Source organism: Dendrobates tinctorius, unplaced genomic scaffold (assembly GCF_039654945.1).
Source record: "Dendrobates tinctorius isolate UK_male_01 unplaced genomic scaffold, ASM3965494v1 ptg000129l, whole genome shotgun sequence".
Taxonomy (NCBI): Eukaryota; Metazoa; Chordata; class Amphibia; order Anura; family Dendrobatidae; genus Dendrobates; species Dendrobates tinctorius.
In genome coordinates, this window is record NW_027361797.1 from 31,567,514 (window position 1) to 31,711,692 (window position 144,179).

Genomic DNA, 144,179 nt, shown 5'->3' on the forward strand with positions numbered 1-144,179 from the left:
GGGGGCGTATAATCTTATTCACATTAAGCATGGGGATGAATGGAAGACAGCGTTTAATACTCCGGAGGGACATTTTGAGTACCTGGTGATGCCCTTTGGGCTCACTAATGCCCCTTCTGTCTTCCAGTGCTTCATGAATGATATTTTCCGAGACTTGGTGGATAAATTTTTGATCATCTATCTGGATGATATTTTGATCTTTTCCAAGGATTGGGATTCTCATGTGGAACATGTTCGGACTGTGTTCCGGATTTTGAGGGAGAATTCCCTGTATGTCAAGGGATCGAAATGCCTTTTTGGCGTACAGAGGATTTTATTTTTGGGATTTATTTTGTCTCCGTCAACTATTGAAATGGACCCGGTCAAGGTACAGGCCATTTATGATTGGGTTCAGCCCACTTCTTTGAAGGCCCTCCAGAAGTTTTTGGGTTTTGCTAATTTTTATCATAAATTTATAGCTAATTTTTCTGGTATTGCCAAACCATTGACTGATTTGACTAAGAAGGGTGCTGATGTGCTGAATTGGTCTCCGGAGGCTGTTTCTTCCTTTCAGGAGCTGAAGCGAAGGTTCACTTCTGCTCCGGTTTTGCGGCAACCTGATGTCTCACTCCCATTTCAGGTAGAGGTGGAAGCTTCTGAGATTGGTGCAGGAGCTGTTTTGTCCCAAAAGGACCCTGTAACATCTAAAATGAATCCCTGTGCTTTCTTTTCCCGAAAGTTCTCCCCATCCGAACGTAACTATGATGTGGGGAATCGGGAACTGTTAGCCATGAAATGGGCATTTGAGGAGTGGAGACATTGGTTGGAGGGAGCTAAACATCAAGTGACCACAAGAATTTGATTTACCTGGAGTCGGCCAAACGCTTGAATCCTAGACAGGCTAGGTGGGCCTTGTTTTTCACACGTTTTGATTTTGTGGTCTCTTTTCTTCCGGGCACTAAGAATGTCAAGGCAGACGCCCTCTCTAGGAGTTTCTTTGCTGATTCTCCTATTGTGACCAAGCCTGCTACCATCTTAGGTGAGGGGGTAGTTCTTTCTGCCATCTCGCCCGATTTGAGACGTGCTCTGGAAGAGTTTCAGGAGGACAAACCTGAGCGTTGTCCCATTGGAAAATTGTATGTTCCTGACCAGTGGAGGAAGAGAGTGATGTCTGAAGTTCATTGCTCTGCATTGGCTGGTCATCCAGGTATTTTTGGTACTAGAGATTTGGTGAGTCGGTCTTTTTGGTGTCCCGCCTTGTCTCGTGATGTCAGGAATTTTGTGCAGTCCTGTGGGACTTGCTCTCGATCTAAACCTTGTTCTCGCTCTAGTGGGTTGTTGATTCCTTTGCTGGTGCCCAGGAGGCCATGGACCCATATTTCAATGGATTTTATCTCTGATATGCCTGTCTCTCAGAGAATGACTGTTATTTGGGTGATTTGTCATAGATTCTCTAAGATGGTCCATCTTGTACCACTCCCTAAGTTGCCATCTTCCTCAGAGTTGGTGCCCTTGTTTTTGCAACAGGTGGTTCGCTTGCACGGGATTCCTGAGAATATTGTATCTGACAGAGGAGTTCAATTTGTGTCTAGATTTTGGAGGACTTTCTGTTCGAAGCTGGGAATTCAGTTGTCCTTCTCCTCTGCGTTTCACCCTCAGACCAATGGGCAGACGGAGAGAACAAACCAGACTTTGGAGTCGTATTTGAGATGTTTTATTTCTGCTGATCAGGATGATTGGGTTTCATTTTTGCCCTTGGCCGAATTTGCTTTAAATAATAGAGCTAGTTCTGCCACTTGGATGTCACCTTTTTTTTGTAACTTTGGGTTTCATCCTCGATTCTCTTCAGGGCAGGTGGAGCCTTCTGCCCCCAGGTGTTGACACTTTGGTGGAGAGAATGCACCAGATCTGGGACCAAGTGGTGGACAAGTTGTCTCTCTCCCAGGAAAAGGCCCAGCGGTTTTCCAACCGGCATAGGACCATTGGTCCCCAGTTTAAGGTGGGTGATATGGTTTGGTTGTCATCAAAGAATATCGCTATGAAGGTGGCTTCTCCAAAGTTTAAACCTAGATTTATTGGACCTTACAAGATTTTGGAGATTCTTAATCCAGTCTCTTTTCGATTGGCTCTTCCTGTTACATTTAAGATCCATAACGTGTTTCATAAGTCTCTGTTAAAGAGGTTTGTTGAGCCAGTAGTTCCTGTGGTGGCACCTCCTGACCCGGTATTGGTTGAAGGTAATGTGGAAAATGAGGTTGAGAAGATACTGGATTCTCGCCTGGCTAGACGGAGACTCCAGTGTTTGGTTAAATGGAAGGGTTAGGCCATGAGGATAATTCTTGGGTCCCTGCATCCGATATTCATGCCGAAAGATTGGTTCGTGCCTTTCATCGGGCCCATCCTGATCGCCCTGGTGGCGAGGATGAGGGTTCGGTGACCCCTCCTCAATGGGGAGGTACTGTTGTGAGTTCATTTTCCCCTTCACCGTCGATGTCTGATGAACTCCCTCTTCTGGTGAAGGAAGGTAGTGAGGCTGATTACCAAACACCTGATCTGGTAGATGATGACTGGGTTACAGGAACTGCTGACTGGATATAAGGCAGCCGACCCCCTTCTGAGTCGTTGGTGATTTCTCTGCTGGATTCTTGGAGACCAGTCTGATTCCTGCTTCCCAAAGATAAGTTTTTGCTCTGCTATTGAACACGCCCCCCGAGGAAGCAGGGCGAAACGTGCACGTCGGGGTGGAGGGAAGTATCTCCCAGGGACTTCGGGGAACGCTGCTAGGATCCAGGTAATGGCCTCAGTAGCTTCAGCGCTAATTGGACATTGTATATATTTAATTGTCTAGATTATAGTTAGTTGCAGTTCCCAACACAACTTGGATGCATTTTTGGCAGCTTAGGCTAGCTGATTTTGCAGTCTATGAGTACTAGCTATGTAGTGGTTGCATTTTGCAAGTTCCATACTTAATAGCAGATACTTTAGCATAGATCTTTACCAGAGTGAATAAATTGAATCCAAGATGTTATGGGTCTTATACTTGTGAAGCTATGAGGGCCAATTACAATGCAGCACAATATACTATAATGGGAGTTGTTTGTCCCTTTTTTCTTGCACTAATTTTGTGAACATGAAATGTCTTTTTAAAAATTTTTTTTTTGATGCTTGCATTAATAAAATAAATGAGGTTTTACCATTTAAATGCTCTGTTTTTGATTTGAACTTCCAAAGGGAGGTTGATTTTGGGTGTTTCTATTGAACTTATTAGTTTTGTTTTGTTTACCTTGTTTTTTGGAGTTCAGCCATCCCCGGTCAGGGGTGTGCTGAGTTCCATTTTTGTCTCTGATCAGTTTGTCTCTTTGCTCTGTCTTCAGAATTTGTCTGAGTGCTGATATAGTCATTTTTTAAGTCCTAGCGACTTCAGGGCCTGTTTTTCCTTTCAGACGGTTGGGACATTTTTTGGTAGGGTTTTTTGCGGATTGCAGACAGCAGCTTTTCTATCCTGTCCTTTTTAGTTAGCTTGGGCCCCATCGTTTGCTCAACCTATCTTTCTATCTGTGTTAGTGTTTTCATCTTGCTTCACCGTCATTATATGTTGGGGGCTGCCTGTTGCTTTGGAGTCTGCTCTGGGGCAGTTTAGATTTCCCCTTTCTTTCTTTAGGCCTATTTAGTTCTCCGGCTGTGATCGAGGGGTCTAGGGCATCGTAGGAACCCCCCACGGCTACTGTTAGTTGTTGTGGATAGGATCAGGGGTCTGCAATCCGATAGCTACCAACCTCTCCGGTTTTCTGGACTTAGCTTGTATTTTTGTTTTTTCCTCCTTCGGTGACTCATTCATAACAGTGATAGCTCTCACTGTAGATGCCCCAGTTACAGTGGAAAACAATGATCACTAAAGTAGAAAAATAAGTTCCCCAGAAATCTTTGATGACTTCTCAAGCAATAAATTATGTAAAACTAAATATACATGAAAAAGTGCCTCTTTCATGCCCTTCTCCAGTAGATGCCTACTGGAAAACGGCATCATCCCATCCGACTGCAGCGGGGGAGGTCGCGCATGCGCACAACCACTCCACTCCATCTCCATTACTGCAGCAGGGAGCCGAGCAACATCTGAGCATGCGCAGTAACTCCTCCGCGCCGACAGATGGCAGCACAACACTGCAACTATTCTCTATAGACTTGTGACTATAGTAACAGTCAACCAAAGCCGGATGGCAGAGAGCGAGTAGCGCATGCGCGGAGGAGCCCGGACGGCCCGCAGCTGACACCTCTCTACTGTGTCAGCAGAAAGCAGGCAGCTCGTACCAGGCCGGCAGCGTGCTGTGCGGGCCAGGGAGAGGGGAACCAACCGACGGGGGCATGGACGGGACCGTGCGGTGCTGTGCGCTGTGGGCGCTGCTGTGCGCTTTGTGCAGGCTGCGCTGCGGAGCGGAGGACATCGTGGTGGGCTGCGGGGGCTTCGTCAAATCGGACGTGGACATCAACTACTCTCTGATCGAGGTGGGTGTGAGGAGCAGAGCCGGCTGTGTGGGGTGGCAGCCCCCGGGGTGAGCTGTCTGGTGGCGAGGGGCAGGCCGCAGCCTCCATTCCCGGCCTCCTCCCTGGTGACCTCTGCTCCCCTAGAGGGGCTGTGTCGTCTCTCCCAGCCCCCTGCTGGCAGGGTCAGTGGGGTTCTGTGTCCACCAGCAAGGGGGGTTTGGGCCTATTAGCCGGGGGTTGTGTGCCGACCAGTAAGGGGTTCTGGGTTCTGTGCCCATTGGCAATGAGTTCTGTGCCCACCAGCAAGAGGTTCTGGGTTATGTGCCCACCAGCAAGAGGTTCTGGTTTCTGTGCCCATTAGCAAGAGGTTCTGGGTTCTGTGCCCACCAGCAAGAGGTTCTGGGTTCTGTGCCCATTAGCAAGAGGTTCTGGGTTCTGTGCCCATTAGCAAGAGGTTCTGGGTTCTGTGCCCACCAGCAAGAGGTTCTGGGTTCTGTGCCCACCAGCAAGAGGTTCTGGGTTCTGTGCCCACCAGCAAGAGGTTCTGGGTTCTGTGCCCACCAGCAAGAGGTTCTGGGTTCTGTGCCCACCAGCATGAGGTTCTGGGCTCTGTGCCCACCAGCAAGAGGTTCTGGGCTCTGTGCCCACCAGCAAGAGGTTCTGGGCTCTGTGCCCACCAGCAAGAGGTTCTGGGCTCTGTGCCCACCAGCAAGAGGTTCTGGGCTCTGTGCCCACCAGCAAGAGGTTCTGGGCTCTGTGCCCACCAGCAAGAGGTTCTGGGCTCTGTGCCCACCAGCAAGAGGTTCTGGGCTCTGTGCCCACCAGCAAGAGGTTCTGGGCTCTGTGCCCACCAGCAAGAGGTTCTGGGCTCTGTGCCCACGACATCTTTTTTTCTGGTGTTTTGTACACCTGAAGTGTTGTTATTTTTTTTTTACCGTTTTCTTGATCATTTCCCCAGCATTTTTCTATTTAATAAAATGTCTTTTTCCAGTGTTTTTGTGGCATCTTTTTTTTTTTCCTATAAGATGTTTTTGAAGCACGAAAACACTCAAAACAGTCAAACACTTTGGGGCTTCTTTCAATCCCCTCATTGACTTCTATAATAAAATGTAGACCTGAGACTGGGCAGGTCTTTTTTCACTTGCACGGTCGCTCAGCACTGGACTCCCAATCGCAAACAGAGATCACACTGTATCGTTTAGTGAAGAAAAGTAGCGTACCCATCCATATACGCGCTGTGTACTTTATTTGTAGCATATATATTATATATGTTTTATTTTTTTGTATTCATTCACCATTCCTTCTCTTTCAGATAAAATTATATACCAAGCAAGGCACCTTAAAATACCAAACAGACTGTGCTCCTAATAACGGCTACTTTATGATTCCGCTTTATGACAAGGTGAGTACCCAGCGCTCTGCATAGCCCTAAGTTACGAGCCCTGCACATGAGTCAACAGTGTGATGCAGCTGCAAAAAAAGCAAGCACAGTTCTAGGCTGTATTAAGAGAAGTATAGAGTCTAGATCATGTGAAGTAATTAACCCCCTCTACTCCTCCTTGGTCAGGCCTCATCTGCAATACTGTGTCCAGTTCTGGGCACCACATTTTAAAAAAGACATCATCAACTGGAGCAAGTTCAGAGAAGAGCGACCAGGATGGTGAGCGGACTGCAAAGTATGTCCTATGAGGAATGGTTAAAGGATCTAGGAATGTTTAGCTTGCAAAAAAGAAGACTAAAAGGAGACTTAATAGCTGTCTACAAATATCTGAAGGGCTGTCACAGCGTAGAGGGATCATCATTATTCAATTGCACATGGAAACACGAGAAGCAATGGAATGAAACTGAATGGGAAGAGATACAAATTAGATATTAGGAAAAAAGTATTTGACAGTGAGGCTGATAAATGAATGGAACAGGCTGCCACGAGATGTGGTGAGTTCTCCTTCAATGGAAGTCTTTAAACAGAGGCTGGGGAAAAAAAAACACCATGTGCACAACTGTGGTAGTGCTGAGGTAGGTTCCAATGAAAGAGTGCCAGTTTTTCTTTATATTGTAAACAGAGGCTGGACAGACATCTGTCTGAGATGGTTTAAGGTGTGTGCACACACTACGGATCCAAAGCGAATTTGGCCTCTGCGGATCCGCAGCAGTTTCTGCTGCGGTGTATAGTACCATAATAGCCTATGGATATCAAAAACCGCAGTGCAGATGGTGCAGATTTTTCAACGCGGATTTGCTGTGGTTTATAAAGCGCAGAAAGAATTGACATGTCAATTCTTTCTGCGGAATCCGCTGCGGGTTACCATCTCCTTCATTGTAGAGATGATAAACCGCAGGTCTTTTGACCTGCAGATTAACCTGCGGATTTTACAAAATCCGCGCGGCCAAATCCGCAGAGCATTCCGCAGCATGTGCACACACGCTAAGTGAGTCCTGCATTGAGCAGGGGGTTGGACACGATGACTCTGGAGGTCGCTTCCAACTCTAACATTCTGTAATTCTATGATAAGTTACACGGTCAGATACATCCTAGATCAGTCTTGCTGCTACAGTTACAAGCTCTGGAGTCATGCCAAACTGTCCGCCGACTGTTGGATTGTTGTCTCTTGCAGGTCACAAATGAACCCTATAAACTGCGATAGATTAAAGGATTTTTGTAGGACTTTTATTATTTTTGGATATGAGGCTAATAACTTACCGGCAGCTAGTGCCTGATCTGTATGGGAAAGATCTTTCCCTGCTCTCCTGGCAATTCTGTGGCTCCATTTCACCTCTCAACAGATCAGCTCTTTCTCTTCAGCTCCGCTCTGCTCCGCTGACGATGCGTCACTGCAGACATGATGCTGATTGGCTGCTGGATCCTTGCAGTTAGGGAGCAGGAAGCCAGCTGTCAATCAGCATGACCTCCACAGTGACACCCCGTCGACTGAGCAGATTGAAAGAAAAGACACTGCTCGATCAGAGGAAGCATTAAAGTTGGGGGGTGCTTCTTCTTTTAAATGTCTTCAGTCCGTAGACTTGTACTGGTTGAAAATGATAAAGCGAAGGTTACCCAAATTCCCCTTGTCCAGTGGCAATGCTCCACCAATGATCAGCAGATTGCAGCAGTGATGACAGGACTATAGCGAACATCATCTCTGCAGACAGGCACTGCTTGGGCCGCGAAGCCAAGTGATCGGCTTCAGCGGTCACGTACACTATAGTTGTGATGTCACCACTGCAGCTTGTAAATAATCACCAGGAGCGACTGCGGAGAGTCAGGACTGGAGCAGCGGAAAGCGAGTAATGCTGATCGTATTATTTTTAGCTAGTGCAAGCCTACGGGCTGGAGAAACACCCCTTAAGGGCAGATAGGCTTCAGATTTTGAGCAGAGTGGTTGAGATTTTACCAGATCTCTTCCATGGGCTTTAAAAAAAAAAAAAAAAATCTGAAGTGGCATTTGATCTGTGATGTGGGTTTTTGACCTGCGCCATCATCTTATCATGGCCACAGCTGGGTACTGCAGATCCAGTTCAATTCAATCAAATAGGGGTGGCTGTGTCGCGCTCCTACTGATCTGATACTGATGACCTAATCCTAAGAATAGGCCATCAATATAACATTAGTGGACAGCCCCTTTAAGTAGGGCATATAGCAATCCCCTTTAATTTTGAAGTAAGCAGATGACCCCTGAATTAAGATCTCCTTATGGCTCCCAGCTATACAGGGGCATAAGATCCCTTTATAGCAAGGTATCTACTATATATGTCAGTAGTGATAGCAATCATCTGCAATGTCTGACCGAGGGTGGGAATTCCTTTGATCAACCCATAATCCCCCTGTAACATGACATCAAGGGGCCAAGGCTCTTCTATATTATTAACGGTCGTCATATCTGCCTACTGTCTGTGCCACAGACGCGGGGTAGAATACGCGGACATCATATAATACGCCTGACAAATGGCCGCAGCTCCATTTTCATCAATTTTGAGCTCTTTCATTGCGTAATAAAACATCATGTGGATATTTAACACTTTTTTTTTCCAGCAGAATAGGTGTGGAGATTACAATAAAAGACAAATGCGTTGGCATCAATGTATAACCGGTGTTACTGGCTGTGCCGCCCTTATGTGATTTGTGCCCTGTGTGTATGTGATGCTATCATGTACTTGTTTCCTGCCCCTATAATCATCTGCCATACAATGACGCTAATCTCTGTCTTTTCCTGATCCTGTAGGGGGATTTTGTTCTGAAGATTGAGCCTCCCCTAGGGTGGAGTTTTGGTAAGTCGCTGTAATAACCATGTTCACGTCCCTACGGCCCTGTGCGTGTTTGTGGTTTACATTCCCCAGTTTCACCTATTTGCATTAGTTAGATGTAATCAGTAAATCCCCCGACGCCAGAAGCGCTCTACATGTAATCCTTCCTGAAATCGCTTCATACGGCGTTAACCCCAGACATGTTATTAATGCAGCGCGGCGAAGCTTTCTGGGCAGCATCTGGTTTATAAGATATATTCCATCATCTATGTAATGAATGGGAGAAAGTCTGTGTTCTTCTGTTATTCCTGGCTTCCTTAAAGGAGTTCTCCAGGCTTGTGGTTCACATCTGCTAACCGTACAGCGCTGTCAGAATTCACCGGCGCTTGGAGCGAGCACGCGCGTCTCCACAAGTATGCGATGTGCATGCGTGAGGTCATGCACCGACCAAATGTGCGTGGCCTCAATGCAAGTGAATTAAGTGAGGTCGGACAAGTCTACTGTGGCTCAGTGGTCCTGGGTTCAAATCCCACCAAGGACAACATCTGCAGGGAGTAGTTTGTATGTTCTCCCCCTGTTTGCGTGGGTTTCCTCCGGGTACTCCGGTTTCCTCCTACACTACAAAGACATACTGATAAGGAATTTAGATTGAGAGCCCCAATGGGGAGAGTGGTGATGATGTCGATAAGGTGCTGTAGATTAATGGCGCCTTATAAGTGAGTAAAATAAAGTGACCGCAGACTTGAGTCCCAAGCCCGGACAAGCCGTTTTAAGTTTCACCAGACAATCCTCCTTATCACCATTTCACAAGATAGGTGATAGCTTACTGATCTGTTGGGGTCCGACCAGTGGACACTACATTGATAGAATGGAGAATTTTCATCCCCGAGGGGGCGTTTTTATTCCCTTTACACTATAAAGCGCCACTTCATCCACTCCGTACTAGGAGGCTGGAAAAAGCCAGGCTCAGCACTCTGCAGCCCCATAGAGAATGGATAACATGGATAAAAGCGCCCTGTTCTGACGATCGGTGCGGGCCTCCACCGATCAATAAGTTATTTACTTATCCCTTGGATAGGTGATCACTTGTTTTCACTGAACACCCCCTTTAATTCCAGCGTTAAATGATATCAGAAATACACATAGAAAATATGCTGTCGGATCGGTGGGGTCCCAGAATTAAAGGGGTGATCCTATCCCAATATGTAGTAGGTGTATTAATAATAGCAAATATCTCTAATTATAAATGTAGCATAGTTCTTCTGATTCACTGTTGCTTACCTCATATAGTGCATTGCAATAACTTAGGTATTTGTGGTTACTACCACTAAGAGCGAGTTGTCATTATATGAGTGGTCATAACCATGGATACCTAAGCTACTGCAATGCCCTACATTGCAAATCTGAAGAACTATACTAAATTTCTAATTGGAGGTATTTACCATATTTCTCGTTCGCCTTATTGGGGGACACAGAGACCATGGGTGTATGCTGCTGCCACTAGGAGGCTGACACTATGCACAAAAAAAGGTTAGCTCCTCCTCCGCAGTGTACACCCCACCGACGGGCAGGAAGTTCCTCAGTTTAGCTTAGTGTCAGTAGGAGGTGGACACGGGTCTTTCATTAGACCCATATCTACCTCGATGTGCGTCGTTCCTTTTCAGGTTCCAGGAGGGATACAGTGTGAAGAGTCACAACTGTACTCCCACAAAGAGGCTATGAGTACGGCGTGTACTGCCACCCCGTATCCTCTTAGTTCTCCGGGCGGACCACAGGCTGAGCACAGGTGTCGTGCCAGCGAAAACAGATGGTCCTTGCCCCCCGCCTCCCACCCACTCGCCCACCAGAGCCTGTCGGTTGGACGAGGCGCGAATATGTAGAAGATGAGCAGACAGCGTGGGATACAGAAGGTACCTTTATTGGAGCACCGGAACATAAAGCCACAAGATGACCTGGGAGCGGCGCCAAAGTAGCGCCGCAGATTCTCGCACTGCTCGCGTCGTCCGACGGTCGTCGCATCCCTTTTTGGCCCCGGCTGCGGTGCGGTGCGGGCCGCCTTCACCCCACCGCCGGTATTCTTGTGAGGGTTGCGTCTGGGTGCAGGGCTATGGCGGCGTCTCCTTTAGGGGCGGACGCGGCTGCGTCGCAATTCTTCCGCGCCGCCCTGTGCTGACAGGCGGCCGCCGTTTCAAATTTAGTCCCCGGCTTCAGTTTGGGCCTTTGCACCCGTCGCGGCCACGCCCCCCGTTCATTATCATAGGCCGGCTGCGCTCCTGCCCGTTCCTAAGCCCTCCCACCGCCTCTCTAGTCTTGTGGCTGGGAAGGGGGAGGAGGCGGTTCTTCCCTCTGGTGCAGGCGGCTAGCTCCGCCTTTCTTCTTACACAGAGACCGCGCTTTTTGATTCCTCACATCAGGCTGCCGCCATCTTTGCAGCCTGACAGCCGGAGACTACAGCAGATGCCATCTTTCGGGGACACCGGACCGTGAGTAGTTCTGCAACTGCAGACTGACACCCTACCCTGCCTTGCTGTCCCCCAACCCTCCAGCACTTCCGCAGATTTTTTTTTTTTTCGCATGCTCCTCTTGCAATCGCAAATTCCCCTATGCCGGGACTGCAGCAATCCCGTTGAGCAGGATGCCGTCCAGGAGCCATCTACTGCGCCACGTGAAATCGAACCCCCCATTCCTGGCTGGGCCTCGTCCCTTTCACAATCTGTGGCAGACCTCACCAGGGTGTCTCCATCCCTAGTTGGCCGTTCTTGATAAGTTGCCCCTGGACACTTCTGCAGGGTCCAGCAGGTCGCAAGACGTTCCATCTGAGCCAGCTAGCAGATGCCGCGAAAGGCCCAGGCAGGATCCACGGCTGGAATCCTCTCCTGGTCTCTCATCGGCACCTAGTCCTTCCCAGCAGTCACCCTCCCGTGCCTCCTCACCCGAGTCAGGTGAAGCGTTCTCGGATATGTCCTCTGAAGGGATTTTAGAGCTGGATTCTGACCAGGACGCGGACATGAAGGTTACGGTACAGAACCTCATTGCTGCGATTAACCACACCTTCGAAATATCTGACTCCCCTGCGAAATCCTCAGATCAGGAGGTTTCGTTCAGACGGGCACAAACACCATCCAGGGTATTCGCCTTCCACTCTGAGTTTGGCAAGATCCTTGCCAGGGAAAGAGAAAATCCGTCCAGGCGATTTCAAAGAGGGAAGCGTCTCGGCGTGCTGTATCCGTTGGCTAAAGAGCTCTCTGACAACTGGTCTGCTTCCCTGTCGGTGGACGCACCCGTGTCCAGACTTTCTAATAACACGGTTCTCCCGCTTTCAGGTGTAGCGTCACTAAAGGATTCTAATGATAGAATTATAGAATCCTTGGCAAAGTCAGCATTCGCGGCGGCTGCAGCGGCGCTATGTCCAGTCTTTGCCTCATCTTGGGTGGCAAAGGCCATAGCCACTTGGGCAGAGGATCTCCGTAAGGGCATCCTAGATAAGGCCCAACCAGAGCAATTGACCGATCTGGCCAACCAGATTTCCCATGCAGGGGATTATCTGCTTTCTGCTTCCTTGGATGCCGCGTCTCGCGCTGTTCAGGCGTCAAGCAACGTTGTGGCAATCCGACATACAATTTTGCTCAAGGCTTGGCAGGCGGACTTGTTTTCTAAAAAGTCTCTTACCAATCTGCCTATTCATGGAGCGCGTCTCTTTGGGTCCCAGCTGGACCAGATTATTAAGGACGCCACTGGAGGCACGAGTTCTCTCCTCCCTCAGTCCAAACCTCGCAGACCCCCGCCAAGGCGTCAGTTTCGGCCCTTTCGGGCTTACCGCCGCTTCAATACGGCAGAGAACTTCTCTAACCAACAAAGACCACAGGTACGCCAGGATAGAAAGACGGTGTCCTTCAGACCCACTCCCTCCTGGCGATCTCACTCCTCCCAGGGCAGACCCTCCAGGTCCAGATCTGGACGGTCCACGTCAGCATGACTGTCAACGAACTCCCGAGGGTCCCTCCCAATTGGGAGGTTGACTCCGTTTCTTCAGGGATACCTGGCTGGCCTCAGTAGAGGACGCTTGGGTCAGGGAGCTTGTATCTTCAGGGTACAAGATAGAGTTCATTTCTCGTCCACGGGATCGCTTCTTCGAGTCCCGTCCTCCAAAAGATCCAGCCTTAGTTCCGGGGTTCTTGCATCCATCGCCTCTCTCCTCAGTTCCGGGGTGATTGTGCCCGTTCCCGAATCAGAACGTTTCACAGGGTTTTCTTCAAACCTGTTCGTGGTGCCGAACAAAGGCGGGACAGTTCGCCCCATCTTCGACCTCAAATTACTCAACAGGAGAGTCCGACTGCGTCATTTCCGAATGGAATTTCTTCGGTTAATCGCTTCCATGGAGACGCAGGAGTTCATGTGTTCAATAGACATTCAAGATGCCTATCTACATGTTCCCATATTCTCCGGGCATCAGAAATTCCTGCGATTCGCCAGGAACATTATCAATTTTGTGCACTGCCGTTCGGTCTTGCCACCGCACCCAGAGCACTTACAGAGATCATGGCGGCGTTGATGGCCTGGTGGAGAATCAGAGGTCTCGTTCTTTTTCCGTACCTCGACGACATTCTGATCAAAGCTCCATCCTTTCGTCAAGCTCGCCAAAGTCTTACCTGACCAATTTCGGGTGGCTCATCAACGAAAAGAAGTCTTGTCTTGTCCCGACACAACGTCTTGTGTTTCTGGGTCTATTGTTCGACACTCGTCGATCGAGGGTTTTTCTCCCTCAAGAGAAAATTGGCTCCCTGCAACGGGATGTACGATCGCGGCCGCTCATGAGACTTCCATCTCTCCGGACGACCATCAAAGTCCTGGGAAAGATGGTGGCGGCAACAGAGGCGGTCCCCTTTGCCCAATTTCACTCCAGACCTCTCCAACTCGCCATCCTATCCCGGTGGAAGAGGTCTGTCCTTTCCCTGGATCGCCCATTTCGTCTTTCAAACCATGTCAAGCAGTCCCTCAATTGGTGGCTTACGTCTCCTCTCATCTCCCTAGGACGGTCATTCCTCCCCTTTCACTGGCAGATTGTGACAACGGATGCCACCCTCCTCAGCTGGGGGGGGCAGTGTTCCGCAATCACACTGTTCAGGGTCGTTGGTCAACTCAGGAGTCAGCCCTGCCATTCAACGTCCTCGAGATACAAGCGATTTATCTGTCTCTCGTTCACTGGGAGAGACTTCTCAGGGGACTGCCTATCCGGATTCAGACAGACAATGCCATGGTGGTGGCATATGTCACACGCCAGGGAGGGACGCGGAGTGTCTCAGCCCTGGCAGAAATGTCCAAGATTCTTCATTGGGCGGAGGCTTCAGTCCCGGCAATATCCGCGGTACACATTCCCGGCGTGGACAATTGGGCCGCCGATTTCTCAGCCGCGAGGATCTCGCGGCGGGAGAGTGGTCCCTACATCCGGAAGTATTTCTTCAACTTGCCGTCGTGGGGAACCCCGGACGTAGATCTGCTAGCTTCTCGCCTCAACAGAAAAGTTCCACAGTTTGTATCCAGGGCTCGAGATCCTCTCGCGGTGGGCGCCAATGCTCTGGCCATTCCTTGGTCACAGTTCGAGCTCCCCTACCGGTTTCCTCCCCTGCCTCTTCTTCCCAGGCGGCTGAAGAAAATCAAGGCGGAAGGAATTTCAGTCCTCTTCGTCCCGAATTGGCCCAGTAGGGATTGGTTCGCGGACATCGCCAACCTTCTCGCGGACGCCCTCTGGAAGCTTCCAGACTGAGCAGATCTGCTGTCTCAAGGTCCGATTTGCCACCCCAATTCTCGGCCGCTCAATTTAATGGCGTGGCTGTTGAGGCCGAGGTTTTGCAACGATCAGGATTTTCCGATCGAGTTATTCATACCATGATCTGAGCCAGGAAGCCATCGTCTTCCAAGATTTATTGCCGTTCTTGGAAGAACTATTTCACTTGGTGCGAGATCAATGACATTCCGCCCATGTGTTTTTTCGCTCCCTTCTGTCCTGGCGTTCCTTCAAGCGGGGCTGGATGCGGGTCTTGCCCTCAGCTCTTTAAAGGGTCAAGTGTCGGCGCCGTCCATTTTATTTCGGAAGACGGCTCCCGTTCTCAGGTTAAAACCTTCCGTCAAGGTGTGGCTCACATGGTTCCTCCGTACCGAGCGCCCGTAGATCCATGGGATCTTAATCTGGTTCTCGAGGTTCTGCAAGGTCCTTCCTTTAAACCTCTCTGGGATGTTTCCCTTTCTCTCCTTTCGTGGAAAGTAGCCTTTCTGGCAGCCATCACCTCCATCCGGCGCGCGTCGGAATTGGCGGCCCTCTCTTGCTGCTCTCTTGGTATTCTACCAGGACAAGGTAGTTCTGCGGCCTCCGCCCTCTTTCCTTCCTAAGATTCTGTCCACTTTCCACCTGAATGAGGACATTGTTCTCCCGTCTTTTTGTCCGGGTCCAGCTCACCCTCGGGAGCGGTCCTTGAACAAGCTGGACTTGGTCAGGGCGATGAATGTCTACCTAACTAGGATGACTTCTTGCGGAAGACAGATTCTTTCTTCATCATTCCAGATGGGGCGTGGAAAGGTCACCCGGCCTCCAAAGCTACTATTGCTCGCTGGATCAGATCGGCAATTTTGGAGGCCTACCGGGTCAAACAACGAGTGGTCCCTCCGGGAATTAGAGCGCACTCTACCCGGGCAGTGGGTGCCTCCTAGGTGGTACGTCACAGAGCTTCCGCGCTGCAGCTTTAGGAAGCTGCAACCTGGTCATCGGTTCACACGTTTGTAAAATTCTACAAGGTCCATACCTACGCTTCGGCAGATGCCAGCCTAGGTAGAAGGATCCTGCAGGCTGCGGTAGTGAGTCTGCTGGCCTGATGGAAGTTTGTTTTTCCCACCCCAGGGACTGCTTTGGGACGTCCCATGGTCTCTGTGTCCCCCAATAAGGCGAACGAGAAAACAGGATTTTTGGGTTGCTTACCGTAAAATCTGTTTCTCGGAGCCTTCATTGGGGGACACAGCACCCTCCCATGTTCTACAACTCTTGTTATTTTGTTGGTTGGTTTGAGTTGTCTGTTCTGTTTTCAATCTATTCTGTTACTTCTCCTACTGCTTTCTCACTAACTGAGGAACTTCCTGCCGGTCGGTGGGGTGTACACTGCGGAGGAGGAGCTAACCTTTTTTTGTGCATAGTGTCAGCCTCCTAGTGGCAGCAGCATACACCCATGGTCTCTGTGTCCCCCAATGAAGGCTCCGAGAAACAGATTTTACGGTAAGCAACCCAAAAATCCTGTTTTTTTGGATTATAAGACGCACCCCAAATTTTGAAGAGAAAAAGGAAATTTTTTTTTTTAAATAAAATGGTGGTGCTTCGTATAATCCATGCGTCTTATTGCTTACCAGGGGTGGTGGCTGCGGTGAAGAGGGGTCCCATGGTCGCTGTTGGAGGAAGCAGGAGTGGGGTGATGCTGCAGGCTGGGATGGGGGGTGTCCGATGTGCTGTGCGCCGTTGAAGGTGTCCGGTGCTGCAGGTGTGCCCAGGGTTCCCGCCGCTGCGTGGGGGCTCTGCCGATATTGTGTGAAAGGCCATTGCCCCCCACGGCTCTGTGGTTTCCTGTTCGGTGGACTCCAGGATAATGGCCGCCGGGGGGCGGCGAATGCGCAGATGGAGATCTTGGCATCAAGATCTCGGGAGATGAGATTTCATTTAACCATTTGATTGAATGGTTGAACAAATCCGTCCCAGGCAGGTATGAAGGCTAGGCTATTAAATGGGTTGCCTACTACTGGACAGCCTCCGTTGTATCAATTCAAGACCCCATATAAAATAAAACCCAGAGCATACATGCCCTGCAGCGGCACTGATCCAACGATGTCGGCACCGCTATTTCCGGGGAGTGCCGCAATTTGTCGTCACATGCAGACTGCGGCCAATGTACGGCCGCTTGTCAGTATTCGCTCAGTAAGTCAATATGGCCACTACGGTTATTAAACGAACCGTGAAATACCGTAAGACTATTTGAACCTGGCCTAAGGGGTTAAAAGGCATCCAGATGCTTCTATTAGAATCACCCACCATGTATAGAGTCTAAAAAGGATTTAGAAGAGCGCTCCCTCTGCTCTGAGATTTCCTGTACCTTCTACTAGACATCAAACTTACATCTATGTATTTAGGGCTCAAAAAAATATTTTTGCAATTGAGTTTCGTGAAAAATTTAGTAGTTTGGCTTCCATGGACTTATTGTTTAAACTGGCTATTGCTGGCTGCAGAATGAGCTAACGGAGGATCCATCAGTGAGCTCATTCGGATGGTCTGACAGGAGGGCTTGTAACTCTTTCTCAGGGCTCCTTTCAGCTGATTTTCTGATCAGACCACAACAAAGCTGAAATACATGTAAATAAATGGCCTTTTTTTTTTATTTTTATGAAACCCAATTTTTAAAAACGATTTGTAGCTCAAAATACATGCATTTAAGTAAAAAATGAAAATTGTCCCCTAAGGTGGCCAACCCTTTTGTGTGGGTCTGAGATCACAAACTGAATTGCAAAATGTCTATAGATCCTGATACTGAAGATTTATTGTGGTTCGTGAAATGTCGTCGTCTTTATCTGCAGAGCCTACCATTGTTCCCCTGCACGTGGACGGGGTGACCGATATCTGTACCAAAGGGGAAGATGTCAATTTTGTCTTTACTGGATTTTCAGTCAATGGCAAGGTATGAAAAATGATTGTGGTATTATAATGATTGTGGTAAGTTTCACGGTAGCGCTGCCCCTGCCGCAGGAGGCGCTTGCACACATTCTTGTCCCGGTGTTCTCCACTAAAGTGGCCCCTTAGGCAGCGCATGCGCAGATTAACCTCCCGTGGTCTCCAGTGACATGGCACTGGTGGCTGCTCATACGCCGATTGGGATCTCGTCTCAATGAAAAGCTGAGATGTCGACCTGTGCATGTGCTGCCTCCGGGGCCGTTTTTGCTGGAGAACTTCGGGAATGTGCGCAAGCGCCGTTTGTCGCAATGGCGTCGCTACCGCAAAATTAAGAAAAAAAAAAAAAAGAGGAGTCTCATGCAAATGTGGAGCGGCCACGGCAGAGCCGAAGACCTATCCACAGTCCCACCCTGATTCAACGAGATCCAAGCTATGGATTTTTTCATTACAGGTATTCATTAAATCAGTATAACAGGGCCATTATGGCCATACCTTTACTTTAACAGGTCATATTGTGATGACAGGTTCTCTTTAAGCTGTTTTTGGCAATCCCATAGAGAATGTGTGGGCTGCTGCCGAGGGCGGCGGCGGCGGCTGCACGTTCGCTCAATTCAGACTGGGTTTTGTAGGGCGCTGGCGTTCCCATTAGTTGGTAATCTATCCAGTGCCTATGGATAGCGGACCTTTTTTTTTTTTATTGCACATTCAAATCTAGAATTGTTCTTGCAGGTTCTCAGCAGGAACCAGAATTTGGGTCCAGCTGGAGTTCAGGTGGCAATGAGAAGAGCGGGGAGTGGAGGGAACTTGCAGACGACGGTGACTCAGACCGGTGGGAAGTAAGTCGCATCAAGTAAATGATGTGATGACAGTCAGCTTACATGCCAGTCCAGCAGCGAGTTGAGCTGCCCCATGTTTTCTTACAGTTGTGTGGGTATATTGTGTTAGAAATAAACAGGGCAGAAATACTGCTAACATTTATGTCCATTTTTTTTCATTTAGGTTTTTCTTCAATAAAGTGCTTCCAGGTGACTACGAGATTATTGCATCTCACCCCACTTGGACCCTAAAGGAGGTATGTGGCTGGCATGATTATGGTTAGGTCCGGTTACTGTTTCATCCAGTATTGGGTTTTAGACAGAAAAGCCACTTTTTGGCATTGCTAAAGTAAAACGCACAAGCCTCAAACACACACACAAATCTAAGGTATTTTTCCAGACTTTCTATTTCTATATTTTTAGGCAGTGACCATGGTACAAGTGAAAAATTCAAATGCCCAGACAGCGAGCCCTCTTCTCGTGGCTGGCTACGATGTGTCCGGTTCTGTTCGTAGTGATGGCGAGCCAATGAAAGGCGTCATGTTTCTGTTGTTCTCGTCGTCCATCAGCCGAGAGGTAAAGTCAAAGTGATGGTTCTTTTGAATGGTTTTACCCCCCAAAAAGCAGTTTGCACATTGTCACATATGCACTTCTCAGTACATTACATGGGTGCAGCTTCAAGGGGTTAATCTATCCTCTTAGGTTGCAATTGGAGCATAGATCACACACCCCACATCTGACTGCTATCTCTCACCGAACGAATTGGGGGGGTGATTCCCCAAAATGCACACTGGTGACTGACAGTCAAAAAGGTCACACACTCCCTGAAAGGCTTTAATATATCCAAGGGGTAACGTTTCTCCTTGTGGAGAGTGACATGCCAGTGTGAGGAGGCTTTTAAGCTATGCATGCTTTTCTGGGAAATTTGATATGCGAATTGCCTCTTCAGAGAAGAGGAGGACTAGAACACTACTGCCACCTATTGGGAGTAGTACTCCTGCAAGTTAATATCGACCCTTTAATGAGCCTTGCCACATGACTTGGGATAAAAGCCAAATCCAGTTGGATCGTAGGGGTGTCTCAGACCACACAAGCGCAGTATACATCAGGTAGTCTAAGAAGCGCTGCCAACGTTTTGTGACACCACGTTAGGGTTGGGAAAAAACAACAGCTGACTAGAGAAAGAGGGGTTCAAACGTAGGGCTCCAGGCAATATTCCTCCACATTACCATTTTGTCCCCTGACCCTTGGGCTGCTATAGGGAAGGTGTCCCGGGGCTCGTCCTGCCGTCCCCTCTTTCTCGTGTGACTGTACATTGTTATCATGTGCTTCCAGGATATTTTGGGCTGCAATCTGTCTCCAGTTGATGGCTTCCAGGGAAAAGATGACTCTGTTTCCTACCTGTGTCACGCCACGTCTAAAGAAGACGGATCCTTTACTTTCTTATCACTGCCAAGTGGGGATTACAGTGTGGTAAGTGTGGAGGGGGTCGTCTGCTATAATGGACCATCTGCTTCTTGCTTGTAGGTTTAGACTGGACTTTTAATCTCTCAGTAGGGGGATCTGCGGGAGATTTATTACCTAAATCCACCAACAAACGCTCAGTGCATTAATCTGTTCTGCTAAGAACACTCGGCTCGGCCTCCTGATCGGTCATATGTGGGAGCGGTCATATGTGGGAGCGGTCATATGTGGGAGCGGTCATATGTGGGAGCGGTCATATGTGGGAGCGGTCATATGTGGGAGCGGTCATATGTGGGAGCGGTCATATTCTTGAACACGTCAGACACTTCTGTTGGCGGCTTATCTTACCTGAGAACAAAATAACTTTTCCTTTACATTTTTAAAAGGAACACGACAGCAGGAATATGTCATTGCATCTGTGTGGGTGTCTCGGATGACTAGTCCAAGAGGCTGGTGACATCTCTAGACTGACGGGTCTCTCCATATGTGTGTCTATAGGGAAAAACCGGTTGGTCTAGGGCAGTGGCGGCGAACCTATGGCACACGTGTCAGAGGGGGCACGCGCGCCATCTCCTCAGGACTAGTGTCGCCTCCACTCTTCTCAGCCCCCTTGCCATCTCCCTCATCATTTAAATGTGGCCACTCTCCTCTGCACGCACGCACTCCGTTCCATCAGGTCACGGGAGGCAGGAGCCGGCGGCTGCTGCTAAAGCCTGTGCCCGCTGCTAAAGAGAAATTAATATTCATTGTTCTGGTACTGAATATTCATTTCTCAGTAATAGTGCGCACAGTGTCAGCCACATTTATGTGAGGCCATTATACAGTGTGGAGCACCGCGCGGGGCCCATTATACAGTGTGGAGCACCGCGCGGGGCCCATTATACAGTGTGGAGCACCGCGCGGGGCCCATTATACAGTATGGAGCACCGTAGAAAACCGCAAAAACCACAAATATCCTGAACTAAAAAGTAAAAAATAAACTGCAAATAATGCATAAAGGTGGTAATAATAATAATAAGGGTATTTAGTAAACATAATTTTGATCAAAATAATGTACAAGCCATCCCGCCACGTCACGGCAACCCTTGTGGGACAGTCCTACTCTAGTATTTAAAACCTTTTCACTTGCCAAGTGACGTGAATGTGAACAAGGATCGAGCGGCTGAACCACTAGTAAAAGCTTAGGCCAGACAGGATGGTTTTCCCAGCTCAGAAAGGGCAGTCACACCCATATATGCACTGAATGCACAATGAAATGAGTTAAAAACTGGAGTCTGAACTGAAAAAGTAAGTTAATGTGTATGCACAATGTAAGTGCATATTAACACATGACCATTAACCAGAGAAAACAGAAAGCAAAAAACACAAATATCCTGAACTAAAAAGTAAAAAATAAACTGCAAATAATTATACAGTATGGAGCACCGTGCGGGGCCCATTATACAGTATGGAGCACCGTGCGGGGCCCATTATACAGTATGGAGCACCGTGCGGGGCCCATTATACAGTATGGAGCACCGTGCGGGGCCCATTATACAGTATGGAGCACCGTGCGGGGCCCATTATACAGTATGGAGCACCGTGCGGGGCCCATTATACAGTATGGAGCACCGTGCGGGGCCCATTATACAGTATGGAGCACCGTGCGGGGCCCATTATACAGTATGGAGCACCGTGCGGGGCCCATTATACAGTATGGAGCACCGTGCGGGGCCCTTACACTTTATGCAGGGCTATGTGGGGGCTAATACTGTACAGAGGGCTGTGTGGGGATCACAGTTGGAGAATCATACTGTGATGGGGTCACCATTCTTTGTTGGGGGAACTGGGGGGGAACCGTATGGTCATCATACAGTGTATATGTAGAGGAGTTCACTTTGGGGGTATCATACTGTGTTTGGGGGCACTTTTGTTTGCATCATACTTTATCTGTTTTATTCAAGGTTTTTATTCTTTGTTTCATGTTTATATTAGGCCACTGGGCCACCTTCTTTTTACTCCTGTTACGTAACATATATTCCACTGTAATTTCAAAAGCTAATAGTTTTATTTGATAAGGAAAAACTTCAATTGTAGACATTTTTTTAACAAATACCAAGGTTGGCCCGCAACTTTCTGAAAGCTTTTACCTTTGGCCCTCTGTGTATTTGAGTTCGATATCCCTGCCTTAAAAGGTTTGTTCTCATCATGATAAAGGGCTACAATTGGAAAGAGGTTGGAAAAACAAACAATTTTGCAATTTTACTTTGGATTAAACATCCTCTCCATACTCAAGAACAGACCTTCACTACAATCGGTGGCTAGTATGTTAGGCTTGGAGTGCAGCGCTTACAAGCTCTTTGTTATTGACTCTATAGCGCGCTAATGTACGAGTTGTCTTTCTAATCTAAAACCTCAGTATTCAGGGCACTTTGCAAAAAAAAAAAAAAAAGTGGGTTTTGGATTGCAGTTTGGGCACTCGGTCTCTAAAAGGTTCGCTATCACTGGTCTAGGGGAGCAGGACAGGGGGAAATTGATGGTGACTCCCTCTACTGACTAGTCCCCTTTTCCAGGACGTCCCCCTGACAGCACCATGGAGGACGTCCTCCTCCTCCTTACAGGGACAGGAAAAGCACACGAGAGGTTAAAAGGTTCCGTCCCACCCCGTCTCCCTCAGTGTTTTTCCTGTCCCTGCATGGAGGGACACACGAGAGGAAGCACAGCAGTGCTTACCAGGCCCAGGGGGATCGGGCGGCCAGTCCAATCCTTCCCCCTGTGAAGACGCCCAGGGCCGAAACTCCGGTGGGGAGCCCCTCTTCCCAAAGGCCAGGAGCAGGATGTCCCGGTGGGAGGCTCTCTGCTCCAAGCGTGGCCGCCTTGGTGGCGAGGGCCGGTCCCCCGCAGGCAGCTGGTCGGGCGGGCGCCGGCATCAGGAAGAGGCGGGGCTGGTGTCCGGGTAGGAGGAAGTGGCCGGAGCGATTCCCGGCCTATCGCGGGAGGACGCGCGTCACTTCCGGTGACGTCACGCGCCGGGTCTGAATCTCGGCGCGCGCTCCAGGAGCCCAGCGTCTCTCTGGAAGCGCGACAGGATGGATACCGAACAGACGAATGGAGGGGTAAGTGCCCTTGGCGCAAATCACCCTCCCCATACCATCCTCCGCAGCCCGGGGCAGGGGCCTGACTACCCTATCCTCTATCATAGGATAAGGGAACCCCAGCAGCCCCCCTGACAGTGGCCAAAGACCCGACCAAGGCCACATCTAAGTCTGTCAGATGCCCAGTATGCAGTGTAAAGCTGCCAGACACCTATGCCAAAACCCTCTGCGGGCCCTGCACGTCAAGGGTGATAGGAGATGAGCAGCCGTCCCTCCTTTCCGAGATGAGATCTCTGATACTGGAGGAAGTCCAGGCCTCCAGAGTCAGCCATGCACAGCGGCGGTCCCCCAGTCCAGGGCCAAGCCGAAAGCGTCCAAGGTGGGCGGCTGAGTTATCCGAACCAGACTCCGAGGAGGGGTCAGACTTCCGGGACTCGGATCCAGAGGGGGAAGGAGAGATCCCGGCAGACAAGCATGATCAGGGCAGGAAACACCTGTTCAGACTAGAGGACACGGATGAATTGGTCCAGGCGGTGAGGAACACCATGCAGATGGAGGAAGTTCCTAAACCATAATCTAGACAGGACCTGATGTTTGGAGGACTCGTGTCTCGAACACAGATAGTGTTCCACATAAGTGAGTACATCAAGACAATGATCCGCGAGGAGTGGAAGGAAGCAGAAAGACGACTGGTGCTATCCCGTGACTTTAAAGGTCGACTGCCGTTTGATCCCGAGGAAACACGATACTGGGAGGAAGTCCCGAAGATCGACGTTCCCGTAGCCAAGGTCACCAAAAAGACCGTCATCCCGTTCGAGGATTCATCAAGTCTCCGGGACCCGATGGACAGGAAGGCGGACATTCTATTAAAAAGAACTTGGGAGACCTCGGCTGCCCTTATCAGGGCTAACATAGCAGCCACCTCGGTGGCCAGATCTATGTTTTTATGGATTGGGCAGTTGGAGGAACACCTGACCAATAAGACTCCTAGGTCCAAGATCCTAGCTTCCCTTCCCCTCATGAAGTCGGCCACAGCGTTCCTATCAGATACGTCGGCTGAATCAGTAAGATTTGCAGCCAGAAACAGCTCCCTATCTAAACTGTGTTCCAAATTATTATGCAAAAAGAGTTTAGGAGTGATAAGGTTAGAATTTTTTTGTTTGTCATTTAAACTCATTGATGGTGATGTGTGTCAGGGCTCTTTATATCACTGAAAGCAATTGCAGATACCTGTGCAGATTAGTTTGGCAGGTGTGTCTAAATAAAGGCAAGATTACTTAAGAAGGCTGTTCCACATTATTAAGCAGCCTACATTTTTTGCCAAAATGGGAAAGAAAAAGAATGTGTCGGCTGCCGAGAAGCAACAAATTGTGGAGTATTTAGGTCAAGGCATGACAACAAACAACATTGCCAAGACACTTCATCGTGATCATCGCACAATCAAGAAGTATGTAGCTGATTCCCAGCACACACGTGTGCGTGCTGATAAGGAAAAATTGAGGACTCTTTCCAACAGGCAATTGCGTCAGTTTAAAAGAGCAGCTGCAAAAATGCCTTGTCATAGCAGCAGACAAGTTTTTGAAGCTGCTAGTGCCTCCAACGTCCCCCAAACAACAAGATGCAGGGTCCTTCAGAGGTTTGCAGCTGTGCGTAAGCCATCCTGTCGACCACCTCTATCCACTGCACACAAGCAGAAACGGCTCCAGCAGGCCAAACGATACATGAAGACTGACTTCCAAACTGTTTTGTTCACCGATGAGTGCCGTGCAATGCTCGATGGTCCAGATGGATGGAGTGGAGGATGGCTGGTTGATGGACACCCCATGAAAACATGGCTAAGGCGCCAACAAGGAGGAGGTGGAGTAATGTTTTGGGCTGGAATCATGGGGAGAGAGATTGTCGGCCCCTTTAGGATCCCTGAATGGGTAAAGATGAACTCCATAATCTATGTGGAGTTTCTAAAACAGCACTTCCTGCCATGGTTCAAGAGGAAGAACCGTGCTTTCCGCAGCAAGATCATTTTCATGCATGATAATGCACCGTCTCATGCTGCAAATAACACATCTGCATCTCTGGCTGCTATGGGCATAAAAGAGGACAAACTTATGGTGTGGCCACCATCTTCACCTGACCTCAACCCCATTGAAAACCTCTGGAGCATCATCAAAAGGAGTGTCTATGATGGCGGGAGGAAGTTCACATCTAAGCAATAGCTCTGGGAGGGGATTCTGTCCACATGCAAAACAATTGAAGCACAAACCATCCAAAAACTGACAAATTCAATGGACGAGAGAGTTCAGAAGCTTCTTTCGAACAAGGGGTCCTATGTGCAAATATAACATCACCTAGAATAAAGTTTTGACTTGAAAACTGTTTGATTTCACTTTGTAATAAGCTGATAATGCTTATAATTTCACAATTGACCATTTTTTTGTTCAAAATAAAAAGGTTGAAAACTCTGCTGTGCATAATAATTTGGAACATGCATTTTGAGTGTTTATTATTTTAAAAAATATACTGTTTTCATAGGCAGTGTGTTCAAAAACATTGCAATTATACTAGAATAGTAGATGACTGGAAAATAACAATGACTGCAATTCATATAGGTAATTTAGAGAAAATATGAGGTAATTTTTTTTGCATAATAATTTCGAACACAGTGTAATGTGGCACGAAGAGCAGTCTGGCTTAAATCTTGGTCAGGAGATAACGCTTCTAAAGCGAAGCTCTGCTCCCTTCCCTTCTCAGGTTTAAGAGTATTCGGACCAGCCCTGGATAATATCTTAGAGCTGGTGTACGACAAAAATAAGGGGTTCCGAGAAGAACCTAAGCGACCCCAGCCCTTTCGGAGAGGCCCCTTCTATAGGAGACAGACCGACTCTAGAGCCCAGGTCAGGTCCAATAGAGGCTCATACAGAAGCCCCCAGGGCCAAGGTGGGAGAAGCAAAGGCTCCCTCTTTCCGTCAGGCTCCAAGTCTAGGAGGCAATGACGCCATAGGTATTGGGGAAGACTTCGCAACAAATTGGTCCCGAGTTACCCAGAATCAGTGCGTCCTCAGAACCATCGCGGAGGGCTACAGTATAGAGCTCTATTCATCTCCCCCCCCGACAGATATTACCCCCACCGTAGTCCCGGTGGACTCAGCAATGTGGGCAGACATACAGGACATGATCAGGTCAGAGGTTATTGTACCAGTTCCCCTGACCGAAAAGGAAAGGGGACACTATTCCTCCCTGTTCTCCATTGCAAAGCCATCCGGCGAGGCCCGGACTATTATAAATTTAAAGCCTCTAAATACCTGGGTCAGGTACAAGAGGTTCCGGATGGAATCTATTCGATCCGCAATACAGTTAATAGACAGGGACGCTGTCATGTGCACCCTCGACCTGAAGAGTGCGTACTATCAGGTCCCTATCCATCCCTCATCCCAGAATCTATTAAGATTCGCAGTCAAATTGCCAACCCGGACCTGCCACTTCCAGTTCCAATGCCTTCCATTCGGGCTGGCTTCGGCCCCCCGAATCTTCACAAAGCTGGTAGCGGAGGTAGTTGCCTTCCTGAGAAGTCAAGGTATCGTCATCATCCTGTACTTAGACGACTTCCTCCTGGTGGCAGTATTCAAAGAAGCGCTCATCCGAGACATGGACCCAGCAACCACTCTAATGGAGTTCCTCGGCTGGGTGATCAACTGGCAAAAATCAGACCTCATACCAGAGTGCAGGAAGGTCTTCCTTGGAGTTCTCTTAGGCTGAGTTCACACGTGGCGTTTTTTTCGCGTTTCCGCGGTGGTTTTAACCGCGCGATTTTGCTGCGAAAACGTGAAAAATAAGCATCCCATGCATTCCTATGTGATTCCGCAATGCTGTGCTAATGTTGCGGTTTTTACCGCGGCGGAATCGCTTCGCGGTAAAAACCGCAGCATGCTCATTAATTTGCGGAATCGCGGCGATCCCACACCCAAAGGAATGCATTGTTCCGCTTACTTCCCGCATGTGGCTGTGCACACCATGCGGAAAGTAAGCAGAACATTTGCGGATGGTACCCACGGTCCGGAGGAGAGGAGACTGTCCTCCGGGCTTTGGGTACCATATCCCTGTAAAAAATAGAATTTAAAATAAAAAATATTGTTATTCTCACCTTCCGGCATCCCGCTCAGCATTCCTGCCTCTCTCCACGCTCCCGGTCCCAGTAAGCCTTTGCGAAAATGCCCGCGATGGCGTCCGTTCTCACGGGATCGCGAAGTCTCGCGGTCATTCGCGCGACGTCATCGCGAATTACCGCGAGAACGGACGTCATCGTGGGCATTTTCGCAAAGGATTACTGGGAACGGATGCGCGGGACGTCGGAAGGTAAGAATAACACCATTTTTTATTATTTTTTTTTTTTTACATTCTATCTTTTACTACTGATGCCGCATAGGCAGCCTCAGTAGTAAAAAGTTGGTCACACTCGTCAAACACTGTTTGACGAGTGTGACCAACCTGTCAATCAGATCTCCAAGCGATGCTACAGATCGCTTGGAAAACGCTAGCATTTTGCAAGCTAAATACGCTTGCAAAATGCTAGTTTTTCCGCGGGAAAATCGCGGGAATTTAAAATGCGATTTTCCCGCGGAATGGAATTCCGGAATTCTCGCGGTAATTTCTGCGAGAGTTCCGGTACGTGTGCACTTAGCCTTAGACTCACAAGACAGGATATCCCTGCTACCAAAGCGCAGGCAGATGACCATTCAGGACAGAGCCAGGGACCGCTCAAAGCATCGCGCCTCCATAAGAGAGGCAATGGAGGTTCTGGGCCTAGTGACCGCCTGCATTCCGTGTGTCAGATGGGCCCAGTCCCACTCGAGACCGTTACAAAAGCAGATCCTCGCAGTATGGGACAGGAGTCAGGCTTCGCTCGACAGACCCATAAGGCTGTCTGGACTGGTGAGAGTCACTACGGTGGTGGACACTGGCCAGAATTCTCCAGATGGGAGTATTATGGACAACCTCTCCATACGTGGTACTCACCACAGACGCCAGTACGTGGGGATGGGGAGCCCACGTAAAAGGGAAGATTTTCCAGGGGAGATGGCCGGCAGAAATCGGAAACAGATCCTCCAACTACAGGGAGCTCTACGCGGTCTGGGAAGCTATGCGGCGGAACCGACCGATCTTAAAGAATCGACACGTCCCGGTACTATCCGATAACATAACAGCAGTGTCATTCTTGACGCACCAAGGAGGGCCCAGGCACTAGCAGAAAGAATATTCTTCTGGGCAGAAAGAACAGTCCTCTCGGTAAGAGCAGTCCACCTAGAGGGTTCCCAGAATGTGGTAGCAGATTACCTAAGCAGACAACAGGTCTACCCGACAGAGTGGGAGCTGAACGAAGAAATTTTTCACCAACTGTGTCAACGTTGGGGGAACCCCAATATAGACCTGTTCGCAAATCGAAGAAACTCAAAGGTCTCCAGATTTTATTCCCTGAACCCGGCAGACCACCCGGAAGGTGTAGACGCCCTGAGCCAGACCTGGGAAGAACGCCTCTCTTAATCATTCCCACCGCTAGCGCTCATACCGGCGGTGTTAAGGAAGATCCGCGAGGACCGCGCAAAAGTAATAGTGGTGGTTCCATACTGGCCAAGGAGAAGCTGGTTTCCCCTACTGGTAGCTATGGCAGTGGGAAGTCCGGTCGAACTACCTCTGAGGAAAGACCTCATCCACCAGGGCCCGATCTGCCACCCGAGTCCAGCAAGGCTTCACCTCTCGGCTTGGATCCTGAAAGGAACATCTTAAAGGCAAATGGCTTATCAGATCAGGTCATATCTACCCTACAGGCTAGCAGGAAGCCGGTTACGTCCGCAATATACCGGAAAATTTGGAAGAGATTTTGTCTGGACGGTGGCAGGTCTGACCTCATGGCGGGTACCCCTGACATCCCTAGTATTTTAAATTTCCTACAGTCAGGGTTTAATAAAGGTCTTAAGCCCAGCACCTTAAAAGTCCAGATTTCGGCCTTAAGCTCCTACTTTGATTACCCGTTAGCTTCTTATCCCTGGGTAGTAAGATTCGTAAAGGCCACGCAGCATCTTCGCCCCACGATTAGACAGCTCACCCCGCCTTGGGACCTTGGCCTGGTACTCAGGTTCCTATGTAGGGATCCCTACGCCCCCAGTGAGGAAATGACCATCTCAACTCTCACTCGCAGAACGGCCTTCCTAGTAGCCATTACCACGGCCAAGAGAATAGGGGAGATCCAGGCCCTGTCCACCAGAGACCCATATCTCCAGATCAGGGAAGACCGTATAATCTTGAGACTAGACCTGGCATTTATCCCAAAAGTAGCCTCTTGTCAAAACATAAACCAGGAGATTGTCACAGAAGGATGGTAATACTATCTCTGTAATGAGAGAGAGCAGCGTCTTCACTCACTGGACGTGAGACGCGCGTTTATTAAATATTTAGAAGCCACAAATAGTTGGCGTATTGACCCAAATCTATTCGTCCTCTTTTGGGGTAAAAATAAGGGGAAAAAATCCTCTAAGGCAACCATCGCCAGATGGATTACTTCAGTAATCTCAGACGCCTACCAGGGGGAGGGCGCGAACCTGCCGGGTAGATTAAGGGCCCACTCTACAAGGGCAGTATCGGTCTCATGGGCTGAACGGGCGGGCGCCTCGGTTGATCAGATCTGTACTGCAGCAACCTGGGCCAGACTTAATACTTTCTGCAAGCACTATAAGCTAGTCAGCAGACCGCATTTGGGAGAAAGGTTCTCCAGGCGGTAGTCCCACCCTAGGGGAAGTGCTTTGGTACTCTCCATGGTGCTGTCAGGGGGACGTCCTGGAAAATAGGTATTAGACCTACCGGTAATGATGTTTCCAGGAGTCCATCCTGACAGCACGGGTAGTTCCCTCCCGGTTATGTTAGGCTTTGTTATGTCATATGCTGTAATATGATTGTATCATTAAAATTTTACGTGCATTATCCACACCGTGGTACTTGGTAAATCGCTGAGTGAGACGGGGTGGGACGGAACCTTTTAACCTCTCGTGTGCTTTTCCTGTCCCTGTAAGGAGGAGGACGACGTCCTCCATGGTGCTGTCAGGATGGACTCCTGGAAACATCATTACCAGTAGGTCTAATACCTATTTTGGACTAGTCACCCGAGACACGGGGTCCTAGGACAACTTTTGAAAGTAGTCAAGCGATTAACTAAGCATCTATACCCTAGATGGCTCTGTGGTTCTCATGAGAATTTCTTCCAGTAACCTTGCAGTCCATCCAGTATCAGTATGTAAGCTGCTGCGCTGTTATTACTCATAGATTGGAGTTCAGTGTTCGTTGTTTGTACTCTCATCCTCTTTCTATATTTTCTTTTTCTAGATCCCGTTTTACAGGGGAGAGAGGATTACATTTGACGTTGCCCCATCCAGGCTGGATTTCACTGTAGAACATGACAGTCTGAAATTAGAGGTAAAATAATGATCTGGATTACCCTGATCTTGCCTTGTCTGGTTTCTATTGTCCTATTAGTTACCTTATCCTGGAATTTTACTGTCCTCTTAGTGAAATGTAATCTTTACATATACTATTAATATGTCTAATTTAACACTTAATTTTATGGCTCGTGCACATGGCCGGATTATCAATCCGAGTCTGATCTGACAAAACATCAGAGAGCACCTGGACCCTTGTTGTTCTATGGAGCTGTGCACATATCTTCCCCTTGGACAGTCTGTCCTGGTTGGATCTGATATTCCGATTGCTCTCGGCCATCCAAGTCTATCAGTGTGTGGAAATCATCGGACTACACTCGGATGACATCTGAGTGCAGTCCGATCTCCACACACTGACACAATGGAAAAGATGCAGACATTTTGTTCTCAATCTTCTCGTCTCACTGTGTTGACACTGATCAAACTCTGATCAGACTGTCATTTACATAATCGGCCTGATTCTCTCAGATGAGGGCATCTATGGCCGTCTGCATAAGCCCTTAATGGGGGGGTCTCACAAAAAGCTACCACTTTAGAAGTACCAGTTGGTCCATCATTTGGCTGGTTTTCCAATGTCCCTAAAATGCGGTTGGCCGTACACTGTGGTCATTCCAATGATTGCCGGAAGTTGCCAAATCGAGAGCTGCTCTTTGATGGTATCTAGCAGCTCTGCTCTCTGACGCAGAGGGGATACCCACATGTGAATCCCCCTGCACCCATCATGTCCTTATGCCCTATAGCAAATGGAAAGGGTTTGTTATATGGTATGCCGTATTAAACGTAAGTTATTCCGATAACAGTGCTACAGGACATCTCAAAGGGGCGAAATAATTTTTTTTATATTTTATATTGTTAGCATTCTTTTTGAAAATTTCCATCTGAGGGAATCAAAATTTTGCTGTGTTTCTTAAAGGGGTTGTCTACCAGGATAGATGATCGTTTCTGTTTCTGTTGGGGTCCGACTACTTGGACCGATTGCTAGAATGGGACACTATAATCCCCTTTAGGATGGAGCAATAGTGCAAATGTCAGACTTCTGCTCCATTCAATCTCTATGGGGCTGCTGGATAAAGCCGTGAGGAACGCTGGAAATAAATGGAGTAGAGGGTCTTTTACAATAAGCGCTGCTGCTCCATTCTTAAGGGGATTAAAGTGTCCCTGTTCCTTGAACTTTCCAGCACTCTGAAATTGTTATTGTGCCTTTTTTTTATTCTATCCAGCAAGTCTTTTGAGAATAAATGCATTTTGCCTTTTATTTCAGTCGCTATTCCATGTGATGGGATTTTCCGTCACTGGACGTGTATTGAATGGGCCCGATGGTGAAGGTGTTGCGGATGCTGTGGTCACACTTAACAACCAAATGAAAGGTAGTTACAAGTCTCTGTGGTAACGCCGGTATTGATGGTTTTCATAAAACTAACATTTTGCATGTGCCTAGTTGATGTTTTTGCTTCTTTAATGGAGTTGTGTCTTTGACTAAGGCCGGGATCACACTTGTGTGTGTGATGCGAGAAACTCGTACGAGTCTCTTGTATCAACACCCGGTGCTGCCATCGGCACTTGAGACAGGAGTGTGCGGCTGCATAGAAATACATGCAGCCGCACGCTCCGGTCCTGAGTGCCAGCGGCAGCACCGTGTGTTGATACGAGAGACTCGTGCGAGTTTCTCGCATCACACACACAAGTGTGATCCCGGCCTAATATATAGGATAGGTCATCAAACAGAAAGTGGTGGGGTTCTTACACCTGGCACCCCCCTGAAATCTGTTCAGAAAGCAGCCAGAGCTGCGCCGTACATTGCTTTGCAGTGCTCAGCAGCGGCCCGCTATTTATACCATCAATATATAAATTAAGGCAAAGGATACATTGGATACGGTCACGGTGCAGATTAGATCTCTCACAACATTCTTTAATCGTCACAGCTATAAAGCCCCCGTTACACACTGCGATATCGCTAGCAATATCGCTGTAAAGTCACCGATTTTGTGACGTTGCAGCGATATTGCTAGCGATATCGCTGCATGTGATACTTACCTCCGACCGGCTCCCCCGCTGGTTATCGCTGATCGTGCGAGAAGCTCCTGGATCATTCCTCGTCGGTCACTTCCTGCGGCGCTTCCTGCTGTGACGACGAGCGACGCGTGGAGCCGGGCGGGAGGACGCAGGATCGCCGCGTCTGACAGGTAAGTAGCGACCCCCGTCCCCTGCGATGTCGCTGGTGAGATCTGCCTGTGTGGCAGCTCACTAGCGACCACCTAGCGATGCACCAGCGATCCTGACCGCGTCATATCGCTGGTCGGGATCGCTGGTGAGTCGATAGATGTAACGGTACCCTAAATCTATGCATGTGGGAAGCAATTGGCAGTCATTACTCCTCTGTACCTGCATGGACCGTCCTCTTCCGGCTACTCTCATCAACATCATTGAAGGTATCAGATCTTGTTTTAGTGATGGAGGGACTTGAAGGTCGGACGTAGTGATATGCCATAACAGTGTAGGATATACCTTTTATGGAAGACGTAATGGCTGCAGTCCACATGAATGAATGCAACTAAATGTTGTCTTCTGTCCTGCAGCTGTTGCTTGATGCCAAGTAATGGTATGTTGTTCCATGAAAAGACCCCTAGCTTCAGCCTTAATGGAGTTGTCCATGACTAAGATTTTGATGCCCTACTGTTATTCTTAATATAGAATATCAAAGACTGACCGTCACTTCCAAATAGAAAATAGGTGTGAACATATGCAAGCTTTGCGTAAGTTCCTCCATATATAATTAACAAATACAGCTGCACTCTGACGCTATAACATGTAAACATGAAATATGTGAAATTTGCACTGCATTATTGCTTGAAAAAAATGAGATATTTGGCTCATAAATTGGCCAATTCATGTCTGACCATCAGCCAACGACAAGGTGATCCTCTTTGCTGGAACCTATTCTAATGTGACTCCTCTCCTGGGCTGACAGCCTACATTTATATGGGAAGGTAGGATCCCGCTGTGATGAAATCTGCCATAGGCTGATGGGTGGAGTGCTCGATCAGAGGACCTTTGTATACAATATCAAAGGCTGACTGTCAATTTCAATCAGAAAACAGGTGTGTACCTGCCTACCCATATAATTGTAAGTTATCAGTCCAGGAGAGGTATCATATTAGGATAGGTTCCCAACAAAGAGGATCACCATGATATGGCTGCTGGTTACACATGAATTGGCCAATTTGTGTGCCAAGTATCTTTGTTTACTCTGTCGCCTCATTGGGGGACACAGAACCATGGGTGTTATGCTGCTGTCCACTAGGAGGCGACACTATGCATAATCTGAAAAAGATTAACTTTGGCTCCTCCTCTGCAGTATACACCCCTGGACGGCGTCAGCCTTCTCCAGTTTTTGCTTAGTGTCGCAAGGAGGCACACCTTTTTTTCCGTTCTCTTTTTTTTTTTTTTTTTCGTCAGGAACAGATGAAGAAAAGTGGGTCTCCAGCAAGACTCCCGACATGGCTCCTTCCTTGGCCCCCTTTTTAGGGGTGCCCGGTTGAAGTTGAGATGGCCATTCCCCATGTCGCTCCTTCCCCAGTCCTGCGGGTACTGGTCAGAAGTTGAGTCCCCCCCCCCCCCCCCCCCTTCCCCAACCCCTTTGGGGTCTGGGTTAAGGTTGAGGTGAGGATGAAGACCCCCTGACGGTGACAGACGCACCCTCCCTATTCCCCCGCAGGGGGCATTAGGTTGAGACGCCTCAGGTAGGATTGGCGAATAGGCACCATTCCGCAGCTTCCAGGGACCCCAGACCAGCTGAGGGATCCTGTTGGGGCCGGGGGAGGGTGCGGACTGGCATGGCACAGCAGAGACAGGGCTTTTCCGGCGTCCCTGTCTCTGCAGCAGCAGCGGCTCCATAGCGCTCCAGGGGCCCCCCCATACAAGAACCGCTTCCCCTGCTACTCCCACCGCTATCCAGTCGACCATTCTGGGGGGGTCTGGTACAAATCCACCCCCCCCCCGGACTACCGTGCCGCTCTGGAGCCCTCCTGGGCATCAGGCCTCTAATTTAGACCGCGGCTTCGGCCTATCCGAAGCCCGCCCCCGGATGACTAAAATGACACGCTGGAGTGTCATAGAAGGGGCGGATTGAGGCAGAAAGGGCGCGTTTTTACACAGCCCAGCGCGCCCTTTTCAGCTCTCCGCCCCCTCCTCCCTCTCCTCAGCGTCCCGGTGGCCATCTTTTTTTTGGATAAGATCCAGGAGAGGAGCATCACAGCGGTCTCCGGGGGGCACAGAACTGGGATCTGTCGGCGCTGGACCTAGGGGCACACCGGTGGGGTAAGCTCACAGCTGGGTTCTCATTACTCAGCTATGAATCCATACTTCCTATAAGGCTCTCTGTGGATTCCCTCTGCGTAGCCACCCCTGTACGATCCCTAATAGCCAGCCTCTGTGCACTATGCCGGGCTCAAGGAAGAGAACCAGGCAGGAATGTTTCTATGCATTCTGCACAGCCTGCAAAGCCATGCTCCCTAGTGGCAGCACGTATCCGCACTGCCGGGACTGCATCCAGAACTCTGGGTCAAAACCCCAGGGAGTCCCTACTGACGCTTCAGTGTCAGAGGCCACGCCGGAATGGGCAACTCAGATGTCACAGTCTATGACACAGTCCATAGACAACCTAACTGCCACATTGCTGCCTCTCTGGGCCCTGCGTTTGCTTCAGTTTGGGCGGCCAAGGCCATCCTGGCTTGGGCCAAAAAACTACAGGAGGGTCTTCAAGCTTCAAATCCCGAGCTCTCGGACCAAGCGGTCCAGATAGCAGTGGTAGCAGACTACATGCTTCATGCAGCCCTGGATTCCGCAAGAGGTGTAGCGGGAATAGCATTAAACGCCATCACGATCCGACGCATCCTCTGGCTGCGAGAATGGAAAGCGGATGCGGCCTCAAAGAAATCCCTCACGCGACTTCCGTATCTTACTGGAAGACTTTTCGGCGAAAAGTTGGACACAATGATAGCCAATGCCACTGGGGGTAAGAGTACCTCTCTCCCTCAACTAAAACCGAAACACACGTTTAAACGAAGAAACCAGATGCGATTCCGATCCTTTCGGAATTCCTCGGGCTGGTCCGTCTCGCGCCCAGCGCAAAACCGTAACCGCTCTCCACGCAGGGACAACCCACGGACGCAGCAGCGACCGGACAGGTCTTGGCAGTCGAAAGCAGGCCAAGCGAAACCCAAGGGAGGAAACCCTCAGAACTTCGCTTCATCATGACTCACGAACTCCGGAAGAAACCCCACCAGTAGGCCGCCGACTTTTACTCTTCCAGCAAGTCTGGCTGACTATTACAGAAGACAGGTGGGTCAGGGAAATAGTGTCTTCCGGATACAAGATAGAGTTCACTTCCGCTCCACCGAACCGGTTCTTCCTTTCTATTCCTCCAACACCACCAGACAAGGCTCGTGCTTTCCACCAAGCGGTCTCCTCTCTCCTTTAAGCAGGAGTTGTGGTGCCGGTTCCCGCGAACGAGAGATTCCGAGGGTTCTACTCAAATCTGTTCGTAGTCCCCAAGAAAGGAGGCAGCGTCCGACCCATACTGGACCTAAAACGGCTCAACAATTACGTACGGGTCCGTCATTTCCGCATGGAGTCCCTCCAGTCCATCATTGCATCCATGGAGCAGGGAGAATACCTCGCCTCCATAGACATACAGGATGCGTATCTGCACATACCAATTGCTCCCGCCCACCAAAGGTTTCTCAGGTTCGCGGTCAACCAAAACCACTACCAGTTTGTCGCCCTTCCGTTCGGACTCGCCACGGCTCCAAGAACGTTCACCAAAGTCATGGCGGCCACCATGGACGTTCTGCACTCACGAGGCATTCTAGTCGTCCCGTACCTGGGCGACCTCCTCATCAAGTCTCCCACTTTCAAAGACTGCGAGGTCAGTGTCTCAATCACAATAGACACACTGAGTCTCCTGGGATGGCTAGTCAACCTACAGAAATCGTCGTCTATCCCAAGTCAGACTCTAACATTCCTGGGAATGTTATTCGACACCTCCAGGGGCCTGGTGCTCCTTCCCAAGGACAAGACACTGGCCATCCGTCTGGAAGTTCGTACACTCCTTCGCAGTCCTCCTCGATCTCTCCGGTTTGCCATGAGAGTCCTCGGCCGGATGGCAGCAGCAATAGAGGCAGTGCCATTTGCCCAGTCTCACCTCAGGGTCCTTCAACTAGCCATACTCAGATCTTGGGACAGGAATCCCTTCTCCCTCGACAGGGAGTTCAGGTTGACGTCATCAACCAGGAGGTCCCTGCATTGGTGGCTCAAACCAACCTCGCTTACACGAGGGAAGCCCTTTCTATTTGGAAGTCGCCTTGCTACACTTGTAAGGAGAGCTTTAAACTAGAACAACATGGGAAGGGAAGCAAAAGACCAGAAAAAGCCATACACCTGACAAATGCTATTGAGAACTCTGCTATTAGAAGTGGAAAGGAAGAACAAAGACGAAAGAATCTAATTAATAAAAATATTGGAGAAAGAGAAACCAATCACAAACTAAAATGTTTCTATACTAATGCACAAAGCATTGGCAACAAACAAGGAGAATTGGAACTACTAACACAGGAAAAGAAATATGATGTCATTGGAATCACTGAAACTTGGTGGGACAATACACATGATTGGAATACAAGACTAGAAGGATACAACTTATTTGCAAGAAACAGACTTGATAAACGAGGAGGGGGTGTCGCATTGTATGTTAGAAACGCGTATATCTGCACAGAGATTGAAGCTTCAGAGACTGGGAGTTCTGTGGAAACTGTTTGGGTAAGAATACAAGGACAGAACAATGGAAAGGACACCATTGTAGGCATTTACTACAGGCCGCCTGTGCAAGCTGAAGATATGGATGAACTCTTTATGCATCAAATGGCCAAGTTCTCCAAAAAATATGACATAGTTGTCATGGGAGATTTCAACTATCCAGACATTTGTTGGGAATCTCTCTCAGGCAAAACTAACAGGTCAAGGAAATTCTTATCCTCTCTTGCTGACAATTTTATCTTCCAAAAGGTAAGGGAGGAAACAAGGGGAACTCCTACCTTGGATCTAATCCTTATAAACAGGGAGGAAATGGTTGAGGAGGTAAAAGTGGCTGGGACCCTAGGAGGTAGCGACCATGCTATTTTAGAATTTTGGATAACTAGAGGCGGAAGACCTGTGAAGACTCAGACGTCAAGGTTAGATTTCAGAAAGGCAGATTTTAAGGGATTCAGAAAGAGAATTGGAGGGATCCAATGGCTGGATATCCTTAAAGACAAAAATGTCCAGGAAGGATGGGAAATCTTGAAAAATGAAATTCTCAAAGCACAGTTGTTAACAATTCCGAAAAGAGGGAAGAATAGGAAGCATTTGAGGAAACCAGGATGGATGAACACAGAACTTAAGCACATGCTAAAAAGGAAGAAAAAAATGTTTATAAAATGGAAAGAGGGAGGCATATCTAAAGAAGAATATAATGCTGTCTGCAGAACCTGCAGGGCACAAATCAGATTATCTAAAGCTGAAAATGAATTGAGGCTTGCAAGAGATGTCAAAAGCAATAATAAAGGATTTTGGGGATATGTCAAAAGTAAAAGAAAAGTCAAAGATGCTATAGGATTTTTACAGGATGAAAATGATGAAATGGTAAGACAGGATGTTGAGAAGGCTGAACTTTTAAATTCCTATTTTGCATCTGTTTTCTCTCAGAAAGGAAATGTAACATCAACTGTTATTGACTGTCCTATTAAGGGAATAGAAGAATCCTGGATATCTATAAACAGAAAGATAGTGAGGAAACACTTAGCTAACCTAAATGAATTCAAGTCTCCAGGTCCAGATGAATTACACCCCAGAGTACTGAAGGAGATAGCAGAAGAAATTTTTGAACCCCTCTCCATAATCTTTGAAAATTCTTGGAGAACAGGAGAAGTGCCAGAAGACTGGAGAAGAGCAAATGTTGTTCCTATCTTCAAAAAGGGGAAGAAGGTGGACCCCCAGGCAACTATAGGCCGGTGAGTCTGACTTCTATACCAGGAAAGATCTTTGAACAAATTATTAAACAACATGTATGTCAATACCTGGATAAGAATGAAGTGATTAAACAGAGTCAGCATGGGTTTGTAACTAATAAGTCATGTCAGACTAACTTAATTTCCTTCTATGATGGTATCACTGATTGGGTGGATCAAGGAAATGCTGTAGATATAGTATATCTTGACTTCAGCAAAGCATTTGACAAAGTCTCTCATACAATCCTTATTGAAAAAATGACTAAGTATGGAATGGACAAGGCAACTGTTAGGTGGATTCATAACTGGCTTAGTGATCGGACCCAAAGAGTGGTCGTAAATGGCTGCACATCCAGTTGGAAGAATGTCTCAAGTGGGGTACCACAGGGCTCTGTCCTGGGCCCTGTATTGTTCAACATCTTTATCAACGATTTAGATGAAGGAATTGAGGGTAAACTGATTAAATTTGCTGATGACACAAAGCTAGGAGGGATAGCTAATACTAGAGAAGAGAGAGAGAGGATTCAAAAAGATTTAAATAAACTGGAGAAGTGGGCAGCAACTAACAGAATGGTTTTTAACAGGGAGAAATGCAAAGTACTACATCTGGGCAATAAAAATGAAAAAAGCATATATAGAATGGGAGGAATAGGGCTAAGTGACAGCACATGTGAAAAAGACTTGGGTATACTAATAGATCACAGACTGAATATGAGTAAACAGTGTGATGCAGCAGCAAAAAAGGCAAATGCAATTCTAGGATGTATTAACAGAAGCATACAGTCTAGATCACGTGAAGTCATTATTTCCCTCTACTCCTCTTTGGTCAGACCTCATCTGGAATATTGTGTCCAGTTTTGGGCACCACATTTTAAAAAAGACATCAACAAACTGGAGCAAGTTCAGAAAAGAGCGACCAGAATGGTGACCGGTCTGCAAACCCTGTCTTATGAGGAAAGGTTGCAGGATTTGGGAATGTTTAGTTTGCAAAAGAGAAGACTGAGAGGAGACTTAATAGCTGTCTACAAATATCTAAAGGGCTGTCACATTGTAGAAGGATCAACTTTATTCTCATTTGCACAAGGAAAGACTAGAAGCAATGGGATGAAACTGAATGGGAGGAGACACAGATTAGATATTAGAAAAAACTTTTTGACAGTTAGAGTGATCAATGAGTGGAACAGGCTGCCACGAGAAGTGGTGAGTTCTCCTTCAATGGAAGTCTTCAAACAGAGGCTGGACAGACATCTGACTGGGATGATTTAGCGAATCCTGCTTTGAGCAGGGGGTTGGACCAGATGGCCCAGGAGGTCCCTTCCAACTCTACGATTCTATGATTCTATTCTATGATTCTCTCAGGACAATGGAAGATCCTGACTACCGATGCAAGCCTGACAGGCAGGGGGGGCGGTGCACCTACATCACAGGGAACAAGACAAGTGGTCAACGAGGGAAGTGACATTGCCCATCAATATTCTGGAAATCAGGGCCATCCTCTTGGTACTGAGAGCCTTTCATCACTTGCTTGCAGCCTCGCACATACGGATACAGTCGGACAATGCCACGGCTGTGGCATACGTTAACCGCCAAGGCGGGACTCGCAGCGCCCAGGCGATGAGAGAAGTGGCACATATCCTCCTCTGGGCGGAAGACACGAGGTCGGTACTTTCTGCGGTCCACATTCCGGGTGTAGAAAACTGGGAAGCCGACTTCCTCAGCAGGCAAGGAATGGACTCGGGGGAGTGGTCACTCCATCCCGAGATTTTTTACCAGATCTGTCAACGCTGGGGAACCCCGGAGGTGGACCTAATGGCATCCCATCTCAATACCAAGGTCCCCAATTTCATGGCCAGGACACACGACCCGCGGTCGCTCGGAGCGGATGCCGTGGTCCAGGACTGGTCCCAGTTCCGACTCCTGTACATTTTTCCACCCCTCCCCCTAATCTCCAGGGTCGTGAGGAAGATCAAGCAAGAGGGAGTTCCAACCATCCTCATCGCGCCAGACTGGCCCAGACGTACATGGTACTCCGACATCGTTCAACTTACAGCAGACGCCCCCTGGCGTCTACCCGACCGTCACGATCTTCTGTCTCAAGGTCCGTTCTTCCATCAGAATTCAGGGGCTCTCAATTTGACGGCATGGCCCTTGAAACCTGGATTCTAACCCAGGCAGGTTTTTCACCGGCAGTCATTGCAACTATGATCAGGGCAAGGAAGCCTGCCTCCGCCAAGATCTATTATTGTACCTGGAGAGCTTTCTTTTCTTGGTCCGAATCTCATGGACAAGTCCCACTCCCTTATTCCCTCCCGAAGGTACTAGGTTTTCTTCAATCGGGCCTAGACGCCAAGCTATCCTTAAGCTCGCTTAAGAGTCAGGTGTCGGCGCTTTCAGTCCTTTTTCAAAAGCGCATTGCTATTAAACCGCAAGTAAGGACTTTCATCCAGGGAGTTTCCCGATTGGTTCCTCCCTACAAACGTCCGCTGGATACGTGGGACCTCAATCTGGTCCTGACAGCATTGCAAGCTGCACCCTTCGAACCTCTCAGAGGAGTTCCACTCTCCATTCTGTCTCAGAAAGTGGTTTTTCTAGTGGCGATCACCTCGTTACGCAGAGTGTCGGAATTGTCAGCACTTTCCTGCAGACGGCCTTTCCTAGCCTTTCACCAGGACAAGGTGGTTCTCCGCACGGTACCATCCTTCCTTCCGAAGGTTGTGTCCAACTTTCACCTCAATGAGGAGATTTCACTGCCATCCCTTTGTCCGGTTCCGGTTCATAGAGTGGAGAAGGCTCTGCATACGCTTGACCTCGTCAGTGCATTGCGGATTTACGTGTCCAGGACTGCACCTTTCCGGAAGTCTGATTCCCTCTTCATTCTTCCAGAAGGTAGTCGCAAGGGACTGCCGGCTTCCAAGGCTACCCTTGCCAGGTGGATAAAGTCCACCATACATGAGGCCTACCGACTTAACAGTTGCCCTCTTCCGGCCGGTATCACGGCACACTCTACACGGGCAGTAGGGGCCTCCTGGGCCATTCGGCATCAGGCTTCGGCACAACAAGTGTGTAAGGCGGCCACTTGGACTAGCCTACACACGTTTACGAAACACTACAGTGTTCATACCCAGTCCTCAGCGGATGCGAGCCTGGGTAGACTGGTTCTGCAGGCGGCAGTGCCCCAAATTTAGGGACCTGCTAGCACAATATTCGTCCATTGCTTCCCACCCAGGGACTGCTTTGGGATGTCCCATGGTTCTGTGTCCCCCAATGAGGCGACAGCGTAAAGGAGATTTTTGTGTACTCACCGTAAAATCTCTTTCTCTTAGCCTCTAATTGGGGGACACAGCTCCCACCCTGTTGCCCTTATGGGCCGTTGTTTACGGTTGAGTTCTCATATTGTTCTTTGAGCTCGTACATAGTAGCCTTCTTACAGGCATGGTAATGTTATTTGGTTACGTTCCTCCTAATGCTTTTGCACAAAACTGGAGAAGGCTGACGCCGTCCAGGGGTGTATACTGCAGAGGAGGAGCCAAAGTTTAATCTTTTTCAGATTATGCATAGTGTCGCCTCCTAGTGAACAGGAGCATAACTCCCATGGTTCTGTGTCCCCCAATTAGAGGCTAAGAGAGATTTTACGGTGAGTACACAAAAATCTCCTTTTTTTCCTGTTTTCTAGACCAGTAATGCAGTTCAATTTTCATGTATTTCATATTTTCATGCTATAGTGTTACAGAGTGCAACTTTGTTAGTTATCCTTAATATAGGTCATCAATATCAGACCAGTCGAGGTCTGACACCCATCAGATGTTACAGGTCCCGCAGCCACTGGATGTACCTGGTGTGCGAAGCCAGAACACAACAATTCTGTACATCATGTAGTCGTCATTCTCGTCTATTGCAGCTTAGCTCCCCTTCTCTTTTAAAGGGAGCGGGTCAGCTCAAAATGGCCAACGAAATCAAGCACAAGCGAGGTTCACCATTGGATGGTCGAGCAGATCACTGCACTTTCCCACCTACTTGCTTTCCTTCGATCTCTGCCACCTTTTTGGCTCTTATAATCCAGAGCTGTCAATAATAGAAGAGGAGCGCAGCGAAAGATGGAAAACAAGTAATTCAGAAGGTTCCCTGAATTGCTCGGCCAGATGTAGTGTGCACTGAGCACTTGCGCTTGGTTTCATTAGTTGTTTTTGTGTTGACCCCCTTAGTTTAATAACTGATAATAGCCACTTAACAATGTGCGGAGCTGTAGTGTTCTCATCTCTCTTCTCTTTATTTTTGCCTAGTTATGACGAATGGTGATGGCTCCTTCCGTCTGGAGAACATGACGGCTGGTACATACAGTATTGATGCACAGAAGGAACATATTTTCTTTGATACGCTCACTGTGAAAATTGCGCCTAACACTCCGCAGCTTGCTGACATCGTGGTGGCAAGGTAAGACATCCTGGAAATCACTGTTAGATGCTGCAGAGTTCTCCAGGCTGTTTTGGTAATTTTAAGTTTCACTTGGTTTCCAGGTTCAGTGTGTGCGGAGACATTTCTATCACACACTTTACAGAAAGTATTAAGACGATGACTAAATATAAGGTCACTCTGACATCGCAGGACAAGGAGAGAGCATCTGTCCTGACAACCGAGTCCGACACCCACGGAGCCTTCTGCTTCCAGGCCAGAAGGGGCTCCTATTATATTAAGGTGAGGCTGTATTTTAGCTAACCTATAAGCTGCATGGTCCAAAACCAAAAGCACAGATGCAGACTACTTTGTGGAAACTTTAGCCATTTCTACCTAATGGATAATATCTGTAGGAATTTCTGAAAAAAAAAAAAAAAATTTGTTCATGGACCTCAGACAGAAATGAAGTGGTCCAAAATGAGCTTTTCAAACCTGAATGATAGGAAAATTAACATAAGTAATGTGAAAAAAAAATATGTACCTTCCAATGCAGCCAATTGTAGGTTGCTTATGGTCTGCATCACTCACACTTTCTTCGGACGAACCTCAGATGTCTGAAAGAAGTGTGAGAACTGCTACTGTGATTGGCTACAGTGTTCACATGGCTTAATATCACCCAAGTCCGGGAGACCTGGCCCTGATATTACTGGAACATCACCGATCCGGGAGGTGAGTGTCTTATTTATATTACTCTGTCGCCTCATTGGGGGACACAGAACCATGGGACACAGAACCATGGGTGTATGCTGCTGTCCACTAGGAGGCGACACTATGCATAATCTGAAAAAGATTAACTTTGGCTCCTCCTCTGCAGTATACACCCCTGGACTGCGTCAGCCTTCTCCAGTTTTTGCTTAGTGTCGCAAGGAGGCACACCTAAGATTTTTTACCCCGTTTTTTCCTTGATTTTTTTCAACGGATTACAGATGAAGAAAAGCGGGTCTCCAGCGAGACTCCCGGCATGGCTCCCTCCTCTGTCCCCTATTAAGGGGTACCCGGTTGAGGTCGAGATGGCTATTCCCCATGTCGCTCCTTCCCCAGTCCCTCGGGTACTGGCTCGAAGTCGAGACCCCCCCTCCTTCCCCAGTTTCCTTGGGCTCTGGGTTGAGGTCGAGGATAGGATGAAGCCCCCTGACGGTGACAGCAGCACCCTCCCTAATCCCCCTCTTGGGGCATTAGGTTGAGACACCGCAGGTAGGGCCTGTACCAGGCACCATTCGGCCACTTACGAGTCCAGGTACCCCAGCCCAGCTGCGGGCTCCTGTTGGGACCGGGGGAGGTGCAGGCAGGCATGGCACTTGTCAGAGACAGGGCTCCCTGTGCCCCTGTCTCTGCGGCAGCACCAGCTGCGTAGCGCCTCAAAGGGACCCCCGACAGGGCCCAGTTCGCGCTCATAACCCCACCGCTAGCCTACCGTTCAATCCGGGGGGGGTCTGGTTTGAATCCGACCCCCCCCCCCGGACAACCGCGCCGTCCTGGAGCCCTTCTGGGCATGAGGTATCAAATTTAGGCCGCGGCTTCGGCCTAGCTGAAGTCGCCGCCCTATTCCCGCCCCCCGGCCGACGAAAATGACACTCTGCAGTGTCATAGAAGGGGCGGATCGAGGCAGGAAGGGCGCGCTTTTACATAGCTCAGCGCGCCCTTTTCAGCTCTCCGCCCCCTTCCTCCTCCACCTCAGAATCCCGGTGGCCATCTTGCTGCAGCAGGAAACATAGCTCACAGCCATACAGCAGTCTCCGGGGGGCACAGGACTGTGAATTGTCGGCGCTGGACTTAGGGGCACACTGGTGGGGTAAGATCACAGCTGGGTTCTCTTTACTTAGCTGTGCATTCATATTACCTATAAGTTCTCCCCTCTACATAGCCACCCCTGTAGGACCCCTGCTAGCCAGCCTCTGTGCATTATGCCGGGCTCAAGGAAGAAAACCAGGCAAGACTTCTTTTATGCATTCTGCACAGCCTGCAAGACCACCCTCCCCAGGGGCAGCACGTACCCGCACTGCCGGGACTGTGTCCAAAACACTGGGTCAGAACCAACGCTTCTGCGTCTTCTTCCATACCGGAATGGGCTACTCAGATGTCGCAGTCTATGACACAGTCCATACATAGCCTGACCTCTACACTCCTGCAGGCTTTGCAGGGTCATGTCTCGGCTATGAACGTTACCCAGCAAAGGGACAGCCCGTCTCAGGGACATGCCACTTCCGACAGTCTCAGACGTAAGCGGATCCACAGGTCGCATTCATCTGCGTCCTCACATAGCACTCGGTCGTCCCCTTCCAGGGAGAGACACAGTGGCTCCAGGTCACCTAGTCCGTCCCCTGACAGAGACAGACAATGCGGATCTCCGCAGCGATTCCCGACCACAGACTCGGAAGGCATATGTGACTCTAACTCAGACAACGAAACAGAGAATTATCTGGTCCCTTGTCCCCCTAGCAATACAGCGCTAGTTGAGGATATAATCTCCTCCACCCGTCGGGTGCTGCACATTTCTGGTCCAACCCCGGAAGCCCCAGAACACAAGATTTGCTTCAAGAGTGTTCTGAAACCATCTAAGGTCTTCCCTAATCACCCGGAATTTCAGAAAATACTTACTAAACATTTTTCGCAGCCTATCGCAAATACTTGGAAGCAAGGTACCCCTTCCCACAGAAGGACACTAAGGAGTGGACCCCCCAGTCTCTAGGCTAGCATCACAGACTCTTCTTTCACTGCCAGACAGCTCAACCCTCAAGGACGCAGCAGACAGGCAGGTAGAACGCATGGCTCGTTCAATCCTCGAAGCGGCAGGGGCCTCTATGGCTCCCGCGTTTGCTTCAGTCTGGGCGGCCAAGGCCATTCTTGCTTGGGCTCAAAAATTGCAAGAGGGCCTCCAAGCTTCAAATCCTCAGCTGTCGGACCAGGCCATTCAAATAGCAGTAGTAGCAGATTACATGATCCATGCAGCTCTGGATTCTGCAAGAGGCGTAGCGGGAATAGCATCAAATGCCATCACGAGCCGGCGTATTCTCTGGCTGAGGGAATGGATAGCGGATGCGGCCTCAAAAAAGTCCCTCACAAATCTCCCGTACTTCAGTGGGCGTCTTTTCGGTGAAAAATTGGATACAATGATATCCAACGCCACCGGGGGTTAGAGTACCTCTCTCCCTCAACTAAAAACCAAAACGCACGTTTAAAAGACGTAACCAATCTCGTTTCCGATCCTTTCGGAATTCTTCAGGCTGGTCCGTCTCGCGCCCAGTACAAAAATCGTATCCGCTCCCCCCGCAGAGACAACACACGGGCGGCGCAGAGACCGGACAGGACCTGGCAGTCAAAAACAGGCCAGGCAAAGTCCAAGAAAAAAAAAAACATCTCAGACTTCTCATCATGACTCACGACCTCCGGAAGACACCCCACTCGTAGGCGGACGACTGCTACTTTTTCAGCAGGTCTAGCTGCCTATTACAGAGGACAGGTGGGTCAAGGAAATAGTGTCTTCCGGATACAAGATCGAGTTTACTTCCAGCCCACCAAACCGGTTCTTCCTCTCCGTTCCCCCAAAACCGCCACACAAGGCTCGAGCCTTCCATCAAGCGGTCTCCTCCCTCCTTCAAGCAGGAGTCATAGTACCGGTTCCCGCAGACGAGCGCTTCTACTCTAATCCGTTCGTAGTTCCCAAGAAAGGAGGCAGCGTCCGACCCATACTAGACCTACAACAACTCAACAAGTATGTTTGGGTTCGTCACTTTCGCATTGAGTCCCTCCGGTCAATCATTGCGTCCATGGAGAAAGGAGAATATCTCGCCTCCATGGACATACAAGACGCTTACCTGCATATACCAATTGCTCCCGGCCATCAAAGATTTCTCAGATTCGCAATCCACCAGGACCACTACCAGTTCGTGGCCCTCCCGTTCGCACTCGCCACAGCTCCCAGAATGTTTACCAAGGTCATGGCAGCCACCATGGACGTTCTACATTCCAGAGGCATAGTAGTCGTTCCATACTTGGACGACCTTCTCATCAAGACCCCCCCCCACCTTTAAGGACTGTGTGGTCAACGTCTCAATCACAATAGACACTCTGAATCGCCTGGGATGGTTAGTCAATTTACAAAAGTCATCGACTACCCCGAGTCAGTCTCTGACCTTCCTGGGGATGCTATTCCACACCTCCAGGAGTCTGGTGCTCCTCCCCAGGGACAAGACACTGGCTGTCCGTCTAGGAGTTTGCATACTCCTCCGCAATCCCCCCTGATCTCTCCGGTTTACCATGAGTGCTCTGCAGGATGGCAGCAGCAATAGAGGCGGTACCATTTGCCCAGTTTCACCTCAGACCTCTTCAACTGGCCATCCTCAGATCCTGGGACAGGAATCCGTTCCCCCTCGACAGGGAGTTCCGGTTAACATTGAAGACCAGGAGGTCCCTGAACTGGTGGCTCAAGCCAACCTCGCTTCCAAGGGGAAAATCCTTTCTCAGGTCAATGGAAGGTTTTAACCACCGACGCAAGCCTGACGGGTTGGGGCACGGTGCACCTGCATCACAGGACGCAAGGCAAGTGGTCACCAATGGAAGCGACCATGCCCATCAATATCCTGGAGATTCAGGCCATCTTCCTGGCATTGAGAGCTTTTCATCACTTGCTGGTAGACTCTCATATCAGAGTACAGTCGGACAATGCCACGGCGGTGGCATACGTGAACCATCGAGGCAGGACCCGCAGCATCCAGGCGATGAAAGAAGTGACACATATCCTCCACTGGGCGGAGGACGCGAGGTCGGTACTCTCTGCGGTCCACATTCTGGGTGTGGACAACTGGGAAGCCGACTACCTCAGCAGACAAGAAATGGACTCGGGGGAGTGGTCTCTCCGTCCCGAAATCTTTCGTCAGATCTGTCATCGCTAGGGGACCCCGGACGTGGACCTCATGGCATCCCATCTCAATGCCAAGGTCCCCAATTTCATGGCCAGGACGCGCGATCCAAGGTCGCTCGGTGCAGATGCCCTGGTTCAGGACTGGACCCAGTTCCAGCTTCTGTACATCTTTCCACCCCTCCCCCTGATCTCCAGAGTCCTGAGGAATATCAAACAACAAGGAGTCCAAACCATCCTGATCGCGCCAGACTGGCCCAGGCGTACATGGTACGCCGACGTCGTACAACTCACAGCAGACGCCCCCTGGCGTCTCCCCATCCGTCCCGACCTTCTGTCACAAGGCCCGTTCTACCATCAGAACTCAGGGGCTCTCAATTTGACGGCGTGGCCATTGAGACCTGGGTTCTAACCCAGGCAGGTTTTTCACCGGACGTTATTAAAACCATGATCAGGGCACGGAAGCCAGCTTCCGCCAAGATTTACTACCGTACCTGGAGCGAATCGCGTGGACAAATTCCACTCCCCTACTCTCTTCCAAAAGTTCTTGGTTTCCTTCAATCGGGCCTAGACGCCAGGCTATCACTCGGCTCGCTTAAGAGCCAGGTGTCAGCGCTCTCAGTGCTCTTTCAGAGGCGCATTGCTAACAAGCCGTAAGTGAGGACTTTTCTCCACGGGGTTTCCCAATTGGTTCCCCCCTGCAAACTTCCATTGGAGACGTGGGACCTCAACCTGGTCCTGACAGCACTGCAGGCACCTCCTTTCGAACCCCTTAAGGAGGTCTCACTCCGCCTTCTATCACAGAAAGTTGTCTTTTTGGTGGCATTCACCTCGCTAAGCAGGGTGTCCGAACTTCAGCACTTTCCTGCAGACGACCCTTCCTGGCTTTCCACCAGGACAAGGTGGTTCTCCGTACAGTCCCATCCTTCCTTCCGAAGGTTGTGTCCAGCTTCCACCTCAATGAGGAAATCTCACTGCCATCTCTTTGCCCAGTTCCGGTTCATGGAGTGGAGAAGGCTCCATACGCTTGACCTTGTCAGGGCATCGCGTATATACGTATCTAGGACTGCTCCCTTCCGGAAGTCTGATTCACTTTTCCTTCTTCCGGAAGGCGTGCACAAAGGTCTACAGGCTTCCAAAGCCACCCTTGCCAGGTGGATTAAGTCCACCATACAAGAGACTTACCGCCTTAACAATTCTCCCCTTCCGGCCGGTATCACGGCACACTCTACGCGGGCGGTAGGAGCCTCCTGGGCCATTCGGCACCAAGCCTCGGCTTAACAAGTGTGTAGGGTGGCCATTTGGACTAGCCTGCACACGTTTACAAAACACTACAAAGTGCATACCCAGTCCTCAGCGGATGCGGGCCTGGGTAGACAGGTTCTGCAGGCGGCAATACCCCAAGTATAGGGGCCTGTCAGCACAATATTCGTCCATTGCTTCCCACCCAGGGACTGCTTTGGGACGTCCCATGGTTCTGTGTCCCCCAATGAGGCGACAGAGTAAAGTCGATTTTTGTGTACTTACCGTAAAATCTCTTTCTCTTAGCCTCTAATTGGGGGACACAGCTCCCACCCTGTTGCCCTTACGGGCCGTTGTTAGTTGAGTTCTCATATTGTTCTTTCAGCTCGTACATAATGGCCTTATTACAGCCATGGTTGTGTTATTTGTGTTACGTTCCTCCTAATGCTTTTGCACAAAACTGGAGAAGGCTGACGCCGTCCAGGGGTGTATTCTGCAGAGGAGGAGCCAAAGTTAATCTTTTTCAGATTATGCATAGTGTCGCCTCCTAGTGGACAGCAGCATACACCCATGGTTCTGTGTCCCATGGTTCTGTGTCCCCCAATTAGAGGCTAAGAGAAAGAGATTTTACGGTGAGTACACAAAAATCTCCTTTTTGCAGGGGGAATATAGTATTTAAGAAGAGGTTGTCCGAGGAGTGGACAGGCTCTTTTAGGGGAGTCTGTCACCCAGACCCTTCCTTATCAAAGCACAATTTAAACTAAGCATTCAGTCCTATAGGTGACTTGACCCCCTATAGAAAGTATACTTTTAAAAAGCATGACTCCTTGCCTTTGTTCAGAAAACTCCCTCTAAGCCCCCTTGCTAGAGCAGAGCCTACAGGGAAATGTAGTTTCAGTATTACTTTGGCCTCTTCAGCCCCTGCAATGAACACAAGCAGCAGAACCCCTTTAATAAAAAGAGCAACTTTTCTCATATCACTAGGTGTTCAAAGTATGAGAAAGTAGTATTTAAAGGATCCTGAAATTTTTAGGTTTATGATGCTTGAACCACGGGCAGTACTAATCGGACGATGGCTGTGTAATTGCAGCTAGGTATGTTATACTCAACAGCAGAGTTTCCGAGAAAACATACTTTGACAAGCTGGCCGTGGACTATGCGTGTTGGAAGACTAGTCCGAGGAAGGTCCTCAGCAGCTTCTCCTATTGAGTGGGGCGATGAGAAGACATCAGAGACCTTCCTCGGACTCGTCATCCAAGATAAATCAAAGAGAATTTCCATAGCCCTAGTTCTGATAAATCTCAGCCCGAACAAAGGAGGATTTTGATGTTTTCTTCCTTTAGCGCGTACCAAGTCAGCGGCATTCTGTCTAAAATCGTGTCCATTTTGCAGGTCTTTATACCAGAAGCTGAGGTTAAAGCAGGACTGGCATTAAAGCCGTCCGTGTTCCCTGTGACTGTAACAGACAAACCTGTGATGGACGTGTCCTTCTCCCAATTTATGGCTTCTGTTTCCGGCAAAGTATCTTGTCTTGGTATGTTTAACATGGAACAATGACACTAGCTAGATTGTGGAGCATTTTAGTTTCTTTATTAATGAACAGTCTATACTGTCTCCTAAACTTTGATAACTGTCAGCGGGATTTTGTCTTGTAAAGTAAAGACTAGGATGGCCCATTATTTCAGAATAAATTTAGACATTTTTTGAAGAAGTTTTTAAAGATATTAAAAAAATATAGTAATAGTTTAAATCGCCCCACCCCTTTTGCCCCATTCAAAAAAAAGAACACATCCAGCCCCAGATCCCGATAATGTTACAGGTCTCGGAAAATGGCTGCAAAAGCAAACATTTTTTTTTTTTTTTTTTTAAGAAGGCAAATTTATAAAAAAAAAAAATTCACCACTTAAAAAACAAAAAAAAACTATACATGTTTGGTATCTGCATGCTAGTTCTGACCTCGAGACTCGTATTACCAGGTCAGTTTTACCATATAGATTACATGGTAAATACAGAACCCAAAAAACAATTGTGGAATTGCACTTTTTTTTTTTTTTTAGCAATTTTACCGCACTTGGAATTTTTTTTTACCTGTTTTCAAGTAAACGATATAGTAAAATCACTGGTGTCATTCAAAAGTTCAACCCGTCCCACAAAAAAACCAAAAAAAAAACCAGCCCTCATAATTAAATCTCAATTTCTTTTTAGTGTATTGTTCTGTACAATGTCTTTTTTTTTTTTCCCCCTCTAATTTTACAGATTCATGTGGGGATCTGACTGTGACATTGCAATCAGTGACCCGACAGAGAGAGAAGCGTTCTGTGCAGGTCTCCAGCAAATCAGAAGGCGTGACTTTCACATTTGAGGATGTATTACCTGGGAAATATAAAGGTAAAGTAATATATAATGACCTATCTTGGCTTCTTCAGTGTATTTAAAGCAGTTGTCCCTAGAGACACGTCCACACATGCCAGAGTTCTTCTGCTGCGGATCCTAATGCATATTAGCTGCATTAATCCACTGCAAAATTTGCTGCTTCATATTTGAAAATCGGTAACCTATTTCCATAATTGACACATTTTATTTAGAGGTTGAAATGTTCCCCGGCATTCCTAGTCCTGAAACGAGTTAAAGAGTAAAATTAACGTTGTATTTCAGGAGGAAACAAAATACATGTTCAGGTTTCTTTTTTTCTTTTTGTTTGTTTGCAAGCGAGTATTATCCAGGAGGATTGGTGCTGGAAGAATAAATCTCTGGAGTTTGAAGTTAAAGAGGACGACCTTGTTGGCATTGAGTTCAGGCAGACTGGCTACATGCTGAGATGTTCCCTCTCACATGGCATAACGCTGGTGAGTGTAGACCCATCTGAGATACTCGCCTTTTATTGCTACTGGTTTGTCGAGCGTCTTGGTGTCCTTAAAGAAGAAAATGTCTTTCTTCTGCACCAGTCACTTCACTTAAAAACTGAACAATGGAGATTGCAGAGCGTGCCATGTTCACTAAAGGTACTGTCACACTTAGCGATGTACCAGCGATCCCGACCAGCGATATGACGCGGTCAGGATCGCTGGTACATCGCTAAGTGGTCGCTAGTGAGCTGTTACACAGGCAGATCTCACCAGCGACATCGCAGGGGTCGGGAGTCGCTACTTACCTGTCAGACGAGGCGATGAAGACGTCCTCCCGCCCGCGTTCATGCGTCACTCGTCGTCACAGTAGGAAGCTGACGACGAGAAATGGTCCAGGACGTTCTCGCGCGATCAGCGATAACCAGCGGGGGAGCGGTCAGAGGTAAGTATCACACATAGCGATATCGCTAGCAATATCGCTATAACGTCACAAAAAACATTGACGTTATAGCGATATTACTAGCGATATTGCTTAGTGTGACAGGCCCTTAAAGGAAATTAGTGATTTTTAGTTTTGTAAGGAATGTATCCATCTACTTCTGGCTTTTCATTTTTTACGTTGTCATAGGACTAGAAAACCAGAATCAAGCTTTGGACACAAGGCAAAACTAATGGTGCCACCATAGTGTCTGGCATTTATGGTGGAGTCTATGGATGCGGCTTCTAACAGAGCTTCCAACACAATGTTATTGGCCAAACAAGCTCTTCTTGGGAGAAAAGGGGGGTGCAGGTCCTCTACCACCTACTTTATTATTGCTGTATTACATTAAAGGGGTTGTCTGGCCTTAGGCTACAAGTCGGTAGCCACGCTGTGACTGCAGACTTGTGAATCCTCACATTGTGCACACTGCGTGCAGTGAGGATTCTCCAGTGCATGGAGCAGGATGAGACCGCAAGCAAGCGATTTGCATTTTCGACTAGACTGTATCCGGCCTCGTTCAATACACTTGCATTGAGCGAGGCCGAGCCCATCTAGTTGGCGCGTGACCACATGTATGCAAGTCACATACTTGTGGTCAAGTACCGGAGAATCTTCACAGTGTGCAGTGTGTGCTCTGTGAGGATACAAGTCTTCAGTCCGTGTGATTGCAGACTTTTAGCTGTACAACCCCTGTAAGTGTAAAATAAGTGATACAGAGGAAGTGGTGCAGGTAGAGGGTTATCCGAGGAGGACCCAGCTATTAAACTTCAGTTCTTGAATGGATGATTGTACTGAAAAATCCCACCCAAGGTGCTGGTTTACTGCTTTCTTGGTGTCTTTTTTTCTATATTTCTATATATTTTTTTTTTCTTTTGTTGATCTTTGTTTTGTCATAATTCGTGAATCCTCTGAATTTCTCATCCCCAGGAATTTTACCAAGATGGAAATGCCCCAGAGCACGTTGGTGTGTATAATCTAACAAAAGGTGTCAATCGATTCTGCCTATCAAAACCAGGTAATTTTCATAGATTTTATCGTTAAAATTAGGCCCCCACAACTTGAGCCATGCTTGTCCAATGGGAAAAAAAACCATACAAGGTTTTCCCTGGGCAAAGTGTAAGGGGAACATATATTGAGCATTACCTTGCCCTGCACCATTTTATACTAAAATAAATTTGGCCAGAGTTTTGTAGTTGAACCCTTTGCCCTGATATATGAAGGCAGAGGAGCCACAGAGTCACAGCTCCCACTGCCTCTTCTACTTACTTCTCCCACCTTTATCACTGTTAATCCCAAACCATTTTTGTTACTCCAGTCCAATTCGCAAACCCACCTGCTACATCATAATTTTAGTTTATCAGCTGGGCCGCCATCATGACATCCGTATACCCTAGCAGGGCATATAAAGGATTGTCCTAGCGAGACTTCTCATTTAATATCTTTATCTTGATCAACAACTCCATTGACGGAAATATAATAAAAAAAAAGTGTACACTTGCAGAATACAACTGGCAAAAACTGTGTGCATCTATTACATGGTAAAAAGTACTTGGCTGTGTAACCCACGTTATCTAGGGTGTGCTGTCACTTTAAGTATTCTCAAAAATCGCCTCTTATCCCCTATGCAGAAATTGAACCCTCGTGGGATCAGTAAGTTCTCCCATATCCAAACGATAGGTGCTAACTTATGATCTTTGGTTAATGATAAATTGAGATCTGACGTCTGGGACCACCACCAATTCTTAGAATAAAGGGGTACAGCACTGCATCCCCTGTTAGTTTTCTTAGCACATGGTGTTCCCTGACAGTTGCCGTTCATATCAACGGGTCTGGCTGCAATTCCCTTCACAACCATGAAAGCACCACTGTAAGGAAGGGAGAAGTGAAGGAGATGCATCACTTTGGCCTCTGTAGTCTCAGAATCAGAGGGGGCTCTGAAGTTGGAGCTCCAGCGAGTCTTAAAAGGGTTGTATTGGACTTGAACATTGAGGGCCTATCTTTAGTATAGGTCATCAATGACTGACTGGTGGGGGTGCGACACCCAGAACCCTGGCTGATCAGCTGTCCCCGGTGTTGGCGGCCGAAACTGATGAATTAGAGCTGGACAGCTCAGTGGACGGATTACTGGCCACAGCCGGGCACCGTATTGATTTGAATGTGCAGTACCCGTCCGCAGCCACTATACAGTTGACGGAGCTGTGCTGTGCAGCTCCGTATCTGAGCCTTTCCGGCCGATACCAGAACAGTTGATCGGCGGGGTTGCCAGGTGTTGCATCTCCACCGATCAGACATTGATGACCTACTGTAAGGATCATGGACTATCAATGTTATAGACCCGGACAACCCCTTTAAGTGATAGTATCTCCTAGCAATATGCATTTCTTCTAAAGTGGGAATAACCCTTAAAGGTATTGGTTGGTCGCCAGTTATATTTGAATAAGACACAAATTCAAGCTTCTTACTAAATAAATTGTATTGTTACTTTTAGCTTTTCATTCATCATTAATGTGACTGCGGAGGGGCAGGATCTGTCGGTTTTAGAAATATTTTAATTGGAGGCACAATAAGAATCTATTTCTATCTTTCCCTCCCGAATACAGCTGCATATTCCTGCTTTATAATTAATATTGTTTCCAGGTGTTTACAAGGTCACCCCGCGATCCTGCCATCGCTTTGAACACGCACACTACACATATGACACGTAAGCAGATTTTTTTTTTTTTTTTATGTATATACTTGTGTTGAATTTTGAGATGTAAACTGTCAGCATTTTTATCTTAAAAGTATATTAGTAGTCACTGGTTCAGAATGTTTTACTTAAATGTGTCAAAAATTGAGACAATTACTCAGCCGTGCAGCATAGGAGTGAGAGAAAACACTTACTAGAAAGCTGCATTGCCTGTCTGAGTCTCTCACTCTGCTTCTCCCCTTCTCAATAGTCTTCACTGGACAGCTGTAGTTGGATCCCTGTCAGTGCAGGTTTTAGCAATATTCAGAGTGAATAGCTCAAGAGCCACGGGGAAGAAGTGGCTCATAAGTGGAGAAAGAAGCCTATTTCTTTGGTAGGATATGTTAGAAGGTTCTTATATTTGCTTGTGCTAATATCACTACATTTGTTTTCTCAACAGGTCCTCGCCAAGTATCCTTACTCTGACTGCAGTACGGCATCATGTCCTCGGGGCCATAACCGCAGATAAACTAATGGATGTGACCGTCACTATTAAGTAAGAGAATAATTCCTGCTTAAAGCGCCACTCCAGTGTTTTTTTTTTTTTTTTTGCACCGCTGGAGTGCTGGTTTAAAAGTAATCCCCCTGCCCCGTCTCATACTCACTTGCTCCCACTTTCATCCTTTTTTATTGGCGATCCTGTCGGTCTCCGACGAAAATTAACCTGCCAGTAGCTCCAGTGTTTCATGGAGTGGCGCGGAGGTCACTTTGCAATACAAGTTAATAGGGCCTTTGTCCTGGCCTCTTTCTTGCATTGAGCTTTTGTGGAGTAACTTCTGACTTCCGGCCAGTCAGTCGTTACAGGCACAAGATGGCGCGGGTTGACCGAAGTGGCGTTGGTAAAAGGTGAAGCCGCTGGAAAGTGAGTATAAGAACGGGGGCAGTGTGCTTACATTTAAAGCGCCACTCGGCTGAAAAAAAATAGCCGCTGGAGTGGTGCTTTTAAGCTAGTTTTCTTGGTACCTTTTATAGTGGAAGTTATAGCAAACTATGACCTTAGACTGTGCTGGCGCCTAATCAGTGATGTCCGCACAGTCTTTCCTATGGTGTGAAAGGCGCTGGTTTTTGGTTACGCACACCAGTATCTGTCTACCCTCTCCACTTGTAGTGGCAGAGAAGAGTAGTGTTAGGGGATAGAGGAGCCGCACATTTATAAAGAAGTACTTGTGAGTGCCACAAGATCTTCAAAGATACACAGCTGCTTATAAGATAAGACTTTGTCAACTGATCACCAGTAACATCTAACGCTGCTTCTTCTCCTCCATCAGATCTTCCATAGACACAGAACCAGCCCTGGTCCTAGGGCCACTGAAGTCTATAGAAGAGACGCGCAGAGAGCAGCAGCTGGCGGAGATTGAGGCACGTAGGTTGCAAAGACAGAAATCCGATGTGGAAGAGACTGATGTACAACCACCGGTTCAGGAGGTAGTGGAGGCGCTCCAAGGGCCCTTCACGTATGAATTCTCTTACTGGGCAAGGTAAGGGCCGTGAAGGTAAAAGCAGAGCAAATGTGATGAAAAAAGGATACTGCACCCAGTTAGTTCCTTGTAGCAAAAAAAGGAGTGAGAAAAAAATAAGGCCCTGACACCTGCAATATTAAATGAGTGTACAGGTGCACAAATACAATGTGGCCAATATACAAAACCTACAATATGTCCGCATACTCCCATTAATGAATACTTGAACTCCAGTATTGCTGTAAATGCTAAAAACGTAAGGTACTTAGCATTTTTTTTAATCAAAGAGCGCACTGGGCTACTTTTAATAATAATTATAGACGTTTGGTATCTCCATAATCGTACTGACCTGGAGAAGCATTGCCATGTTATATTTAACTCCTTAATGACCACCAACACATCTTTTTACTGACCTGAGATATGAGCGAATAGTGACTGGTGACAATCCAGCAGCTGCCGGCTGTACACCATAGCTGACACCCTGCCTCATCATGGCCTTTTAAACCCCTCAGATGCTGCTGTCAATAGTGACTACAGCATCCAAATGGTTAACAATGTGGGGGCTCCCTCTTCAACACCATTGGCACTTTGAGATCGTGATTGTGTGGTGCTGAAGTTTGCCATGGCATTTCACCACCAAATATAACGGCCTTTGTCTGCCAGATATAGCGGCCTGTTCAGAAGTCAGCGACATTTAGGTGGTAAAAAATTAATTTTTTAAATTTCAGACTATGTCACTCTGTATTAAATCCTGAAATGCACAGGAAGGGTTAATAAATAAGGGTTTTTACTTAATGTTTTTGTGTGGTATGAGTATCTGGATTAGCGGTATTGTCATTCAAAGTTTGAAAATTGCAAAGTTTTGTTTATTTTTTTTGAAAATATAGACACAATTTTACCGTTGTCTTAAAATATGTGTCGTGAAAAACAATCTCAAAATCACTGGGATATGTAAAAGCGTTCCAGAGTTATTTCCCTATAAAGTGACACTGGTCAGATTGAGAAAAAAAAAATTGGCCTCATCGCTAAGAGATTAAAATGAACGGTTTAAATAAAACAAAAAACAAACTACCTTGGAATTGCACTTTATTCGCTATTTCGCCGCACTTGGAATTTTTCACCTGTACATCACATGATATGATGGATGGCAGCATTCAAAAGTACATCTTGTCCCGAAAAAAAACAAGCCCTCACATGATGGCTTTGCTGACAGAAAAATAAAGAAAAGCTATTGTTCTTGGAACAGGAGGAAAAAAACAAGCTCACAAAAGGAAAAGCGCCCTGTCGGGAACTTTTTGACAGTGAGGGTGATCAATGAGTGGAACAGGCTGCCACGAGAGGTGGTGAGTTCTCCTTCAATGGAAGTCTTCAAACAGAGACTGGACAGACATCTGTCTGAGATGGTTTAGTGAGTCCTGCATCGAGCCGGGGGTTGGACATGATGACCCTCGAGGTGTTGCCCAGCTCTTCCATTCTATGATTGTATGTTTGACATTTCTGTAGTGATGAGAGCCCACATAAGTGATCCATGTCTCCAGAGGCACGAGCTTTGGCACAGTGTAAGGGAGACTACAGCGTACCGGGCTCTACAACGTATGGGCACTTCGCTGGCAGATTTCCGATTTTCACTCATTCCGCAACCTCCACTGCTGGCTTGTTTCTGGAAAACACCCTTGGAGTCAAATAATCACCACCCCTGTATATAAATACCCAAAGGGGTGTAATTTCCACCATTGATCCCATGGAGGAATTCTGCTCTTCTGGCACTAATGGGCTCTGTAAATGGAGTCTGCAAACCATTCTGTGATCATTTGTGCTCCAGGAGTCAAATTATGCTCCTTCCCGCCTGAGTCTTGCCGCGTGGCTAAGCAGCCGAAGCTGACACGACTGCGATATTTTTGTGGGGAAAAGTTAAAAATTGAATTTGTTTCCTTCCACGTTGCTTTAATTCCGTTGAAACACCTGAAGGGTTAATACATTTATTGAATGTGGTTTTGCAAACTTTGAGAAGCGCAGTTTTTAGAGTGGTGTCACTTTTTTTTTTTCACATGGGGCCACTCGGTCATTTCAAATAGGATGTGACCCCCCCAAAAAATGGTTGTGTAAATTTTGTTGGAAAAATGAGAAATTGCAGATAAACTTTTAACCCTTTATTTTAATAAAAATAAATAAATAAAATGTTTAAAAAATGATTATGTAAGGCTGGTTTCACACTTGCGTTTTTTAGCGCTGCACCTCGTGTGCTATCGTGCGCATGCGCATTGCTCCCCTATCTTTAACATGGTGGGCGCATAGTATAGCGCTTGTACGTGTTCATGTGCGTTTTCGTGCTCTGCGTTTTTTCCATGTGTGCTCCCAGGCGCAACATGTTGCATTTTTCTGTGCACCCAACTGCTGCCAAAAAACGCATGCGCACGGAATGCGCAAAAAAACATTACAGTCTATGGGATCGCACGCATGCGCTAGGTCATGCGCACGCATGCATTTAAAATCAAATGCGTTTTTAGAGTTAACATGGCAACAAACTGGATAAATCGCATGCGCAAAAACACAGCAAATGCATGCAAAACGCTTAATGCGTTTGGAATGCACACGAGGCACAGCGCAAAAAAACGCTAGTGTGAAAGTAGCCTAACGTACACATGTGGTAAATGTTGTTTTTTAAAGAGGTTGCCCACTACTTGAACAACCCCTGCTCATACCCCACGCTTGGCTCCGATAAGATAAAGAAGCTTATACTCTCCCGTGTCGGTACTCGCGTTCTCAGGGCTTTTGTACGATTGTTATGACACGTGAGCCCGGCGCCCAGTCAGTGCTGGCGTCACTGTCCCCCCTTAGTACGAATTAAACATGAAGAGGAAGTCGGAGATCAGCTAAAGTCCTGACTTCCTCTTCATGTTCAATTCGACAGACGGTAGGGTCAATGACGCCAGCTCTGATTGGGCTCCGGGCTCACGTGTCGTAATAACCGCTCAAGAGCCCTAGGAACGCGAGTGCTGGCACAGGAAGCGAGTATAAGCTTTTATATTTTCCGGGGTCAGGCGTGGGGTATCAGCAGGGGTTGTCCAAGTAGTGAACAGCCCCTTTAGCTATTTTTTTTTTATACAACCCTTTGATTCAAGGGCATAAAATTTCAAGGTTTCAAAATTGCTACATTTTCCATTTTTTTTCCTTCAAATCTTATTGACCTAAATTTACCACTAACATAAAGTACAATGTGTGATGAAAAAACAGTCTCAGAATCAGTGGGATATGTTGAAGTGTTCCACAGTTATTACCACATAAAGTGACACTGGTCACAATTGAAAAAAATGGCCTGGTCATGAAGGTGACTTTTTTTTTTTTTTTTTTGCTCTATATAGATCCGGTGAGAAGATCACTGTGACTCCATCATCTAAAGAACTTCTCTTCTATCCCCCGTCTGTGGAGGCTGTCGTGAGCGGAGGTATGCAGATGTCAACACACATGGCTGATGTATCTGATTAACTCCTATTGCTCGAAACTATACAGCCTGTAATCATATTGACCTCTCAATTTCAGAAAGCTGCCCAGGAAAGCTAATAGAAATTCATGGGAAGGCTGGCTTATTCCTGGAGGGACAGATACACCCCGAATTAGAGGGCGTAGAAATAGTAATCAGTGAGAAAGGAGCAGCTTCACCTCTCATCACCGTATTTACTGATGATAAAGGTTCATACAGGTTGGTGCAAATTTTACTTAGGTTTATAGTTTTCATTGAACATGGGGTACAATCAGAGCAGTAAGACAAGCACATGAAAATAGGGCCAGCTACTTTACAGAACATACCTATTTGTAAGACAAACTTGCTGTGACGATCCTTATCAAGATCTGTTCAGCTTTACGATTGAGCCTTGCAGCATCGTACATTGGAAAGATTTCCAGATATCAACCTTCTGTAGCCTCCAGTTTATGTACAAATGGCATCTTGCGTGTACCATAGGCACCCATTATAAATCAAAAGTGCACAGTGTGACACTCTCTCTCTCTCTCTCTCTCTCTCTCATAATTGCATCCTTTTGGCACAATAGGGCCTATTAACCTTCATTTACCCATGAACAAGTGACAGCTCTCCAAATTTCTGGAAGTTTAAAGAGGATTTTTTTTTTAAACGGAGTACCTCCTCCCATTGCTCCTGTTCCGCTGCTTCTGGAACAGTTTTCCTTTTTACTTCTTTGCTCTCTGTGCCCAAGTTTTGCCTTCCCTTGGTAATATAGGTAAAAAATACTCCCTTAAACAATGGGGCGTATACCACAGAACTTCTCTGTGGGTGGGGTGCAGCCGTGTTTTGATTGGCCAGCAAGCATCAGAGGGGTAAAAGCACACGCCCACAGATAAGTTCTGTGCTATACACCCAGTTTTTTGAAGGTGACAATTTGCTCCTTTTCACTAGGAGGAATAACTTTAGAACAGAGGTGCATAGCAGAACATGAAAAACTGTTCCAGAATTAGTGGAGCAGCGTCATTTGGAGGAAGTACTATATTTATCTAGTTAAAATCCACTTTAATGGGAATCTGTCACCCTTTTTTTGCCCTATGACCTGCTGGCATTGACATCAGGGGCTTATCTAGAGCATTCTGTAATGCTGTAGATAAGCCCACAATGTGACCTGAAAGATAAAAAAAAACAAAAAACATGTTAGATTATACTCACCGGAGGGGGCGGTCCGGTCTGACGCCTCCGATCTTCATATGATGCCGTCCTCTTCTTCCCTTCCTGTAGTGGCTCCGGCGCAGGCGCACTGCTCTACCCTGTTGAGGGCAGAGCAGAGTCCTGCAGTGCGCAGGCGTCGGAAGAAGTCTGGTGCCTGCGCACTGCAGTATTCTGCTCTGCCCTCAACAGGGTAGAGCAGTGCGCCTGCGCCGGAGCCACGGCAGAAAGGGAAGAAGAGGACGGCATCGTATGAAGATGGGAGGCATCAGACCGGACCGTGACACCCATCGGACCGGACCGCCCCCTCCGGTGAGTATAATCCAACTTGTTTTATCTTTCAGGTTACATCGGAGGCTTATCTACAGCATTACAGAATGCTGTAGATAAGCCTCTGATGGCGGTGCCGGCAGCTGATAGTCCAAAAAAAAAGGGTTACAGATTCCCTTTAAATACTTTATGTAAAGTACCTGGTACGGGGGGGGGAATGCTAAATAATTCCTGATTGATCTAAGAAGCGTTCCTGAAGAAAGCATAACATTTTGTAAAATACAGCTAAGGTTGAAATGAACATTTAGCAAAGAAATGTTTGCGCCTGTGACTTTGCATTGTCTGTTTATTCCCACATGTGGCGACTGAATGGCACAGTGTGGGCCCATTACACAGTGACCTGGAGTACACCATCACTGCCCAGAAAGAAGGCTTTGTCTTGACTGCTGTTGATGGAACTGTGGGAGACTTCAATGCTTTTGCCCTTGCAGGAGTCACATTTGAGGTATCGGTATAAGTCACGTCACCTTGCCTTTCTAGAATTCTACTTAGTTTTATTTATTTTTTTAAAGATTTTCACATTGTTTTCATTCTTTGATTCTGCGTAGATCCGATCAGAAGACAAGCAGCCTCTGGCTGGAGTTCTCTTATCTCTTAGTGGTGGGATGTTCCGCTCCAATCTCCTCACCCAGGACAACGGGATGTTAACCTTCTCAAACCTGGTAACACCTGCATTTTATTTACTACATTCTGGTTTCTGTATGGATGTGTGCACAGTCACGGTTGTATGCCAATGCCACACCGCAGCATTAATGCAAGTGAAAGGTGTTACATTATTTAAAAAAAAACCCAAAAAAAAAACTTCTTTTGTCTTCCTCTTTTTCGGTGCAGAGTCCCCACTGCTGCTCCAGGTCTGTTGTTGTTTGCAGCGCTAATGCTCTGTTGACAGCACTGCAGCCCATCAGTGAGCTTAGTTGCTCTGTTTGAGTTGATGGCATGAGCCACTTGGAGCTTGTAGCACCGTTGACGTCAGTGCTGCACTGGAAGCAGTGGTGGAGACTTGGTGCTGGACCCAGGAATGTGAAACATGGATTTTTGTGAGTACTCACCATAAAATCCTTTTCTCCTAGACGCTCATTGGGGGACACAGATACTGTGGGGTGTATGCTTCTGCCTCCAGGAGGCTGACACTAAGTGAAAAAAAGAGGCTAGCTCCTCCTCCGCAGTATACACCCTAGCCCCTATTGCGGGCGGAAATCAGATTGGTGCCAAAGCAGTAGGAGAACAACAAATCAGCCTTAATACAGGTACAACATGTCCAAAGGCAAACACCACCCTTATATCAAATAGGTAAACACATATTCATTTAAACAAAACAAGAACCAACTGGCTAATAGGGTGGGTGCTGTGTCCCCCAATGAGCGTCTCAGAGAAAAGGATTTTACGGTGGGTACTCACAAAAATCCATGTTTCTCCTTCGTATCATTGGGGGACACAGATACTATGGGACGTCCTAAAGCAGTCACTGGGTGGGAGATTAACTCACCGATCCAAGCTACATGCACCTCTTGTTTAAAGGTGCGCCACCGTTGCTTGGAGAATCCTTCTACCCAGGCTCGCATCCGCCGAGGCCTGAGCATGGATATTATAATGTTTGGCAAATGTGTGCAGGCTGCACCAGGTTGCTGCCTTGCAAACCTGTTCCGTCGAAGCCTGGTGCCGAAGCGCCCACTGCCTGGGTAGAGTGCACTCTGATCCCTGCTGGAATCGGCGTGCCTCTAATGCGGTAGGACTCCTGAATAGTCAAACGAATCCATGAGGCTATGGTCGACTTTGAGGCAGCGAGTCCCTTCCTGCGCTCTTCAGGGAGCACGAACAGCGTGTCCGTCTGGCGAAAGGGTGCCGTCTGCGACACGTACCTCCGGAGGGCTCTTACCAGGTCTAACGTGTGAAGAGCATTTTTCCACCCGGTGCGCCGGTGCTGGACAAAATGACGGCAAAACAACATCTTCATTAATGTGAAAAAGAGGACACGACTTTCGGCAGAAAAGGAGGGCTGGTCTGAGGACCACCCTATACTTATGGAAAGTGAGGAACGGAGCTCGGCAGGATAGAGCCGCCAGCTCTGAAACCCGCCTGATGGAAGTGATGGCCACTAGGGGAACAACTTTCCAGGAAAAGTACCTCAAAGAGATATCCTAAAGCGGTTCCAATGGAGCTTCCTGCAGAACACTTAGGACCATGTTAAGGACCCAGGCGTCCATAGGCGCCTTATAGTGAGGTATCAAGTGGGACACTCCCTGGATGAAAAGTCTTCACCTGCAAATTGGTAGCAATTCTGCACTAGAACAGGACGGATAAGGCCGACATTTGTCTCCTGCGGGAACCTGGGGCAAAGCCCGAGTCTAATGCTCTACCGACTGAGCTATCCGGGCTCTCTAAGCCCGACTGGAGAAAAGCCAAGATGTCAGGGATCGAGAATCTCAGCGGAGAAACACAGCGGCCTCGACATCAAGCAAAGAACATCTTCCAGGTGTGGTGGTAAATTCATGCTGAAGCAGGCCTCCGGGCGCTAATCATTGTTGCGACCACCTTGCTCCTGAACCCTGCCTGCATTAGAATCCAAGATTCAATGGCCCTGCCGTCAAACACAGGGTCCCTGAGTTCGGGTGGCACATCGGCCCTCGAGACGATAGATCTGGGCGCTCTAGCAGGCGCCCAAAAACGTCAGCGAGCAGCTGCATTAGATCTGCGTACCATGCTCGATGGGGCCAGCAGAATCGCCGGCCCCCCTTCCGTCTTGATCCCTTTGCTGACTCTCGGGAGTAGTGGCAGTGGGGGAAGTAGATATGGGAGGCAAAACTGGTTCCATGGCAGAACCAGTGCATCCACTGCGAATGCCTGCGTGTACCTGGCCCGAGCGACATATGTGGGCACCTTGGCATTCACTCTGGAAGCCATCAGGTCCACATCCGGAGCTCCCCACAGTTGACAAATCTGCTAAAGAACTTTGGGATGTAGAGACCACTCTCCGGATGCAAGACCCTGCCAGCTGAGGAAGTCTGCCGCCCAATTTTCCACGTCAGGGATGTGGACAGCCGAAATCACCGAGTGGTTTGCTTCGGCCCACTGAAGAACGTGCACCACCTCGCGCATGGCTATTCTGCTGCGGGTGCCCCCCTGATGAATTATGTAAACCACCGCCGTGGCGTTGTCTGATGGAATCCGGACGGGGCGGCCTGCTAGAAAGTGATGAAACTTCTGCAGAGCCAGCCGAATTGCTCGTATCTCCAATAAGTTGATCGGGAAGCGTGCCTCCTGTGGCGACCACCATTCCTGGGTTGTGTGGTGGCAAAACACCGCTCCCCAACCGAGGAGACTGGCGTCGATTGTCATTATCAGCCCATGACCTGGAGGGAAAGGTTTCACCAGGCCAGAGAGGGAACTGGTTATCCACCATCCGAGCGACTGCCTGACTTGAGAGGACAGTTGGCACCGCCGATCGAGAGTGAAAGGATTCTTGTCCCAGGCTGACACGAGGCGTGCTGCAGGGGGTGAAGATGGAACTGGATGAAAAGTATCGCTTCTATTGCTGCCACAATTTTCCCTAGGATCTTCATCCCGGATCGGATGGTATGAGGGACTGGTTGGCGTAGTGTCCGGACTCCCTGCCGGAGACTAGCGCCTTTTCCTGAGGAAGAATTACCAACCATCGGCAAGTGTCGAAGATCATTCCTAGGAAGGAGATCCTCTGAGCTGGCACAAGGGATGATTTCTTTGTATTGACCAACCATCTAAGCGGCAAGACTATCTAGCGTGATGTTGCCACCTTCCTCACATGCCCGTATTGACGGGCCCTTGACCAAGAGGTCGTCCAGATAAGGCAAGACGACTATGCCTCGAGAATGCAGTGTGGCCATGACAATTGCCATAACCTTTGTGAACACTCTGGGAGCTGTGGCTAGCCTGGAGTGTAGCGCTATGAACTGAAAATGTTGAACGCTGATGGCGAAGCGCAGAAACCTCTGATGAGGAGGAAAAAATGGGAATACGCAGAAATGCGTCCTGGTTGTCTATTGAGGCCAAGTATTCTCACTGCTCCATGGCAGATATGACTGAACGGAGAGACTCCATCCGCAAATGTCTGATCCTGATGAATTTGTTCAGAAGCTTCAGGTCCAAAACAGGCCTGACAGACCCGTCCTTTTTGGGAACCACAAAACGGTTGGAATAGAACCCCTGAGCTCTTCCGTGTTCCGGCACTGGAACAATGAATCCGTTGTGTAGGAGCGACTTGATGGCTCCCAATAGAGCCCTTACCTGGGTATCCACCCTGGGAAGCCGGGAAAGAAAAAATCATCTTGGAGGGTATCTGACAAATTCTATTTTGTAACCTGAGGACTCCAATTCTTTTACCCATACGTTGTGAGTGATATTGGCCCAGACGTGGCGAAAACAGAGTAGGCGGCCGCCCACCTTGCTGGTGTCGTCTGGTAAAGACCTCGAGTCATTTGGCCGATGATATTTAGGATCTGGGTCCCCTCGATCTGGCCTGTTGAGCACGCATTCTCCCTAATGGGTTGGCTCTATATGAGACCTGCCGCTCCCTATCCTGGTTGGGGCGGCCTGAGGTGGCGGAATTGGGCCCCGTAGTCCACCCAGAGTCTTAACGCATGACTCCGGACCGGTCTCCTATTCGGGTCCCGGACCAGGCTCAGGCTGCTTAGCAGCCGCCCCCTGACGAATGCAGTCACGCTCGGCCTAGAATGGCCGGTGGCTCTGCGAAAGGCCCGAAAACGTGCCTGAACCGGGTGACGAAAAGCGGTATAACCTTCTGTTGAGGGAGAAACCCGCTCTTTCCTCCTGTGGAGTCGGAGATAAGTTGATCCAACTTTTCTCCAAATAGGCGGCCGCACTGATAAGGCAGGGAAGTCAAGGACTTCTTGGAAGTAGAATCGGCTCACCATGTCCTCAACCATAGGGCTCTTCAGATAGAGATTGCATTAGCGGCAGCAATTGCTGAACAATTGGCCGCATCCAAAGACGCATTCATTACATAGTCTCCGGCTATCGCCATCTGACCTGCGACCTCAGAGATCTCTGCAGGTAGATCCTGCTCCTGCGCGACCTTGTTTATTGTTTCTGATTATGATAACATGGCCTTAGCTACCCAAGTTGCTGCAAACGAGGGAGCTAGTGCAGACCCTGACGCCTCATATACTGAACGTGCTAGGCTCTCAATAAGGCAGTTCATGGGATCTTTAATCGAGGAAACCCTAGGGACAGATAACAGGGTCTTAGTGGCCAGGCGTGAAATCGGAGGATCCACTATCGGGGATTCCATTCCATCCATTGTTTACGGAGGTGCGGAGCAAACGGATACCTCATTTCGAGTGCCTTTTAACCCAAAAAAACGCCGGTCTGGACGTTCTCTGTGCCGCTGCCCTATGTCCTCAAACTCTGGGTGAGAGGAAAAAAAAAAAATTCTGTGCGGCCGCTTCACTCGTTTAAATGCCACTTTATGCCCCGTAGCTGCTGCGGGATCATCCTCAATCCCCAGGATCTGATTGACTGTTTCTATGAGGCTGTCCACTGTTTCACGTGACTCTGGAGTGTCCAGGTCCAGGGGCTCGTCTGAGTCGAAATCTGAGGTCTGCTTGCTATCAACCACTGGTGACGGGGAGCGAGAAGCAGAACTTACGGATGCCGAAGGCACCGGATGGACTGGGCGACACCATGTGGATTCATTTCCCCCCGGGTCTGCCTGGAGTGGGAGTGGCCCCTGCAGGCCGGAGGCTCCTGTGAGGTGGAGGTTCCCTCTAAAGGCGGCGAGACACTGTCCCTGCCCCTATCTGGGGCTTGAAGGGATTCTATTGCTCTCGTAAGCGACGCCATGTACTGTGACAGTGATTGGGCCCACTCTGGGGGATTTGACACATTGGTCGCAGTCGCAGGGGAGGGCTCCTGGGCGCGTTTGGATTTGCAGGCTTCTCATAAACACTTGCTCTGCACCTGTGGAAACGCAGCCCGACAAGAGATGCATGCAGCGTAAAAGAACGTGCGTCTTTGCTTTTTTGGACATGCTGTATCTGTCCGCTGCTGGGGATATGGGGAAGAGGTAGCCCCTCGTTTTTCCCTATAGCGTGGCCTCTCGGGCAGCACTTACCCCAGTCCTGCGCCACCCCGACCTGGATGCTTCCTTTAATCGCGCCCCGACATCTGTGGCGCGCACCAGCCTGTAAAAACTGCTCTAGGGGCGGAACTTCCGCTTTGTGGCCTAGCCCGTGCTCCAAAGCCGGTCCTCGATTTTACCGCCGTCCAGTGCGGGGTGGGCTGCCGGAAGTGACGCTCCGAGGGTGGAACATCCGGCTGCGGCCTAGCTCTGGCCGAAGCCGCGGCCTAAATTTTTCCCCTACCCGACCGGGGGAGGGGGGGGTGCGGTACCAAAAAATGGCGCTACTGACCGGCACGGCGTTCCTGTCCCAGGCTACAGCCTGACGATCCAGCCCTTCTCTTGCAGGGCTAGTGGTCGCCGAGCTGTGGGCTCCAGCCCAAAATCTTCGCAGGAGCCCTCCCCGACCCTCTCCTCACCGATGATCCTCTCAGCCTGAGCGCAGGTGTGTGAGGGGGTCTTTGATAAAAAAAAAAAATAGGATGGTGTAGGCACCCTAGCTCCATCTAACCCCTTCAGGGGGTGAGGAGAGGGACTGTCCGCTGCCGTGGAGCAGTGGGGGCCGTACAGACTAGTCTTGTGCCTCTGTGCAAGCCCATGGTTTCAATACCTAGGGGTGGACAGGGCTAAGTCTGGCATAATGTCCACTTTGCGGGAAAGGATACGTGGAGGGATACTCGCACGTGCTCGCCCGTTGATGGTTTGGGCAAATCGAATCCTTTCAATAGGATGCGTTGCCCCTTTCTTATCTTCATAAAATAACAAATAAAAATAGAAGTCTGGGGAAAAGTCCCAGATATGTCACTCGGTGCGGGAAAGTATACGCGGAGGCGATACTCAACACGTGCTCGCCCGTTGATGGTTTGGGGAGATCGGACCCTTTCAATAGGATCCGTCGCCCCTGTCTCATCTTCATAGTAAACTAGAAAAAAAATAGTCTGGAGAGATCCAGACTGTGTGTGCCTCCATAGGACACTAAGCAAAAAACTGATTTCCGCCCGCAATAGGGGCGAGGGTGTATACTGCGGAGGAGGAGCTAACCTCTTTTTTTCACTGTCAGCCTCCTAGCGGCAGAAGCATACACCCCACAGTATCTGTGTCCCCCAATGAGACGAAGGAGAAATAAAGTTTTTCTTTTTCCAAACTGCAGCAGAGGGCAGCAATTTTCTAAAACTGGAAAACCCTCTTTAAGCTTGCCATACACATTTGATAGCTGTCAACTGTTTACCGCACTACCCCATGCTTGGCAGCACTCGGGCTCAGCTGAGTGTTTCTAGTGTTGTTTACAAGAGAGCCGTTGCCAAACTCCTCTTGGAAGCACTTCTTTCCTAGAAAACAAAAGGATAGTGATGAGCGAACGTGCTTGGATAATGCGTTATCCGAGCATGCTCAGGTGCTGCCTGGGTGACTACGGTGTGCTCAAAAAATATGTCCGAGTCTCCGCACCTGCATGTCTCTGCTGTTCGACAGCTGCAACACATGCAGGGATTGTCTAACAAACAGGAGATCCCTGCATGTGTTGCAGCTGTCGAACAGCAGCCGGGACTCAAACGTAGTATTCGAGCACACCGAAGTCACTCAGCACACAAGCATGCTTAGATAACACCTTTTCTGAGCACGTTCGCTCATCACTCTAAAAGAAAAAAGCATTTGTCGACTTTATTCCAACTGTCCATTCCTTTTGTAATCTGTCGGAGAGTTGGGTGGCCTCCTTACTCATTAGATGGTTGGCTAATCTCACCGAAATCAGTATAAGCATCAAAATTTTAGCTAAAGTTTCTGGGGCCTTTGGCATCACATCTGTGGTATGCATGTGAGTAAAGTCCAAACTTCCAGATTGCACCCTTTCCTACCAGCCAGACAGCTCCTAAAATACAGTAAGGGACAACGTGGTAATCCATTGCCTTCTTTCTGATCGTTTCCCTCGAGTATTCTGCCACCATGGGTGTATTCACAGGACATGGTTATATATGAGTGAGTCTTAATTGTCTTCCTCTTCTCCTTTCAGAGCCCCGGTCAGTATTACTTCAAGCCTATGATGAAAGAGTTCCGTTTTGAGCCTTCGTCTCAGATGATAGAAGCACAAGAAGGGCAGAACTTGAAGATTAAAATCACTGGATACAGGACGGCATACAGGTCACCACTGCTACCTGTGCAAATTTCTGATACTGGATATTGTTTCCTAAAGTGATTGCTTACACTAGCATAATACACTTTTTTTTTTTGTGCCACCACAATTGTACGATGGGCCCCACCATTCTGAATACATTAACACTGATCCACAATAATTACTTCTAGGTCAGGTTCACATGGATGTATTTGCTATAAGTTTGCGGCTCCCATGTGTATATAAACTGTACCCTGAACAACGATGGTCAACATACACATAAACTAAAAATTTATGGCCGTGCGTTTAAAGGATGGAAACCGTGCATATAATGACAGGAAGATCCCAGACCCATCTGCCATGTACATGAGTGCACATAGCTGCACGCTCACCTAGTCATGTCCACAACATGCCGACTCGACTGACCCGATAATTTTAACACTTGTCATTACTATTCTACTGCATTTTCAAAAAATATATGAAGATTAATAAGGATAGCCAAGCTCTTATTGTTAAGCTTTGTGTTTTTAGGGAGGGTTGGTTTGATGATCTGAGGAGTAATTGGTCGGGGGGGAAAAAATAGTTCCTACATGAGCTATCATCAGAACTATTCTCTTTTCCAGAGACGTTGGGACAGATACTCATCTAGTGGCGCCACATTGGCTTAAATTTACTGGCAAACCAGAGCAGCAGTGATAAAATTGTTGTTGTCCATTGGAAAAGCTGAAAACAATAGGGAAACTTGAGGGTCCCAACCAAAATATCTGGAGATTAATTTTAGACGAGGCACCATTCATAGTGCATTGGGATTACCCGGATTCCCTATTGACTCTGAGATGCACTTCGGCGCTAGATTGTATTTCTTGTCCAATAATTCGAATTTATATCTCTCTGAGTTGGGTTAAAGGGGCTGTCCACTACTGGACAAACCCCAGCTTAACCAGTTCATATCCTCAAATAAAATGATACCAGAGTATGTGTTCCTCCAGCAGTGGCGCTGTCCCAGTGATATCAGAGCTGCTGTTTTTGGAAATGACTTTGTGTCATGTGCCGACTGCAGCCAATGAGCGGCCACTCATCATCTACAGACTTAACTGTTTCATCGGAGCAGGTGTGCGCACTGATGGAATGTTGATGAGCTGCAGCTGATGATTGGCTGCAGCCAACACGTCACATAAGTCACATCACCACCGGGAACAATGACATCGATATCACTGGACTGGTGCCGCTGCACGAGTAGAGTGTATACACTGTTTTTATTTTAATTTAATTGATTTAAGCTGGAATTGTCCAGTAGGGAAAAACCCCTTTAACTATAGGCTCCTATTAGAGATCCGTAAGTGACAAGATGCTTAATCCAACATGTGACAGGAAAAGTGGCGGCTTCAGTAAGTAATAGAAAAAAAAAAACAGGATTTTTGGTTGCTTACCGTAAAATCTGTTTCTCGGAGCCTTCATTGGGGGACACAGGAACCATGGGTGTATGCTGCTGCCACTAGGAGGCGCTGACACTATGCACAGAAAAAAAGTTAGCTCCTCCGCCGCAGTATACACCCCACCGACTGCAGTAAATTAATCAGTTAGTGAGAAAGCAGTAGGAGAAGTAACAGAATAGAGAAGAGACAGACAACTCAACTGTAACCGTAACACACAGGACAAATAACAGGAGTTGTAAAACATGGGAGGGTGCTGTGTCTCCCAATGAAGGCTCCGAGAAACAGATTTTACGGTAAGCAACCAAAAATCCTGTTTTCTCCTTCGTCTCATTGGGGGACACAGAGACTGTGGGTGTGTGCTTCTGCCGTCTGGAGGCCGACACTAAGTGTACAAAAAAAGAGTTAGCTCCTCCTCCGCCGCATACACCCTCGCCCCTAGGCCGGGCGTAACTCAGTTTTTGCTTAGTGTCTGATGGAGGCACACGCAGTCTGGAGTTCCAGACTAGATTTTTTTTTTTTTTCCCTTCCCTTTTTTCTATGAAGATAAGATAGGGGCGACGGATCCTATAGAGAGGATCCGATCTCCCCAAATCACCAACGGGCGACCACGTGTGAGTAACCCTCCACGTGTCCTCTCCCGCACCGAGGGACACATCTGGGAGCCATGCGCGAGGTCGGACTGGTACTACGTTGGGCGGAGAAGAACCGCGTGGTAATTTCAGCGGTGCACATTCCAGGAGTCGAAAACTGGGCGGCAGATTTTCTCAGCCGACAGGGGGTCGCGGCAGGGGAATGGTCCCTGCACCCCGAGATCTTTCAGCAGATCTGCCAACGGTGGGGGACAACAGACGTGGACCTTATGGCATCCAGAGAGAATGCCAAAGTACTAAGGTTTGTCGCTCGATCCCTCGATCCGCAGGCAATCGCAGCAGACGCGCTGGTGCTCCCGTGGAGCCAGTTTCGTCTCCCGTACTTGTTCCCCCCGCTGCCGCTGCTTCCAAGAGTTATCAGGAAAATAAGGAGAGAGAAGGTTCCAGCAATTCTTCTGGCCCCAGACTGGCCCCGGCGGGCCTGGTACGCAGATCTGGTCCAACTAGTGTTGGACGTACCCTGGCGTCTTCCAGATCGGCCGGACTTACTGTCCCAAGGGCCGATCTGCCATCCGAACTTAGGGGCCCTGTGTTTGACGGCGTGGCCATTGAATCTTGGCTGTTAACACAGGCAGGATTCAGACGCGATGTGGCGGCCACGATGGTGAGTGCCCGAAAGCCTTCCTCGGCGAGGGTGTATCATCGAACTTGGGAAGTTTTCTTCCGTTGGTGTAGGGATCGTGAAGTGGCTCCTCTGGTTTTTTCGATCCCCAACGTACTGGCTTTTCTACAGGCAGGGCTGGACGCAGGGTTGGCCCCGAGTTCCCTCAGAACGCAAATCTCGGCCCTGTCGGTACTTTTCCAACGAAAAGTCGCTTCCGTCTGGCAGGTTAGGACGTTTATGCAGGGGGTCGCACATTTAGTACCCCCCTATAAGGCGCCGACGGAATCATGGGACCTGAACTTGGTGCTCAGAGCCCTTCAGGAGGCCCCTTTCGAACCATTGCAAGAGGTCTCCTTACCTTACCTGTCCAGAAAGGTCGTTTTTCTAGTAGCCATAACGTCTATTAGGCGGGTTTCGGAATTGGCGGCCTTATCTTGTAAACCACCGTTCCTAACCTTTTATAAGGATAAGGTAGTTTTAAGGCCAGCTCCCCCCTTCTTGCCGAAGGTTGTGTCTGCATTTCATATCAACGAAGACATCGTCTTACCCTCGTTTTGCCCGGCACCGGTGCACAGGGTAGAGAAGGCTTTGCACACCCTGGATCTGGTAAGAGCTCTTAGGAGGTATGTGACAAGGACGGCGCCATTCCGCCAGACAGACGCTCTATTCGTGGTTCCAGAGGGACGGCGGAAGGGGCTCGCTGCGTCCAGAGCGACTTTGGCCAGATGGGTTCGCCTGACGGTCCAAGAAGCTTATCAAATCAGTGGCACGCCGGTTCCGGCAGGGATCAAGGCTCACTCGGCACGGGCAGTGGGTGCCTCATGGGCACTACGACACCAGGCTTCAGCGGAGCAGGTATGCAAAGCAGCTACCTGGTCCAGTTTACATACGTTTGTCAAACATTATAACGTACATACCCAGGCATCCTCGGATGCAAGCCTGGGAAGAAAGATTCTCCAGGCAGCAGTTGCGCACCTCTAATCAGGGGCGCAAATTAGCAGGGATTGGGTGAGCTAAGATCCCGCCCAGAGGACTGCTTTAGGACGTCCCACAGTCTCTGTGTCCCCCAATGAGACGAAGGAGAAACATGGATTTTTGTGAGTACTCACCGTAAAATCCTTTTCTCCGAGACGCTCATTGGGGGACACAGCACCCACCCTATCAGCCAGTTGGCATTTACTTATTTTGAGTTTTACAAATCCTTGTACAAGGTTTAGGGTGGCCCCCTTTTTCAGACATATAGTTTCTTGCCTGAGTTTAAGGCGCGTTCTCCTACTGCTTATGCACTAAACTGAGTTACGCCCGGCCTAGGGGCGAGGGTGTATGCGGCGGAGGAGGAGCTAACTCTTTTTTTGTACACTTAGTGTCGGCCTCCAGACGGCAGAAGCACACACCCACAGTCTCTGTGTCCCCCAATGAGCGTCTCGGAGAAAAGGATTTTACGGTGAGTACTCACAAAAATCCATGTTTCTCCATCGCTTTTTTGGGGGACACAGGAACCATGGGACGTCCCAAAGCAGTCCCTGGGGAGGGAAAACCAAACTTCCACTAGGTCAGAGAACTCACCACCGCCGCCTGCAATAAGCTTCTGCTTAGGCTGGTGTCCGTCGAAGCGTAGTTGTGGACCTAGCAAAATTTTTGCGAATAGAAGACCAGGTTTCAGCCTTACAAAGCTGCAGTGCGGAAGCCTTGTGGAGCACCGCCCAGGAGGTGCCCACTGCCCGAGTAGCGTGAGCCTTAACCCCAGGAGGGGGCACTCTGATCATGACTCGGTAAGTCTCCAAAATTGCCGATCTGATCCAGTGAGCAATAGCCGCCTTGGAGGCCGGCAGGCCTTTTCGTGCAGCATCCAGAATGACGAAAAGGGAGTCTGTCTTCCGGAAAGAAGCCGTTCTACCCAAATAGACCTCCATCGCCTGAATAGGTTTAGCTTGTTCAAGGAGAAGTTCAGAGGATGAATTGGACCGGGACAAAAAGAAGGTAAAACGATGTCCTCATTTAGGAAAGCGGATACCACCTTTGGACGGAAGGATGGCGGAGGCCGCAGAACCACCTTATCCTAGTGAAGTACCCAAAGGGGGGAGCGACAAGGGCCCCAACTCCGAGACGCGCCGGATGGAGGTGATGGCCACGAGAAAGGCCACTTTCAAGGAGAGAAAGGACAGGGAAACTTCTTTGAGAGGTTTAAAGGGCGCGCCCTGTTAGGCCTCTAAGACTAGATTGAGATCCACGGGAGCCCGACACGGGGGTGCTGCATGAGCTACCCCCTGAAGAAAAGTCTTGACCTGCGGTCGCTAGGATAACGTCTTTTGGAAAAAAATGGAAAGAGCAGATACTTGACCCTTTAGAGAACTAAGGGCAAAACCCGTGTCCAGGCCCGCCTGGAGGAATGCTAGAATAGAAGGGAATGAAAAGGACATAGGCAGGATGTGATTGGACTCGCACCAACTGAAATAGGCCTTCCACGTGCGATAGTATATTCTGGAAGACGAAGGCTTCCTAGCCCGGCTCATTGTGTGAATTACCCGATCTGGAAAACATGACTCTTTCAGAACCGCAGTTTCAACTGACACGCCGTCCAATTAAGCGACCGAGAATTGTGGTGGCGGATCGGACCCAGAGACAGCAGATCTGATGTGTCTGGCAGCTTCCAGGGAGCGTCCGTGAGAAGGTTGACGAAGTCCGTGAACCAAGACCTTCTGGGCCGAACCGGTGCGATGAGAATGACTGGTACCCCTTCCGCCTTGATCTTCAACAGCTTGGGAAGAAGAAGAGGAGGGAACAGATAGGGAAGCACAAACTGAGACCAAGGAATGGTCAGAGCATCGGCATCCACCACGAGAGGATTTCGGGTCCTGGAAACAAACCGTGGGACTTTTTTGTTCAGACAGGATGCCATAAGGTCCACATCCGGGGTCCCCCACGAAGATAAATTTGGTGAAAGATCTCTGATGCAGGGACTATTCCCCTGCCGCGATGCTCTCGCGGCTGAGAAAGTTGGCGGCCCAGTTGTCCACGCCGGGAATGTGCACAGCGGATATCGCTGGAACCGTCACCTCTGCCCAATGGAGGATTTTGGAGACCTCGGCTAACGCCAAGGAACACAGAATCCCTCCCCGGTGGTTGTCATATGCCACCGCTGTGGCATTGTCCATCTGGATCCGGACTGGCAGACCCTTGAGAAGCTTTTCCCAGTGAAGTAGGGACAGAAAAATTGCCCGTATCTGTAGGACGTTGATCGACAGAACAGCTTTTTGCGCCGACCAACGACCCTGGACGGTCAGATGATGAAACACCGCAGCCCAGCCGAGAAGGCTGGCGTCCGTCGTCACAACTTGCCAATGGACCGGAAGGAAGGACCAGCCCTGGGAGATGAGCGGTGATGTCAGCCACCAATTGAGGGACTGTTTGACACAGAATGAGTCGAATCGGACGATGCAGGGAAGAGACAGACCTGTTCCACTGCGACAGGATGGCCTGCTGAAGCGGTCTTGAGTCGCCACCATCCTCCTTAGAACCGTCATGGCTGTACGGAAGGACGTAAGCCGGGGGTCTTGCAGCCAGCGAACATCCTGCCGTAACAGCATGCCTAGAAACACAAGACGTGTTGGAACAAGGCAGGACTTTTTCCCTGTTGAAGATCCACCGAATCGGAACTGGGTGTCGCGTACGATGGTTAGACTTTCGTGAGCCTGGGACAAGGATGGAGCATTGATAAGGATGTCGTTGAGGTACGGAAAGAGCACGAGACCTCTGAGCCTCAAGATGGCCATTAACGCTGTCATATTCGTAAAAACCCTGGGAACAGTAGCGAGACTGAACGGCAGGGTAACAAACTTGAAATGCTCTCGATGTATCGCGAAGCGCAGGGACTTCTAATGTCCTGAGAAGATAGGGACATGCAGATAGGCGTCCTTGAATGTCTATGGAGCACAGGATTTCCTGCGCCTCCATGGAAGCAATTACTGATCGAAGAGACTCCATCCTGAAATGTTGCAGATTCAGTAATTTGGGCTGAACCTCCCTGCCTTTTTTCGGCACTATATACAGGTTTGAGTAGAAACCTGTGAAGCGTTCAGTTTCTGGTATGGGTACAAACACCCCCAAACAGAGGAGAGAGGCGAAGGATGCAAAGAAACCCGGGACTGAAGTGGGGTCTCTTGGAGTCAGGATTCGAAAGCGATTCCAGGCCGAGAAACAAATTCTATCTTGTATCCTGAGGATACAACCTCCCTGACCCAAATGTCTTCCACCGAGACGAGCCAGATGTCCCTGAAGGAAAGGAGACGGCCGCCGAACGGGGTGGTGCGCTGGGGTTTTGTCGACAGTCATGCAGAGGTAGACCTTCCAGGTCTGGACCTGGTGGATCTACCCTTGAAGGAAAGGGAGCGCCAGGAAGGAGTGGGCCTAAAAGAAAACCTTCTTCCTATCTTGGCACGCTTGCAGTCTCTGCTGGTTGGAAAAAGGCTCTGTCGTTGCACCTGACGGAAGGGCCGAAACTGCCGTTATGGAAGAGGCCGACAGGGTTCGGACTGGGGAAGAAGAGAGCTTGTGCCCCCAGTGGCGACTTTAATAATCTGGTCCAGCCTGGTGCCCAAGAGGCGCGATCCCTGAAAACGTAGGCTGGTAAGGGACTTCCTTGATAAGTCCACCTGCCAGGCCTTAAGCCAAACTGTACGCCGAAATGCAACAACATTGCTGTACGCCTGAGCAGCGCAAGACGCGGCATCCAGGGAGGCAAAGACCAAATCTGGTTGGCGAGCTCTGCCAGCTGCTCTGGTTGGGCTCCCGCCAGAATGCCTTGGTGGAGATCCTCAGTCCATTTGGCTATGGCCCTTGAAACCCAAGTGGAAGCCGAGGCCAGACCTAGCGCAGACGCGGTCGCTTCGAAAGCTGACTTTGCAAAAGATTCTATAATAATGTCATTAGAATCTCTCAGAAGGACCGTGTTGAGATAGTCTAGCGACCGGCGAGTCTACGGAAGGAGAAGCTGACCAGTTGGTGGTGAGCTCCTGAGAAAAAGGATATAATACGCCAAGGCGCTTTCTTCTTTGAAAGCGTCTGGTCGGATTTTCTCTTTCCCTGGTGAGAAGCTTCTTGAACTCAGAATGAGGAGCATAGACCTTGGAAGGTGGTTTAGACTGTCTGAACGAAACCGCCTGATCTGCGAGTTCCGCAGAAGTCTTTGATGCCAAATGTCTGGTTGATTGCTCCAATGAGGCTCTGAACCATATCCCTCATGTTAGCGATATGGTCCGAATCTAGCTCGAAAACGTCCTCATAGGGCGCATCCGAGAGCGCCTCGCCTGACTCGGGGATGAGGAAGGGACGGACTGTGGGGCGAAATGGGACGGGAAGAGGAATTAGATCAATGCACCTGTCTGGATCTTTTGCGGCTAAAGTTGCTAGGTTCCGACGGGGCTTCCTGTGGAAGTCTGCAGGGACAACTTATCAAGCACGGACACCAGGGTCTGAGACACCCTGATGAAATCCGCCACAGATTGTGACAGAGGAAGCCCACCCTGGGATAGTGGCCATGCTCTCACGTGGATCAACTGGGGGGCTCCTGGATGGTGGGAGAGGACCACAGTGGAGGAAGATGGAGAACGAAGTGGCTTAGAATTAGATATGATGAACAATCCCACTAAGCGCTGTCAGAAGGTTAGGGGACAGAAGAGCAGAGGAGGGTCTGCAGTGCAGAGCTACTCGCGGCAGATGTCCTGTAGGAGACTTCCCGGCTGTAGAGAAGGGCAGGCAGGTCCCATAGATGGATTCGGCTCCCCTGTACACCAGCCGGAAAATGGCGTCTGCCAGGAGACGCAGGGCAGAACCCGCGCGCTGTGAGGGGAGAGGGCGGCCAGAAACCGGGAAGCCCGCTCTCAGCTAAACGTGGGGCCCGGAGGAGCAATATGTTGGCGGCTCCAGCCCACAGTGGAGGCTGCGGGTAGTGGGCGGAGCCTGACACCACACAGGAAGAGGAGAGAGAGAGACACAGGTGGGGAAAAAAGCCCGCCCGGAGCAGAGAGGAAGGGGGCGGAGGCAGCGCTGTAACTAGGCCCAAGATGAAGCCGGGACGTAGATTACAGCCGGCGGCCGCCGGAGCTGGAGGGGGGCCCGTGGAGGTCATAAAAACAGAGCCAAACGGGTCCCCACAGTGGCGCCAGGGTGCTAAAAGTGGCGCAAACAAAGCGCCATGACGCCGCTTAGACAGGCTGCAAGGGGGCACAAAGAACAGGAAGCCTCTGTGTGCCAAAACACCCTCTCTTCCCCGAAGGTTCTGCAGAGCAGTGCTGAGGCCCCCCCCAAACAAATCGGACATCCGGGATCCATGTTGCGGGACGTCCGTGTCTCCTCGACCGACAGGCTCTGGTGGGCGAGTGGGTGGAAGACGGAGGCAGGACTGGGTATTCTTTCTCTTGCGGATCACCTAAACACGCATCTGTGTTAGGGATTTTGGGGTCCTGCCGAACTGACATATGAGGATACGGGGTGGCAGTACACGCCGTACTCAGTCTCTGCGTGGGAGTACAGTTGTGACCGTTCACACTGTATCCCTCCAGTACCTGAAAAGGAACAACGCACATTAGGTAGATATGGGTCTCAAGAGAGACCCGTGTCCACCTCTTACCTGACACTAAGCTAAACTGGTTAATTTACTGCAGTCGGTGGGGTGTACACTGCGGAGGAGGAGCTAACTTTTTTATGTGCATAGTGTCAGCGCCTCCTAGTGGCAGCAGCATACACCCATGGTTCCTGTGTCCCCCAATGAAGCGATGGAGAAAAAACATTTACTTTCTCCTATTTCTTTTCTGTAAAACCTAGGCTATGCAGTTTAACTTTATGGAGTACGAAACGCTAACATTTCTGCAAGTTGCGGGCTCAGGATCTTTCCCAATACAGTGTTACTTGAGGTTTGAGTCCTGAAGGCAGCTTGTGCTTGTATACGACGTTCCCACATTGCACAGTTTGCCGATTTTGCATTCTAACTATAAATTTCTTCCTTTATAATACGGAGTATGACAGTTTTGTATCGCTTTTTATCAATTATTCCAGTTTTTTTTTTTAAATTATGCAGCATAATCAGACATCATTGAGTGTATTGATATGACTGCAAGAAAAAGATAAAAATATGCATCACAGGCTGTACACCCTAATGTCCTAAAATGGGACCCCTGCAGCTACTCTGACATGTCACTTTTAGGAAACACATGTATTTCTCGTGAAATAAAAATTCAAAGGCCTCTGTTGCTGGAAGCTGTCTGTATACAGTTTTCTCTGTAACTCCTAGAAACTTAAATGAGCGATGTAATGTTCGTTCTTCGGGGGCGCACCGCTCCTTGGCCTCTCTGCTTCCTGGTTGACACCATGCGGTGCATTCCTGAGGATTGACCATTCGGACTAGAGGCTCAGCGGCAATAAAGCTGGCCCAATCCACTAATCCGGCCAGTTTCAGAGCACCGCTTCCAACCTGTAATGCCTAGTGTTCTCATTCCCTAGGTAACCGGCCACTCTGAGCCTGTGGAGTAGCTGGTAACCTAGGCAACCAGCGGAACACTATTAGGAATGTGCACACGCTGCGGATCTGCAGCAGTTCTGCAGACAGTGTACAGTACCATGTAAGTCTATGGGATTTACAATCCGCTGTGCACATGCTGCGGTTTTTTCACTGCGGAAAAGCTGCGGTGTTGAATCCGCAGAAAGAATTAACATGTCAATTCTTTCTGTGGATTCCGCTGCGGTTTACCACCTGTTCCATTGTCCAGGTGTCAAACTGCAGGGAAAAACCGCTGGCCAATCTGCAGATAAACCGCAGGTCATTTTACCTGCGGTTTTACCTGCGGATCCGCACAGAAAAATCCGCTGGTGAATCCGCAGCGTGTGCACATAGCCTTAAAGATCCTTAAATTCTTGGATTTTTAATAAGAGGTAAATTGCAAAGTTGCCCTTTTTTTTTTTTTTTTTTTAACTAGCACTTTGCAATTTTAACCACTTAAGAACTTGAGGCAAGCCCTTTAATTAATAATTTGACAATTGGATGTTTCCCTAGTTCATGGGGTACTCTATCTGTGCAAGGTGTAAAGCTCTGATTGGTACTGACAAAGATTGAGTAGAAAACACATCCTTGTCTGTTAGGTGTGGGACCACTAAACTATAAGGATGCCGTTATGGGGTTCATCCTTCCAAACATGCCTCTGCCAAAACTGGACGTTGATTTCTCAAAAGACTAGGACTCATCTTCTCGATGTTGTATGTGTGTCGGCAGTGAGTGCATTGCCATTGAACAGATACAGTACAACTTCTCGGCTTCATCTGTGCAACGCTGACCAGAATCATCCCGTATAAAGTCTATTTAAACCAAATACCACCATGACTGGTTTTCACTTGGGCTTGTGCGAACATTACTGGTTCAATGGCCCCCATACTCAGTGACAGGTTCCCTTTAACAGACTTATATGTGCACATGTGGGAACTAGTATTCAGTATCTATGGTTTTGTGTCAGATGACAAAAAAAATAAAAGTCAAATTCTAGACAATTACATTGTTGTTGAGTTTGTGACTTTTCTCTCCCATGTCTTTGTAGTTGTTACGGGACTGTTTCCTCTCTAAATGGAGAACCTGAGCAAGGAGTGTCGGTGGAAGCTATAGGCCAAAATGATTGCTCCATTTATGGTGAAGACACTGTCACGGATGATGAGGGCAAATTCAGGCTTCGAGGATTACGGGTTAGTATTGGTATCTCACTTTTAGCTGGAAAAAATATAACTGTTCTCTCCTACCACATCCCATAGATAAATGAATAATGCCTATAATGAAAATCGTGACTGTTTTGGGGATGGGATGTGCTAACTGATATCGTCCGGCTTTAGTTGCCATTGCTAACTGATATCGTCAGGCTTTAGTCACCATTGCTAACTGATATCGTCAGGCTTTAGTCGCCATTGCTAACTGATATCGTCAGGCTTTAGTCGCCTATGCTAACTGATATCGTCAGGCTTTAGTCGCCTATGCTAACTGATATCGTCAAGCTTTAGTCGCCTATGCTAACTGATATCGACAGGCTTTAGTCGCCTATGCTAACTGATATCGTCCGGCTTTAGTCGCCTATGCTAACTGATATCGTCCGGCTTTAGTCGCCTATGCTAACTGATATCGTCAGGCTTTAGTCGCCATTGCTAACTGATATCGTCAGGCTTTAGTCGCCATTGCTAACTGATATCGTCAGGCTTTAGTCGCCATTGCTAACTGATATCGTCAGGCTTTAGTCGCCTATGCTAACTGATATCGTCATGCTTTAGTCGCCTATGCTAACTGATATCGTCATGCTTTAGTCGCCTATGCTAACTGATCTCGACAGGCTTTAGTCGCCTATGCTAACTGATATCGTCATGCTTTAGTTGCCTATGCTAACTGATAGCATAGGCGACTAAAGCCGGACGATATCAGTTAGCATAGGCGACTAAAGCCGGACGATAACTGATCTCGACAGGCTTTAGTCGCCTATGCTAACTGATATAGTCATGCTTTAGTCGTCTATGCTAACTTATCTCGACAGGTTTTAGTTGCCTATGCTAACTGATCTCGACAGCCTTTAGTCGCCTATGCTAACTGATATCGTCAGGTTTTAGTCGCCTATGCTAACTGATATCGACAGGCTTTAGTCGCCTATGCTAACTGATATCGTCATGCTTTAGTCACCTATGCTAACTGATATCGACAGGCTTTAGTCGCCTATGCTAACTGATATCGTCATGCTTTAGTCGCCTATGCTAACTGATATCGTCCGGCTTTAGTCGCCTATGCTAACTGATCTCGACAGGCTTTAGTCGCCTATGCTAACTGATATCGTCAGGCTTTAATCGCCTATGCTAACTGATCTCGACAGGCTTTAGTCGCCTATGCTAACTGATCTCGACAGGCTTTAGTCGCCTATGCTAACTGATATCGTCAGGCTTTAGTCGCCTATGCTAACTGATCTCGACAGGCTTTAGTCGCCTATGCTAACTGATCTCGACAGGCTTTAGTCGCCTATGCTAACTGATCTCGACAGGCTTTAGTCGCCTATGCTAACTGATATCGTCATGCTTTAGTCGCCTATGCTAACTGATATCGTCAGGCTTTAGTCGCCTATGCTAACTGATCTCGACAGGCTTTAGTCGCCTATGCTAACTGATCTCGACAGGCTTTAGTCGCCTATGCTAACTGATATCGTCAGGCTTTAGTCGCCTATGCTAACTGATATCGTCAGGCTTTAGTCGCCTATGCTAACTGATATCGTCAGGCTTTAGTCGCCTATGCTAACTGATATCGTCAGGCTTTAGTCGCCTATGCTAACTGATATCGTCAGGCTTTAGTCGCCTATGCTAACTGATCTCGACAGGCTTTAGTCGCCTATGCTAACTGATCTCGACAGGCTTTAGTCGCCTATGCTAACTGATCTCGACAGGCTTTAGTCGCCTATGCTAACTGATATCGTCAGGCTTTAGTCGCCTATGCTAACTGATATCGTCAGGCTTTAGTCGCCTATGCTAACTGATCTCGACAGGCTTTAGTCGCCTATGCTAATTGATATCGTCAGGCTTTAGTCGCCTATGCTAACTGATAGCAACAGGATTTAGTCGCCTTAATTTTTGCCAGCCTCTAGTATTTCCAGAAATGAATAGTATGAACGCTTTCCATTTATTTCCAGCCTGGATGCACCTACCATGTGCAGTTGAAGGCTGAAGGAAATGACCATATTGAACGTGCTTTGCCTTCATATCGGGTAATACAGGTAAGTTCTGAAAATTCTTGTAAATTTATTTTTGATTGTTTTCTTATGTTTCTCTTAATTATTGTGCCTCCCTGGTATCTGCCTTACCATCTCCTCATCATACTATATGTGCAGCGATTTCTTGAGATCCATGTATTTCTCGCTAGTGGTATAGAAGTCTTCACTTTATAATCTTTGTGTCTTTGCGGTACGGCTACTGATTGGCTCTACATGCGCTGACTTCCTACAGGGCTTTTTATATACTCTGGTAGGCACTGTTTATACACAGCAGTCAATCAGAGGAGGCAGAACTGCACGGAGGCGGGAGAGAGCAGCAGCTAGAACCAATCATAAGGCAGAGGGCGTGTCTCAGACTCCCTATAGTCACTGTAACCAAGCTGTAGTCACAAATCATAGCTGTACCTTAAGGAGCTGAGCTAGAAGCCAATCAATTCAATACAGGCTAAATATATTGCAGAAATAAATAGCAAGTTCTAGACCCTTGTGTTGACTAAAAAAAAAAAGTAAAAAATAAAAGTGTGTGTATGTATGTATGTATGTATGTATGTTGACTAAAAAAAAAGTAAAAAATAAAAGTGTGTGTGTGTGTATATATATATATATTCAAAAATAAGAATTTATGGTATTTGTGTGTTTGATAGTACAATGTATGAAAATATAAAATTATAAATGCTGTAGAGAACAACAAATTGCTGTTTTGTTTTTTTTTGTTTTTTTTTTTATAACCACTGCATCTCCCTTATAAAATGCATTAAAATGATCAAATCCTCATATATGCTTCAAAATGGTACCATTAAAGCTATAGCTAGGTCTTGTACAGGGCCATCAAGGAATATCAAGGAAAAAAAAAGTGATAGGTCTTGGAGATGGTGATGCAAAACTAATTAATTTTTTTTAAATGATATATTTTTTTTTTACATCGTTCAATATTTTTTCAAGTTGCTAAAATAATAAAGAAAGCCTACATGGGTATCACGTATTGTTGCCATACTTATACTGACCTGGAGAGTCCTGTTACTAAAACCATTAAAATGAAACCCAAAAAACAATGGTGGAATTTATGAATTTAATTTTGGACACATTTTGGGTTTATGCTAGCATTTCTACATGCGTCTCGAATATAGGCAGCATTTTTTTTTAATCCGCAGCTTGATATACAGTACATACTTTAGTCTCCCATAACATCTTACCCTTTTTATTTGTACGAAAGGTTGGAGATAACGATATAGAAGATATTAACATTATCGCTTTCCGACAAATCAACCAGTTTGATCTGAGTGGAAATGTCATAACTTCCCCTGAACACCTCTCCACACTGTTGGTAAGTCACAGCCTTTATACAAACTTTGGGAATAATCCCCTGTTTGTATTATAATATTTTAAGCCTTCTTTGCCAAAAATAGTTTATATTTTTACCATATATCATGCACCTAGAGTTTACTGTATCTATGTGTATCGGTGTACAATTGTATATATTGGTGAAGTATATGATGTGTCCACCAGGTGGCACTCCTGTTCTTCACGTATGGCGGACTTTATTAACAAAAAAAACTTGTTTTATTGCTTTTTTTTTTTTTTGTGTCTGATATTGGAGTTTATTTTGAGTGGAAAACTTTGTCAATCACATTAGCTTTACATTGGAATGGGTTTGTTGGCTGATTCTGTAAAAATACCCTCAAACAAAGGCAGAATCCACTTAAAATTAAAAGTACATTTCTCTTGGGGGTATTTAAAGGGAATCTGTCAGTAGATTTTTGCTACCTCATCTGAGAGCAGAATCCAAGAAAAAGGAAGTTTAGACCAGACAGGGCCTCCTCCCTGTCTGGTCTACACCACGGTAATTACTATATTCCATCGACAGTCAGTTATGGTTGATGTCTAGCTAAAATGGTCATGGATTCTATTATAGTTTGAAGTGTATCCTTAATAGTTTTGGTCTAATCTTGGGATCTCATCTGAGAGCAGCTTGATGTAAGCAAAGCGAAGCAGAATCCAACATTGTATCGCTTAGTTTACTGGGTGCAGCCGTTCTGACACAATTGGAGTATTTCATGTAGCATGAAGCACAGCTGAGGAAGCTAACCCCGCCCACACCAGGCTCTCTGTACACAGTCTATAGACAGTGAGGTGCTCCTGGTGCTAAAACAATCATTTCAAGCAAACAAAACCAAGGAGCTTGATAAGAGAGGCATCACTGAAATCTGTGTTTTAACGCCTACTCCTGCTGTCTTCAGATTACCTATTAAAAATGTGCTGACAGATTCCCTTTAAATATTTTCTTTTTTACATTTTTTGCTGCATTTTTTTCCGTAACCCCTTTGCGACAACGGGCGTAATAGTACGCCGATGTCGGACTTCCTCCCTTTGATGTGGGATTCTAGGGGTGAGCGCACATCTTTCTCAGGACATGTCAGCTGTTTTGAGCTGCTGACATGTGCCCGGAACAGCTGTGGGTGGAATCGCGATCCACCCGCAGCTATTAACCCGTTAAATGCCGCTGTAAAATGCTGACAGCGGCATTTGACAAGCGCTTCGGAAATCCGCCCACCGGTGACCCGCTTCACGTGATCACGGTTCGCCGGTGGGTTGGCATGACAATCGGAGGTCTCCTGGAGACCTCTATGGTTGTGAGCGCCACCCTGTGGCCGGCGCTCAAACCAAGTGAGGAATTCTACTACATACAGGCGAACTGATTATCGCATGTATGTAGTAGAGGCGATCGGGTTATGGCAACTTATAGTCTCCCATGGAGACTATTGAAGCATGCCAAAAGTAAAAAAATTTAAAAATAAAAAAAAATATAAAAGTTGAAATCACCCCGTTTTTGCCCCATTCAAAATAAAACAATAAAAAAGTCACAGATACACATATTTGGTATCGCCGTGTTCAGAATCACCCGATCTATCAATAGAAAAAGATTAACCTGATCGCTAAGTGGCGTAGCGGGAAAAAAGTCAAAAAAATGCAATAATAGCCGATCAAAAGATCGGACCTGCACCAAAATGGTATCAATAAAAATGTCAGCTCGGTGCACAAAAAATAAGCCCTCAACCGACCTGAGATCACGAAAAATGGAGACGCTATGGGTATCTGAAAATGGCGCAATTTTTTTAAAGCAAAGTTTGGAATTTTTTTCACCACTTAGATAAAAAAGAACCTAGACATGTTTGGTGTCTATGAACTCGTAATGACCTGGAGAATCATAATGGCAGGTCAGTGTTAGCATTTAGTGAATCTAGTAAAATAGCCAAACAAAAAACAAAGTGTGGGATTGCACTTTTTTTTGCAATTTCACCGCACTTGGAATTATTTTCCCGTTTTCTAGTGCACGACATGGTAAAACCAATGGTGTTGTTCAAAAGCAAAACTGCTCCCGCAAAAAACAAGCCCTCACACGGAAAAATAAAAAAGTTATGGCTCTGGGAAGAAGGGGAGCAAAAAACGAAAATACTTCCGGGGGTTAAAGGGAACATGTCATCAGGATTGTGCACAGTAACCTACAGACAGTGTCAGGTTGGCGCCGTTATACTGATTACAATGATATCTGGTGATGAAATCCGTCTTGTGGTTGTTTTACATCTTTATTTTCAGTTTTTAGTTAATAATATGCCCGTGCTCCAGGGCGGCCTGTGGGGGGTCTTCATGTGGTGCTCTGATTAGGTATTCATAATGCAGCCTGCTGACAAGTCACTGATCCCTCACTGACCTGCCCCCTAGTTTGAATAATGAATATCTGTACACACTGAATTAAAAAAAAAAAACCCTTCTGCAGGCAGGCGACAGCCATGGCACTTGTGCTGCAGAATAATCGCATGTTTAATGTGTAGTTACTACATGTGGCTGAGCTTTTCCTGAGGTATGTAACAAAAAAAAAATTTTTAAATGGAGCCCGCCGTGCCTGTGCAGTAGCAGCTATCGGTGTACATAGCCGAGATCCAATTGCTGCTATTACGCATGCGCGAGTGGCGCCATCCTGCTAGAGAAGGAAAAAAAATTTCCTCCTCCCAGATGGCGTCACCCGCACTTGCGCAGTAGCAGCTATCGGTGTATATAGAGGCGATTGTCGAAAACTTGGAGGAGGACATTTTTTTTTTCTTTCCTAGCAAGATGGCGCCACCTGCGCATGTGCAATAGCAGCTTTTGGATCTTAGCTATGTATAATGGCACCGACCTGAAACTGCCTGTAGGTTACTGTGCACAAGTCTGCTGACAGGGTCCCTTTAAATTGAGCTATACTATACATGGAAGAATTAAATGCAAGATCTAGCATTGATCAGAGAGGATCTAAAGGTCCTGATGAAAGGGTTAGCTCACTTTACTGTTGCTGTAAAGTAATCCCATTATAATAATAATTGGAGGATTAGAGCGATGGGCAAATGACTGGAAGCTTTTATCGTTCTCTTGATGAGACAAGGTAAACTGTTTGCAGAGAGACATGAAAAGAGACAAGGGAAAAAATATGAAGGACATAAAGTATAGGATCATCACAGCAAAGCCCTAGAGTCACATCAAGACAAATCCACTCCCCAAACTTATTATCCCCAAACTTTACAGATTGGAAATATTAAACTTGGTTAGTTCGTTGCTTGGTTTTATCTGTTTCTGGGAAAGTTGTGCAATGGTAGTCAATGATCGTCACCTCCTTTTTACCTATATCTTATGCAATGATTTCTGATAAGACTGATACGTATATGTATATCTATATCAGAATTTGTCACCCAGCTATCCCGGAAGCAGTCTCAGAGCATGTTACTGAGCTGCTATCCAGCTTTCCTAGTGATGGCAGCAGTCTAAGAATGTACTATTGCTAAGCTGTAATCCAGCTTTCCCACTGCTTACGTTAATGCAGTGACAGCACTGATTCATGTAGCAGGAAAGCTGGGTTACAGCTCCGTAGTCCGATGTGGCTCCTAAGCTTTGTAATGTGGTCTCCTTATATTAATCTAATGCCCTGCACCTTTCATATTCAGGAGCTTCTACCTCATGTTGTACAAGTCGTGTAGGAGGTGGGATGCTCAGTAACACCCCCCCTTTAAGTCCATTTACAGTGTATGATTGTGAATGATCTTTCCTAGGAACGCTCGTGTCCCGATAATCTTGCAGTGTAAACAGGCTGACGATAACCTGATGAACAACCGAAACGCTTGTTTGTGAAGTTAAATTATCTTTTGCCTAGCCCAAAAGATTTTTTTCTTGGCAGCACATGTTTTTTTGTAAACGGGGCCTCTGCTGCTGAGAACAAGGGCAGCCTACGTGCGCCCCTGCCGATCAGCTGTTTCCTCTGCGAGTTATGGGTGGAACTGCTCAGTTGCGGAACTGCTCAGCACCGCTCCGTCAGCTGTACAGTGGCTGCGGAGGGTAGTGCATATCCACCCCCTATTGACTTAAGTAGGGGGTGCATGTACCCAGCTACAACCACTAGCTGTGCAGCATTGCAATTCATGACACCCAGCTGCCGCTAGTAACAGTTCATCGGCAAGGTGCTGGGTGTCACACCACCACGAATCAGATTTTCATGACCATTTTAAGGGTCCATTTAGACTAACTGACCGGTGGCACGATACTACCGCCAGTTACTAAACTTTCACTGATCAGCAGTTATTTGAATGCCTGGCTAAACAGGCAGACCCAAGCAAAGTGCGTGCAGTGAGCGATTTATAATAGATCACTCAGTGTGCAAAGGCTTCCATCGTTCTTAGCAGTGTGCGTCCTGTTTACATAGAACAAAGTGCAACCGAGAATGATTTATTTTTTTATGCCTGATCATTTTCACCCGATGAACCAGTGTTTTTTTTAGTTTATCAGGTGATTGGCAGCCTGTTTACACGGCAAGATAAACGCGAAACAAGCATTTATAACCACACGCCAATGCCCCATTAGAATAGGCCAACAATATAAAACTCCTGGACAAGCCTTTATGTGATTCCCTATCTGCTGTAATAATAGTGCCCGTAGAGAGGAATTTTAAGTTTACTTTGATTTTTTTTTTTAACTTGCATATGATGATCACACATTTCTCATAAATATGTGTGTGTGTATATGTGTGTATATATATATATATATATATATATATATATATATATATATATATATATATATATATATATATATATATACAGTGCCTACAAGTAGTATTCAACCCCCTGCAGATTTAGCAGGTTTGATAAGATGCAAATAAGTTAGAGCCTTCAAACTTCACACAAGAGCAGGATTTATTAACAGATGCATAAATCTTACAAACCAAAAAGTTATGTTGCTCAGTTAAATTTTAAACATAAAAGTGTGGGTCAATTATTATTCAACCCCTAGGTTTAATATTTTGTGGAATAACCCTTGTTTGCAATTACAGCTAATAATCGTCTTTTATAAGACCTGATCAGGCCGGCACAGGTCTCTGGAGTTATCTTGGCCCACTCCTCCATGCAGATCTTCTCCAAGTTATCTAGGTTCTTTGGGTGTCTCATGTGGACTTTAATCTTGAGGCTCCTTCCACAAGTTTTCAATTGGGTTAAGGTCAGGAGACTGACTAGGCCACTCCAACACCTTGATTTTTTCCCTCTTGAACGAGGCCTTGGTTTTCTTGGCTGTGTGCTTTGGGTCGTTGTCTTGTTGGAAGATGAAATGACGACCCATCTTAAGATCCTTGATGGAGGAGCGGAGGTTCTTGGCCAAAATCTCCAGGTAGGCCGTGCTATCCATCTTCCCATGGATGCGGACCAGATGGCCAGGCCCCTTGGCTGAGAAACAGCCCCACAGCATGATGCTGCCACCACCATGCTTGACTGTAGGGATGGTATTCTTGGGGTCGTATGCAGTGCCATCCAGTCTCCAAACGTTACGTGTGTGGTTGGCATCAAAGATCTCGATCTTGGTCTCATCAGACCAGAGAACCTTGAACCAGTCTGTCTCAGAGTCCTCCAAGTGATCATGAGCAAACTGTAGACGAGCCTTGACATGACGCTTTGAAAGTAAAGGTACCTTACGGGCTCGTCTGGAACGGAGACCATTGCGGTGGAGTACGTTACTTATGGTATTGACTGAAACCAATGTCCCCACTGCCATGAGATCTTCCCGGAGCTCCTTCCTTGTTGTCCTTGGGTTAGCCTTGACTCTTCGGACAAGCCTGGCCTCGGCACGGGAGGAAACTTTCAAAGGCTGTCCAGGCCGTGGAAGGCTAACAGTAGTTCCATAAGCCTTCCACTTCCGGATGATGCTCCCAACAGTGGAGACAGGTAGGCCCAACTCCTTGGAAAGGGTTTTGTACCCCTTGCCAGCCTTGTGACCCTCCACGATCTTGTCTCTGATGGCCTTGGAATGCTCCTTTGTCTTTCCCATGTTGACCATGTATGAGTGCTGTTTACAAGTTTGGGGAGGGTCTTAAATAGTCAGAAAAGGCTGGAAAAAGAGATAATTAATCCAAACATGTGAAGCTCCTTGTTCTTTGTGCCTGAAATACTTCTTAATACTTTAGGGGAACCAAACAGAATTCTGGTGGTTTGAGGGGTTGAATAATAAATGACCCTCTGAATAAACTTTTCACAATTTAAAAAAAAATTAAACAAAGAAATAACATTCTTTTTTGCTGCAGTGCATTTCACACTTCCAGGCTGATCTACAGTCCAAATGTCACAATGCCAAGTTAATTCCGAATGTGTAAACCTGCTAAATCTGCAGGGGGTTGAATACTACTTGTAGGCACTGTATATATATATATATATATATATATATATATATATATGTGTATATATATATATATATATATAGTGTGTGTGTGTGTATATATAATAATATATAAAGTTCGATGTGTGTGTATGTCCGGGATTGGCATCCGCTCCGTCGCAGCTACAGCCACAAAATTTTGCAGTCACACGTCTGGACCCCGACAGCGTCCTAGGCTATGTTGTGAGGCGAAATTTTAACCCCGCGCGTTCCAATTCACCAAACAATTTTGCCCCTATCTACATAATGGGGGAAAAAGTGAAAAGAAAAGTGTTGGAGGCAAATTGACAGCTGCCAGATGTGAACAAGGGGGACTTAAAGTTAAAGAATGAGAGCGATGGCGCCAAAGAGTATATACCGTACAGTTGCTAAAGTGGGGCCCTGACATGGGATACTCACCACACACGGGGATATGAACACACACACAAAATGCGCCACACACTACCACGTGCTTCACCACATATACCCCCCTCAGCACACATTTCACCACACATACACCAACCTCGCCACATAAAAGTCGAAACACAAAAGTCTCCACTCAAAACTCGCCACGCTGTCCCAGAGCTGTTTAAAAGATGAAAAATGAGCTGTGATTGGTTGCTATCAGCAACAGTTTTCTTTGTAGACAGTTGTAGTAACTGAGGCCTATTATTCTTATCATTTCTATGGTGTTATCGTCTATTAGATACACAGCTCAGCAGACAGTATCACACAGGATAGGATTAGATACACGGCTTAGCAGTCAGTATCACACAGGATAGGGTTAAGTACACGGCTCAGCAGTCAGTATCACACAGCATAGGATTAGATACACGGCTCAGCAGTCAGTATCACACGGCATAGGATTAGGTACACGGCTCAGCAGTCAGTATCACACAGAATAGGATTAGATACACGGAACAGCAGTCAGTAACACATGATAGGATTAGATACATGGCTCAGCAGTCAGTGTAACACATGATAGGATTAGATGCATGGCTCAGCAGTCAGTATCACACAGGATAGGATTAGATACACGGCTCAGCAGTCAGTATCACACAGGAGAGGATTAGATACACGGCTGAGCAGTCAGTAACACACAGGATAGGATTAGATACACGGATCAGCAGTCAGCATCACACAGGATAGGTTTAGATACACGGCTGAGCAGTCAGTAACACATGATAGGATTAGATACACAGCTCAGCAGAAAGTATCACACAGTAGAGGATACTTGGGTAATCGTTTAGTTAATTTGTGTTGCATATCTGTAGTGTTGAATATAGGCCTGGGGTCAGTACCAAAGCGCAGAGTGGAATTTCCCTCACTTCCATACCGGGGATCCCTTTAAGAGAGCCTGGGATCAGAACCAGAGCACTGTGTGGATTTGCCCTGACTTGCTTACCAATGATCCCTTTAATAGAACCCTGTTGTCAGAATCAGAGTGCCGAGGGATTTGCCCTAACTTCCATACCGGAGATCCCTTTAAGAGAGCCTGGGGTCAGTACCAGAGCATTTGAAGGCAATTGCCCTGACTTCCATACAGGGGATCCCTTTAAGAGAGGCCTGGAGTCAGAATTAAAGCTCTGGATGGATTTGCCTTGACTTCCATACCGGAGATCCCTTTAAGAGACCCTGGGGTCAGAAGCAGAGCGCTGAGTGGATTTGACCTAAATTCCATACCAATGATCCCTTTAAGAGACCCTGGGGTCAGAACCACAGAGCAGAGTGGAACTGTCCTAACTTCCATACCGGGGATCCTTTTAAAACCAAAGCCCCTGGATGGATTTGCTCTGACATCCATACCAATGATCCTTTTAAGGCTGTGTGCCCACGTAGCGATTTTTAAGCGTTTTTGCCGCGATTTTTGGCGTGAAAACACTGCGAAAACGTTTAAAAATCGTGTACAGAACGCACCCCATGCATTCCTATGGCATTCCACACATGCTGTGCTAATGCTGCGCTTTTTTCCGCGGCGGAAACGCATCGCGGAAAAAATCGCAGCATGCTCATTCTTTTGTGCGGAATCGCAAAGAATTGCTGCGATTCCGCACCCATAGGAATGCATGAGAATCACTTACTTCCCGCATGGGGCTATGCCCACCATGCGGGAAGTTAAGCGTCTCATGTGCGGTTGGTACCCACGGTGTGGAGGAGAGGAGACTGTCCTCCAGGCCCTGGGTACCAGACCCCTGTAAAAAAAAGAATAAAAAATAAAAAATCGGGGTATATTTACCTTCCGGTGTCCCGCGCTGCATTCCCGGCCTAAGCGTTCCCAGTAATGCCTTGCGGCAAGACCCTGTAATGACGTAGTCTCGCGTGACTCTAGCGGTCTCGCGAAATCGCTATAGCAACGCGAGACTACGTCATCACAGGTCTCGCAAGGCATTACTGGGAACGCTGTGGCCCGGGATGGCAGCGTGGGATGCCGGAAGGTAAATATACCCCGATTTTTTTTATTTTTTTTAGCATTTTAACATCCTATCTTTTACTATTGATGCCGCATAGGCGGCCTCAATAGTAAAAACCTGGTCACACTTGCCAAACACTATGTTTGACGAGTGTGACCAACCTGTCAATCACTTTCCAAGCGATGCTTCAAATCGCTTGGAAAGTGCTTGAATATCACACGCGAAAATCGCGGCGAAATCGCAGTGAAATCGCGCGGAAAAAAACGTGAGATTTCTGGGAAGGAGTCCGGTTTTTAGTGAGCGTTTTAAAACGCTACGTGGGCACATAGCCTAAGGGTGTGTGAACACGCTCGGATTCTGCTGCGGTTCCGCAGCGGATTTGGCCGCTGCGGGTCCGCAGCAGTTTTTGCTGCGGTGTACAGTACCGTTTATTCCTTATGGGGATAAAAAACCGCCGTGCAGACGGTGCGGATTTTTACGTGCGGTTTTCCTGCGGTTTTGAAACCGCAGAAAGAATTGACATGTCAATTCTTTCTGCGGATTCTGCTGCGGTTTGCCATCTCCTCCATTGTGCAGATGAAAAACCGCAGGTCTTTTGACCTGCAGATTTACCTGCGGATTTTACAAAATCCGCGCGGCCAAATCCGCACCCCAATCCGCAGCGTGTGCACATACCCTAAGAGGGAAGATGTGCCTATGTGATGGAGGATGTGTGATGGGGATATGGGCACAGGATGGGGGGTATTCATTTGTCATGTACTCACTGCTCCTTTCAGGGGGGCAGACAATGGCTGGGAGCTTATGTTCCCAGCGATGCTAGATGTCTCCCACCATGTCAGTGTCGAGGTGTTGTCAAGTGGGAAAACTATTGGTCATAGCAACCAATCACAGCTCAGCTTCTTTTAACCAGCTCTGGTGAAATGAGAGATGCTTAGTGATTGTTTGCAAGAAAAACTGTTGCTCATAGCAACCAATCACAGCTCAGCTTCTTTTGAACAGCTCTGGTGAAATGAAAGATGTTTCGTGATTGGTTGTTGAGGCACACACACATTCATTTTTTTATATATATATCTATATATATATATCTATATATATCTATATCTATATATATATATATATATATATATATATATATATATATATATATATATATATATATATTTATTTATTTTTTACACACACTAAATAAATATATATATATATATATATATATATATATATATATATATATATTAGTTATGTTCTGTAGCCTTTTAACATTTCCAATGTCGATAACCAGCTGATTGCTGGAGGTGCCATGAGCCTAAGCAAAGCCCTAAGGGCCCGTCCCATCTTTACCCTGTGATGGTCGAGATAAATGAGGTAAAAAATTCCTAAAACATATAATCCAAAGGAAATAATTGCGAATCACTCACCCGCCGTAAACTGTTTTTCTGCATTTCATCAGCTTCACCTTTCACAGCCGATCATTTTCTGCACTCTTATTTCCATCACTTGTTACAACCTTGCCGTCCACGTTTTTTCCGATGCCATGCTGTGCACCCAGCCCTGCACTTATATCCGTGAGAGCCTTCTACTTCGCAGCCTCTGTGATTTGCGCTTTGTTCTTTTGCCAGAGGCTGTGCGTAAAAATATACATAAAATGTATGTCTTCAAGTTTAGTGCAGAGAGGTGTTAAGTTGAAGACCTTGCTTGATCCTTTGGGATGTGTCATTTGAGGAAAACTGGGCTACTGAAAAGAGTGCAATGTTTACCATCGACACATTTCTTTGGTATTCCAAAATATAAAGGTTAAAGGAGTTCAGTACTTATTTCAACCCCTGTACATCCGGTTTGTGAGTGCTTCTGCTTTCCCACTTCCTGATTATGTATATGATTCGGCTGAAGGCGAGGAGAGTGAAGGCAGTGCTGTTTGACCTCAGGGATTGCATGACATAACTGTCATGCGATCCCCATGAGAGCCCAGTACCAGCACCGCGGTAGATAATGTTATTTTACAAGGAGGAATTGAGAAAGAGTTGTCAGAGTAGTGAACAACCCTTTAATTTGTGCTGAGATCTTATAAATGTGCCCCTACTGTGTAATGGCTGTGTCTGACCATGCAGGGACATGGTCTGATCATACCACATCTCCTGGGTGGGAGACGACAGGAGGGGATCACAAATGATTTTCATTGACGTAAAACCTTTTTTAAAAAACTGGAAATGCTTTTTCTCACAAAATGAATCAGCTGTGATCCCATGCTATCCTGAGTAAAAAAGCAAAAAGGTTTACCTGTCCAGGCCTCCAGACAAATGCACTCAGGGTGCAGTGGGCCCATATAATTAAGATGGTAACACAGACACCGCAGTTTACAAGACCAAATGGGCCCAACTGCACCCTGAACTGCGCCGCATACAAGTTTTTTATTGTGCATTAACATACCAGGCAGCCGCCCCCTCCATGTATTGGTAGGCTGTGAGCGGTTGTTTCATCGGTATTCTTGCACCTGTTACCATCTTAATTATATGGGTCCACTGCACCCTGATAGTGCATTTGTCTGGAGGCCTGGACGGGTAAACCTTTTTGCTCTTTTGCGGTTTTCCACACTTGTCAAGCACTATGTTTGACAAGTGTGACCAACCTGTCAATCACTTTTCCAAGCGATGCTTCAAATCGCTTGGAAAGCGTAAGCATTCTGCAAGTTAAAAATGCTTGTGTTTTATGGGAAACCGCATGCGAATTCCGCATGCGTTTTACCCGCGGCAGGGAGTTGCGGAAATACTGCGGACATTTCTGCAACGTGGGCACTTAGCCTTAGGCACACGCTGTGGATTGGTCTGTGGTTTTTTTTTTTATCTGCAGAACAGCAGGTAAAATGACCTGCGGATTGGCCTTCGGTTTATCATCTCTACAATGGAGGAGATGGTAAACCGCAGCAGCAATCCGCAGAAAAGAATTGACATGTCAATTCTTTCTGCGGATTCAAAACCGCAGCTTTTCCGCAGTTAAAAATCCGCAGCATGTGCACAGCAGAATGTAAATCCCATAGGATAACATTGTCTGCAGAACTGCTGCAAAACCTCAGCGTGTGCACATAGCCTTAATGCTGACTGCTCAGCACCACATTTTTTTTTCCCTGAGTCTCATGAGCAGACATCCACCTGCTGTACTGAAGTGTTTGGGCTAGAGTCTAGACGCTCTGCATAGATGTTTCAATTTCATTCCCTCCAGGAGAGCTCCCCCCTCCCAATGGTCCAGAGCTTGTAACTCAGTAGCTTATAGCTCCTGGGTGTATAATGTTATAAAAAAAAAAAGAGTCCAGGACACACTTTTATTTTTAGACAGACAGGGTTGTCCTTTGTCTATGTATACAATATCTTATAGTCCTTCCCAATGTAGCTCCTGCAGACTGTATATTTCGGTCAGGTATCCAGACCTCGACTGCAGCAATGGAGTGTTTTTTTTCCCTATGCCCACCAGCTTTTCCATCCATGGGGAATTGGACTTTAGGTGCTATAGGAATAACAGCATGTGTTTGTTTGTTCCCCTACCCAGTGAGTCTGATGTACCTTTTACCACGTACCTCATGGTCGATCACAGCTGCAGTCCACATTTTCTGACCACTATCTAGTGTATCAGATGCACCATTTACCACGTACCTCCTGGTGGATTGCAGCAGCGGCACTAGTGTTCTGTCCACCAGTCGGTGAGTCAGATGCACCATCTACCACATACCTAATGGTTGATTGTAGCAGCCGTACTTGTGTTCTGTCCACCATTCGGTGAGTCAGATACACCATCTACTGCGTACCTAATGGTCAAATGTAGCAATAGTCCATGTCTCATGCCCCCTATCCAGTGAGTCAGATGTATCATTTACCGCGCACCATCTAGTGACTCAGATGCACTACCAGTCATGTTCCTCATGGTCATTTGCATCAGTGGTCCAGGTTTCCTGCCCCTATCCAGTGAGCTGGATGCACCATCTGCCATGTACCGCATGTCTAATCGCAGCAGCAAATGTTAGTGCTCTCTCCGCTATCAGGTAAGTCAGTCACACCATCTGTCATGTACCATATGACCGCTTTCAGCAGTGGTCCAAATGATCTGCCCGCTATCCAGTGTGTCAGACTCCGTCCGTATCTACCACGTAACCCAACCTTGGTCACGGTTACGACCCCAAGGGCCTTGTCCTCCATCCTGTGAATACGATTTGCCAAGAATTATCCAACAGGTCAGGATCTCCATCGACATTTAACCACATCGCTGTCCGCAATGCAGTTCAGCTGCGCGACTCACTAGCCAGTAGTTAGACCCAAGATAACCAATAGCAGCGTTTCTAGTGCTCTGTCCACTATTCAGTGAGTCAAGGCCTAGTTTTACAATGATTCTTACAATGATCTGGCCTCTCCTTCAATTTTCTCAAGAGACAGGTGTTTGCTTTTTACATCCCTTTTCAAAAGATTTTAACGTCTCGCCTGCAGATCAAGACTTTTCTTCAGGGAGCTGGACACTCTTTTTTCCCCTACCGGCCTTTGGTAACACCTTGGGATCTCAAGTTAGTACTCAGTGTTCAAGAATAAACATTCAAACCTCTACGAGACACCTTTCACTCCTTTCCTAGAACGATGCCTTCCTGGTCACCATTTCTTCTATCAGATGAGTTTCCAAACTCACAGGTCTCTTGTTCCCCCTTATCTATGGTGTCACCATCCGATACCATCCTTTCTCCCTAAGGTCGCTTTTTGTATTTCTCCCCAATGAGGATACTGTTTTTGACCTTTTTTGCTTCCTTTCTTTATCAAGAATGGTCTCTAAACAAACTGGACCTGGTAGAATTCTCTGTAGCTATCTTCCTTGGATAGCACCAATCAGATGTGCAGATTCACTGTTCATAATCCCAGAATGTACTCGTAAAGGTTTTGGCTGTTTTCAAGTTTATTAAGGCCTGCTGGGTTCGCTCTTCTATTCTGAAGCCTACCGACTAATGGACAGATTGCATCCATTTAAAGTCACCAGGCGCTCCACTCGCTCAGAGGGGGGGGCTCATCTGTCACCCACCTCCAGGCGTTGGTCTTGTAGATTTGTTAGACTGCTACATGGTCTTTCTGTCATACCTTTGCCAAGTTCTACAAGGTTCACATATAGGTTTAGTCATATGCAAATCTCTGTAGTCCTACTAGCAGCAGTGACCCGAGCTCTGATTTGACGGTACCACCTTTACCCATCCTTGGGGACTGCTTTTGGACGTCCCATGGTTTCCTGTGTTCCCCAATGAAGCGATAGAGAAATGAAGATTTTGGGTACTCGCCGTAAAATCTCTTTCTTGGAGCCTTCATTGGGGGACACAGTACGCGCCCTTGTTTATTGTTCGTTGTGGTTATGTTATGATAGTTTTATACCTGTTGCCTCTCCTACTGCTTTCTCACTAAGGCCTGTTTCACACTTCACTTTTTTGTGTCAGTCAAAATCCGCCAAAAAGGCGGAAAGCGGATCTGTTCCTAACTGATGTGAACGGATGCCACCGGATCCGTTTTTTTCAAAAACCGGCGGATATTGACTGATGGTCAAAAACGGAAGTGTGAATCAGGCCTAACTGATAAGCTCGCTACCAGTTGGTGGGTATATACTGCTGGGCAGGAGCTAACTCTTTCTGCATAGTGTCAACCTCCTAGTGGCAGCAGCATACACCAATGGTTTCCTGTGTCCCCCAATGAAGGCTCAGAGAAAGATTTTACGGGGAGTACCCAAAATCTTAATTTTGTTCATGGGAACACCCCTTTAAGTCTCATCACCTTGGCATGCCAGGCTTGACATGTGACTGTCCGCAAGGAGAAATGTTGATGTGACGTTAATTATTTTTTTCCCATACAGTTGAAGAATTAAATTGACACTTTAAAGCTTATTAAAAGGGTCCAGAAAGTTTTATTTGAAAGAAAAAAAAAAGTGAAAATACTGTGCATTAACCATTCTGATGAATTTGACACAAAATCCAGATGCGCAAAAAGAAAAATACCAAGTAATGAACTATTTAGACTAGTCTATTGTGGCAAAATTAAGTTTGCCCTGTCTTCAAGTTAGTCACGATTAATAAATCTGTCCTAACGTGGCGTTTTACGGTGGCAAGAATATTGAAGAGGCAGAGAATTGCTCAGAGTAAAGTATAGATTTCATTTGTGACACTTTTTGATTTTTTTTTTTTTATTAGTTTTTAAAATGTGTTGCAGAATGAAACTTGCAGAAAACAGTGATGTGTAATTGGCTTTTGATTTCCCTTTAAATCTAGGTAAAACTGTATAAAAGTGAAAATTTGGACAACCCCATCCAGTCGGTTTCTCTGGGACAGTCCCTGTTTTTCCATTTCCCTCCGCTGCTCAGAGATGGAGAGGTAGTTATTTTTTTATAATTATTGTTTTAAAAAATAAAATACATAATTGGAAGTCAGACGACCGGACACAGCAGGACTTGTGCACTTGAAGTGTTTGTTAGCCGTTTACTTTTTTGTGTTTCAGACCTACGTTGTACAGCTGGATTCTTCCCTCTCTAAATCTCAGTATGACTACACCCTGCTGCAGATCTCCTTCAGCACACAGGGATACCATAAGCACATCACTTTCACCTTCAACCCTACGGTCAGTCTAGCATTTGTTTGCCTTTTTATGTACATTATGTACTCATTATGACTTTTCATACTGATATATTTTTTATTTTTGCTCTAATATAATACATTTTGCACTTTTCTATATATTTTTAATTTGATCATATTGTAAGTAGGTCTTTAGCACATATGCATAGATCAATGTTGGCCCTTATAGAAGGTTGTACAGGACCTATTTATGTGTATGGAGGATTTTAGGAGAACGAGGAGTACACCAGTGAATAAAAGATTACATTTTTATTAGAAGACAATATAAAATGTAAAATATAACACCGACATAATGACTTTCAGGGGTAGACAAAGGCACCAGAGTTAACACTCATAAATGTAACATAATTGCACAAGTCCAGCGCATCCATATCAATGATGCAAGCAAAGTGCTGCTGTGCTAGTTAGTGAAACAAGGCATGAAAACCACCAGAGAAAAAGTAGTACCCAACATTGTGGAAGTAGTTAGAAAACCCATATTGGCAGGTTCTTACCAAGGAGAAATGAGTGAAGCCCCTTGAGAAAGCAGTGCGGTACACGCGCACGAAACGCGCGCCGGAGTATTTCACCCCCACCCCCAGACAAGAAATTGCTTTACATAGAAGTCAATGTTACTGCTTTTGTCAGTGGAGGTACTCGTAACTGAGTGGCCAAATGTTTACAATCATACCTTCAGTGATTTTCACATCATTGTGTTAATTCCAATTTCTCGCCTAGGTTATATAGCATCCTGGGCTGTTTATTAGTTTTTTTGCAGTCTGCATACACCAAGTATTTTAATATAGGGCAGAGTAGGGGGAAACTTGAATTATTTCACCTATTTACTTCCTCATAGTCCTGTGATCACAGCAGCATCAGCACTACTATAAACAAGCAGCCTCTGTAGAGTAATGTAGGTGTGACAGCAGGGTTATGCAAGCTGGCAAGTGCTTTTGTAGATCTGTGAATGTGATAAGTAGTGTACATCTCTACCAAAGTAACATTGCAGGCAGTATTAGCCACTTCTTGTTTGTGACTTGGGAAGGAGAGGTCTGCAGCACATAAAGCTGAGCTTTACTTTATAATCTTGTCTAGATTATACAGTGTCTTGTGCCATTTATTAGCTTCTTTTACTTGCAGTCTGTATACACCAAGAAATTTAATATGGGGCAGAGTAGGAGGAAATCTTGAATTATTTCAGCAACGGTATGTACTTCCTCACAGTCCTGTGATCACAGCAGCATCAGCACTAATGTAAACAAGCAGTCTCTCTAGTGAAATCTGGGTGTGACAACAGGAATATACAAGCTGGCAAGTGTTTTTGTAGATTTGTGAATGTGATAAGGTTACATCTCTATCAAAGTAATATTGCAGGCATTAGTAGCTACTTCCTGTGGATGAATTGCGAAGGAGAGGTCTGCAGCATATAAAGCTGAGCTTTCCCATATAATCATGTCTAGATTATGCAGTGTCCTTTGCTGTTTATCAGCTTCTTTTACTTACAGTCTGCATACACTAAATATTTTAATATGGGGCAGAGTAGGAGGAAGCTGGAGTTATTTCAGCAATTAACTTCCTCACAGTCCTGTGATCACAGCAGCATCAGCGCTAATTTAAGCAAGCAGTTTCTATAGAGTAATTGGGATGTTGCCACAGGATTATCAAGCTGGCAAGTGGTTTTGTGGATTTGTGTAGGAGATAAGGGTACATCTCTACCAAAGTAATATGGCAGACAGTGATAGCCGCTGTTGGTGAATTGGGAAGCAGAGGTCTGCAGCACAAAAATCTGTGATTTACTGGGAAAGACAAAAGCTTCGTACACGAGGATCTCACGGTGCACACGTATATTATATGTTTTAGGAGTAAAGCAGCATGCCAAGTCTGAGATGGGATGTTTGCACCTCGTGACACATATACTTTATGAATGATCTATCTTTTTTTGACTTTCAGAGAAAGTTGCCTGAGCAAGATGTAGTTCAGGGCTCGTACCTGGCTCTTCCTCTCACCCTCCTGCTGCTTTTGGCTGGTTACAAGTATGACAAGGTAACTAAACCTATACGTTCAATAGTAATGTGCAGCACTTACCACCCCACGCCATACACAGGCTCATGACATGCGCTTCAGAACAGCAGGCGTATTCACTATGGTGATACATTAATACATTTCACCAAAGTTATTAAAGCCTTCTATGTGATGTAACATGTCATCATCCTGTCTGTATAGGACTAGAACAGGAATTGTTCCTTGTTCAGCTTTTAAAAAGGATTAGAATGGATTTAGCAAAACCTTTAATATAAAATCCCGACTAATGGATGGGTTAAGAATAGCCAAAAATGTCTAGCTCCCGTACGAATGCTGAAGCCATTTGTAGGCCGACGCTTGGAGCTGTCATTTGTTGTATAGTTTAACCCTATTAACTGCTCACTCACCAGTACAGTACAATACCATTGTGATATTACTGGAAGTCAGATCAGGCTCTGCATCGCACCAGTGATGTTGGTGTAGGAGGGGCAAATGCAAAAGACCCCCACTGTCATGAGACAGCGTTGTAATGATATGGTGTTATGGGAGAAAAACTCTATAAATACTATATAAATGAATACTTTAATGGCAATGTCTAAGGCTTGAGTGCCTCGGGAGGTCTGCTGTGTTTTTTTCAGGAAAAGCACAGGGGCTCTTCCACGTGTTGTATGAGATCGGTAGGAATATGCAGTTCACCCATAGACACAGTGTTAGTTCAGGAAATCAGCAGACCCCTTTTTAAATTAAAATTTCTGCAAAATCTATAAATGCACATAAGATCACAGTTGATTAGTTGGGTATTGCCCCTACACAATGGTCCAGGATCAGCAAGAGTCTTATGTCCTCTCTTGAGTAGAATCAGGAGTCAGCACAAAAAAAATAGCCTTGGTGGCCAATAGAATACATGTGAATGGGTATAATAAAATCTTATCATATGCAGGGATAACAGTATGTATGGATTTGAAGGCACAGTGCACGAAAGTCTGTAGTCACGCTAAGTGACTGCAGACGGGTGAACCCTCACAGGGCGCACAGCACACCCTGTCAGGATTCTCCAGTGCTGGTGCTGATCCGGGCAATCATGTTACTGCGAGTATACAATATGTATATTCCCGGCCACATTCCGACTAGACGTGTGTCGCCTCACTCAATGCAAGTGCATTGAGCGAGGCCATGCACATATAATTGAAATGTGGGCAGAGATAGGTATATTGCATACACCACATGACTGCCCAGTCTTGTCACCGCCACTTCAGAATCCTGATAGCTGGTGCTATGAAAATTCACAAGTCTGTAGAATCACGGTAGCTGCAGACTTTTATGCCAAATTTGGACAGCCTATTTAAATAGGTTGGACATTGCAGACAATACCTTTTTGGTTACCTAAGACCCCTGCTGTAATCTGTAAGGATATTGATTAGCAGTAGCGATGGGGGGAACCCGAAAAGTAAAGTTCGGGGTCCATACCGACCACCTAATGTTACACCACAAACATCAGGTGTTTCCTGCGCTGTCATGCAGATCATTACCGCCTGTCAGAGAGCTGCGGTTCCCATGCTGTCAGATGACAGTGTGAGACAGCAGTTAGAGGTAAAAAGTTTACCTCAGGTCACAGGCGTCGGCTGAAGAGAGAGTACTACTCCCATCAGCCTATGCCTGCTGTTGCTGATGACAGCGATAGCAGGCGCTGCTGATAAGAGTATTCATGAGCCGTTGCCTGTGGTATAAATAAATAAAAAAAATGACATGGAGTCTTTTCTATTTTTGATAACCAGGGCAAGTAAAGCTAACAGCTGTGGGCTGCAACACTCAGCTATCAGCTTTATTATGGCTGGATATCAACAATAGAGGGGTTCTCACACCATTTAAAAGAAAATATATATCCCCCCACTTTTTACGACAAGCTAAAGCTGGGAGCTGGTATTCTCAGGCTGGTAAGGGCCATGGATTTTGCCCCCCAGCCTAAAAATAGCAGCCCGCTGCTGCCCCAGAAAAGGCACATCTTCTCTGGTGCTTTACCCGGCTCTTTCACTTGCCCTCGTGTGGTGGCAAGTGGGGTAATGGTTGTGGGGTTGATGTCAGCTGTTTTATGGTCACTGACATCAAACTCACAGATCAGTAATGGAGCGATGTCTGTAAGATGCCTCGATTACTAAAACCATAGTTAGATTGTAAAAATGAAACAAACAGAATAATATCCTTTAATTGAAAGAAGGACACAGGCTTTTATTGAAATAAAAATATAAAAGCACAGTTATGCTCACCTTACACCTATTCCATGGAAGCCTTTGTCCCCTGTAAAAAAAAAAAAAACACAAAAACCCTGAAAATAATCGCTCCTGCTGTGTCTAGCGTTGAGGTCCCATGAGAAAGTTCACTGAAATTCAAACTTCATGAACCCAGGTGACCTCACTTATGGCATTGCTTGCTTTGTATTGACTGGTGACATCAAGTCCAGGGGTTAGTAATGGAGTGGCATCGGTAATACGCACCCATTACTAACCCCATTGTAAGTTTAGAAATAAACACACAGCATAAATAAAATCCTTTATTTTAAATATAAATTAACACCCTGTTTTACACGTTCATTTTAAAATAAAAAAGCAAAGTTATACTCTCCTTACGCCTATTCCATTGAAGCCCTTGTTCCTTGTAAACAACAGAAAATAATAAACAATCCTTATGCCTAGTCCACCGATGCCCATTTCCCCTGTAAAAAAAAAAAAATATATTAACAACCATATCCCTCACCTGTCCAATGTGAAGATAATCCAAACAGTGACACGACAATCAGGATGATTTGTACAGCGGTTACACCAGTGATGCGACTGCTATCCCTGCCAGTTGGAACACGCTGACAGGAGCGTAATCAATCATGTCAGTGTCTAGTGCTGGGTCTTTCACCGGGAAGGAACAACCACGGGAAGGGCAGTCTCCAATGAAGGAAACCACCTATGCCAAAACATGGTATCCATCCACAGACAGCTGTTTCGGGGTATTGCCCCTCATCAGTGTGGAGTAGGAAACTGGCTAGTAGGAGCAATGCCTAGTAAAAGACTATGAAAATGAGGATGAGTGACCTCATGGAGATCAACATCCAACACTGCGGAGACACCATCACATGTTTCTCAACGCAGTGATTCTAGAGCAATGCCCCCATCCCTTATGGGAAATATGCAAAAACATGTAAATTAATCATCCGCGGAGACACCATCACATGTTTCTCAACGCAAGCAATGACTAGCCAGGTCTTTCACTGGGAAGGAACAACCACGGGAAGGACAGTCTCCAATGAAGGTATCAAAACATGGTATCCATCCACAGACAGCTGTTTCGGGGTATTGCCCCTCATCAGTGTGGAGTAGGAAACTGGCTAGTAGGAGCAATGCCTAGTAAAAGACTATGAAAATGAGGATGAGTGACCTCATGGAGATCAACATCCAACTCCACACTGATGAGGGGCAATACCCCGAAACAGCTGTCTGTGGATGGATACCATGTTTTGGCATAGGTGGTTTCCTTCATTGGAGACTGCCCTTCCCGTGGTTGTTCCTTCCCGGTGAAAGACCTGGCTAGTCATTGCTTGCGTTGAGAAACGTGATGGTGTCTCCGCGGCTGATTGATTTACATGTTTTTGGATATTTCCCATAAGGGATGGGGGCATTGCTCTAGAATCACTGCGTTGAGAAACATGTGATGGTGTCTCCGCAGTGTTGGATGTTGATCTCCATGAGGTCACTCATCCTCATTTTCATAGTCTTTTACTAGGCATTGCTCCTACTAGCCAGTTTCCTACTCCACACTGATGAGGGGCAATACCCCGAAACTGCTGTCTGTGGATGGATACCATGTTTTGGCATAGGTGGTTTCCTTCATTGGAGACTGCCCTTCCCGTGGTTGTTCCTTCCCGGTGAAAGACCTGGCTAGTCATTGCTTGCGTTGAGAAACATGTGATGGTGTCTCCGCGGCTGATTGATTTACATGTTTTTGCATATTTCCCATAAGGGATGGGGGCATTGCTCTAGAATCACTGCATTGAGAAACATGTGATGGTGTCTCCGCAGTGTTGGATGTTGATCTCCATGAGGTCACTCATCATTTTCAGTGTCTAGTGCTGAGCTCCTGTTAGTTCACTGGAGTTCATAGCTGAGCCCTGGTGACCTCCCTGTGTGAGAACTTTCTCATCACATCAGTGCCCGTGTTTGCCTTGGTGTCATGCAGTTGACAGTGTGCAACACAACGGATGTTCGGGCCCTCATCAGAATGGGGTCTGGGTTTACATTTGGGTTTGGATTAGGGTACCGTTGTGGTACCCGAACAAAACTTTTTTCAGATGTTCGGCCAAACCCTCCGAATCTGAACATCCACAGGTTCACCCATCACTAATCAGCAGCTGTTATTTTATGTGCAGTACCCCTACAGCAGACATGGTGTACTATACTATTCCCATTGAATCAATGGACTGCCTATGCGATGCACAGACCTGCTGGGGTCTCTCTGGCGGTAGTGATACTCTTTGTGTACAGTCTCTGCCATGGCTAAAATATGGGGGGGGGGGGGGGTCCCATGTTCTGCCGCTGTTCTTTAATGCATAGGAAAAAAAATAAACCATTATTCTCGCCTTCCCTCCACTCCCCTCGCTGTGCGGCGTCCTCTTCCGAAACCGGCAGCTTAATTCAGCGTGCAAGCGTCAGGAGCGCATGACATGATGTCACTTGCTAATGTGCATGCAAGGACACACATCCAGTTGAAGTTTGCACGGTCTTCAGCAGACCCCCAAAGTCACAGGCCCGGTTGTGACTCCTGCGATCTCGGTTTTTAGACCCCTGAGTACACACTATTTTCTGCTTTTTCTTCGCTTTCATAGTATAACATTGAGTTTAGATAGTTTGTCTCGTACTCGTTCCTAGTAACTTTTCCTTAGCTCTACCTTGTCTTTACAGCTACAGTGTAGTAGCCTGCCTCATTATGAGAATGACCTTTAGTGTATTGATAATGATGGCTTGAGGGCCTGAATAATGACCAGTGTGTGCTTGTGGTTTCTCATTACATAAGATGCCGGAGACGCTGGTGAGACGTGTGGAGCCATCCGTCACACTTTGTTAATCTGACGTGTGTAAACAGTTTTTGGCTGGAGAATAGGTCAGACTGTGTCATTAATTGCACTGAAAAGATCCAACTCGAGAGTTTCATGCGTCTGATAAACTGCAGCAGGTTGTAGTGGAAGTTTTAAGCATTTATACAGCCAAGTGTATTAGATAAACCCTGGGTACTGTATAATTATGAAGCTCAGAGAAGCAAATGCCAGCTTCTATGTATGGGTCACACTATAATTTGCTTACACATATTATGCCACTTAATTAGAATCACAGTAGTCCCCGATTCCAGCTGGGCTCATATTAATCAGAATGGTAACTCCGGTTTCTGTCTACTGTCTAGAAAATGAAATTCTGCATTACTGAATGTCCAGTGCCCAAAAAGTGGAATATTCTGCTTCCTTGTGTTGTAGGGACTTAAGACCATGCATATTGCATACTCCTATACTGCCATTATATCAGTGGAAGCACTTAAAGGGACATTGGAAATCCTTTAACTGTTGTCTGTTCCATAATAATATAACTACTATAATACTGCTCCCTATTTACAAGAATATACTATAATAATGACCCCATGTTCACGACTATAACTACTAAACAGCCTCGTGTATAATATAAGAATAAAAATACTATAATACTGCTCCCTATGTACAAGAATATACTATAATAATGCCCCATGTTCACTCATAACTTCTATGCAGCCTCCTATGTGTAATGATCACGTGTGACTGGACACAGCGCCTCCAGCAGGGCGAGTTTATGACACACGTGATCCTGGATACAGCGCCTCCAGCAGGGTGAATTTAAACAATAATGGGACGTGCAGCCGGATATACCGCCTCCAGCTGGCGAATTTAAGAAATACACGTAAAACTGGATACCCCGCCTCCAGCTGGCGAATTTAAATAATAAGGGTAAACACAGGGAACAATTACAGTGGTGGGCCCTGCGATAGGGAATGGGGGACGTGGAGACCTCCTAAGCTCCCCTGAGCCAGTGTCCCTGCTCTCCTCACATTCCCTATACAGGCTCCTCACCTGTCGCCGCACGCGTGCCTTAATACCCTAACAAGCCCTAAAACCTAAACCCTAACTAGGGAATAGGTCGGTGCGGAGACTAATCCCACCACTGCACTAGAACCAGGGCTGTGGAGTCGGTAAGCCAAACCTGCGACTCCGACTCCGACTCCTCAATTTCCCTTACACCGACTCCGACTCCGACTCCCACACATATTGCTTATATTTAAGTGAAAAATGTATTGTAGTACAATGTGAACCTCAGACATTTAATCATTTTTATGATCCAATAATCAAGATATTTAGATAGAACAGAATATATATTGGTGTACTACCCGGTTTTCATTCTTTTTGGTACAGATACGATATGGATAGACAGATATGGATAGATAGAGCAGTTTTCTAATCTGCTTTTGCTATTGAAAACATTATCTATGAGCTCAAAAACCTTTCAGGTGATGCGGTTTTTTAAAAAGATGATCAGCTTTTGCAGCTGAAAAACGTATCCTCAAAAAACACAGGAAAAACGCTGTGTGTGAATGTAGCCTTAGATCAGGAATAGAACAGTCATTTATAGGACATTTCATAACTTTCCCAAACTCCTATGAAAAAATATTCAGCACATCCTGCATTGAATTACTGTACCCAATTTATTATATATTTTAGGAGTCGGAGTCGGTCCATTTTATACCGACTCCAACTCCGACTCCACCAAAATGAGCACCGACTCCGACTCCGACTCCACAGCCCTGACTAGAACACACATAAGGAAAGTCACAAACAGGGGAAAAAGAAAACTTAGCTCTCTCTGTGCTAAAGCTCCAGCACAGAGTCCAGCGACCGACTGCAGCCTTTCTCCTGAATAGCTGCCAAGAACTCCCTTCTGTGACTCCTTCCACACCAGGACTCAGATTGAGCCGAGCACTCTCTTCAGCTCCTTCCACCACCAAGGTTGGTTGCAAATGAACAACTAACACCAACAGTGATTGAAAACCCCTGGCTGTCCTTTATAGAGCCTAACACCTGTCATGTAATTAACGTGCACATTAACCTAAAACTAAAGCTAAGGTGCGATACCACTCACCACCACCGGGGACAGTCAAGACACCAGAACCTGACAAAGTAAAAAAAGTTCACTTTGTCAATTTAATACCGCCAGATCCAACACTGGATCATGACAGTACCCCCTCCTTAATGAGGGGCCTCTGGACCCTCAAGACCACCCCTCATTAGGGAAACACCTACAGCGGGGACGGCCAGACCCTGAGTTCAGCCCACCATTACCTGACACTTCAGGTATATGACAAATACACAGCTGGTATAGGCAATAAAGTTTATTTTTATTATTTTGGAGGAACCACCCATCTCCACAGCGCCGACCTGGGGAACGAGTATATGTAAGTGTACGTTTGTTTGTTATGAGCTGATCAGGCTCCACAACACACTTCCACAGGATGTTTTTTTGGTGGCACACATACACGCTCGTTCACACACAGGTCCGGACCTGAACGTTTATTGCACACATTCGGTAGTCATGAATTAGGTGAACTCATACTGGACCTGACCACAGAGGCGTCCCCCTGTGTCACCACACTCACACCCCCGCACTACACCATAGGGTACACCACCATCCAACCCTTTCCACCACGAGGTCTGCTCCTCACAGGGTTTGCTAGTGGCGAGGGCTGGAACTTGCCCCTACTCCCCCGCCGCACAATCGCTGCTCTCACTGGAGAGGAAGGGGTCCCCTGAAGAGAGATGGCAGAGACAGTAGTCTCCAGGCAGCAGGACCCACACGACTGCCCCCAGCTGACTACTTCCCTAGCTCGCCAATCTATCCCCGGGTTGTGTTTTTTCAGCCAAGGGAAGCCTAAAACGATAGGTACTGGCATTCCATCCAAGACGTAGCATGACAAGGACTCCTCATGATGTCCTATACGCAGATGGATGTTTTCTACGACTTGGGTAAGGCTCCCCTGACTCAGTGGAACAGAGTTAATAGCCTGGACGCTTATAGGTTGGGCCAGCGTCCTACACTTCAGGCCATGAGTCTGGACAAAACGAGCATCCACCAGACTGACTCCTGCTCCGCTGTCCACAAGCACCGGTACCACCTCCGGTACCCCGCCAGCTAACACTTCTGCTGACATAATACCTTGGGAGGGCAAAATGGAGGAAATGTACACTCACTGGTTGCCTCCCTCCAAACGACCAGGGGTCTGCGGCTTCTGAGATGACACAGATATTTTGGCACGTAATGGGCACGCCTTAAGGAAATGACCAATCTGCCCACAGGAAAAACATGCCAACCCCACTCCCTGAACCGTAGGCAGGCCTGAACACAACCCAACACCTCCTACTTGCATAGGTTCGTCCGGAGACTTGGCACGCCCTGGGCAGGCTCCCATGAAATGGCCCGGCTTCCCACAGGAAAAGCATACCCCCCCACCACGGCGAACCCCAGGCAACCCCCTATTTGTACCAACAACACCGGGCTGCCTGGGTTCCACCAACCGTACCGGGGGGTCCTCACCCCCGGAGAGGACTACAGGGGGCACATTTTGTGTATGTCTTTCCCTAAGGCGTCTATCCACCCGAATGGCGAGGGACATGGCGGCCTCCAGCGACCTGGGGGCGGCGTACTGCACCAGAGTGTCCTGCAACTTAGGAGACAGACCCTGCACAAATTGACTCCTAAGTGCAGGGTCATTCCACTGAGTGTTAGTGGCCCATCTCCTAAACTCAGAGCAGCACTCCTCAGCAATCCGGGCTCCCTGTTTACACCTACGGAGTCGGGATTCCGCCAGAGAGACACCATCAGGATCCCCATACACAAGCGCCAAAGCCGCAAAAAACTCGTCCACGGACTCTAAAGATGGTGAATCGTCCGGCAGGGAGAAGGCCCAGGATTGGGGATCCCCCTTCAAAAGGGACATAATGATTCCCACCCGTTGCTCTTCGCTCCCTGAAGAACGAGGGCGCAGCCTGAAATATAATTTACAGGCTTGCTGAAATACCAAGAATTGATCTCTCCCTCCAGAAAACCGGTCCGGGAGAGATATCTTGGGTTCTGGCTGAGCCTGTGCCTGAATCAAACCTCCAAAGCCCACCAATAGCTGCAGTTGCTGCACCATCTCACCGCGCAGCCCCCTAATCTCTTCAGTAAAGGTCTGCAGTACCTGGGTAAAGGTTTGCATTAGGTCCATGGCTCAGCAGAAAAAAATTTTTTAAGGTTGGTGTTAATGTAATGATCACGTGTGACTGGACACAGCGCCTCCAGCAGGGCGAGTTTATGACACACGTGATCCTGGATACAGCGCCTCCAGCAGGGCGAATTTAAACAATAATGGGACGTGCAGCCGGATATACCGCCTCCAGCTGGCGAATTTAAGAAATACACGTAAAACTGGATACCCCGCCTCCAGCTGGCGAATTTAAATAATAAGGGTAAACACAGGGAACAATTACAGTGGTGGGCCCTGCGATAGGGAATGGGGGACGTGGAGACCTCCTAAGCTCCCCTGAGCCAGTGTCCCTGCTCTCCTCACATTCCCTATACAGGCTCCTCACCTGTCGCCGCACGCGTGCCTTAATACCCTAGCAAGCCCTAAACCTAAACCCTAACTAGGGAATAGGTCGGTGCGGAGACTAATCCCACCACTGCACTAGAACACACATAAGGAAAGTCACAAACAGGGGAAAATGAAAACTTAGCTCTCTCTGTGCTAAAGCTCCAGCACAGTGTCCAGCGACCGACTGCAGCCTTTCTCCTGAATAGCTGCCAAGAACTCCCTTCTGTGACTCCTTCCACACCAGGACTCAGATTGAGCCGAGCACTCTCTTCAGCTCCTTCCACCACCAAGGTTGGTTGCGAATGAACAACTAACACCAACAGTGATTGAAAACCCCTGGCTGTCCTTTATAGAGCCTAACACCTGTCATGTAATTAACGTGCACATTAACCTAAAACTAAAGCTAAGGTGCGATACCACTCACCACCACCGGGGACAGTCAAGACACCAGAACCTGACAAAGTAAAAAAAGTTCACTTTGTCAATTTAATACCGCCAGATCCAACACTGGATCATGACACTATGTAGAAGAATAAAAATACTATAATACTGCCTTTATTGTACAAGAACATAACTACTATAATACTGCCTCATTTGTACAAGAATATAACTACTGTAATACTGCCCCTATGTACAAGAATATACAGTGAAGGAATTTCATCCCTTGCTGATTTTGAAAGTTTGCCCACTGGCAAAGACATGAACAATCTATAATTTTAAGGGTAGGTTAATTTTAACATTGAGAGAATATCAAAAATAAAATCCAAAGAATCACATTGTATAAATTTATTTGCATTTTGCAGTGAGAAATAAGTATTTGATACCCTTACCAACCATTAAGAGTTTTGGCTCCTACAGACCAGTTAGATGCTCCTAATCAACTTGTTACCTGCATTAAAGACAGCTGTCTTACATAGTCACTTTTATAAAAGACTCCTGTCCACAGACTCAATTAATCAGTCAGACTCTAACATTTACAGCATGGGCAAGACCAAAGAGCTTTATAAGGATGTCAGGGACAAGATCATAGGCCTGCACAATGCTGGAATGGACTACAAAACCATAAGTAAGACGCTGGGTGAGAAGGAGACAACTGTTGGTGGAATAGTAAGAAAATGGAAGGAAATGAAAGATGACTGTCAATCGACATCGATCTGGAGCACCATGCAAAATCTCACCTCATGGAGTATCCTTGATCAAGAGGAAGATGAGAGATCAGCCTAAAACTACACAGGGGGGGATCTTGTTAATGATCTCAAGGCAGCTAGGACCACAGTCACCAAGAAAACCATTGCTAACACATTACGCCGTAGAGGTTTAAAATACTGCACTGCCCGCAAGGTCCCCCTACTCAAGAAGGCACATGTGCAGGCCCGTCTGACGTTTGCCAGTCAACACCTGGATGATTCTGTGTGTGATTGGGAGAAGGTGCTGTGGTCAGATGAGACAAAAGTTGAGCTCTTTGGCATTAACTCAACTCGCCATGTTTGGAGGAAGAGAAATGCCTATGACCCAAAGAACACCGTCCCCACTGTCAAGCATGGAGGTGGAAACATTGTTTTGGGGTGTTTCTCTGCTAAGGGCACAGGACTACTTCACCGCATCAGTAGGAGAATGGAAGGAGCCATGTACCGTAGAATCCTGAGTGACAACCTCCTTCCCTCTGCCAGTACATTAAAAATGGGTCGTGGCTTGGTATTCCAGCAAGACAATGGCCTAAAACATACAGCCAAGGCAACAAAGATGTGGCTCAAAAAGAAGCACATTAAGGCCATGGAGTGGCCTAGCCAGTCTCCAGACCTTAATCCCATAGAAAACTTATGGAGGGAGTTGAAGCTCCAAGTTACCAAGTGATAGCCTCAAATCTTAATGATATAGAGATGATCTGCAAAGAGGAGTGGACCAATATTCCTCCTGACATGTGCGCAAACCTCATCAACTACAAAAAACGTCTGACTGCTGTGCTTGCCAACAAGGGTTTTGCCACCAAATATTGAGTCTTGTTTGCCAGAGGGATCAAATACTTATTTCTCACTGCAAAATGCAAATTTATATAATGTGATTTTCTGGATTTTATTTTTGATATTCTATCTCTCAATGTTAAAATTAACCTAGCCTTAAAATTATAGACTGTTCATATCTGTCAGTGGGCAAACTTGCAAAATCAGCAAGGGATCAAATACTTATTTCCTTCACTGTAACTTCTATAATACTGCCCCCTATGTACAAGAATATAAATATGATAATACTGTCTCCTATGTACATGAATATAATGACCGTATATGCTCGAGTGCAAGCCGAGTTTTTCAGAACATTTTTTATGCTGATGCTGAAAAAGCCCCCCTCTGCTTATACTCAATTGAGGGTCCCAGAAGACTGAGGGGGAGCGGCAGAGCAGCGGGTCACATGAGGCAGGAGCTGGCTGCTGCTGCTAACTCGTGCCCACTGCTAAAGAGAAATGAATATTCACTGCACTCACGGTGAATATTTTTATTTTTCTCTTTAATAGCGGGCACAGTAGTCTCGGCTGCCGGCATCCTGCAGCTGGGCGATCATGTGTGCCCGCTACTTAAGGGAATGAAAATTCACTGCCCTCCACGCCCATGGGCGTGGAGTGCAGAGAAAATTCATACCCTTTAGTAGCGGGCACACGTGATCACCAGGCCACTGCAGCTGCTGACATTGGAACAAGACATTGTGAGGGAGCGCAGGGACAGTAAGTAGGATGGTTTATTTATTTTTTTATGTTTTTATGATGGGGGCCATGCATACCCAGATGGGGATGAGGGAGCCGTGCATACCTGGATGGGGATGTGTAGGAGGGGGCATGCATACCAGGCTTATACTTGAGTCAATTAGTTTTCCCAGTTTTTCTGTGGTAAAATTGGAAGCCTCGGCTTATATTTGAGTATATACAATGCTATAATATTGCCTCCTATATACAAGAATATAACTACTTTAATACTGCTTCTGTGTTGAAAAAATATAATTTCTGTAATACTTATATGTAGGCGTAAAATTGTGTTTTTCTTCAAGTTGTCACAAATAGCTATAAATTGGTCATGAACATTGGCTTGTCACCTTTACTTTCACCATTGTTCGCATTGGATGCTATCTTTGGAATCCTGTTTATTGTTTGTATATTAAATTTTAATACGGAGGAAGCCAGATCCTACAGTTAAAATAAATAAATAATAAAAAAAAAAATTACCATATGTATCTTCTTAATATATATTATGTATTTTTTTCTTTTTCTAAATATTATATAAAGTCCTAATTCTCTTGTCTCCTTTTTGCTAGTTGTTTCCCCTGCTGCTGCAGTTGACAAGCCGTCTGCAAGGAGTCCGTGCTCTTGGACAGACTGGAGCTGACACGACCAACCCAGAGGATGCAAAAAGACTTCAAAAAAGACAAAAGACACGTAGGACGTGAAGACGAGGGACCGTGGTGTGAAGTGACATCAATGTCATGCTCCAGACCCCTGGGACATGTTACGGAAACTCTCCTTGGTTTGAAAGAAATTACAGACTTGAGATAGTTTCTCTGCTCTACATGATCCTTTTTTTTAAAAAACAAAGAAACATGTTTTGTACATTGGGGTTTGTATCAAAAGATCCCGGGAGATGATTTACGGTAAATTGGAAATGAAGAAGTTTGATCACTTTTTTTTTTTTTTAATTTTACCGCTGGAGATAACTTATTTTTTAACATTGCTAAACTAATTGATTGTCGGCGGCTTCTCCATAATAAGCAAAAAAAAAAAAATAATTCTTTACAACTGATTTCCCAAAGAAAAATAAATAAAGCAACATGGTCTTCTCTTTCTACATTACCGTGATACAGAGTTTTGTTCTTGAAATCTTGTTCCGTATTGAACAGAAATTGTAGACCATAGATTAAACAGGGGAGATTTATGAAGACGGGCATTTTGTATGACGCTCTTAACGGTGCGCTGGAATTACAAAAGCTAATCTGCTTATTAGCGGCAGAAAGTAAAATCTACACCAGATAGAGACTCTTCCCTACTGCTAAACCCCACAGTTTTCTCAGCTGCTGATGCTCAGTTGTTGGCTGTGTATATCCCTGGCCCATATCACAGATTTCTGTATATTGTATAGTGACAGCGAGCTGCTAATCAGCACTGGTGGTGGGGTTGGACCAGGAGGCATGAGGACAGTTGTTCTATACTGATAATCTTCTGCTGATTAAACACTGATTTGGTATTGAAACAACAAAATACAGTCCAGTAAGGCCCCCGTCACACATAGCGACGCACCAGCGATCCCGACAACGATATTACCTTGTCAGGATCGCTGGTGTGTCGCTACATGATCGCTGGTGAGCTGCCAAACAGGCAGCTTCACCAGCGATCAGGACAGCGGCGACGTGGGTAACAAACGCGCACGTCGCTTAGTTACCCGCTGTGTACCTTAGATACCAGCATGCTGGTGCAGGAAGCTGGTATCCAATGTAAACCGTGGGTTTCTAAGTGCCGCAAGGCGCCTAGAAGCCCGCTGTTTACCTTGGTTACCAGCTCCCTGCACAAGCACGCTGGTATCTAAGGTACACAGCGGGTTTCTAAGTGCCGCGCGGCGCTTAGAAACCCGCGGTTTACGTTGCATTCCAGCTCGCTGATCGCTGGTCTCCCGCCTGCCACACGCAGCGATGCGTGCTGGCCAGCTGGAGACCAACAATCAAAAAAATGTCCAGAGCTTTCCAGAACGATCAGCGATACCCGGCGGGGGGGGGGTGGGATTTCGCTGATACCTGGCACACAGCGAGATCGCTGTTGCGTCAAAAAACTTGTGACTCAGCAGCAATCTCGCTAACGATCTCGCTGTGTGTGACGAGGGCTTAAGTGATACATCCCTGTGTATTCAGGCTCTCTGCCCTTCATGTTGCTCTCAGATTTCATAGCAAAACAACTGCTGATGGATTCTCTTTAATACAGGGACAGAGCAGAGTAGTTAGAGGAGTACTATGCTCTGACTCTAGAGGATCCCAAGCATGTTCATAAGAGAATCCCGCTAACTATTTCCCAATATAGAACATAAATATAAGTCCTTCATCAGGTGTTTTTGTATGGCTGCGGCTCAGGAGCTTAGCCTGCTCCATAAATGGCAGGTGCCGGCTGTGTTGTACAGCTGCTATGAATGTCTGCCAGCGGCATTTACCGTATATGGCTTCATCACTTGTTGTACGGGTTGCCAATAGATTCCCATGGCATCTTGGGGTCAATTGAAGGTCCACGTTGCCACCATGTTCTCCCATGATAGATTTTTTTTGGGTTTGTTTTATACTTTGAAAAAACTTTGAATTGTCTACTTTTTGCCAATTGAAAAATAGATACATGCAAATAATTAAAAAAAGAAAACGACTTAGTATTTCCGCATCCTTGAAAGTCCAATCTAATTAAAGTCTAAAATTAATTAACCCATATGGTAAACATCGTAAAGAAGGAAAACAAAACAATAACAACAGATGCCTGAGGTGGCATTCTTTTGGTCATGTTGCAGTCTGAAAAATGTGGAATAAAAAGCCATCGTATTCCTATGTACTGAACACACCATGGACAAATTCCCAGGAAAAGAGAACCATGCTAAAATAGAAATTAAAAGGTATGAGAAAAACTTTTAAAAGTATAAATAAACAAAAGGTGCCGCACTAAAAGGGACACACAATATGCCTGGATATACAAAGATGAATGAGTAGGATAAACAACATGGCCAGGAGCAATAAACAGATAAGGCACAAGTTTAGGAAAAAGTAACTAAACTACCTATATGAAAGCCTGCCACGTCCTGAAGTCTTAGGTCTACCTTCTAGCACTGACTAACGGGTCTAATAATGAGCTGCTGTCAGGGTTGGGGACACGGTTACAGCCGCCGCTCTCTATACCCAGAGCGGTGACTCAAACTGTGCCAACACCAAACCTGTGAACGGAAGCCGAACACTGCCGGGAGGAATAAAGTTAATTTCCTCCTGGCAGCGGGGCTTTCAGCACGGGAGCCGCATGGTGTCGGAACGTTTTTAATTTGCAGATTAACCCCATATCTGCAAGTTATACAGTGGGGAAAAAAAGTATTTAGTCAGTCAGCAATAGTGCAAGTTCCACCACTTAAAAAGATGAGAGGCGTCTGTAATTTACATCATAGGTAGACCTCAACTATGGGAGACAAACTGAGAAAAAAAAATCCAGAAAATCACATTGTCTGTTTTTTTTTTCATTTTATTTGCATATTATGGTGGAAAATAAGTATTTGGTCAGAAACAAAATTTCATCTCAATACTTTGTGATATATCCTTTGTTGGCAATGACAGGTCAAACGTTTTCTGTAAGTCTTCACAAGGTTGCCACACACTGTTGTTGGTATGTTGGCCCATTCCTCCATGCAGATCTCCTCTAGAGCAGTGATGTTTTTGGCTTTTCGCTTGGCAACACGGACTTTCAACTCCCTCCAAAGGTTTTCTATAGGGTTGAGATCTGGAGACTGGCTAGGCCACTCCAGGACCTTGAAATGCTTCTTACGAAGCCACTCCTTCGTTGCCCTGGCGGTGTGCTTTGGATCATTGTCATGTTGAAAGACCCAGCCACGTTTCATCTTCAATGCCCTTGCTGATGGAAGGAGGTTTGCACTCAAAATTTCACGATACATGGCCCCATTCATTCTTTCATGTACCCGGATCAGTTGTCCTGGCCCCTTTGCAGAGAAACAGCCCCAAAGCATGATGTTTCCACCACCATGCTTTACAGTAGGTATGGTGTTTGATGGATGCAACTCAGTATTCTTTTTCCACCAAACACGACAAGTTGTGTTTCTACCAAACAGTTCCAGTTTGGTTTCATCAGACCATAGGACATTCTCCCAAAACTCCTCTGGATCATCCAAATGCTCTCTAGCAAACTTCAGACGGGCCCGGACATGTACAGGCTTAAGCAGTGGGACACGTCTGGCACTGCAGGATCTGAGTCCATGGTGGCGTAGTGTGTTACTTATGGTAGGCCTTGTTACATTGGTCCCAGCTCTCTGCAGTTCATTCACTAGGTCCCCCCGCGTGGTTCTGGGATTTTGGCTCACCGTTCTTGTGATCATTCTGACCCCACGGGGTGGGATTTTGCGTGGAGCACCAGATCGAGGGAGATTATCAGTGGTCTTGTATGTCTTCCATTTTCTAATTATTGCTCCCACAGTTGATTTCTTCACTCCAAGCTGGTTGGCTATTGCAGATTCAGTCTTCCCAGCCTGGTGCAGGGCTACAATTTTGTTTCTGGTGTCCTTTGACAGCTCTTTGGTCTTCACCATAGTGGAGTTTGGAGTCAGACTGTTTGAGGGTGTGCACAGGTGTCTTTTTATACTGATAACAAGTTTAAACAGGTGCCATTACTACAGGTAATGAGTGGAGGAAAGAGGAGACTCTTAAAGAAGAAGTTACAGGTCTGTGAGAGCCAGAAATCTTGATTGCTTGTTTCTGACCAAATACTTATTTTCCACCATAATATGCAAATAAAATGAAAAAAAAAAACAGACAATGTGATTTTCTGGATTTTTTTTTCTCAGTTTGTCTCCCATAGTTGAGGTCTACCTATGATGTAAATTACAGATGCCTCTCATCTTTTTAAGTGGTGGAACTTGCACTATTGCTGACTGACTAAATACTTTTTTTCCCCACTGTAGCGGTATTTTACATGACTGGTTCCAGCCAAAAGCAGAGTACTGAACAGAGCAGTTTGTGAGACTTATATTTTGTGTGATGTGAACCGCAATACCGGACACATTCAATAACCAAAAGTGGCGCTATTTCTCTCTCACCCATGACAGCACCATGGAGAGAGGGGGTCCGCCCATCAAGGACAGGAACCTACAGATAAAAAGGCGGCACCTCTCCTCCGCCCCCAGTTGGGTTCCTGTCCTTGACGGGTGACCCGTGGATCCTGCAGCAGGCTTACCTTTGAAGAGGAGCCAGGGCCGTTCCGTTCGTAGTCCTGGCAGCGGGGAGGCCCCTGCCGCGGCGGGGTTGGTACCTGAAGCCGCCACCGCTGTAGCTGAGGGGCTGTACAGGGTGAGCAGGTGGGGAAGACCGAGCCGCCGCTCTGAAAAGGAGAATGAGGCTGGAGGGACGCCGGTACACGTGGGGCAGCGCGCGGTACAGAGGTGTACCAATATGGCGCTGCCCCGGAAATGGAATGAAGACTTCCAGGTCCCCGCCGTCAGCGCATGCGAATTGCGCGCTCCCCTGGGCACAGCGGGGCAGGCTGGGAGGAGGAGGTGACGTCAGGGCCCGGGAGATTCAAAAGAAGATGGTGGGAGCTGCTCCTTGCTGGAAGCGTCCTATAGACATGGAGGACAGCGACCAGCATAAGGAGCAGCAGCAGCACAGGCACCATCGCTGACAAAAAGAAAAGGACGGCGAGAGGGCCGGTCCAGTAGCCACTCCACGCAGCGGAGCAAGTCGACTGCGAGGAGCAAATCACCTCCTGTGGATCAGCCAGTGAGGGATCCGAATCCACCTCCCGAACCTGTACCTGCAACCGCGCATGATGGGGTAAGTGATCTACGTGAATGTCCCCCATTATAATAGACTTCTTTCCCTTATTAGGGAAAGAAGAAAGAAAAGACAAAACAGGAAATGCCCCTCCTGTAGAAGGCCGCTACCAGCAGCTTGGGATAAAAAACTCTGCGACTCCTGCATACAGGAAGTTCTTTGTGATGAAACCCCGGATTATGCCTCGGGTCTAAGAGCGGTAATCCGATCGGAGTTTCAAAGTGCCCTTTCATCCCTAAAACGCAAAGAGAGGGAAAAGAAAAGGGACACAGTAGCGGCCTCCCAGTCAGAGGCCTCGACGTCAGGGGAAGTTACATCAAATACTTCAGACACCTACTCATCATCCTCAGATGAGGAAACGGGCGTCATTGCTTTCCCCTGGATGAGGTAGACATGTTAGTAAAAGCGGTAAGGTCTACCATGGGGGTAGCAGACCCTCGGCCAGATCAGTCCAGGACATAATGTTCGGGGGATTAGGCCAAAAGAGACGCAGAGTATTCCCGCTAAACGAGAATGTACAGGGCCTGATAAAAAAAGAATGGGAGAGACCAGATAGGAAGAACTCCACGGTTCCCTCCCTTAAAAGAAAATACCCATTTGACAAGGAAGCGTCCACGTCCTGGGACAGAGCCCCGAAGTTAGACGTGGCGGTCGCCAAAGCCTCGAAAAAATTTGCACTCCCCTTTGAGGATATGGGTACTCTAAAGGACCCATTAGACAAAAAAGCTGATACTTTCCTCAAGGGCACCTGGGAATCAGCAGGAGGAAATCTTAGGGCAGCGATAGCGGCAACTTGTACCTCCAGAGCCCTCATGGTGTGGGTAGACCGAATAGAGAAGCAGCTAAGGGAAGGTACACCCAGGGAGAAGATCCTGGAGTCCATTTCCGTGATAAGGGGAGCGGCGGCCTTCTTAGCCGACTCTTCGGCTGATTCGGTAAGGTTGTCATCCAAAACGGCAGCCCTGTCAAACGCAGCCCGAAGAACGCTGTGGCTTAAATGTTGGCCTGGGGATTTACAAACTAAGATGAAACTACGTGCCATCCCTTGTGAAGGGAAATTCCTATTTGGAGAGACTTTGGATGACATCCTCGAAAAGGCGGGGGCAAAAAGAAGGGATTCCCAAATTTAGGCCCCACAGGCTTTAAAAGGTCCTTTCGGAACAAAAAATTTTTTCAGAGGAGACCCCCAAGAGAACAGAAATGGGACGACAGAAGGAGAGACGGGGTTCTTTGGTAACTCGTCACGAGACAAAAAGCCCTCCAAGTGACTGTGCCCAGGGTGGAAGGGAGGCTAAGCTTTTTTTCTCCTAGCCTGGAGGAAAATATTGAACAACCCTTGGTTATTAAATCTGATAGGATCAGGGTTAAGGATAGACTTTCTCTCTCTCCCACCTCAAAAATATGTAGTGACCCCACTAAGATCATCAGTAAAAGAACAAGAAGCCCTCGAAAAAGAGGTCCTAAGCCTGTTGAGCAAAAAAGTCCTCCAGGAGGTTTCCCCCTTGGGAGAAAGGCAGAGGATTCTACTCGCCTCTCTTCCTAATAACCAAACCGGATGGTACCTTCCGGACAATTATAAATCTTAAAAGACTGAACGATTATGTCAAAAACGAGAAATTCAAAATCAAGCCGACCATCAAAATTCTCTTTCCACATTGCCTCATGGTAGTATTAGACCTCAGCGATGCCTATCACGTCCCCATCCACAAAGACTCCCGACAATACCTCAGACTTGCGGTCTCCATAGGAGGCGAAATAAGGGAATTTCAGTACAGGGCCCTGCCATTTGGGATCTCGGTAGCCCCGCGAATCTTCACAAAACTAGTGGCAGAAATGATGGCTCACCTAAGAGAGCAAGATGTTCTAATAGTCCCATATCTGGACGACTTTTTAATAGTGAGCAACTCAGCCCAAAGATGCAGGGAACAGAGGGACAGAGTGATGGGCACTCTTAAAAAAAAAAAAAAAAATACCCTCGGATGGCTCCTAAACCTAAAAAAATCAAGGCTGGAGCCCAGGAAAGTCCAGGAGTTCCTAGGCCTGACACTGGACTCAAACACCCAGTGTTACCTGCCAGACCACAAAAAGAGGATCGCTCAGATGGTAGCAAGAGCAACGCAGAACCCTTCCATGACGCTAAGAAAAGCAATGTCACTGTTAGGGTCCCTCTCCGCATGCCTGCCGGAGGTCCAGTGGGCACAGCTACATACGAGAGATCTCCAATGGGATGTTTTAGCCAACCAGTCAGCATTAAGAGGTCACTTGGAAGGTTAAGTTACACTAGACTCCAAAACTATTCATTCCCTAGCTTGGAGGGGAAACAGAGACAACCTATCCAAAGGGATTCCCTGGGTGATACAAGTCACACACATAATCACCACGGATGCCAGTCCTAAAGGATGGGGAGCACACATGAGCAACAGGGTGGCTCAGGGGGAATGGGGAGGTCAGGAACTAGAAGCCTCCTCGAACCAAAAGGAACTGCTGGCAATAGGCTACGCCCTAACACACTTTCTACCGGTATTAAAGGGACATCATGTCCAAATATTTTCGGACAATCGAGTGACAGTGGCCTACATAAATCATCAGGGGGGAACCAGGTCCCGAACACTAATGAACACATCCTCTGAAATATTCAGGCTAGCTGAGAAAAACCTACTGTCCCTATCTGCACTACACATACGGGGAGCAGAAAACCAGACAGCAGACTTTCTAAGTCGCACCCAGCTACATCAAGGGGAGTGGGTTCTAAAACAGTCCATTTTTTGGACAATTGTAAAAATGTGGGGAACCCCGGACATGGATCTGTTTGCCGACCGCAAAAACAAAAAAGGGGAATCATTTTGTTCCCTAGACCCCAGAGGGAATCCCAGGACCCTGGATGCGTTTATGCTTCCATGGACGTAGGGCCTAATGAATGCCTTTCCACCGCCCATTCTCATCCCGGCAGTCATAAGGAAAGTCAGAGAAGACAGGGCACAAATGATACTAATAGCCCCGTTTTGGCCAAAAAGAAGTTGGTTTTCCTGGCTGAGAATACTGTCAATAACCGAACCCTGGGTTCTACCAGATCTCCCCGACCTTCCGTCCCAAGGTCCTGTGTTACACCCTCGGGCAGTGAACCTCCATTTAACAGCATGGAATTTGAAAAGGGCACTGCTGAGGGGGAGAGGGTTTTCAGAAAACCTGGTTTCCACGCTACAAAAGAGTAGGAAACCGATCACAACCAGGGGCTATGGTAGAACTTGGAAGAAATTTCTATCTAGCTCTGGGGTAAGGGTTCAAGATGTAATCCAAATTGACAAAATTCTCGAATTCCTACAAAAAGGGTTAGAGCAGGGGCTGGCAACTAATACATTGAAGGTACAGATAGCGGCTCTAGGTGCCCTTTATAACCAGGATGTGGCAGGCAACCCTTGGGTGGCACGGTTTATGAGGGCCGCAGCCAGGTCTAGGCCAATAACCACCCAGAAAATACCATTATGGGATCTAAACCTAGTGTTGTCTGCACTAACAGGGCCCCCATTCGAGCCCATCTAATCAGCACCCCTAAAAACCCTATCATTAAAAACTATACTTTTAGTGGCCCTAACATCCGCTCGCAGAGTGAGCGATATTCAGGCTCTGTCAGCAATACCCCCGTTCACTAAAATCCTGGACGATAGAGTCATATTAAAACCTGATCCAGCATACCTACCTAAGGTGTCAACACACTTCCATAGGTCCCAAGAAGTAGTCCTTCCTTCCTTCTGCCCAAACCCTAGGAATAGGAGAGAGGAGAAATTTCACACCCTGGATGTGAAGAGGCATCTAGTTCAGTACCTAGAGGCCACCAAGGGATGTAGGAAGGAAGGGTCTTTGTGTGTTTCCAGGGACCTCGGAAGGGACTCACGGCATCCAAGAGTACCCTAGCAAGGTGGATAAGGGATGCGATTGCCCTGGCGTACTCATCCAGTGGGAATACCATCCCGGAGGGTCTAAAAGCTCAGTCTACCAGGGCAATGGCGACCTCATGGGCAGAAAGATCAGAGGTATCAATAGAGCAGATCTGTAAGGCGGCCACCTGGTCAACACCTTCTACCTTATTTAGGCACTATCGCTTAGATCTAGCCTCTACGTCTGACCTGACCTTCGGGAGAAGGGTCCTTCAGGCGGTGATCCCTCCCTAAGCTACCAATCTCTGAAATTCTCTCCGTGGTGCTGTCATGGGTGAGAGAGAATAGCTTAGTTACTAACCGATAGCGGTGTTTCTTGGAACCCATGACAGCACCCGCTTATTTCCCCCCCTTTCACGTGTGCGGTGAGCACGAGTTAATGTGTGTAAAGTGTTTTTTGCTAGACACTGGGCTTCTCCATAATATGCAATATTATAATGTTATGTACATACTTTTGTTGTTAACTAACCGGGAGACCCTCTGATGCTCTGTAACCAACTGGGGGCGGAGGAGAGGTGCCGCCTTTTTATCTGTAGGTTCCTGTCCTTGATGGGCGGACCATCTCTCTCCGTGGTGCTGTCATGGGTTCCGAGAAACACCGTTATCGGTGAGTATCTAAGCTATTCTGGGTACTTTCATACCCTTAAAGTTGCCCACTACTTGGACAACTTCTTGTCATACCCCTTGTTTGGCTGCAGTAATGTAGTAAAGCTTATACTCCCCTCCCATGCTGGCGCCGTTCCCGCAGTGTCGGCACTCGTTTTCCCGGGGCTCCTGTGCTGCTGTTTTAACACGTGAAGCCAACGTCACCGTCTTAGCCTCCTGTAGAATTGAGCATGAAGAGGAAATCAGAGATTGGCTGCAGCCTGGACCTCCTCTTCATGTTCGATTTTCCCGAAGGCGGAGACAGTGACGCCAGCTCTGATTGGGCGCCGGCGGCGCGTGTCATAACAACTGCACGGAAGAGCCCCGGGAGAACAAGTGCCGGCACAGGAAGTGAGTGTAAGCTTTTTTTTTATTTTATGGTTTTCAAATATTTTTTGAGGAAGATGGGGTTGTCCTAGTAGTGGACAACCCCTTTAACTAGTAGTTGTTACGGCTCTGTCTGGATTTCCACTGATAATTTTTTAGCTAACTAGTCAATTTTAATTTAAATCTTCATGTCCTCCTCGTTTTTATGACACTACATGGCAAAGGATGTAACTGGCTACCAATTTATATGCGATAATGACCAGAAACATTAATTTTCTAGCAAAATTAAAAACCTAGTACTTGTGATGGACATAAAGATGAAAATGAATGGCAAGTACAGGTTAAGCACTGATCATTACAATTTATATTCTTAATAGCAGACCTTACAGTATGATCTCCAGAGAAATGTGGAGCTGAGTGTCTCCGGAGCAGCATATAGGACATGGTCGTGAATTACTGTTGTAATAAGGGCCCCGAGCTGTGACCACTTAAATGTCATGCAGTCTTCATGAGGCAAGTTATAGATTTTGGAGCATCTGTGCTTAAGTATGGTCCATGATGATATTGCTCGGATACCGGAGTGTTCTGTAATTCTGCATTCTCTAGGTCTAATCCAGCTGTTTCCCAGCGCACTTCTGATAGAGGGAAAGCTGTGGGAGTCCACGGTTTAAGCCAGCGGCCCAAACCGTCACTCAATGTGCAGTGCCCTTCACCCCAGGAACATGGGCCTCCTGAAAATAGTATATGAAAAAAGCCTTTAAAGAGAATGTGTCATCAGGTTTTTGCTATGTTATCTGAGAGCTGAATGATGTAAGGGCTGAGACCCTGATTCCAGCAATGTGTAACTTATTGGGCGGTTTGTTGTAGTTTCAATAAAATAAGTGTTTTATCAGCATCAGATCATTACTAGAGGACTAGTTGTCTTGTGCCATGCAGTCCTCCTGTTCTGTCTAACCCCGCCTCCAACCACTGGTACCTTTCTGCCAATGTACAGTGTACGCAGTGGTGTGGGCAGGATTATACACTGCTCAGCACAAAGACAACTGGTAGATCTGCAGCAGGGAAAACTGTGATTTTATCAAAACTGCTCCAAGCAGCCCAGTAAGTGGAATTGGGGTACCTGCCATTACATCATGCTGCTCTTAGATTACACCACAAAAAACCTGGTGACAGATTTCCTTTAAATCCCTGCAATGTCTATGCTTAGGAGTCCAGTGTGCACTCCTGTTAAGTGAATGGCCACGTTCCCTGTATGACTGATAGTTGTCAAATCACAAAGTCGTACTGCGCGCATAAGCGTAGAAAGAGCAGTTATATAAATGAAAGGGAAAATAATATACTGAATATTTTTCCCACAAAACTTGTCAGACTTAATTAATCAGGTACATCTTACATCTGCCATGTTCCTCCGGTAGAAATTTTACTCCAGTCGGGGACTAGAGTACACTTCTGGCATGATCTAAGCCACTAAAGTGGCCTAGATTTTTGAGTTTGCTGTGTGGACTTCACCTCATCCTGCCCAATCTTTTCCAACTTTGTCAAAGCTATTCGGGACTTTAAAAACCTCAAAAGTCACAAGACTTTTCTGCAACTCTTGCTCAAAATTTTCAAGACGTTTCTAGCTGTTTTACGCCAAAATTCTTAATTCAGGACCATTGAGTGTCTCGAAATGCTGATTGGACAAGAGAAATCCTACTGAACAGCATAAGATCGGATAGGACATCCCAGGTGGATGTTTATGAATATTTATGAAATTTGCACTCTGAATATAGGTGTTTGTTATGAGATACCTTTCCTGTACCCTTCTCCCATGCACATGCATGCTCAGCTTAGCCAAGCGTGCATGTGTTCTGAATGACCAGGGAGAAAGCCACCGCCAAACTTCTCTGACAGCGGCTCATATCTGGAAATAGGGTTGGAGACCTTTAGCTGGTGACTGCAAAACCGGTGGGTTCAGCCAATGTTATTGTTGCATATGGTCAGTTTAGGACACATAGCGCATAGAGGAGATATACTGGCACATGGTGCACCTGTAAGAATGCATCACCTCCATATTTTTTTTTTTTTTCCCAAACTTATCTGTCTGTGGTATTTCTGTTCTCATAATAGGTCAAAAAGGTTAGTCCTTCTATTTCTTCAGAGCCGCGTTGTACATTCAAGCATGTCTCCTACCCAATTAGAACGGACAGCTTAAACCAGGTCATGTTATTGTAGAGATGGCGGCGAGGAGCCGACGCTTCGCTAATAGGAGTCATTGTGAGCAGAGGTTGAGATGAGCTCTCCTGCGGTTGTATCACACATTCGCCACTTTATAGTCGCTATAATAAAAGCAGGCGATTGACGGTGGCCTCACTGCAGCTTCTCTAACCATTCCATGGCTATTATCTGTCGCTGAGGATTACACACTCAGGAGCTTGGGAAAAGTTCACAAAAGGATTTCAAATTGAACGTTTTGTTTTGTGGCAAAAAGCAACACATTAGCATAGTATTTCTATTTTAGGTAAAAAAAAGACTAACGGAGGTATCACTTATGCGCTGCTGAGATGGAATATCCTTAGAACAAAAACATTTATTAGAACAGGTTAAAAGTCAACGCGTTTCGAGGTCGCGCAGGACCTCTTCATCAGGACAAACCTTTGTCCTGATGAAGAGGTCCTGCGTGACCTCGAAACGCGTAGACCTTTAACCTGTTCTAATAAATGTTTTTATTCTAAGGACATTCCATCTCAGCAGGGCATAAGTGATACCTCCGTTCGTCTTTCTTTTATACCTGTGGTCGTCCTCTCGACCGGTATCTGTGCAGCAGCTGTTACCTGCCGTTTGTGAGTTGCTATGTCCCCCTTTTCCTGACACTCCATTGTCATTGGATAAGGTCCTATTGCGCTTTTTCTTTTCCCATTCTCTATTCGTATTTTTTCTATTTTTTATTGTACATGCAGAGATAAATGTAGCCAATCTGTAGACACTACAGTTGATAATTTTAGTTTCATCAAACCACAGGACATGTCTCCAAAAATTCAGGTCTTTGTTCCTGTGTGCACTTTCAAACATGAATCTGGCTTTTCTTGTTTATTTTGGAGTACCCACCTGAGGAAGACAGCGTCCTGCTGTCGAAACGCGTTGTGGAATAGACATCAAACAGATTTCCCTCTCGTCCTTGGCGTCCTCCTAACCGCGGTTCATTGCTCTACAGTTACTGTCCCTCAACGAGGGTCTGCAGCTGGTGCTGCCTTGGGCTTGTCATCTGCCGTCCTCCCCACCGGTGTTGGCTCACACCAGCGCTCCATTGAGACCGCTTTCATTTTTTCCATTTATTTTGGATTAATAATGGCTTCTTCCTGGCAGAGTGGCCTTTCAGCCCATGTTGATACAGTACTCATTTCACTGTGGATATTGACATAATCTTATCAGCTTCCACCATCTTCACAAAGTCTTTTGCTTTTGTCCTTGGGTTTTATATGCACATGTCGGACCAAAGCACGTTCATCTCTGGGACACTGAACCTGTCGCCTTCCTGAGCGGTATGATGGCTGAACATTCCCATCTTGTTTGTACTTGCATATAATTTTTTGTACACATGAACGAGGCACCTTCAGATATCTTGAAATTTTATCCAAGGATGAGCCAGATTTGTGTAAGTCCACAATTCTCTTCCTGATATCTTGGCTGATTTCTTGAGACTTTCCCATGATGCTACACAGAGAAGTGTGTTTCAGGTGTGCATTAAAATACATCAGAAGCTTCCAAACACGTGACATCATCATCTGGGCAGTCCAAAATTGTTTAAAGGTATTGTAATCTTAGCGTATGCAAACTTTTGACTTTGCAGTAAGTAATAAAAATGCCTTAAAGCATTTTCTCTCATTATTCTGGCATTTGGCAAATATTAATAATTATGGTAATCCTAATTTACCTAAAACGGGGAAGGTTTATTATGATTTCATGTCAGATATTGAGAAAAACATACATATATGTGTCTTTATATAGTGGATGCAAAATTCTGGTATCAACCGTATATATAGACTCAGGATTTAGGGAAGCTCTAGTCTATACAGTACAGTGAAAAGTATTTTATATCTGTGCTTTAACATTTATAAGGGCGTTGATTAAAGGTGAGCACATTTATTTCATTGGAATTGAATAATCCTCGAATTTTATAAAAATCTGTATTCTCCAGAATATGGATTTTTACACTTTTTTTTCAATTTGCTACTTCATTTTGCTTTATTGTTAAGGTCTGGCAAAAGGTAAACCCTTTCTCGCTCACCTGTCCCAGGGCTCGACCTATTTCCTATGTCTCTTTTTGCCTAACCTCATAGTGTGCATCCTCTTTGGCCTACTTTTACTCTATTCTGCATCTTCTGGCTCCAACTTGCCTCTGACGTCTTTGCGCACTGTTCTGTCTTGAAAATTGTTTATGCTTGGTCTTCTGGCGCCAACTATGTTGCTGATGTCACTATGCACTAAGCTTCCGTGAAGCTCGTTTTAGGCTTGGCCTTCCGGCGCCAAGCAGGCCGTTGATGTCACTATGCCCTAAGCGGTCATGAAGCTCGTTCTATGCTTGAACTTCCGGTGCCAACTACGCCTCTGACTTCACTGTGTACCTTGATGTCGCAAAGCATGTCGTGATGTTACACCCTGTCTTCCAAGGCCTAGTCAGCAACTTTAGAGCAGTGCTGTCAGAGCCTTCATTGGTACCAAAGCCTGGCAAAGACTTAAGCAGGCTTAAGAGAAGGTGCGCAAGGGGAGTAGGCGTATGTCACGATCCATTTTTGGATCTGTGTCAGAACCGGAATCATTAAAACTTTTTGTTTTCAGGCCATTGGGGGTTAATATCAGCTTTTCCCCCCGGTGGCTGTGGTGTAATTGCATTGCTAGGTCGTCCCCTATCGCAGGACCCACCGTTGTACTGTAATTGTGTCCCCGGTGTTCCCTTGTTTGTTGTTTGGTGACTGACCGATTGCTGGGTTGTGTCACACAGGGCCAGTCACTCCGTGACCTTATAACCAACCGCCCCATTTTTTCTTGTGAGCCATTGCCCAAATGCAGGCCTTTGCCCAACTGCTTCAGACCCTCACCGATGAGCTTAAGGTGCTGCGGGGTGAGGTGGTGCAGCAGCTGCTGCAGCATTTGGTGGGGTTCTGGGCCTCTCCTCAGGTGCAGGCTCAACCAGAACTCAAGATTTATCTCCCTGACAGGTTTTCTGGAGGGAGAGATAAATTTCTGTTTTTTCAGGAGGCCTGTAAGTTATACTTAAGGCTCTACCCCTGTTCATCAGGGAGTGAGGAACAGCGTGTGGGGATTGTCTCCCTTCTTAAGGGTGATCCCCAATCCTGGGCCTTCTCCCTGCTGACCGATTCGCCATTGTTACGGTCGGTGGATGGGTTTTTTGTGGCTCTGGTGCTGGTGTATGGACATCCTGATGGCATCTACCTGGCGGAAACCCGACTCCGTAAAATCAAGCAGGGGATCCGGCCAGCTGAGGAGTTTTGCTCAGAGTTCAGGAGATGGGTTCATTTTTTGTGCAGGGTCTGTCCCCAAGGTTGCAGGATACTCTGGTGCGGTACGCCGCCCCAGATCGTTGGAGGCCACCATGTCCCTTGCCATCCGGGTGGATAGATGCCTCAGGGAGAGGCATACACCAAATGTGCCCCCTGTAGTCCTTGTTAGGGAGGACACACCAGTGCTGACGGACGAAACCATGCAGGTGGGAGGAGCTAGTTCCCAAATGGTGTCGCCTGCGGTTCATTGTGATATGGGGGCATGTTTTCACTGTGGGCAGACTGGTCATTTTATCGGTGTCTGCCCAGCTCGCGCCAAAACGTCTGTACCACCAAAGAAGCCGCGTCTTCCTGGTCGTGTGGAGGGAGGTGACCAGGGAGTGTATATTTCCTCCATTTTTTCCCCTCAGTGTACCTTGTCAGCATAAGTGGTGAGGGATAGGTGTGCAGGGCAAGTGAGGGCTAAGGTATCCTGCTTGGCGACGGTTTGAAAGAAGCCGTCTAGGGACGTTAGGATAGACCAGGGCACAGCATCAGGAGAGTGCAGGAGGTGTCCATTTCCCCGTTCCCTATCGCAGGGCCCACCGTTGTAATTGTGTCCCCGGTGTTCCCTTGTTTGTTTGCTGTTTGGTGACCAACCGATTACTGGGTCGTGTCACACAGGGCCAGTCACTCCGTGACAGCGTAAAGTAGAAGCAGGGAGGACCAGATGGCAAGCTGCGGACAGGTAAGCGGTGAGGAATTTAACTGGTAGTCACAAGATTTGGCAAATTTTAATCTTAGAAAATTTGATCATCTCTTGTACTTATATTACTGATATTGGACTTGCAAATGTCTAACCAGAAACTACTAACATAACACTATAAGGCCACATTCACGCTTTGATTATTTGATCAGTTTTTTACCTCAGTATTTGTAAGTCAAAACCAGGAGTGGAACAATCAGAGTAAAAGTATAATAGAAACGCGTCACCTCTTCTGTATCTATCACCCACTCCTTGGTTTTGACTTACAAATACTGAGGTAAAAAAAATCACCAAATACTGAATGTGTGACCGTGGCCTAAGATCACCTCTGAAAGGTCCAGGCCTGTTTTTTTAAGGAGGATCTGTCACTTGCCATAGTTATAGATATCTTTTTATCTGGTTTAAATGCCTTTGTTCTCCTGACTACGGCGTTGTTTTTCTTTTGTTGCTGCGTCTCTCCATTCTTAAGATACGGCCTCTTCTTCCCTGTATAAAAATCCTGTCTCGTCAGCCAAGTGGGCGTGGTCCTCAGCTATTTTCTATGAAAGTCTTTTTTGAGGATCACACCCAGTTGGCTAAAGAGATTAGATTTATATACAGGGAAGAGCAGGCCATATCTTGGGAATGGAGTGGCATTTTGACCAGGTTAAAAAACCTTATTTAAAGGGTTTGTAACACGCTTCTAATTCATCACCTATCCATACGCAATACTTTAATCAATGGTGGTCCGCTAAAATGGATATATTGGCCAGAAAAAAAAATATTCACATTTGTTGTGTTTTTTTTTTTATTTTGGGGGGGTGGGGGGCAGATTAAATCTTTTTCCCCTTTATATAACACCTCTTTTTATCACATCCTGTGGCTAGTAATTATAGTCGGCAACTAGTTTTACTTCCAAAATATATTTCTTGAACGACAGAGCTCATTAGAGAAAACAGTAATTGTGCTGTCATATTAATGGCATTAGTTGTCATAATTTCTGTTATAATTAGATTGTGTCAAAGTGTACATTCTGCATCTAATAAGCCAGAAACACTGATATATACAGGATGTGGTAGAAATGCTCTACAGTGAGAGACACTGGCAGCCTGCGCTGAAGGGTAAGCTGATTATTCTCAGAAATATAAATTGGCTGAGTTTTTGGTGTCTAAGGGGCAACATTTCTCCTTGTGGAGAGTGACAAGCCAAGCCTGGCATATCAGAGTGAGGAGACTTATAAGCCATGCACGCTCCTCTGGGAAATTAAATATACAAATTGACTCTTCCGGATTAGAACTCTAGCCCCTGCCAAATCAGATCTCATACTTTGCACTGCTGAGAGGCAACACCCCCGAAACAATGTGTCTGCAAATTTAGATTCTGGTTTATCATAAGTCGCATTGAAAGGCTTGTAAAAGATTCAAATTTGACTTTTAGGGTCGCTTTTTCCAATAGGTGGCGCTAGAGTTCTAGTCCTCTTCCTCTCTGAAGAGACAATTTGCATACTAAGTTTTTGGGAAAACTGTTACTTCTAGGTTTGAGATTTTATTTTTGTTTGGAAAGGCAGGTAGGTTGGTAATGGAACCTAACACTTCCTGCCTCTCCATCTTCTTGCAGCATGGATTTTGGGAAAGTCCTCATTAAAGGGAATCTGTCATCAGATTTTTGCTATTTAGGCTGTGTGTCCACGATGCGTTTTTGTAAGCGTTTCCGCAGCGTTTGAGCCGGATCAGACGCTGCAGAAACGCTTAAAAGATGCATCCAATTAGCATGCGTTTTTGGCTTTTTGTGCCAATGCATGCGTTTTTAACCGCTCAGGAATCGCTTAGCGGCTAAAAACGCAGCATGCTCATTAATTCCCGCATTGCTGAGCGTTTTTAGCCATTCCCAATGATCCCAGATATCGCGTGTCAAAAAACGCGTAAAAAATCGCGCAAAAAACGCGCGGAAAAAGACGCGCGATTTCTGGGAAGGGGATCCTTTTCCTGAGCGTTTAAAAACGCTAGCGTGGGCACATAGCCTTAATGTGAGAGCAACATGATGTAGGGGCATAGTCCCTGATTCCAGTGATGTCACATAGTAGGCTGTGTGCTGTTGTTTGAATAAAATTAATGTCTTGGCAGAAGATTATCACTACGTGACTAGTGGTCTTGTGCCATGTAGTTCTTCTGCTCTGTTTGCGTGATAGTTGTCCTGTGGACAGATTCTCCTACCTGAGCTTTGGATCGCTGCAGCTCCACCCTTGTGACAATGGGCCTCTTGCCTGCTTCTCTAATTAAAGCTCTCTTTGCTTGGGATGACCTTTTAGATGGAGAGCAATGTCTTGGTAGGTTTGCAGTTGTGCAGTACTCCTTACATTTTTGGATGAATGATTGAACAGTGCTCGGTGAGATGTTCAGAACTTGGGCGATTTTTTTTTTTTTCAAAACCTAATCCTGCTTTACTCTTCTTCACAACTTAAAGGGAATCTGTCACCCCTTTTTAGTGATATCATGTAAAGATATCTGCGCATGCGCCGGTATTTTCCAGCACGGTCTATGCCCCGGAAGTCTTCACATGCAGGACACACTTCCGGGGCATAGATCACGCTAGAAAATACCGGCGCATGCGCAGTACCACTTATATGCTTCGCCCACAGTTGGGCAAACATACTGCGCAGGCACCGGCGGCCTTTTTGAATGTGCAAGTGCGGAAACCAACGTTATCTGTGATATTCACAGATGAAGATTACGCTCAGCAACTGAGGAGGGGGGAAAAAAGCAGACTAAGCCACGCCCATCGGACCGAACCGCGGCGATTTGCATACCTCTTCACCAAGATAACAAAGGTATTTTTGCATCAAAGGTGCGGGGTCGGGGGCAATAAAAAATCCTAAAAGAATCCTTGTGGGATGCACAATTGGGTGATATCTTTACATGATATCACGAAAAAGGGGTGACAGATTCCCTTTAATCCCTGACCGGTTTGGTGTGCTCCTTTGTTTTCATGATGCTGTTTTATCCATAATGCTCTCAAACAAACCTCTGAGGCCTTCGCAGAACAGCTGTAGTTGTACAAAGCATAAGGTAAGGCACTGTTACACATAACGATGTCCCAGCGATCCCACCAACGATCCGACATGGATGGGATTGCTGGGACATCGTTAGGCTGATCGCTGGTGAGCTGTCACATAGACAGCCCCTCCAGCGATCAGCACCAGCGAGCAAGCTGGTTTCCAAGGTAAACAGTGGGTATCCAAGAGCTGCGCGGCTCTTAGTTACCCGATGTTTACGTTGGAAGCCAGCGTCCGGGATCGCTGGTCTCTCGCTGCCACACGCAGCGATGCTTGCTGGCCAGCGGGAGACCAACAATCAAAAAATGGACCAGGATGATCCTGCACGATCAGCGATTCCCGGCAGGGGGGCCGTTCGCTGATGGATGTCACACGCAGCGAGATTGCTGGAGAGATATCTGATGCATCACAAAATCAGCGATCTCACTGTGTGTGACGGGGCCCTTCCGCACAGGAGGACCCAATTTACTAATTATGAGACTTCTGGAGGCAATTAGTCACTCAGGATTTTTTTCAGGGGTATCCGATTACAGGGGGCTGAATATAAATTTCACATTTTTCAGACACATGATGTTGCTCTCAGATTACATATAAAAAAACTGGTGAAAGAGTCCTTTTTAAGCTCAGCTGAGATCATTAACCCCTTCATGACCAAGCCTATTTTGACCTTCATGACCTGGCCATTTTTTGCAATTCTGACCAGTGTCCCTTTATGAGGTAATAACTCTGGAACGCTTCAACGCATCCCAGCGATTCTGAGAGAGTTTTTTTTGTGACATTTTGGGCTTCATGTTAGTAGTAAATTTAGGTCGATAATTTTTGCGTTTATTTGTGAAAAAATCTGAAATTTAGTGAAAATTTTGAAAATTTTGCAATTTTCAAATTTTGAATTGTTATTCTGTTAAACCAGAGAGTTATGTGACAAAATAGTTACTAAATAACATTTCCCACATGTCTACTTTACATCAGAGCAATTTTGGAAACAAATTTTTTTTTTGTTAGGAAGTTATAAGGGTTAAAAGTTGACCAGCGATTTCTAATTTTTACAACAAAATTTACAAAACCATTTTTTTTAGGGACCACCTCACATTTGAAGTCATTTTGAGTGGTCTATATGGCAGAAAATACCCAAACGTGACACCATTCTAAAAACTGCACCCCTCAAGCTACTCAAAACTACATTCTAGAAGATTATTAACCCTTCAAGTGCTTCACCGGAACTAAAGCAACGTGGAAGGAAAAAATTGACATTTTAATTTGTCCAACACAAATTTTCTTTTAGCATCATTTTTTTTCATTTTCACATGGGCAACAGGATAAAATAGATCCTAAAATTTGTTGGGCAATTTCTCCTGAGTACACCGATACCTCATATGTGGTCATAAACCACTGTTTGGGTGCACGGCAGGGCCCGGAAGGGAAGGAGTGCATTTGACTTTTTGAATGGAAAATTAGCTCCAATCGTTATTGGACACCATGTCGTGTTTGGAGAGCCCCTGTGTGCCTAAACATTGGAGTTCCCCCACAAGTGACCCCATTTTGGAAACTAGACCCCTTAAGGAACTTATAATACACATAGGGATAAGAGGATTACACTAATTATCCCAAAAAGAAGCGAACCAGCTAACCATATTAATAATAATATTATTTTATTAAATATCAAATACACCAATTTTCATAAAAAATTGCAGACTACATAACACTTGACCAATAACATACCCCAACGGGGAAAAATGCACAGGCCATAAATACAGACAAATATTCTTCTATGAATAATCATAATATCCCTGCATAATAAATGACAAAAATCCAATATTATAGCTCTCCCAAACAAAAAAACAATCTTGTCTTATCGTTATAGGGCATCTCCGACTTTTTTAATATATAATCATATGTCTCACTCTGTATATTAAAGTTTAAGGTACAAACACCTTGTATAATTCCAGACGTAGAGACACAATATCAGTACCATATAAAACCATCGGAAAAGAATAAATCCCCACAATAATAAAGTACCAATATGGCATAGACAGGAAAGAGCTTGTCACCAATAGGATAACATAATAAAGAAATCACCATGCTAGTAATTACCTGAAACCGATCATGCAGAGATAAATGGTCCTGTGCAGGAATCCCCGCGCCCCGACGCGCGTTTCGCCCTCTAGCTTCTTCCGGGAGCGTACCCAAACCTAATTAGGGATCTCCTCTTATACCCATATACGGCCAATCAATAAGCTGAATCCCTATCATGTGACCCCATACTTCCGGGAGTGCGCAGTGCAGTGTCCGATGTGGTGAGATAATCTAAGTGCACAGAAGACATTACGGCGCATGCACCAGTCCAGCATATTCCGAAGTAACAAAACTACTTCTTAAGCATGCGCTGAATGACCCACACCTGCATTCATGTGGATCATTATAATAGCGCTGCAAGAAGTACACGGAATGCCGACCATGCATGCGCACTGTCTTCAAAAATAACTAACTAAAAAGAGTTGCATGAATTATTATATCCGTTTTTATACCCCAAACAAAAAATAGAAATAAAAAATTCAGTATTTATTAAAAAAGAATAAATACTCCAATATTATGAATAGTGCACGTGCCCCAAAGTAACAAATAAATTTATTAGTAATATCATAGTATTATTAATACAGATAATTAATACCAATCAGAAAATACTTATATAAAAAAGATAAATCATAACAATTAGTGATAATTTATAGTGCCCATAAAACTATGGCCAATGACAAAAAGACCTACATATAATGAAGGTCAATAACAATCCATACTTGCCATACCATTAACATATGATATGATACATATGGTCCAAATATACATCCACCTTTCTAAAATACCACACATATAACTTTAATAACTTTATTATCTATATTAAAACATTTTTTTATATATATTCTTTGTTCTTCGTTTCTTGTTCTTTAATTCTTTCTTAAATGGACTTCTGCAAGTAAAGACTGCTCCGAATAACCACATCAGAAGACAGCAAAAGATGACCAAATGTCCAAATACTAAAATAATAAAAATAACCAATTTTAATAATAAAATAAATAAAATAATACCCAACCCCTAAAAAGAAAAGGAAAACCCCTCAATAGACATGCTATGCAAAAAACATTAAACATTACCCCAACGTATATTGAAGGAAACAATCCATGGACCCATCAAGCTCAAAGAAATGCCCCAAAACCAAAGGTTTCATTGAGCCCATCGGGGATCAAACTACCCAAACGGTAGATCCATCTACTTTCTATCTGCAATAAGATTTTGGTGAGATCACCCCCCCCTAGCCCCCAAAAATACTTGATCTATGGCCTGTATCTTTAGGCCTTTAGCGTTACATTCATGAGACAATTTAAAATGTCTTTGAAGGGGTTTAAGAGAGGTAAAATCCTCATTATTTCTGGCTTTTTCAATGTCTCTAACATGTTCCCTAGTTCTTACCTTGAGCTCTCTTGTGGTCATTCCTATGTAGATTTTTCCACAAGGACATTGAGCATGGTAGATGACTCCAGAAGAATTGCAACTCAGATGTTTTCTTATATCGAAATTACGTGATCCATCATAATTGGAGAAAGAGACCGACTTTACATGATTCCGACATCCCTTACACAAACCGCAAGGAAAAAAGCCAGGCGTTCCAGACTTTAAATTTTGTTTTCCAGGTTCAAAATGACTATGGACTAGAGTGTCTCTCAAATTCAACGATCTCTTGGCTACAAAAGAAGGCTGAGCCGGAAGAATTTTACGTAACACAGGATCCACCATCAAGACATCCCAATGATTTCGCACAATACCCTTCAGATCGTCCCACTTATTACTAAAAGTACTAATAAATCGGATTTGATTACCCTGTTTTCCTTTATTTTTGGTAGAGGTTCCATACAAAAGATTGTTTCTAGTGGTTTTGGTTGCCCTCACATAGCCTCTCTTTATCATCTTTTTACTGTATCCCCTATCCAAAAACCTTCTTGTTAAGTCCACAGCTTGTCGCTCAAAATCCTCCTCCTTTGAACAGATTCTTCTTGCGCGTAAAAATTGACCTATTGGAATGCCCCGAATAGTGGAAACTGGATGTGCTGAATCTGCAACCAGAAAAGAATTAGTTGAAGTGCTTTTACGAAAAATATCCGTATTCAAAAAACCCCCCGAGTCCACTGTGACTTTAATATCAAGAAAATCAATCTCTCTGCCAAAACGAAAAGTCAGCTTAATGTTTTTGTTGTTGTTATTCAGATGTTCCATGAGTCGATACAATCCTTGTACCGGACCATCCCATAAGAAGAGAATATCGTCGATGTACCTCATCCAGTTGTGAACATGGTTCAACTCCTGGATGAGGTCACCTTGAAATATCTCTCGCTCCCATGCTCCTAAAAATAGATTAGCATAGGAGGGGGCACAACAGGCCCCCATTGCTGTTCCTTGCAGTTGCAAATACATCCTTTTGTTGAAAATGAACACATTGTGCGTAAGGATGTATTCTAACAAAGTCATGATCAACTCAACTAATGAGGCTTCCAGCGAACTGGAATTCAGAAAAAACCTGACCGCAGCCAAACCATCCTGATGCCGTATTGACGTATACAGTGACTCCACGTCGGCAGTTACAATGACCATACCCTCATCTAATGACAGTTGGTCTAACCTTTGTAATGCCGACGTGGTGTCCCTGATATACGATGGTAGATCACATACCAATGGTTTCAAGAAATAATCCACAATTTGCCCAATAAGCTCACATGGTCCATCATTACCTGCCACTATCGGGCGGCCAGGGGGATCCACAGGATTTTTATGTATCTTTGGTATTAGATAAAATGTGGGGAACTTAGGATGACTACTCCGAATCCGATCCAGCAATTTCTTGGAAATTATACCTTGTACAAAGGCTTTATCCAAAATATCAACCAAAAGGCTCTGGAAAGAGGATAGGGGGTTAAAAGTTAATCTTCGATAGCAATTGATATCATTCAAAAGTTTATTGGCCTGTTTCTCATATTGATTTATTGGCCAAATGACCAAATTGCCCCCTTTGTCTGCCGGCTTGAAAACTACGTCATCCCATGATTTAAGATCTCTTAAAGCCACCCGTTCTTGTTTTGATAAATTGGATATACCTCCCTGTTTCTGAGCCAATTTTGCGATATCAGAGGAAACAAGTTTTGTAAACACTTCTACCGCCGGACAAAGCCCCAAAGATGGAAATGTTTTACATTGTGTGAACAAATGATTAGGAACTTATCTAGATGTGTAGTGAGCACTTTGAACCTCCAAGTGCTTCACAAAAGTTTATAGCGTAGAGCCGTGAAAATAAAAAATATTTTCACAAGGGTAACAGGATAAATTGGACCACAAAAGTTGTTGCACAGTTTGTCCTGAGTACGCTGATACCCCATATGTGGGGGATGACCACTGTATGGACACACGTCAGGGCTCGGAAGGGAAGTAGTGACATTTTGAAATGCTGACTTTGATGAAATATTACTATCGCTCTGATTGGCTGTTTCACTTTTAACAGCCAATCAGAGTGATTGTAGCCATGTGGAGGCGAAGCCACACCCCCTGTGGTGAATTACAAAGCCCCCTGTATCTGCGGGTCAGGTGACCTTTCATTGACCTCGGTGTCCCGACCCGCAGGGGGGCTTTGAAGTCATGACACAGGATATGCGTCATGGGTCAGATTGGCACCGACTTTCATGACGCATACGTTGTGTCACAGGTCGTGAAGGGGAAAGCTTCAAAGTGTTTATCAAAAACCCAAGTAACTTTGTAATTCATCTTTTATTAAAAAAAAACCCTCTCTGTTATCAAGAGTAGATGGATTTTTAATTTGACAGTTTTACTCCTTGCCCCAGTTACCAGCTCCTCTGCAGTTTTAGAGTGGTTTTAGGTCCTACAACCGCCGCTCTGAAGTTGCCAGTGACCAGTTTCACTGTCCCTGAACATCTTTTATCATACAACTGCAAAATTGTCACGGTTCAACGATGGGGCTGGTATGAACTGTCAATCTTCAAGTAGGAAGGAGGAAGAAGTGGAGCACTGCACACCTGAAGAAGCAAGAGAAGACAAACCCTTTAATGAATTACCTAGTCTTCTATTAGGTGGGTTCATGTGTTATAAGTGCTGTGAAGATTATAAAGATGCCAGTGGATAGTGTGAATCCTACTCTTCTATTTAGGAATATAAGTTTTTTGTGCCAACTGCCTAACCCAAGAGATGACAATCCCAGGAGCTAATTTGTCCCCGAATTGCACTTTATGCATCATCATGACATTTCTGCTTTATGAAACTCTTATGAACAGCAAAAGATTCTCTTTAAACTCTATGAACTGATATGTTTCGAAGATCACACAATTTTTTTTGTACATTGACTCTACTGGAGAATAAAGTCATAAGGTCCATTTATACCGCATGATTTTCAGGAACGAGCATTACTAGGAACACTTGTTCATTGGGTAAAATTATCTTTTGAGTTGCACAAAAAGTCATCATTCTCGGTGGCACATCGTCCTGTTGTCTTGTGATGATCAGAACCTGGTGGCCACAAGAACAATGGTTGCCTATCTGCACTAAGCAATTTATTACAGAACGTTCAGTGTGCATCCGAAGTACTGTCTGCCTGTGTAAACAGGCGCTTAAATGACTGCTGATCAGCGGCAGTTTAGTGCTGTAGATTGTCTAATGTAAACGGGCCCTTAAGTATACTGTAGTGATAGCACTCTAAGGAAGCTACCATTTATTAAAGAAGGACTTTATGCTTACAGATTTCTGTAGCAACTAGCAGCATCGCTGGTAGACAAGACTGTTCATTTTAGTTAATAGGGCACTGGAAAGTGTTAGCTCTTGTTGCTCAATGCACGTATTTCAGAGTACACCCCACCACCCAGAGATGCCAACTGATTATTATTTATTATTATTTATTTTTGCAGAACCATTGATTCCATTGTAATGTACAAGTGAAAAGGGGTTACATACAAAATACCGACATAAATTACAATGAACAAACTAACAATGACAGACTGGTACAGAGGGGAGAGGGCTAATGATCTATGGGTTGACGGAGAAGGAGACTGTAGGTTGGGGTCATTGCAGGTTCTAAGTTTCTTGAAGAGATGGGTTTTTAAAGTTCCATTTTAAAGTTCCAAATGTGGTGGAGCACAGAATTCCAGAGGATGGAGGATACTTGGGAGAAGTCTTGGAGGCGATTAGGTGAGAAACGTACAGTTGTCGAGGAAAGAAGGAGGTGATGTGAGGACCATAGATTATTTAATTGATCCATTATCACTCATGTGCCAAATAATTGCTACTTCAGTCGAGGCATGCTTCTGGAGGGTCATATACTACAGACATTTAACCTAACAGTATAGGGTTTTTGTATACTGTATTGTTTTGTATGGCACAAAGTAGCAAATTATAGAAAAAGTAAGGTATTCTGAGAATTATGGGTCTAGCATAAGTCAAAAGGACACTCCTGAAAGGGGTCATCGGAAACATTGTGTATCTGTAGGATAGGACCAAAGCAACATATGAAGAGGTCCTAATATATAGTCTGAATTGACCCTCACCCTTATCACCTGCATGATCACATGTTGGGTTTTCAATACAGAGTCATCTCATCTGTTGCCTTTACCAAGTATCTTAAGTAAGGTGAACTGGGTCCTGCAACTCCTTTCCAGATCCATTCTCACTTCTCCTATACCATAAATGTTTACGTACTGCCACCTGCAATACTCTGCAATAAGACAATGAAAGTTCATCGGTTTCACTAGACATAAGCAAAGTTTATAATAGATGCTAAACCCTCACTAATGCATTTATGGGAAATGCTGTCACCTAATTGATTGTGCAAATATCAAGTCTTTCCTCTACCTCTCCACTGACTCTCTTAACGACCACCTTTGCTACTTTCATCTCAACTTCGGCCTCTAGACTCCTACTCCCTCCTAATTAGCAAACCCATAAATAAGATCAATAACGCTTGATGATAATAATGAAAAATCTTTATATAGCGCCAACATATTCTGCTGCACTTTACCGTTCAACAGTTTCAAAGCACAAGTCATAAGTAACAACGTTAACAATATAATAAAGTAAAATTAGAAGACCCTGCTCGTGAGAGCTTACAATCTACAATGAGGTGGGAGAGATACAAAGTACAGGTGTGTATTTACAGTGATGTATTTACAATGAAGGTCCAGCCATCTTGAGGGATAGATGGAGATAGTGAGTGGGCTACACACGTACACTTATACATAAAATGACTTTTGATTAGTGAACGTGATAGGCCGCTCTGAACAGATGCATTTTGAGGGAACGCCTAAAACTGTGCAAATTGTGGATCGCCCTAATTTCTTGGGGTGGAGCATTCCAGAGGAATGGCACAGCACAGGAGAAATCTTGAAATCGGGAGTGGGAGGTGCAGATTAGTGCAGAGTTTAGTCGAAAGTCGTTTGAGGAGTGCAGCGGTCGGTTAGGCCAATAGACAGAAATGAGGGAGGATATGTAGGGGGGTGCCGCACCGTGGAGAGCTTTGTGGGTGAGAACAAGTACTTTGAATTGGATCCTATAATGAATGGGCAGCCAATGTAACAACTGGCGAAGAGCGTACGCGTTTCGAGTACCGATTAGCCAGATGGATCATCCTGGCTGCTGCATTATGGACTGGAGAGGGGAAAGTGGAGAAACGAGGAGGCCAATTAATAGAACATTGCAGTAGTCCAGGCGGGAGTGGATCAATGCGACAGTGAGGGGTTTTGTAGTTTCCATGGTGAGAAAAGTGCAGATTCTGGAGATGTTCTTTAGGTGTAAGCAGCAAGAGCAGGCAAGAGATTGTATATGGGAGGTGAAAGAGAGATTGGTGTCAAACATGACACCCAGACAGATCGCCTGCTACCGGGGTGTTATTATGGTGCCACCCACGGAGAGGGAAAGTCAGATTTAGGGAGGTTAGTAGACGTCGGGAGCAGAAGAATTTCAGTTTTTGAGAGGTTACGTTTTGGATAGAGAGCGGACATGATGTTGGAGACTGCAGACAGACAGTCACTGGCGTTCTGTAGTACCACGGGGGTAAGATCGGGGGATGACATGTGTTCTGCACATTCTGTGTAGCTAGATATTTTTGAGTGCTGTTACAGCTATGGCCATTAGGTGTAATAAGTTGCCCTTCTCTTTTATTCATGTGTTTGGAATTTTCTGTTCCCCAAATGGTTAATTGTTCAGAACCGCCCCTTCTTTCTGCCCTGGTCAACAACATGTAACCATTCTCCAGCCGTCTCCTGAGTAGCTCACACCTGCTCAGCTCAGCTCTCTGCAAACCCTTGCCTATAACAAGCAGATTCCGGTTAATGCAATAATGAGTTTTGCATCTGTGTTAGCAGCCTTAATGCAGCCCCCCATGATTTTTGCAATGCATGCTCAGCTGCTGTGATGTTATTTCACTACATGTTTGTTATAAGCATCCTCTAGTTTAGCATCCTCTGTTCAGTCAGTGCAAGCTTGCAACCATTAGGTGTTTTAGACATCTTTCTCCTTTGCTGCTGTGTATGTTATGTTGCCCAGCTCTTATATAATGCATGATAACAGCATCCTGTATCATTGCTACTGTTGTGATAATACCCTGCATTGCTATTACCTGCCAGTATTTTTGTATTGTATACTGTCTACCAATAATGACATGCTGTATTATCTGTCTCTTGTGTTTTTTACCTGAATCATCCACATTGTGTACAACATCTGAATCATCCACACTTTGTACAACAATCTACTGAATCATCCATATCTGTGTTCAACAACCTCTGATATCATCTACTACTGTTCTACTATACCATCTGTTATCTCCCATTGTTGTCCATATCATCCCAATAAATATAGACTTAAGCACTAGTGTTGAGCGATACCATCCGATACCCTAAAATATCGGATCGGATGGTATCGGCCCGATACGGAAAAAGTATCGGGAATCGCCGATTCCGATACCGGAAGTCCCAT

The 144,179-nt window shown here is 46.5% G+C and overlaps 1 protein-coding gene across 1 annotated transcript; it reads left to right on the top strand.

The window, feature by feature from the left end:
- The first annotated feature begins 4,184 nt into the window (after positions 1-4,184).
- LOC141047703 (BOS complex subunit NOMO1-like) lies at positions 4,185-115,272 on the top strand. Its single transcript, XM_073542933.1, has 31 exons — positions 4,185-4,482; positions 5,774-5,863; positions 8,682-8,727; positions 17,308-17,408; positions 18,131-18,237; positions 18,401-18,473; positions 18,640-18,792; positions 19,552-19,689; positions 30,123-30,212; positions 31,497-31,602; positions 42,558-42,708; positions 42,792-42,969; positions 50,222-50,363; positions 51,086-51,217; positions 51,539-51,675; positions 53,084-53,171; positions 54,794-54,857; positions 55,285-55,380; positions 56,153-56,362; positions 59,704-59,786; positions 59,882-60,041; positions 61,659-61,785; positions 61,889-62,002; positions 69,461-69,588; positions 80,832-80,973; positions 82,938-83,021; positions 84,232-84,342; positions 99,399-99,500; positions 99,625-99,744; positions 101,688-101,780; positions 114,744-115,272. Exons 1-31 carry the CDS (start codon positions 4,342-4,344, stop codon positions 114,873-114,875), a joined length of 3,639 nt encoding a protein of 1,212 aa, XP_073399034.1. The 5' UTR covers positions 4,185-4,341; the 3' UTR covers positions 114,876-115,272.
- The last annotated feature ends 28,907 nt before the right edge of the window (positions 115,273-144,179 follow it).

Excerpts from the sequence above, each read along its gene's own strand:
- LOC141047703 (XM_073542933.1), top strand. The coding sequence starts at position 4,342 with ATGGACGGGACCGTGCGGTGCTGTGCGCTGTGGGCGCTGCTGTGCGCT. Across the intron at positions 18,238-18,400 it reads GTGACTCAGACCGGTGGGAA|GTTTTTCTTCAATAAAGTGC; the intron begins GTAAGTCGCATC and ends TTTTTCATTTAG. Across the intron at positions 50,364-51,085 it reads CGGCAAAGTATCTTGTCTTG|ATTCATGTGGGGATCTGACT; the intron begins GTATGTTTAACA and ends CTAATTTTACAG.